The sequence below is a fragment of the Schistocerca piceifrons genome, chromosome 5 (genome assembly GCF_021461385.2).
Source record: "Schistocerca piceifrons isolate TAMUIC-IGC-003096 chromosome 5, iqSchPice1.1, whole genome shotgun sequence".
NCBI classification, from domain to species: domain Eukaryota; kingdom Metazoa; phylum Arthropoda; class Insecta; order Orthoptera; family Acrididae; genus Schistocerca; species Schistocerca piceifrons.
Window position 1 is genome coordinate 19597204 of NC_060142.1, and position 144179 is coordinate 19741382.

The window sequence follows — 144179 nt, forward strand, 5'->3', positions numbered from 1 at the left end:
CCATGCAGAAGCGAAATCCTGCAACAAGTCCACCTTCACGTTGCCTGAGTTACTCCAACGACGATATCCTCGAGTTTTCAAGTAAATTTCGCAGAGTGACGAGGCATTTGGCTACCTTAAGAGAGTCATAGTTACTCCTGCCGGCTGCTCCCATTTCTTTAGGCCTTTAACATTCTTGCTATGGCCAGTCCTACAGAACCGATATGCCACTGTATGTCCACCTTAACGACGTCACAGTTACTCACACTACGACTCTCTCGAGTTTGCAAATGTACTTCGCCGGATGACGAGGCATTTGGCTACCTTAAGGGAGTCATAGTTCCTGCTGCCAGCTACTCCCTTTTCTTTGAATCTATCCTCTCTTTTTTTCGTACTGCGGCCTGTCCATGCAGAAGCAAAATCCTGCAACAAGTCCACCTTCACGTTGCCTGAGTTACTCCAACGACGATATCCTCGAGTTTTCAAGTAAATTTCGCAGAGTGACGAGGCATTTGGCTACCTTAAGAGAGTCATAGTTACTCCTGCCGGCTGCTCCCATTTCTTTACGCCTTTAACATTCTTGCTATGGCCAGTCCTACAGAATCGATATGCCACTGTATGTCCACCTTAACGACGTCACAGTTACTCACAGTACTTCGCCGGATGACGAGGCATTTGGCTACCTTAAGAGAGTCATAGTTCTTGCTTCCAGCTGCTCCCTTTTCTTTGAATCTATCCTCTCTTTATTTCGTACTGCGGCCTGTCCATGCAGAAGCGAAATGCTGCAACAAGTCCACCTTCACGTTGCCTGAGTTACTCCAACGACGATATCCTCGAGTTTTCAAGTAAATTTCGCAGAGTGACGAGGCATTTGGCTACCTTAAGAGACTCATAGTTACTCCTGCCGGCTGCTCCCATTTCTTTAGGCCTTTAAAATTCTTGCTATGGCCAGTCCTACAGAACCGATATGCCACTGTATGTCCACCTTAACGACGTCACAGTTACTCACACTACGACTCTCTCGAGTTTGCAAATGTACTTCGCCGGATGACGAGGCATTTGGCTTCCTTAAGGGAGTCATAGTTCCTGCTGCCAGCTACTCCCTTTTCTTTGAATCTATCCTCTCTTTATTTCGTACTGCGGCCTGTCCATGCAGAAGCAAAATCCTGCAACAAGTCCACCTTCACGTTGCCTGAGTTACTCCAACGACGATATCCTCGAGTTTTCAAGTAAATTTCACAGAGTGACGAGGCATTTGGCTACCTTAAGAGAGTCAAAGTTACTCCTGCCGGCTGCTCCCATTTCTTTACGCCTTTAACATTCTTGCTATGGCCAGTCCTACAGAACCGATATGCCACTGTATGTCCACCTTAACGTCGTCACAGTTACTCACACTACGAGTCTCTCGAGTTTGCAAATGTACTTCGCCGGATGACGAGGCATTTGGCTACCTTAAGGGAGTCATAGTTCCTGCTGCCAGCTACTCCCTTTTCTTTGAATGTATCCTCTCTTTATTTCGTACTGCGGCCTGTCCATGCAGAAGCGAAATCCTGCAACAAGTCCACCTTCACGTTGCCTGAGTTACTCCAACGACGATATCCTCGAGTTTTCAAGTAAATTTCGCAGAGTGACGAGGCATTTGGCTACCTTAAGAGAGTCATAGTTACTCCTGCCGGCTGCTCCCATTTCTTTAGGCCTTTAACATTCTTGCTATGGCCAGTCCTACAGAACCGATATGCCACTGTATGTCCACCTTAACGTCGTCACAGTTACTCACATTACGAGTCTCTCGAGTTTGCAAATGTACTTCGCCGGATGACGAGGCATTTAGCTACGTTAAGAGAGTCATAGTTCCTGCTGCCAGCTGCTCCCTTTTCTTTGAATCTATCCTCTCTTTAGTTCGTACTGCGGCCTGTCCATGCAGAAGCGAAATGCTGCAACAAGTGCACCTTCACGTTGCCTGAGTTACTCCAACGACGATATCCTCGAGTTTTCAAGTAAATTTCGCTGAGTGACGAGGCATTTGGCTACCTTAAGAGACACTTAGTTACTCCTGCCGGCTGCTCCCATTTCTTTAGGCCTTTAACATTCTTGCTATGGCCAGTCCTACAGAACCGATATGCCACTGTATGTCCACCTTAACGACGTCACAGTTACTCACACTACGACTCTCTCGAGTTTGCAAATGTACTTCGCCGGATGACGAGGCATTTGGCTACCTTAAGGGAGTCATAGTTCCTGCTGCCAGCTACTCCCTTTTCTTTGAATCTATCCTCTCTTTTTTTCGTACTGCGGCCTGTCCATGCAGAAGCAAAATCCTGCAACAAGTCCACCTTCACGTTGCCTGAGTTACTCCAACGACGATATCCTCGAGTTTTCAAGTAAATTTCGCAGAGTGACGAGGCATTTGGCTACCTTAAGAGAGTCATAGTTACTCCTGCCGGCTGCTCCCATTTCTTTACGCCTTTAACATTCTTGCTATGGCCAGTCCTACAGAATCGATATGCCACTGTATGTCCACCTTAACGACGTCACAGTTACTCACAGTACTTCGCCGGATGACGAGGCATTTGGCTACCTTAAGAGAGTCATAGTTCTTGCTTCCAGCTGCTCCCTTTTCTTTGAATCTATCCTCTCTTTATTTCGTACTGCGGCCTGTCCATGCAGAAGCGAAATGCTGCAACAAGTCCACCTTCACGTTGCCTGAGTTACTCCAACGACGATATCCTCGAGTTTTCAAGTAAATTTCGCAGAGTGACGAGGCATTTGGCTACCTTAAGAGAGTCATAGTTACTCCTGCCGGCTGCTCCCATTTCTTTAGGCCTTTAACATTCTTGCTATGGCCAGTCCTACAGAACCGATATGCCACTGTATGTCCACCTTAACGTCGTCACAGTTACTCACACTACGAGTCTCTCGAGTTTGCAAATGTACTTCGCCGGATGACGAGGCATTTGGCTACCTTAAGAGAGTCATAGTTCCTGCTGCCTGCTGCTCCCTTTTCTTTGAATCTATCCTCTCTTTATTTCGTACTGCGGCCTGTCCATGCAGAAGCGAAATCCTGCAACAAGTCCACCTTCACGTTGCCTGAGTTACTCCAACGACGATATCCTCGAGTTTTCAAGTAAATTTCGCTGAGTGACGAGGCATTTGGCTACCTTAAGAGACTCATAGTTACTCCTGCCGGCTGCTCCCATTTCTTTAGGCCTTTAAAATTCTTGCTATGGCCAGTCCTACAGAACCGATATGCCACTGTATGTCCACCTTAACGACGTCACAGTTACTCACACTACGACTCTCTCGAGTTTGCAAATGTACTTCGCCGGATGACGAGGCATTTGGCTTCCTTAAGGGAGTCATAGTTCCTGCTGCCAGCTACTCCCTTTTCTTTGAATCTATCCTCTCTTTATTTCGTACTGCGGCCTGTCCATGCAGAAGCAAAATCCTGCAACAAGTCCACCTTCACGTTGCCTGAGTTACTCCAACGACGATATCCTCGAGTTTTCAAGTAAATTTCACAGAGTGACGAGGCATTTGGCTACCTTAAGAGAGTCATAGTTACTCCTGCCGGCTGCTCCCATTTCTTTAGGCCTTTAACATTCTTGCTATGGCCAGTCCTACAAAACCGATATGCCACTGTATGTCCACCTTAACGTCGTCACAGTTACTCACACTACGAGTCTCTCGAGTTTGCAAATGTACTTCGCCGGATGACGAGGCATTTGGCTACCTTAAGGGAGTCATAGTTCCTGCTGCCAGCTACTCCCTTTTCTTTGAATCTATCCTCTCTTTATTTCGTACTGCGGCCTGTCCATGCAGAAGGGAAATCCTGCAACAAGTCCACCTTCACGTTGCCTGAGTTACTCCAACGACGATATCCTCGAGTTTTCAAGTAAATTTCGTTGAGTGACGAGGCATTTGGCTACCTTAAGAGAGTCATAGTTACTCCTGCCGGCTGCTCCCATTTCTTTACGCCTTTAACATTCTTGCTATGGCCAGTCCTACAGAATCGATATGCCACTGTATGTCCACCTTAACGACGTCACAGTTACTCACAGTACTTCGCCGGATGACGAGGCATTTGGCTACCTTAAGAGAGTCATAGTTCCTGCTTCCAGCTGCTCCCTTTTTTTTGAATGTATCCTCTCTTTATTTCGTACTGCGGCCTGTCCATGCAGAAGCGAAATGCTGCAACAAGTCCACCTTCACGTTGCCTGAGTTACTCCAACGACGATATCCTCGAGTTTTCAAGTAAATTTCGCAGAGTGACGAGGCATTTGGCTACCTTAAGAGAGTCAAAGTTACTCCTGCCGGCTGCTCCCATTTCTTTACGCCTTTAACATTCTTGCTATGGCCAGTCCTACAGAACCGATATGCCACTGTATGTCCACCTTAACGTCGTCACAGTTACTCACACTACGAGTCTCTCGAGTTTGCAAATGTACTTCGCCGGATGACGAGGCATTTGGCTACCTTAAGGGAGTCATAGTTCCTGCTGCCAGCTACTCCCTTTTCTTTGAATCTATCCTCTCTTTATTTCGTACTGCGGCCTGTCCATGCAGAAGGGAAATCCTGCAACAAGTCCACCTTCACGTTGCCTGAGTTACTCCAACGACGATATCCTCGAGTTTTCAAGTAAATTTCGTTGAGTGACGAGGCATTTGGCTACCTTAAGAGAGTCATAGTTACTCCTGCCGGCTGCTCCCATTTCTTTACGCCTTTAACATTCTTGCTATGGCCAGTCCTACAGAATCGATATGCCACTGTATGTCCACCTTAACGACGTCACAGTTACTCACAGTACTTCGCCGGATGACGAGGCATTTGGCTACCTTAAGAGAGTCATAGTTCCTGCTTCCAGCTGCTCCCTTTTTTTTGAATGTATCCTCTCTTTATTTCGTACTGCGGCCTGTCCATGCAGAAGCGAAATGCTGCAACAAGTCCACCTTCACGTTGCCTGAGTTACTCCAACGACGATATCCTCGAGTTTTCAAGTAAATTTCGCAGAGTGACGAGGCATTTGGCTACCTTAAGAGAGTCAAAGTTACTCCTGCCGGCTGCTCCCATTTCTTTACGCCTTTAACATTCTTGCTATGGCCAGTCCTACAGAACCGATATGCCACTGTATGTCCACCTTAACGTCGTCACAGTTACTCACACTACGAGTCTCTCGAGTTTGCAAATGTACTTCGCCGGATGACGAGGCATTTGGCTACCTTAAGGGAGTCATAGTTCCTGCTGCCAGCTACTCCCTTTTCTTTGAATGTATCCTCTCTTTATTTCGTACTGCGGCCTGTCCATGCAGAAGCGAAATCCTGCAACAAGTCCACCTTCACGTTGCCTGAGTTACTCCAACGACGATATCCTCGAGTTTTCAAGTAAATTTCGCAGAGTGACGAGGCATTTGGCTACCTTAAGAGAGTCATAGTTACTCCTGCCGGCTGCTCCCATTTCTTTAGGCCTTTAACATTCTTGCTATGGCCAGTCCTACAGAACCGATATGCCACTGTATGTCCACCTTAACGTCGTCACAGTTACTCACATTACGAGTCTCTCGAGTTTGCAAATGTACTTCGCCGGATGACGAGGCATTTAGCTACGTTAAGAGAGTCATAGTTCCTGCTGCCAGCTGCTCCCTTTTCTTTGAATCTATCCTCTCTTTAGTTCGTACTGCGGCCTGTCCATGCAGAAGCGAAATGCTGCAACAAGTGCACCTTCACGTTGCCTGAGTTACTCCAACGACGATATCCTCGAGTTTTCAAGTAAATTTCGCTGAGTGACGAGGCATTTGGCTACCTTAAGAGACTCTTAGTTACTCCTGCCGGCTGCTCCCATTTCTTTAGGCCTTTAACATTCTTGCTATGGCCAGTCCTACAGAACCGATATGCTACTGTATGTCCACCTTAACGACGTCACAGTTACTCACACTACGACTCTCTCGAGTTTGCAAATGTACTTCGCCGGATGACGAGGCATTTGGCTACCTTAAGGGAGTCATAGTTCCTGCTGCCAGCTACTCCCTTTTCTTTGAATCTATCCTCTCTTTTTTTCGTACTGCGGCCTGTCCATGCAGAAGCAAAATCCTGCAACAAGTCCACCTTCACGTTGCCTGAGTTACTCCAACGACGATATCCTCGAGTTTTCAAGTAAATTTCGCAGAGTGACGAGGCATTTGGCTACCTTAAGAGAGTCATAGTTACTCCTGCCGGCTGCTCCCATTTCTTTACGCCTTTAACATTCTTGCTATGGCCAGTCCTACAGAATCGATATGCCACTGTATGTCCACCTTAACGACGTCACAGTTACTCACAGTACTTCGCCGGATGACGAGGCATTTGGCTACCTTAAGAGAGTCATAGTTCTTGCTTCCAGCTGCTCCCTTTTCTTTGAATCTATCCTCTCTTTATTTCGTACTGCGGCCTGTCCATGCAGAAGCGAAATGCTGCAACAAGTCCACCTTCACGTTGCCTGAGTTACTCCAACGACGATATCCTCGAGTTTTCAAGTAAATTTCGCATAGTGACGAGGCATTTGGCTACCTTAAGAGAGTCATAGTTACTCCTGCCGGCTGCTCCCATTTCTTTAGGCCGTTAACATTCTTGCTATGGCCAGTCCTACAGAACCGATATGCCACTGTATGTCCACCTTAACGTCGTCACAGTTACTCACACTACGAGTCTCTCGAGTTTGCAAATGTACTTCGCCGGATGACGAGGCATTTGGCTACCTTAAGAGAGTCATAGTTCCTGCTGCCTGCTGCTCCCTTTTCTTTGAATCTATCCTCTCTTTATTTCGTACTGCGGCCTGTCCATGCAGAAGCGAAATCCTGCAACAAGTCCACCTTCACGTTGCCTGAGTTACTCCAACGACGATATCCTCGAGTTTTCAAGTAAATTTCGCTGAGTGACGAGGCATTTGGCTACCTTAAGAGACTCATAGTTACTCCTGCCGGCTGCTCCCATTTCTTTAGGCCTTTAAAATTCTTGCTATGGCCAGTCCTACAGAACCGATATGCCACTGTATGTCCACCTTAACGACGTCACAGTTACTCACACTACGACTCTCTCGAGTTTGCAAATGTACTTCGCCGGATGACGAGGCATTTGGCTTCCTTAAGGGAGTCATAGTTCCTGCTGCCAGCTACTCCCTTTTCTTTGAATCTATCCTCTCTTTATTTCGTACTGCGGCCTGTCCATGCAGAAGCAAAATCCTGCAACAAGTCCACCTTCACGTTGCCTGAGTTACTCCAACGACGATATCCTCGAGTTTTCAAGTAAATTTCACAGAGTGACGAGGCATTTGGCTACCTTAAGAGAGTCATAGTTACTCCTGCCGGCTGCTCCCATTTCTTTAGGCCTTTAACATTCTTGCTATGGCCAGTCCTACAGAACCGATATGCCACTGTATGTCCACCTTAACGTCGTCACAGTTACTCACACTACGAGTCTCTCGAGTTTGCAAATGTACTTCGCCGGATGACGAGGCATTTGGCTACCTTAAGGGAGTCATAGTTCCTGCTGCCAGCTACTCCCTTTTCTTTGAATGTATCCTCTCTTTATTTCGTACTGCGGCCTGTCCATGCAGAAGCGAAATCCTGCAACAAGTCCACCTTCACGTTGCCTGAGTTACTCCAACGACGATATCCTCGAGTTTTCAAGTAAATTTCGTTGAGTGACGAGGCATTTGGCTACCTTAAGAGAGTCATAGTTTCTCCTGCCGGCTGCTCCCATTTCTTTACGATTTTAACATTCTTGCTATGGCCAATCCTACAGAATCGATATGCCACTGTATGTCCACCTTAACGACGTCACAGTTACTCACAGTACTTCGCCGGATGACGAGGCATTTGGCTACCTTAAGAGAGTCATAGTTCCTGCTTCCAGCCGCTCCCTTTTTTTTGAATGTATCCTCTCTTTATTTCGTACTGCGGCCTGTCCATGCAGAAGCAAAATCCTGCAACAAGTCCACCTTCACGTTGCCTGAGTTACTCCAACGACGATATCCTCGAGTTTTCAAGTAAATTTCACAGAGTGACGAGGCATTTGGCTACCTTAAGAGAGTCATAGTTACTCCTGCCGGCTGCTCCCATTTCTTTAGGCCTTTAACATTCTTGCTATGGCCAGTCCTACAGAACCGATATGCCACTGTATGTCCACCTTAACGTCGTCACAGTTACTCACACTACGAGTCTCTCGAGTTTGCAAATGTACTTCGCCGGATGACGAGGCATTTGGCTACCTTAAGGGAGTCATAGTTCCTGCTGCCAGCTACTCCCTTTTCTTTGAATGTATCCTCTCTTTATTTCGTACTGCGGCCTGTCCATGCAGAAGCGAAATCCTGCAACAAGTCCACCTTCACGTTGCCTGAGTTACTCCAACGACGATATCCTCGAGTTTTCAAGTAAATTTCGTTGAGTGACGAGGCATTTGGCTACCTTAAGAGAGTCATAGTTTCTCCTGCCGGCTGCTCCCATTTCTTTACGCCTTTAACATTCTTGCTATGGCCAGTCCTACAGAATCGATATGCCACTGTATGTCCACCTTAACGACGTCACAGTTACTCACAGTACTTCGCCGGATGACGAGGCATTTGGCTACCTTAAGAGAGTCATAGTTCCTGCTTCCAGCTGCTCCCTTTTTTTTGAATGTATCCTCTCTTTATTTCGTACTGCGGCCTGTCCATGCAGAAGCGAAATGCTGCAACAAGTCCACCTTCACGTTGCCTGAGTTACTCCAACGACGATATCCTCGAGTTTTCAAGTAAATTTCGCAGAGTGACGAGGCATTTGGCTACCTTAAGAGAGTCAAAGTTACTCCTGCCGGCTGCTCCCATTTCTTTACGCCTTTAACATTCTTGCTATGGCCAGTCCTACAGAACCGATATGCCACTGTATGTCCACCTTAACGTCGTCACAGTTACTCACACTACGAGTCTCTCGAGTTTGCAAATGTACTTCGCCGGATGACGAGGCATTTGGCTACCTTAAGGGAGTCATAGTTCCTGCTGCCAGCTACTCCCTTTTCTTTGAATGTATCCTCTCTTTATTTCGTACTGCGGCCTGTCCATGCAGAAGCGAAATCCTGCAACAAGTCCACCTTCACGTTGCCTGAGTTACTCCAACGACGATATCCTCGAGTTTTCAAGTAAATTTCGTTGAGTGACGAGGCATTTGGCTACCTTAAGAGAGTCATAGTTACTCCTGCCGGCTGCTCCCATTTCTTTACGCCTTTAACATTCTTGCTATGGCCAGTCCTACAGAACCGATATGCCACTGTATGTCCACCTTAACGACGTCACAGTTACTCACACTACGACTCTTTCGAGTTTGCAAATGTACTTCGCCGGATGACGAGGCATTTGGCTACCTTAAGGGAGTCATAGTTCCTGCTGCCAGCTACTCCCTTTTCTTTGAATCTATCCTCTCTTTATTTCGTACTGCGGCCTGTCCATGCAGAAGCGAAATGCTGCAACAAGTCCACCTTCACGTTGCCTGAGTTACTCCAACGACGATATCCTCGAGTTTTCAAGTAAATTTCGCAGAGTGACGGGGCATTTGGCTACCTTAAGAGAGTCATAGTTACTCCTGCCGGCTGCTCCCATTTCTTTAGGCCTTTAACATTCTTGCTATGGCCAGTCCTACAGAACCGATATGCCACTGTATGTCCACCTTAACGTCGTCACAGTTACTCACACTACGAGTCTCTCGAGTTTGCAAATGTACTTCGCCGGATGACGAGGCATTTGGCTACCTTAAGGGAGTCATAGTTCCTGCTGCCAGCTACTCCCTTTTCTTTGAATGTATCCTCTCTTTATTTCGTACTGCGGCCTGTCCATGCAGAAGCGAAATCCTGCAACAAGTCCACCTTCACGTTGCCTGAGTTACTCCAACGACGATATCCTCGAGTTTTCAAGTAAATTTCGCAGAGTGACGAGGCATTTGGCTACCTTAAGAGAGTCATAGTTACTCCTGCCGGCTGCTCCCATTTCTTTAGGCCTTTAACATTCTTGCTATGGCCAGTCCTACAGAACCGATATGCCACTGTATGTCCACCTTAACGTCGTCACAGTTACTCACATTACGAGTCTCTCGAGTTTGCAAATGTACTTCGCCGGATGACGAGGCATTTAGCTACGTTAAGAGAGTCATAGTTCCTGCTGCCAGCTGCTCCCTTTTCTTTGAATCTATCCTCTCTTTAGTTCGTACTGCGGCCTGTCCATGCAGAAGCGAAATGCTGCAACAAGTGCACCTTCACGTTGCCTGAGTTACTCCAACGACGATATCCTCGAGTTTTCAAGTAAATTTCGCTGAGTGACGAGGCATTTGGCTACCTTAAGAGACTCTTAGTTACTCCTGCCGGCTGCTCCCATTTCTTTAGGCCTTTAACATTCTTGCTATGGCCAGTCCTACAGAACCGATATGCCACTGTATGTCCACCTTAACGACGTCACAGTTACTCACACTACGACTCTCTCGAGTTTGCAAATGTACTTCGCCGGATGACGAGGCATTTGGCTACCTTAAGGAAGTCATAGTTCCTGCTGCCAGCTACTCCCTTTTCTTTGAATCTATCCTCTCTTTTTTTCGTACTGCGGCCTGTCCATGCAGAACCAAACTCCTGCAACAAGTCCACCTTCACGTTGCCTGAGTTACTCCAACGACGATATCCTCGAGTTTTCAAGTAAATTTCGCAGAGTGACGAGGCATTTGGCTACCTTAAGAGAGTCATAGTTACTCCTGCCGGCTGCTCCCATTTCTTTACGCCTTTAACATTCTTGCTATGGCCAGTCCTACAGAATCGATATGCCACTGTATGTCCACCTTAACGACGTCACAGTTACTCACAGTACTTCGCCGGATGACGAGGCATTTGGCTACCTTAAGAGAGTCATAGTTCTTGCTTCCAGCTGCTCCCTTTTCTTTGAATCTATCCTCTCTTTATTTCGTACTGCGGCCTGTCCATGCAGAAGCGAAATGCTGCAACAAGTCCACCTTCACGTTGCCTGAGTTACTCCAACGACGATATCCTCGAGTTTTCAAGTAAATTTCGCATAGTGACGAGGCATTTGGCTACCTTAAGAGAGTCATAGTTACTCCTGCCGGCTGCTCCCATTTCTTTAGGCCTTTAACATTCTTGCTATGGCCAGTCCTACAGAACCGATATGCCACTGTATGTCCACCTTAACGTCGTCACAGTTACTCACACTACGAGTCTCTCGAGTTTGCAAATGTACTTCGCCGGATGACGAGGCATTTGGCTACCTTAAGAGAGTCATAGTTCCTGCTGCCTGCTGCTCCCTTTTCTTTGAATCTATCCTCTCTTTATTTCGTACTGCGGCCTGTCCATGCAGAAGCGAAATCCTGCAACAAGTCCACCTTCACGTTGCCTGAGTTACTCCAACGACGATATCCTCGAGTTTTCAAGTAAATTTCGCTGAGTGACGAGGCATTTGGCTACCTTAAGAGACTCATAGTTACTCCTGCCGGCTGCTCCCATTTCTTTAGGCCTTTAAAATTCTTGCTATGGCCAGTCCTACAGAACCGATATGCCACTGTATGTCCACCTTAACGACGTCACAGTTACTCACACTACGACTCTCTCGAGTTTGCAAATGTACTTCGCCGGATGACGAGGCATTTGGCTTCCTTAAGGGAGTCATAGTTCCTGCTGCCAGCTACTCCCTTTTCTTTGAATCTATCCTCTCTTTATTTCGTACTGCGGCCTGTCCATGCAGAAGCAAAATCCTGCAACAAGTCCACCTTCACGTTGCCTGAGTTACTCCAACGACGATATCCTCGAGTTTTCAAGTAAATTTCACAGAGTGACGAGGCATTTGGCTACCTTAAGAGAGTCATAGTTACTCCTGCCGGCTGCTCCCATTTCTTTAGGCCTTTAACATTCTTGCTATGGCCAGTCCTACAGAACCGATATGCCACTGTATGTCCACCTTAACGTCGTCACAGTTACTCACACTACGAGTCTCTCGAGTATGCAAATGTACTTCGCCGGATGACGAGGCATTTGGCTACCTTAAGGGAGTCATAGTTCCTGCTGCCAGCTACTCCCTTTTCTTTGAATGTATCCTCTCTTTATTTCGTACTGCGGCCTGTCCATGCAGAAGCGAAATCCTGCAACAAGTCCACCTTCACGTTGCCTGAGTTACTCCAACGACGATATCCTCGAGTTTTCAAGTAAATTTCGTTGAGTGACGAGGCATTTGGCTACCTTAAGAGAGTCATAGTTTCTCCTGCCGGCTGCTCCCATTTCTTTACGATTTTAACATTCTTGCTATGGCCAGTCCTACAGAATCGATATGCCACTGTATGTCCACCTTAACGACGTCACAGTTACTCACAGTACTTCGCCAGATGACGAGGCATTTGGCTACCTTAAGAGAGTCATAGTTCCTGCTTCCAGCTGCTCCCTTTTTTTTGAATGTATCCTCTCTTTATTTCGTACTGCGGCCTGTCCATGCAGAAGCAAAATCCTGCAACAAGTCCACCTTCACGTTGCCTGAGTTACTCCAACGACGATATCCTCGAGTTTTCAAGTAAATTTCACAGAGTGACGAGGCATTTGGCTACCTTAAGAGAGTCATAGTTACTCCTGCCGGCTGCTCCCATTTCTTTAGGCCTTTAACATTCTTGCTATGGCCAGTCCTACAGAACCGATATGCCACTGTATGTCCACCTTAACGTCGTCACAGTTACTCACACTACGAGTCTCTCGAGTTTGCAAATGTACTTCGCCGGATGACGAGGCATTTGGCTACCTTAAGGGAGTCATAGTTCCTGCTGCCAGCTACTCCCTTTTCTTTGAATGTATCCTCTCTTTATTTCGTACTGCGGCCTGTCCATGCAGAAGCGAAATCCTGCAACAAGTCCACCTTCACGTTGCCTGAGTTACTCCAACGACGATATCCTCGAGTTTTCAAGTAAATTTCGTTGAGTGACGAGGCATTTGGCTACCTTAAGAGAGTCATAGTTTCTCCTGCCGGCTGCTCCCATTTCTTTACGCCTTTAACATTCTTGCTATGGCCAGTCCTACAGAATCGATATGCCACTGTATGTCCACCTTAACGACGTCACAGTTACTCACAGTACTTCGCCGGATGACGAGGCATTTGGCTACCTTAAGAGAGTCATAGTTCCTGCTTCCAGCTGCTCCCTTTTTTTTGAATGTATCCTCTCTTTATTTCGTACTGCGGCCTGTCCATGCAGAAGCGAAATGCTGCAACAAGTCCACCTTCACGTTGCCTGAGTTACTCCAACGACGATATCCTCGAGTTTTCAAGTAAATTTCGCAGAGTGACGAGGCATTTGGCTACCTTAAGAGAGTCAAAGTTACTCCTGCCGGCTGCTCCCATTTCTTTACGCCTTTAACATTCTTGCTATGGCCAGTCCTACAGAACCGATATGCCACTGTATGTCCACCTTAACGTCGTCACAGTTACTCACACTACGAGTCTCTCGAGTTTGCAAATGTACTTCGCCGGATGACGAGGCATTTGGCTACCTTAAGGGAGTCATAGTTCCTGCTGCCAGCTACTCCCTTTTCTTTGAATGTATCCTCTCTTTATTTCGTACTGCGGCCTGTCCATGCAGAAGCGAAATCCTGCAACAAGTCCACCTTCACGTTGCCTGAGTTACTCCAACGACGATATCCTCGAGTTTTCAAGTAAATTTCGTTGAGTGACGAGGCATTTGGCTACCTTAAGAGAGTCATAGTTACTCCTGCCGGCTGCTCCCATTTCTTTACGCCTTTAACATTCTTGCTATGGCCAGTCCTACAGAACCGATATGCCACTGTATGTCCACCTTAACGACGTCACAGTTACTCACACTACGACTCTTTCGAGTTTGCAAATGTACTTCGCCGGATGACGAGGCATTTGGCTACCTTAAGGGAGTCATAGTTCCTGCTGCCAGCTACTCCCTTTTCTTTGAATCTATCCTCTCTTTATTTCGTACTGCGGCCTGTCCATGCAGAAGCGAAATGCTGCAACAAGTCCACCTTCACGTTGCCTGAGTTACTCCAACGACGATATCCTCGAGTTTTCAAGTAAATTTCGCAGAGTGACGAGGCATTTGGCTACCTTAAGAGAGTCATAGTTACTCCTGCCGGCTGCTCCCATTTCTTTAGGCCTTTAACATTCTTGCTATGGCCAGTCCTACAGAACCGATATGCCACTGTATGTCCACCTTAACGACGTCACAGTTACTCACACTACGACTCTCTCGAGTTTGCAAATGTACTTCGCCGGATGACGAGGCATTTGGCTACCTTAAGGGAGTCATAGTTCCTGCTGCCAGCTACTCCCTTTTCTTTGAATCTATCCTCTCTTTTTTTCGTACTGCGGCCTGTCCATGCAGAAGCAAAATCCTGCAACAAGTCCACCTTCACGTTGCCTGAGTTACTCCAACGACGATATCCTCGAGTTTTCAAGTAAATTTCGCAGAGTGACGAGGCATTTGGCTACCTTAAGAGAGTCATAGTTACTCCTGCCGGCTGCTCCCATTTCTTTACGCCTTTAACATTCTTGCTATGGCCAGTCCTACAGAATCGATATGCCACTGTATGTCCACCTTAACGACGTCACAGTTACTCACAGTACTTCGCCGGATGACGAGGCATTTGGCTACCTTAAGAGAGTCATAGTTCTTGCTTCCAGCTGCTCCCTTTTCTTTGAATCTATCCTCTCTTTATTTCGTACTGCGGCCTGTCCATGCAGAAGCGAAATGCTGCAACAAGTCCACCTTCACGTTGCCTGAGTTACTCCAACGACGATATCCTCGAGTTTTCAAGTAAATTTCGCAGAGTGACGAGGCATTTGGCTACCTTAAGAGAGTCATAGTTACTCCTGCCGGCTGCTCCCATTTCTTTAGGCCTTTAACAATCTTGCTATGGCCAGTCCTACAGAACCGATATGCCACTGTATGTCCACCTTAACGTCGTCACAGTTACTCACACTACGAGTCTCTCGAGTTTGCAAATGTACTTCGCCGGATGACGAGGCATTTGGCTACCTTAAGAGAGTCATAGTTCCTGCTGCCTGCTGCTCCCTTTTCTTTGAATCTATCCTCTCTTTATTTCGTACTGCAGCCTGTCCATGCAGAAGCGAAATCCTGCAACAAGTCCACCTTCACGTTGCCTGAGTTACTCCAACGACGATATCCTCGAGTTTTCAAGTAAATTTCGCTGAGTGACGAGGCATTTGGCTACCTTAAGAGACTCATAGTTACTCCTGCCGGCTGCTCCCATTTCTTTAGGCCTTTAAAATTCTTGCTATGGCCAGTCCTACAGAACCGATATGCCACTGTATGTCCACCTTAACGACGTCACAGTTACTCACACTACGACTCTCTCGAGTTTGCAAATGTACTTCGCCGGATGACGAGGCATTTGGCTTCCTTAAGGGAGTCATAGTTCCTGCTGCCAGCTACTCCCTTTTCTTTGAATCTATCCTCTCTTTATTTCGTACTGCGGCCTGTCCATGCAGAAGCAAAATCCTGCAACAAGTCCACCTTCACGTTGCCTGAGTTACTCCAACGACGATATCCTCGAGTTTTCAAGTAAATTTCACAGAGTGACGAGGCATTTGGCTACCTTAAGAGAGTCATAGTTACTCCTGCCGGCTGCTCCCATTTCTTTAGGCCTTTAAGATTCTTGCTATGGCCAGTCCTACAGAACCGATATGCCACTGTATGTCCACCTTAACGTCGTCACAGTTACTCACACTACGAGTCTCTCGAGTTTGCAAATGTACTTCGCCGGATGACGAGGCATTTGGCTACCTTAAGGGAGTCATAGTTCCTGCTGCCAGCTACTCCCTTTTCTTTGAATGTATCCTCTCTTTATTTCGTACTGCGGCCTGTCCATGCAGAAGCGAAATCCTGCAACAAGTCCACCTTCACGTTGCCTGAGTTACTCCAACGACGATATCCTCGAGTTTTCAAGTAAATTTCGTTGAGTGACGAGGCATTTGGCTACCTTAAGAGAGTCATAGTTACTCCTGCCGGCTGCTCCCATTTCTTTACGCCTTTAACATTCTTGCTATGGCCAGTCCTACAGAATCGATATGCCACTGTATGTCCACCTTAACGACGTCACAGTTACTCACAGTACTTCGCCGGATGACGAGGCATTTGGCTACCTTAAGAGAGTCATAGTTCCTGCTTCCAGCTGCTCCCTTTTTTTTGAATGTATCCTCTCTTTATTTCGTACTGCGGCCTGTCCATGCAGAAGCGAAATGCTGCAACAAGTCCACCTTCACGTTGCCTGAGTTACTCGAACGACGATATCCTCGAGTTTTCAAGTAAATTTCACAGAGTGACGAGGCATTTGGCTACCTTAAGAGAGTCATAGTTACTCCTGCCGGCTGCTCCCATTTCTTTAGGCCTTTAACATTCTTGCTATGGCCAGTCCTACAGAACCGATATGCCACTGTATGTCCACCTTAACGTCGTCACAGTTACTCACACTACGAGTCTCTCGAGTTTGCAAATGTACTTCGCCGGATGACGAGGCATTTGGCTACCTTAAGGGAGTCATAGTTCCTGCTGCCAGCTACTCCCTTTTCTTTGAATGTATCCTCTCTTTATTTCGTACTGCGGCCTGTCCATGCAGAAGCGAAATCCTGCAACAAGTCCACCTTCACGTTGCCTGAGTTACTCCAACGACGATATCCTCGAGTTTTCAAGTAAATTTCGTTGAGTGACGAGGCATTTGGCTACCTTAAGAGAGTCATAGTTTCTCCTGCCGGCTGCTCCCATTTCTTTACGCCTTTAACATTCTTGCTATGGCCAGTCCTACAGAATCGATATGCCACTGTATGTCCACCTTAACGACGTCACAGTTACTCACAGTACTTCGCCGGATGACGAGGCATTTGGCTACCTTAAGAGAGTCATAGTTCCTGCTTCCAGCTGCTCCCTTTTTTTTGAATGTATCCTCTCTTTATTTCGTACTGCGGCCTGTCCATGCAGAAGCAAAATCCTGCAACAAGTCCACCTTCACGTTGCCTGAGTTACTCCAACGACGATATCCTCGAGTTTTCAAGTAAATTTCACAGAGTGACGAGGCATTTGGCTACCTTAAGAGAGTCATAGTTACTCCTGCCGGCTGCTCCCATTTCTTTAGGCCTTTAACATTCTTGCTATGGCCAGTCCTACAGAACCGATATGCCACTGTATGTCCACCTTAACGTCGTCACAGTTACTCACACTACGAGTCTCTCGAGTTTGCAAATGTACTTCGCCGGATGACGAGGCATTTGGCTACCTTAAGGGAGTCATAGTTCCTGCTGCCAGCTACTCCCTGTTCTTTGAATGTATCCTCTCTTTATTTCGTACTGCGGCCTGTCCATGCAGAAGCGAAATCCTGCAACAAGTCCACCTTCACGTTGCCTGAGTTACTCCAACGACGATATCCTCGAGTTTTCAAGTAAATTTCGCAGAGTGACGAGGCATTTGGCTACCTTAAGAGAGTCAAAGTTACTCCTGCCGGCTGCTCCCATTTCTTTACGCCTTTAACATTCTTGCTATGGCCAGTCCTACAGAATCGATATGCCACTGTATGTCCACCTTAACGACATCACAGTTACTCACAGTACTTCGCCGGATGACGAGGCATTTGGCTACCTTAAGAGAGTCATAGTTCTTGCTTCCAGCTGCTCCCTTTTCTTTGAATCTATCCTCTCTTTATTTCGTACTGCGGCCTGTCCATGCAGAAGCGAAATGCTGCAACAAGTCCACCTTCACGTTGCCTGAGTTACTCCAACGACGATATCCTCGAGTTTTCAAGTAAATTTCGCAGAGTGACGAGGCATTTGGCTACCTTAAGAGAGTCATAGTTACTCCTGCCGGCTGCTCCCATTTCTTTAGGCCTTTAACATTCTTGCTATGGCCAGTCCTACAGAACCGATATGCCACTGTATGTCCACCTTAACGTCGTCACAGTTACTCACACTACGAGTCTCTCGAGTTTGCAAATGTACTTCGCCGGATGACGAGGCATTTGGCTACCTTAAGAGAGTCATAGTTCCTGCTGCCTGCTGCTCCCTTTTCTTTGAATCTATCCTCTCTTTATTTCGTACTGCGGCCTGTCCATGCAGAAGCGAAATCCTGCAACAAGTCCACCTTCACGTTGCCTGAGTTACTCCAACGACGATATCCTCGAGTTTTCAAGTAAATTTCGCTGAGTGACGAGGCATTTGGCTACCTTAAGAGACTCATAGTTACTCCTGCCGGCTGCTCCCATTTCTTTAGGCCTTTAAAATTCTTGCTATGGCCAGTCCTACAGAACCGATATGCCACTGTATGTCCACCTTAACGACGTCACAGTTACTCACACTACGACTCTCTCGAGTTTGCAAATGTACTTCGCCGGATGACGAGGCATTTGGCTTCTTTAAGGGAGTCATAGTTCCTGCTGCCAGCTACTCCCTTTTCTTTGAATCTATCCTCTCTTTATTTCGTACTGCGGCCTGTCCATGCAGAAGCAAAATCCTGCAACAAGTCCACCTTCACGTTGCCTGAGTTACTCCAACGACGATATCCTCGAGTTTTCAAGTAAATTTCACAGAGTGACGAGGCATTTGGCTACCTTAAGAGAGTCATAGTTACTCCTGCCGGCTGCTCCCATTTCTTTAGGCCTTTAACATTCTTGCTATGGCCAGTCCTACAGAACCGATATGCCACTGTATGTCCACCTTAACGTCGTCACAGTTACTCACACTACGAGTCTCTCGAGTTTGCAAATGTACTTCGCCGGATGACGAGGCATTTGGCTACCTTAAGGGAGTCATAGTTCCTGCTGCCAGCTACTCCCTTTTCTTTGAATGTATCCTCTCTTTATTTCGTACTGCGGCCTGTCCATGCAGAAGCGAAATCCTGCAACAAGTCCACCTTCACGTTGCCTGAGTTACTCCAACGACGATATCCTCGAGTTTTCAAGTAAATTTCGTTGAGTGACGAGGCATTTGGCTACCTTAAGAGAGTCATAGTTACTCCTGCCGGCTGCTCCCATTTCTTTAGGCCTTTAACATTCTTGCTATGGCCAGTCCTACAGAACCGATATGCCACTGTATGTCCACCTTAACGTCGTCACAGTTACTCACACTACGAGTCTCTCGAGTTTGCAAATGTACTTCGCCGGATGACGAGGCATTTGGCTACCTTAAGGGAGTCATAGTTCCTGCTGCCAGCTACTCCCTTTTCTTTGAATGTATCCTCTCTTTATTTCGTACTGCGGCCTGTCCATGCAGAAGCGAAATCCTGCAACAAGTCCACCTTCACGTTGCCTGAGTTACTCCAACGACGATATCCTCGAGTTTTCAAGTAAATTTCGTTGAGTGACGAGGCATTTGGCTACCTTAAGAGAGTCATAGTTTCTCCTGCCGGCTGCTCCCATTTCTTTACGCCTTTAACATTCTTGCTATGGCCAGTCCTACAGAATCGATATGCCACTGTATGTCCACCTTAACGACGTCACAGTTACTCACAGTACTTCGCCGGATGACGAGGCATTTGGCTACCTTAAGAGAGTCATAGTTCCTGCTTCCAGCTGCTCCCTTTTTTTTGAATGTATCCTCTCTTTATTTCGTACTGCGGCCTGTCCATGCAGAAGCAAAATCCTGCAACAAGTCCACCTTCACGTTGCCTGAGTTACTCCAACGACGATATCCTCGAGTTTTCAAGTAAATTTCACAGAGTGACGAGGCATTTGGCTACCTTAAGAGAGTCATAGTTACTCCTGCCGGCTGCTCCCATTTCTTTAGGCCTTTAACATTCTTGCTATGGCCAGTCCTACAGAACCGATATGCCACTGTATGTCCACCTTAACGTCGTCACAGTTACTCACACTACGAGTCTCTCGAGTTTGCAAATGTACTTCGCCGGATGACGAGGCATTTGGCTACCTTAAGGGAGTCATAGTTCCTGCTGCCAGCTACTCCCTTTTCTTTGAATGTATCCTCTCTTTATTTCGTACTGCGGCCTGTCCATGCAGAAGCGAAATCCTGCAACAAGTCCACCTTCACGTTGCCTGAGTTACTCCAACGACGATATCCTCGAGTTTTCAAGTAAATTTCGTTGAGTGACGAGGCATTTGGCTACCTTAAGAGAGTCATAGTTTCTCCTGCCGGCTGCTCCCATTTCTTTACGCCTTTAACATTCTTGCTATGGCCAGTCCTACAGAATCGATATGCCACTGTATGTCCACCTTAACGACGTCACAGTTACTCACAGTACTTCGCCGGATGACGAGGCATTTGGCTACCTTAAGAGAGTCATAGTTCCTGCTTCCAGCTGCTCCCTTTTTTTTGAATGTATCCTCTCTTTATTTCGTACTGCGGCCTGTCCATGCAGAAGCGAAATGCTGCAACAAGTCCACCTTCACGTTGCCTGAGTTACTCCAACGACGATATCCTCGAGTTTTCAAGTAAATTTCGCAGAGTGACGAGGCATTTGGCTACCTTAAGAGAGTCAAAGTTACTCCTGCCGGCTGCTCCCATAACTTTACGCCTTTAACATTCTTGCTATGGCCAGTCCTACAGAACCGATATGCCACTGTATGTCCACCTTAACGTCGTCACAGTTACTCACACTACGAGTCTCTCGAGTTTGCAAATGTACTTCGCCGGATGACGAGGCATTTGGCTACCTTAAGGGAGTCATAGTTCCTGCTGCCAGCTACTCCCTGTTCTTTGAATGTATCCTCTCTTTATTTCGTACTGCGGCCTGTCCATGCAGAAGCGAAATCCTGCAACAAGTCCACCTTCACGTTGCCTGAGTTACTCCAACGACGATATCCTCGAGTTTTCAAGTAAATTTCGTTGAGTGACGAGGCATTTGGCTACCTTAAGAGAGTCATAGTTACTCCTGCCGGCTGCTCCCATTTCTTTACGCCTTTAACATTCTTGCTATGGCCAGTCCTACAGAACCGATATGCCACTGTATGTCCACCTTAACGACGTCACAGTTACTCACACTACGACTCTTTCGAGTTTGCAAATGTACTTCGCCGGATGACGAGGCATTTGGCTACCTTAAGGGAGTCATAGTTCCTGCTGCCAGCTACTCCCTTTTCTTTGAATCTATCCTCTCTTTATTTCGTACTGCGGCCTGTCCATGCAGAAGCGAAATGCTGCAACAAGTCCACCTTCACGTTGCCTGAGTTACTCCAACGACGATATCCTCGAGTTTTCAAGTAAATTTCGCAGAGTGACGAGGCATTTGGCTACCTTAAGAGAGTCATAGTTACTCCTGCCGGCTGCTCCCATTTCTTTACGCCTTTAACATTCTTGCTATGGCCAGTCCTACAGAATCGATATGCCACTGTACGTCCACCTTAACGACGTCACAGTTACTCACAGTACTTCGCCGGATGACGAGGCATTTGGCTACCTTAAGAGAGTCATAGTTCTTGCTTCCAGCTGCTCCCTTTTCTTTGAATCTATCCTCTCTTTATTTCGTACTGCGGCCTGTCCATGCAGAAGCGAAATGCTGCAACAAGTCCACCTTCACGTTGCCTGAGTTACTCCAACGACGATATCCTCGAGTTTTCAAGTAAATTTCGCAGAGTGACGAGGCATTTGGCTACCTTAAGAGAGTCATAGTTACTCCTGCCGGCTGCTCCCATTTCTTTAGGCCTTTAACATTCTTGCTATGGCCAGTCCTACAGAACTGATATGCCACTGTATGTCCACCTTAACGTCGTCACAGTTACTCACACTACGAGTCTCTCGAGTTTGCAAATGTACTTCGCCGGATGACGAGGCATTTGGCTACCTTAAGGGAGTCATAGTTCCTGCTGCCAGCTACTCCCTGTTCTTTGAATGTATCCTCTCTTTATTTCGTACTGCGGCCTGTCCATGCAGAAGCGAAATCCTGCAACAAGTCCACCTTCACGTTGCCTGAGTTACTCCAACGACGATATCCTCGAGTTTTCAAGTAAATTTCGTTGAGTGACGAGGCATTTGGCTACCTTAAGAGAGTCATAGTTACTCCTGCCGGCTGCTCCCATTTCTTTACGCCTTTAACATTCTTGCTATGGCCAGTCCTACAGAACCGATATGCCACTGTATGTCCACCTTAACGACGTCACAGTTACTCACACTACGACTCTTTCGAGTTTGCAAATGTACTTCGCCGGATGACGAGGCATTTGGCTACCTTAAGGGAGTCATAGTTCCTGCTGCCAGCTACTCCCTTTTCTTTGAATCTATCCTCTCTTTATTTCGTACTGCGGCCTGTCCATGCAGAAGCGAAATGCTGCAACAAGTCCACCTTCACGTTGCCTGAGTTACTCCAACGACGATATCCTCGAGTTTTCAAGTAAATTTCGCAGAGTGACGAGGCATTTGGCTACCTTAAGAGAGTCATAGTTACTCCTGCCGGCTGCTCCCATTTCTTTACGCCTTTAACATTCTTGCTATGGCCAGTCCTACAGAATCGATATGCCACTGTACGTCCACCTTAACGACGTCACAGTTACTCACAGTACTTCGCCGGATGACGAGGCATTTGGCTACCTTAAGAGAGTCATAGTTCTTGCTTCCAGCTGCTCCCTTTTCTTTGAATCTATCCTCTCTTTATTTCGTACTGCGGCCTGTCCATGCAGAAGCGAAATGCTGCAACAAGTCCACCTTCACGTTGCCTGAGTTACTCCAACGACGATATCCTCGAGTTTTCAAGTAAATTTCGCAGAGTGACGAGGCATTTGGCTACCTTAAGAGAGTCATAGTTACTCCTGCCGGCTGCTCCCATTTCTTTAGGCCTTTAACATTCTTGCTATGGCCAGTCCTACAGAACTGATATGCCACTGTATGTCCACCTTAACGTCGTCACAGTTACTCACACTACGAGTCTCTCGAGTTTGCAAATGTACTTCGCCGGATGACGAGGCATTTGGCTACCTTAAGAGAGTCATAGTTCCTGCTGCCTGCTGCTCCCTTTTCTTTGAATCTATCCTCTCTTTATTTCGTACTGCGGCCTGTCCATGCAGAAGCGAAATGCTGCAACAAGTCCACCTTCACGTTGCCTGAGTTACTCCAACGACGATATCCTCGAGTTTTCAAGTAAATTTCGCAGAGTGACGAGGCATTTGGCTACCTTAAGAGAGTCATAGTTACTCCTGCCGGCTGCTCCCATTTCTTTAGGCCTTTAACATTCTTGCTATGGCCAGTCCTACAGAACTGATATGCCACTGTATGTCCACCTTAACGTCGTCACAGTTACTCACACTACGAGTCTCTCGAGTTTGCAAATGTACTTCGCCGGATGACGAGGCATTTGGCTACCTTAAGAGAGTCATAGTTCCTGCTGCCTGCTGCTCCCTTTTCTTTGAATCTATCCTCTCTTTATTTCGTACTGCGGCCTGTCCATGCAGAAGCAAAATCCTGCAACAAGTCCACCTTCACGTTGCCTGAGTTACTCCAACGACGATATCCTCGAGTTTTCAAGTAAATTTCGTTGAGTGACGAGGCATTTGGATACCTTAAGAGAGTCATAGTTACTCCTGCCGGCTGCTCCCATTTCTTTACGCCTTTAACATTCTTGCTATGGCCAGTCCTACAGAATCGATATGCCACTGTATGTCCACCTTAACGACGTCACAGTTACTCACAGTACTTCGCCGGATGACGAGGCATTTGGCTACCTTAAGAGAGTCATAGTTCCTGCTTCCAGCTGCTCCCTTTTCTTTGAATCTATCCTCTCTTTATTTCGTACTGCGGCCTGTCCATGCAGAAGCGAAATGCTGACACAAGTCCACCTTCACGTTGCCTGAGTTACTCCAACGACGATATCCTCGAGTTTTCAAGTAAATTTCGCAGAGTGACGAGGCATTTGGCTACCTTAAGAGACTCATAGTTACTCCTGCCGGCTGCTCCCATTTCTTTAGGCCTTTAAAATTCTTGCTATGGCCAGTCCTACAGAACCGATATGCCACTGTATGTCCACCTTAACGACGTCACAGTTACTCACACTACGACTCTCTCGAGTTTGCAAATGTACTTCGCCGGATGACGAGGCATTTGGCTACCTTGAGGGAGTCATAGTTCCTGCTGCCAGCTGCTCCCTTTTCTTTGAATCTATCCTCTCTTTATTTCGTACTGCGGCCTGTCCATGCAGAAGCAAAATCCTGCAACAAGTCCACCTTCACGTTGCCTGAGTTACTCCAACGACGATATCCTCGAGTTTTCAAGTAAATTTCGTTGAGTGACGAGGCATTTGGCTACCTTAAGAGAGTCATAGTTACTCCTGCCGGCTGCTCCCATTTCTTTACGCCTTTAACATTCTTGCTATGGCCAGTCCTACAGAATCGATATGCCACTGTATGTCCACCTTAACGACGTCACAGTTACTCACAGTACTTCGCCGGATGACGAGGCATTTGGCTACCTTAAGAGAGTCATAGTTCCTGCTTCCAGCTGCTCCCTTTTTTTTGAATGTATCCTCTCTTTATTTCGTACTGCGGCCTGTCCATGCAGAAGCGAAATGCTGCAACAAGTCCACCTTCACGTTGCCTGAGTTACTCCAACGACGATATCCTCGAGTTTTCAAGTAAATTTCGCAGAGTGACGAGGCATTTGGCTACCTTAAGAGAGTCATAGTTACTCCTGCCGGCTGCTCCCATTTCTTTAGGCCTTTAACATTCTTGCTATGGCCAGTCCTACAGAACCGATATGCCACTGTATGTCCACCTTAACGTCGTCACAGTTACTCACACTACGAGTCTCTCGAGTTTGCAAATGTACTTCGCCGGATGACGAGGCATTTGGCTACCTTAAGAGAGTCATAGTTCCTGCTGCCTGCTGCTCCCTTTTCTTTGAATCTATCCTCTCTTTATTTCGTACTGCGGCCTGTCCATGCAGAAGCGAAATCCTGCAACAAGTCCACCTTCACGTTGCCTGAGTTACTCCAACGACGATATCCTCGAGTTTTCAAGTAAATTTCGCTGAGTGACGAGGCATTTGGCTACCTTAAGAGAGTCATAGTTACTCCTGCCGGCTGCTCCCATTTCTTTAGGCCTTTAAAATTCTTGCTATGGCCAGTCCTACAGAACCGATATGCCACTGTATGTCCACCTTAACGACGTCACAGTTACTCACACTACGACTCTCTCGAGTTTGCAAATGTACTTCGCCGGATGACGAGGCATTTGGCTACCTTAAGGGAGTCATAGTTCCTGCTGCCAGCTGCTCCCTTTTCTTTGAATCTATCCTCCCTTTATTTCGTACTGCGGCCTGTCCATGCAGAAGCAAAATCCTGCAACAAGTCCACCTTCACGTTGCCTGAGTTACTCCAACGACGATATCCTCGAGTTTTCAAGTAAATTTCGCAGAGTGACGAGGCATTTGGCTACCTTAAGAGAGTCATAGTTACTCCTGCCGGCTGCTCCCATTTCTTTAGGCCTTTAACATTCTTGCTATGGCCAGTCCTACAGAACCGATATGCCACTGTATGTCCACCTTAACGACGTCACAGTTACTCACACTACGACTCTCTCGAGTTTGCAAATGTACTTCGCCGGATGACGAGGCATTTGGCTACCTTAAGGGAGTCATAGTTCCTGCTGCCAGCTGCTCCCTTTTCTTTGAATCTATCCTCTCTTTATTTCGTACTGCGGCCTGTCCATGCAGAAGCAAAATCCTGCAACAAGTCCACCTTCACGTTGCCTGAGTTACTCCAACGACGATATCCTCGAGTTTTCAAGTAAATTTCGCAGAGTGACGAGGCATTTGGCTACCTTAAGAGAGTCATAGTTACTCCTGCCGGCTGCTCCCATTTCTTTAGGCCTTTAACATTCTTGCTATGGCCAGTCCTACAGAACCGATATGCCACTGTATGTCCACCTTAACGACGTCACAGTTACTCACACTACGACTCTCTCGAGTTTGCAAATGTACTTCGCCGGATGACGAGGCATTTGGCTACCTTAAGGGAGTCATAGTTCCTGCTGCCAGCTACTCCCTTTTCTTTGAATCTATCCTCTCTTTATTTCGTACTGCGGCCTGTCCATGCAGAAGCAAAATCCTGCAACAAGTCCACCTTCACGTTGCCTGAGTTACTCCAACGACGATATCCTCGAGTTTTCAAGTAAATTTCTCAGAGTGACGAGGCATTTGGCTACCTTAAGAGAGTCATAGTTACTCCTGCCGGCTGCTCCCATTTCTTTAGGCCTTTAACATTCTTGCTATGGCCAGTCCTACAGAACCGATATGCCACTGTATGTCCACCTTAACGACGTCACAGTTACTCACACTACGACTCTTTCGAGTTTGCAAATGTACTTCGCCGGATGACGAGGCATTTGGCTACCTTAAGGGAGTCATAGTTCCTGCTGCCAGCTACTCCCTTTTCTTTGAATCTATCCTCTCTTTATTTCGTACTGCGGCCTGTCCATGCAGAAGCGAAATCCTGCAACAAGTCCACCTTCACGTTGCCTGAGTTACTCCAACGACGATATCCTCGAGTTTTCAAGTAAATTTCGCTGAGTGACGAGGCATTTGGCTACCTTAAGAGAGTCATAGTTACTCCTGCCGGCTGCTCCCATTTCTTTACGCCTTTAACATTCTTGCTATGGCCAGTCCTACAGAATCGATATGCCACTGTATGTCCACCTTAACGACGTCACAGTTACTCACAGTACTTCGCCGGATGACGAGGCATTTGGCTACCTTAAGAGAGTCATAGTTCCTGCTTCCAGCTGCTCCCTTTTCTTTGAATCTATCCTCTCTTTATTTCGTACTGCGGCCTGTCCATGCAGAAGCGAAATGCTGACACAAGTCCACCTTCACGTTGCCTGAGTTACTCCAACGACGATATCCTCGAGTTTTCAAGTAAATTTCGCAGAGTGACGAGGCATTTGGCTACCTTAAGAGACTCATAGTTACTCCTGCCGGCTGCTCCCATTTCTTTAGGCCTTTAAAATTCTTGCTATGGCCAGTCCTACAGAACCGATATGCCACTGTATGTCCACCTTAACGACGTCACAGTTACTCACACTACGACTCTCTCGAGTTTGCAAATGTACTTCGCCGGATGACGAGGCATTTGGCTACCTTGAGGGAGTCATAGTTCCTGCTGCCAGCTGCTCCCTTTTCTTTGAATCTATCCTCTCTTTATTTCGTACTGCGGCCTGTCCATGCAGAAGCAAAATCCTGCAACAAGTCCACCTTCACGTTGCCTGAGTTACTCCAACGACGATATCCTCGAGTTTTCAAGTAAATTTCGTTGAGTGACGAGGCATTTGGCTACCTTAAGAGAGTCATAGTTACTCCTGCCGGCTGCTCCCATTTCTTTACGCCTTTAACATTCTTGCTATGGCCAGTCCTACAGAATCGATATGCCACTGTATGTCCACCTTAACGACGTCACAGTTACTCACACTACGACTCTTTCGAGTTTGCAAATGTACTTCGCCGGATGACGAGGCATTTGGCTACCTTAAGGGAGTCATAGTTCCTGCTGCCAGCTACTCCCTGTTCTTTGAATGTATCCTCTCTTTATTTCGTACTGCGGCCTGTCCATGCAGAAGCGAAATCCTGCAACAAGTCCACCTTCACGTTGCCTGAGTTACTCCAACGACGATATCCTCGAGTTTTCAAGTAAATTTCGTTGAGTGACGAGGCATTTGGCTACCTTAAGAGAGTCATAGTTACTCCTGCCGGCTGCTCCCATTTCTTTACGCCTTTAACATTCTTGCTATGGCCAGTCCTACAGAACCGATATGCCACTGTATGTCCACCTTAACGACGTCACAGTTACTCACACTACGACTCTTTCGAGTTTGCAAATGTACTTCGCCGGATGACGAGGCATTTGGCTACCTTAAGGGAGTCATAGTTCCTGCTGCCAGCTACTCCCTTTTCTTTGAATCTATCCTCTCTTTATTTCGTACTGCGGCCTGTCCATGCAGAAGCGAAATGCTGCAACAAGTCCACCTTCACGTTGCCTGAGTTACTCCAACGACGATATCCTCGAGTTTTCAAGTAAATTTCGCAGAGTGACGAGGCATTTGGCTACCTTAAGAGAGTCATAGTTACTCCTGCCGGCTGCTCCCATTTCTTTACGCCTTTAACATTCTTGCTATGGCCAGTCCTACAGAATCGATATGCCACTGTACGTCCACCTTAACGACGTCACAGTTACTCACAGTACTTCGCCGGATGACGAGGCATTTGGCTACCTTAAGAGAGTCATAGTTCTTGCTTCCAGCTGCTCCCTTTTCTTTGAATCTATCCTCTCTTTATTTCGTACTGCGGCCTGTCCATGCAGAAGCGAAATGCTGCAACAAGTCCACCTTCACGTTGCCTGAGTTACTCCAACGACGATATCCTCGAGTTTTCAAGTAAATTTCGCAGAGTGACGAGGCATTTGGCTACCTTAAGAGAGTCATAGTTACTCCTGCCGGCTGCTCCCATTTCTTTAGGCCTTTAACATTCTTGCTATGGCCAGTCCTACAGAACTGATATGCCACTGTATGTCCACCTTAACGTCGTCACAGTTACTCACACTACGAGTCTCTCGAGTTTGCAAATGTACTTCGCCGGATGACGAGGCATTTGGCTACCTTAAGGGAGTCATAGTTCCTGCTGCCAGCTACTCCCTGTTCTTTGAATGTATCCTCTCTTTATTTCGTACTGCGGCCTGTCCATGCAGAAGCGAAATCCTGCAACAAGTCCACCTTCACGTTGCCTGAGTTACTCCAACGACGATATCCTCGAGTTTTCAAGTAAATTTCGTTGAGTGACGAGGCATTTGGCTACCTTAAGAGAGTCATAGTTACTCCTGCCGGCTGCTCCCATTTCTTTACGCCTTTAACATTCTTGCTATGGCCAGTCCTACAGAACCGATATGCCACTGTATGTCCACCTTAACGACGTCACAGTTACTCACACTACGACTCTTTCGAGTTTGCAAATGTACTTCGCCGGATGACGAGGCATTTGGCTACCTTAAGGGAGTCATAGTTCCTGCTGCCAGCTACTCCCTTTTCTTTGAATCTATCCTCTCTTTATTTCGTACTGCGGCCTGTCCATGCAGAAGCGAAATGCTGCAACAAGTCCACCTTCACGTTGCCTGAGTTACTCCAACGACGATATCCTCGAGTTTTCAAGTAAATTTCGCAGAGTGACGAGGCATTTGGCTACCTTAAGAGAGTCATAGTTACTCCTGCCGGCTGCTCCCATTTCTTTACGCCTTTAACATTCTTGCTATGGCCAGTCCTACAGAATCGATATGCCACTGTACGTCCACCTTAACGACGTCACAGTTACTCACAGTACTTCGCCGGATGACGAGGCATTTGGCTACCTTAAGAGAGTCATAGTTCTTGCTTCCAGCTGCTCCCTTTTCTTTGAATCTATCCTCTCTTTATTTCGTACTGCGGCCTGTCCATGCAGAAGCGAAATGCTGCAACAAGTCCACCTTCACGTTGCCTGAGTTACTCCAACGACGATATCCTCGAGTTTTCAAGTAAATTTCGCAGAGTGACGAGGCATTTGGCTACCTTAAGAGAGTCATAGTTACTCCTGCCGGCTGCTCCCATTTCTTTAGGCCTTTAACATTCTTGCTATGGCCAGTCCTACAGAACTGATATGCCACTGTATGTCCACCTTAACGTCGTCACAGTTACTCACACTACGAGTCTCTCGAGTTTGCAAATGTACTTCGCCGGATGACGAGGCATTTGGCTACCTTAAGAGAGTCATAGTTCCTGCTGCCTGCTGCTCCCTTTTCTTTGAATCTATCCTCTCTTTATTTCGTACTGCGGCCTGTCCATGCAGAAGCGAAATGCTGCAACAAGTCCACCTTCACGTTGCCTGAGTTACTCCAACGACGATATCCTCGAGTTTTCAAGTAAATTTCGCAGAGTGACGAGGCATTTGGCTACCTTAAGAGAGTCATAGTTACTCCTGCCGGCTGCTCCCATTTCTTTAGGCCTTTAACATTCTTGCTATGGCCAGTCCTACAGAACTGATATGCCACTGTATGTCCACCTTAACGTCGTCACAGTTACTCACACTACGAGTCTCTCGAGTTTGCAAATGTACTTCGCCGGATGACGAGGCATTTGGCTACCTTAAGAGAGTCATAGTTCCTGCTGCCTGCTGCTCCCTTTTCTTTGAATCTATCCTCTCTTTATTTCGTACTGCGGCCTGTCCATGCAGAAGCAAAATCCTGCAACAAGTCCACCTTCACGTTGCCTGAGTTACTCCAACGACGATATCCTCGAGTTTTCAAGTAAATTTCGTTGAGTGACGAGGCATTTGGATACCTTAAGAGAGTCATAGTTACTCCTGCCGGCTGCTCCCATTTCTTTACGCCTTTAACATTCTTGCTATGGCCAGTCCTACAGAATCGATATGCCACTGTATGTCCACCTTAACGACGTCACAGTTACTCACAGTACTTCGCCGGATGACGAGGCATTTGGCTACCTTAAGAGAGTCATAGTTCCTGCTTCCAGCTGCTCCCTTTTTTTTGAATGTATCCTCTCTTTATTTCGTACTGCGGCCTGTCCATGCAGAAGCGAAATGCTGCAACAAGTCCACCTTCACGTTGCCTGAGTTACTCCAACGACGATATCCTCGAGTTTTCAAGTAAATTTCGCAGAGTGACGAGGCATTTGGCTACCTTAAGAGAGTCAAAGTTACTCCTGCCGGCTGCTCCCATTTCTTTACGCCTTTAACATTCTTGCTATGGCCAGTCCTACAGAACCGATATGCCACTGTATGTCCACCTTAACGTCGTCACAGTTACTCACACTACGAGTCTCTCGAGTTTGCAAATGTACTTCGCCGGATGACGAGGCATTTGTCTACCTTAAGGGAGTCATAGTTCCTGCTGCCAGCTACTCCCTTTTCTTTGAATGTATCCTCTCTTTATTTCGTACTGCGGCCTGTCCATGCAGAAGCGAAATCCTGCAACAAGTCCACCTTCACGTGCCTGAGTTACTCCAACGACGATATCCTCGAGTTTTCAAGTAAATTTCGTTGAGTGACGAGGCATTTGGCTACCTTAAGAGAGTCATAGTTACTCCTGCCGGCTGCTCCCATTTCTTTACGCCTTTAACATTCTTGCTATGGCCAGTCCTATAGAACCGATATGCCACTGTATGTCCACCTTAACGACGTCACAGTTACTCACACTACGACTCTTTCGAGTTTGCAAATGTACTTCGCCGGATGACGAGGCATTTGGCTACCTTAAGGGAGTCATAGTTCCTGCTGCCAGCTACTCCCTTTTCTTTGAATCTATCCTCTCTTTATTTCGTACTGCGGCCTGTCCATGCAGAAGCGAAATCCTGCAACAAGTCCACCTTCACGTTGCCTGAGTTACTCCAACGACGATATCCTCGAGTTTTCAAGTAAATTTCGCTGAGTGACGAGGCATTTGGCTACCTTAAGAGAGTCATAGTTACTCCTGCCGGCTGCTCCCATTTCTTTACGCCTTTAACATTCTTGCTATGGCCAGTCCTACAGAATCGATATGCCACTGTATGTCCACCTTAACGACGTCACAGTTACTCACAGTACTTCGCCGGATGACGAGGCATTTGGCTACCTTAAGAGAGTCATAGTTCCTGCTTCCAGCTGCTCCCTTTTCTTTGAATCTATCCTCTCTTTATTTCGTACTGCGGCCTGTCCATGCAGAAGCGAAATGCTGACACAAGTCCACCTTCACGTTGCCTGAGTTACTCCAACGACGATATCCTCGAGTTTTCAAGTAAATTTCGCAGAGTGACGAGGCATTTGGCTACCTTAAGAGACTCATAGTTACTCCTGCCGGCTGCTCCCATTTCTTTAGGCCTTTAAAATTCTTGCTATGGCCAGTCCTACAGAACCGATATGCCACTGTATGTCCACCTTAACGACGTCACAGTTACTCACACTACGACTCTCTCGAGTTTGCAAATGTACTTCGCCGGATGACGAGGCATTTGGCTACCTTGAGGGAGTCATAGTTCCTGCTGCCAGCTGCTCCCTTTTCTTTGAATCTATCCTCTCTTTATTTCGTACTGCGGCCTGTCCATGCAGAAGCAAAATCCTGCAACAAGTCCACCTTCACGTTGCCTGAGTTACTCCAACGACGATATCCTCGAGTTTTCAAGTAAATTTCGTTGAGTGACGAGGCATTTGGCTACCTTAAGAGAGTCATAGTTACTCCTGCCGGCTGCTCCCATTTCTTTACGCCTTTAACATTCTTGCTATGGCCAGTCCTACAGAATCGATATGCCACTGTATGTCCACCTTAACGACGTCACAGTTACTCACAGTACTTCGCCGGATGACGAGGCATTTGGCTACCTTAAGAGAGTCATAGTTCCTGCTTCCAGCTGCTCCCTTTTTTTTGAATGTATCCTCTCTTTATTTCGTACTGCGGCCTGTCCATGCAGAAGCGAAATGCTGCAACAAGTCCACCTTCACGTTGCCTGAGTTACTCCAACGACGATATCCTCGAGTTTTCAAGTAAATTTCGCAGAGTGACGAGGCATTTGGCTACCTTAAGAGAGTCATAGTTACTCCTGCCGGCTGCTCCCATTTCTTTAGGCCTTTAACATTCTTGCTATGGCCAGTCCTACAGAACCGATATGCCACTGTATGTCCACCTTAACGTCGTCACAGTTACTCACACTACGAGTCTCTCGAGTTTGCAAATGTACTTCGCCGGATGACGAGGCATTTGGCTACCTTAAGAGAGTCATAGTTCCTGCTGCCTGCTGCTCCCTTTTCTTTGAATCTATCCTCTCTTTATTTCGTACTGCGGCCTGTCCATGCAGAAGCGAAATCCTGCAACAAGTCCACCTTCACGTTGCCTGAGTTACTCCAACGACGATATCCTCGAGTTTTCAAGTAAATTTCGCTGAGTGACGAGGCATTTGGCTACCTTAAGAGAGTCATAGTTACTCCTGCCGGCTGCTCCCATTTCTTTAGGCCTTTAAAATTCTTGCTATGGCCAGTCCTACAGAACCGATATGCCACTGTATGTCCACCTTAACGACGTCACAGTTACTCACACTACGACTCTCTCGAGTTTGCAAATGTACTTCGCCGGATGACGAGGCATTTGGCTACCTTAAGGGAGTCATAGTTCCTGCTGCCAGCTGCTCCCTTTTCTTTGAATCTATCCTCCCTTTATTTCGTACTGCGGCCTGTCCATGCAGAAGCAAAATCCTGCAACAAGTCCACCTTCACGTTGCCTGAGTTACTCCAACGACGATATCCTCGAGTTTTCAAGTAAATTTCGCAGAGTGACGAGGCATTTGGCTACCTTAAGAGAGTCATAGTTACTCCTGCCGGCTGCTCCCATTTCTTTAGGCCTTTAACATTCTTGCTATGGCCAGTCCTACAGAACCGATATGCCACTGTATGTCCACCTTAACGACGTCACAGTTACTCACACTACGACTCTCTCGAGTTTGCAAATGTACTTCGCCGGATGACGAGGCATTTGGCTACCTTAAGGGAGTCATAGTTCCTGCTGCCAGCTGCTCCCTTTTCTTTGAATCTATCCTCTCTTTATTTCGTACTGCGGCCTGTCCATGCAGAAGCAAAATCCTGCAACAAGTCCACCTTCACGTTGCCTGAGTTACTCCAACGACGATATCCTCGAGTTTTCAAGTAAATTTCGCAGAGTGACGAGGCATTTGGCTACCTTAAGAGAGTCATAGTTACTCCTGCCGGCTGCTCCCATTTCTTTAGGCCTTTAACATTCTTGCTATGGCCAGTCCTACAGAACCGATATGCCACTGTATGTCCACCTTAACGACGTCACAGTTACTCACACTACGACTCTCTCGAGTTTGCAAATGTACTTCGCCGGATGACGAGGCATTTGGCTACCTTAAGGGAGTCATAGTTCCTGCTGCCAGCTACTCCCTTTTCTTTGAATCTATCCTCTCTTTATTTCGTACTGCGGCCTGTCCATGCAGAAGCAAAATCCTGCAACAAGTCCACCTTCACGTTGCCTGAGTTACTCCAACGACGATATCCTCGAGTTTTCAAGTAAATTTCTCAGAGTGACGAGGCATTTGGCTACCTTAAGAGAGTCATAGTTACTCCTGCCGGCTGCTCCCATTTCTTTAGGCCTTTAACATTCTTGCTATGGCCAGTCCTACAGAACCGATATGCCACTGTATGTCCACCTTAACGACGTCACAGTTACTCACACTACGACTCTTTCGAGTTTGCAAATGTACTTCGCCGGATGACGAGGCATTTGGCTACCTTAAGGGAGTCATAGTTCCTGCTGCCAGCTACTCCCTTTTCTTTGAATCTATCCTCTCTTTATTTCGTACTGCGGCCTGTCCATGCAGAAGCGAAATCCTGCAACAAGTCCACCTTCACGTTGCCTGAGTTACTCCAACGACGATATCCTCGAGTTTTCAAGTAAATTTCGCTGAGTGACGAGGCATTTGGCTACCTTAAGAGAGTCATAGTTACTCCTGCCGGCTGCTCCCATTTCTTTACGCCTTTAACATTCTTGCTATGGCCAGTCCTACAGAATCGATATGCCACTGTATGTCCACCTTAACGACGTCACAGTTACTCACAGTACTTCGCCGGATGACGAGGCATTTGGCTACCTTAAGAGAGTCATAGTTCCTGCTTCCAGCTGCTCCCTTTTCTTTGAATCTATCCTCTCTTTATTTCGTACTGCGGCCTGTCCATGCAGAAGCGAAATGCTGACACAAGTCCACCTTCACGTTGCCTGAGTTACTCCAACGACGATATCCTCGAGTTTTCAAGTAAATTTCGCAGAGTGACGAGGCATTTGGCTACCTTAAGAGACTCATAGTTACTCCTGCCGGCTGCTCCCATTTCTTTAGGCCTTTAAAATTCTTGCTATGGCCAGTCCTACAGAACCGATATGCCACTGTATGTCCACCTTAACGACGTCACAGTTACTCACACTACGACTCTCTCGAGTTTGCAAATGTACTTCGCCGGATGACGAGGCATTTGGCTACCTTGAGGGAGTCATAGTTCCTGCTGCCAGCTGCTCCCTTTTCTTTGAATCTATCCTCTCTTTATTTCGTACTGCGGCCTGTCCATGCAGAAGCAAAATCCTGCAACAAGTCCACCTTCACGTTGCCTGAGTTACTCCAACGACGATATCCTCGAGTTTTCAAGTAAATTTCGTTGAGTGACGAGGCATTTGGCTACCTTAAGAGAGTCATAGTTACTCCTGCCGGCTGCTCCCATTTCTTTACGCCTTTAACATTCTTGCTATGGCCAGTCCTACAGAATCGATATGCCACTGTATGTCCACCTTAACGACGTCACAGTTACTCACAGTACTTCGCCGGATGACGAGGCATTTGGCTACCTTAAGAGAGTCATAGTTCCTGCTTCCAGCTGCTCCCTTTTTTTTGAATGTATCCTCTCTTTATTTCGTACTGCGGCCTGTCCATGCAGAAGCGAAATGCTGCAACAAGTCCACCTTCACGTTGCCTGAGTTACTCCAACGACGATATCCTCGAGTTTTCAAGTAAATTTCGCAGAGTGACGAGGCATTTGGCTACCTTAAGAGAGTCATAGTTACTCCTGCCGGCTGCTCCCATTTCTTTAGGCCTTTAACATTCTTGCTATGGCCAGTCCTACAGAACCGATATGCCACTGTATGTCCACCTTAACGTCGTCACAGTTACTCACACTACGAGTCTCTCGAGTTTGCAAATGTACTTCGCCGGATGACGAGGCATTTGGCTACCTTAAGAGAGTCATAGTTCCTGCTGCCTGCTGCTCCCTTTTCTTTGAATCTATCCTCTCTTTATTTCGTACTGCGGCCTGTCCATGCAGAAGCGAAATCCTGCAACAAGTCCACCTTCACGTTGCCTGAGTTACTCCAACGACGATATCCTCGAGTTTTCAAGTAAATTTCGCTGAGTGACGAGGCATTTGGCTACCTTAAGAGAGTCATAGTTACTCCTGCCGGCTGCTCCCATTTCTTTAGGCCTTTAAAATTCTTGCTATGGCCAGTCCTACAGAACCGATATGCCACTGTATGTCCACCTTAACGACGTCACAGTTACTCACACTACGACTCTCTCGAGTTTGCAAATGTACTTCGCCGGATGACGAGGCATTTGGCTACCTTAAGGGAGTCATAGTTCCTGCTGCCAGCTGCTCCCTTTTCTTTGAATCTATCCTCCCTTTATTTCGTACTGCGGCCTGTCCATGCAGAAGCAAAATCCTGCAACAAGTCCACCTTCACGTTGCCTGAGTTACTCCAACGACGATATCCTCGAGTTTTCAAGTAAATTTCGCAGAGTGACGAGGCATTTGGCTACCTTAAGAGAGTCATAGTTACTCCTGCCGGCTGCTCCCATTTCTTTAGGCCTTTAACATTCTTGCTATGGCCAGTCCTACAGAACCGATATGCCACTGTATGTCCACCTTAACGACGTCACAGTTACTCACACTACGACTCTCTCGAGTTTGCAAATGTACTTCGCCGGATGACGAGGCATTTGGCTACCTTAAGGGAGTCATAGTTCCTGCTGCCAGCTGCTCCCTTTTCTTTGAATCTATCCTCTCTTTATTTCGTACTGCGGCCTGTCCATGCAGAAGCAAAATCCTGCAACAAGTCCACCTTCACGTTGCCTGAGTTACTCCAACGACGATATCCTCGAGTTTTCAAGTAAATTTCGCAGAGTGACGAGGCATTTGGCTACCTTAAGAGAGTCATAGTTACTCCTGCCGGCTGCTCCCATTTCTTTAGGCCTTTAACATTCTTGCTATGGCCAGTCCTACAGAACCGATATGCCACTGTATGTCCACCTTAACGACGTCACAGTTACTCACACTACGACTCTCTCGAGTTTGCAAATGTACTTCGCCGGATGACGAGGCATTTGGCTACCTTAAGGGAGTCATAGTTCCTGCTGCCAGCTACTCCCTTTTCTTTGAATCTATCCTCTCTTTATTTCGTACTGCGGCCTGTCCATGCAGAAGCAAAATCCTGCAACAAGTCCACCTTCACGTTGCCTGAGTTACTCCAACGACGATATCCTCGAGTTTTCAAGTAAATTTCTCAGAGTGACGAGGCATTTGGCTACCTTAAGAGAGTCATAGTTACTCCTGCCGGCTGCTCCCATTTCTTTAGGCCTTTAACATTCTTGCTATGGCCAGTCCTACAGAACCGATATGCCACTGTATGTCCACCTTAACGACGTCACAGTTACTCACACTACGACTCTTTCGAGTTTGCAAATGTACTTCGCCGGATGACGAGGCATTTGGCTACCTTAAGGGAGTCATAGTTCCTGCTGCCAGCTACTCCCTTTTCTTTGAATCTATCCTCTCTTTATTTCGTACTGCGGCCTGTCCATGCAGAAGCGAAATCCTGCAACAAGTCCACCTTCACGTTGCCTGAGTTACTCCAACGACGATATCCTCGAGTTTTCAAGTAAATTTCGCTGAGTGACGAGGCATTTGGCTACCTTAAGAGAGTCATAGTTACTCCTGCCGGCTGCTCCCATTTCTTTACGCCTTTAACATTCTTGCTATGGCCAGTCCTACAGAATCGATATGCCACTGTATGTCCACCTTAACGACGTCACAGTTACTCACAGTACTTCGCCGGATGACGAGGCATTTGGCTACCTTAAGAGAGTCATAGTTCCTGCTTCCAGCTGCTCCCTTTTCTTTGAATCTATCCTCTCTTTATTTCGTACTGCGGCCTGTCCATGCAGAAGCGAAATGCTGACACAAGTCCACCTTCACGTTGCCTGAGTTACTCCAACGACGATATCCTCGAGTTTTCAAGTAAATTTCGCAGAGTGACGAGGCATTTGGCTACCTTAAGAGACTCATAGTTACTCCTGCCGGCTGCTCCCATTTCTTTAGGCCTTTAAAATTCTTGCTATGGCCAGTCCTACAGAACCGATATGCCACTGTATGTCCACCTTAACGACGTCACAGTTACTCACACTACGACTCTCTCGAGTTTGCAAATGTACTTCGCCGGATGACGAGGCATTTGGCTACCTTGAGGGAGTCATAGTTCCTGCTGCCAGCTGCTCCCTTTTCTTTGAATCTATCCTCTCTTTATTTCGTACTGCGGCCTGTCCATGCAGAAGCAAAATCCTGCAACAAGTCCACCTTCACGTTGCCTGAGTTACTCCAACGACGATATCCTCGAGTTTTCAAGTAAATTTCGTTGAGTGACGAGGCATTTGGCTACCTTAAGAGAGTCATAGTTACTCCTGCCGGCTGCTCCCATTTCTTTACGCCTTTAACATTCTTGCTATGGCCAGTCCTACAGAATCGATATGCCACTGTATGTCCACCTTAACGACGTCACAGTTACTCACAGTACTTCGCCGGATGACGAGGCATTTGGCTACCTTAAGAGAGTCATAGTTCCTGCTTCCAGCTGCTCCCTTTTTTTTGAATGTATCCTCTCTTTATTTCGTACTGCGGCCTGTCCATGCAGAAGCGAAATGCTGCAACAAGTCCACCTTCACGTTGCCTGAGTTACTCCAACGACGATATCCTCGAGTTTTCAAGTAAATTTCGCTGAGTGACGAGGCATTTGGCTACCTTAAGAGACTCTTAGTTACTCCTGCCGGCTGCTCCCATTTCTTTAGGCCTTTAACATTCTTGCTATGGCCAGTCCTACAGAACCGATATGCCACTGTATGTCCACCTTAACGTCGTCACAGTTACTCACACTACGAGTCTCTCGAGTTTGCAAATGTACTTCGCCGGATGACGAGGCATTTGGCTACCTTAAGAGAGTCATAGTTCCTGCTGCCTGCTGCTCCCTTTTCTTTGAATCTATCCTCTCTTTATTTCGTACTGCGGCCTGTCCATGCAGAAGCGAAATCCTGCAACAAGTCCACCTTCACGTTGCCTGAGTTACTCCAACGACGATATCCTCGAGTTTTCAAGTAAATTTCGCTGAGTGACGAGGCATTTGGCTACCTTAAGAGAGTCATAGTTACTCCTGCCGGCTGCTCCCATTTCTTTAGGCCTTTAAAATTCTTGCTATGGCCAGTCCTACAGAACCGATATGCCACTGTATGTCCACCTTAACGACGTCACAGTTACTCACACTACGACTCTCTCGAGTTTGCAAATGTACTTCGCCGGATGACGAGGCATTTGGCTACCTTAAGGGAGTCATAGTTCCTGCTGCCAGCTGCTCCCTTTTCTTTGAATCTATCCTCTCTTTATTTCGTACTGCGGCCTGTCCATGCAGAAGCAAAATCCTGCAACAAGTCCACCTTCACGTTGCCTGAGTTACTCCAACGACGATATCCTCGAGTTTTCAAGTAAATTTCGCAGAGTGACGAGGCATTTGGCTACCTTAAGAGAGTCATAGTTACTCCTGCCGGCTGCTCCCATTTCTTTAGGCCTTTAACATTCTTGCTATGGCCAGTCCTACAGAACCGATATGCCACTGTATGTCCACCTTAACGACGTCACAGTTACTCACACTACGACTCTCTCGAGTTTGCAAATGTACTTCGCCGGATGACGAGGCATTTGGCTACCTTAAGGGAGTCATAGTTCCTGCTGCCAGCTGCTCCCTTTTCTTTGAATCTATCCTCTCTTTATTTCGTACTGCGGCCTGTCCATGCAGAAGCAAAATCCTGCAACAAGTCCACCTTCACGTTGCCTGAGTTACTCCAACGACGATATCCTCGAGTTTTCAAGTAAATTTCGCAGAGTGACGAGGCATTTGGCTACCTTAAGAGAGTCATAGTTACTCCTGCCGGCTGCTCCCATTTCTTTAGGCCTTTAACATTCTTGCTATGGCCAGTCCTACAGAACCGATATGCCACTGTATGTCCACCTTAACGACGTCACAGTTACTCACACTACGACTCTCTCGAGTTTGCAAATGTACTTCGCCGGATGACGAGGCATTTGGCTACCTTAAGGGAGTCATAGTTCCTGCTGCCAGCTACTCCCTTTTCTTTGAATCTATCCTCTCTTTATTTCGTACTGCGGCCTGTCCATGCAGAAGCAAAATCCTGCAACAAGTCCACCTTCACGTTGCCTGAGTTACTCCAACGACGATATCCTCGAGTTTTCAAGTAAATTTCTCAGAGTGACGAGGCATTTGGCTACCTTAAGAGAGTCATAGTTACTCCTGCCGGCTGCTCCCATTTCTTTAGGCCTTTAACATTCTTGCTATGGCCAGTCCTACAGAACCGATATGCCACTGTATGTCCACCTTAACGACGTCACAGTTACTCACACTACGACTCTTTCGAGTTTGCAAATGTACTTCGCCGGATGACGAGGCATTTGGCTACCTTAAGGGAGTCATAGTTCCTGCTGCCAGCTACTCCCTTTTCTTTGAATCTATCCTCTCTTTATTTCGTACTGCGGCCTGTCCATGCAGAAGCGAAATCCTGCAACAAGTCCACCTTCACGTTGCCTGAGTTACTCCAACGACGATATCCTCGAGTTTTCAAGTAAATTTCGCTGAGTGACGAGGCATTTGGCTACCTTAAGAGAGTCATAGTTACTCCTGCCGGCTGCTCCCATTTCTTTACGCCTTTAACATTCTTGCTATGGCCAGTCCTACAGAATCGATATGCCACTGTATGTCCACCTTAACTACGTCACAGTTACTCACAGTACTTCGCCGGATGACGAGGCATTTGGCTACCTTAAGAGAGTCATAGTTCCTGCTTCCAGCTGCTCCCTTTTCTTTGAATCTATCCTCTCTTTATTTCGTACTGCGGCCTGTCCATGCAGAAGCGAAATGCTGCGACAAGTCCACCTTCACGTTGCCTGAGTTACTCCAACGACGATATCCTCGAGTTTTCAAGTAAATTTCGCAGAGTGACGAGGCATTTGGCTACCTTAAGAGAGTCATAGTTACTCCTGCCGGCTGCTCCCATTTCTTTAGGCCTTTAACATTCTTGCTATGGCCAGTCCTACAGAACCGATATGCCACTGTATGTCCACCTTAACGTCGTCACAGTTACTCACACTACGAGTCTCTCGAGTTTGCAAATGTACTTCGCCGGATGACGAGGCATTTAGCTACGTTAAGAGAGTCATAGTTCCTGCTGCCAGCTGCTCCCTTTTCTTTGAATCTATCCTCTCTTTAGTTCGTACTGCGGCCTGTCCATGCAGAAGCGAAATCCTGCAACAAGTCCACCTTCACGTTGCCTGAGTTACTCCAACGACGATATCCTCGAGTTTTCAAGTAAATTTCGCTGAGTGACGAGGCATTTGGCTACCTTAAGAGACTCTTAGTTACTCCTGCCGGCTGCTCCCATTTCTTTAGGCCTTTAACATTCTTGCTATGGCCAGTCCTACAGAACCGATATGCCACTGTATGTCCACCTTAACGTCGTCACAGTTACTCACACTACGAGTCTCTCGAGTTTGCAAATGTACTTCGCCGGATGACGAGGCATTTGGCTACCTTAAGAGAGTCATAGTTCCTGCTGCCTGCTGCTCCCTTTTCTTTGAATCTATCCTCTCTTTATTTCGTACTGCGGCCTGTCCATGCAGAAGCGAAATCCTGCAACAAGTCCACCTTCACGTTGCCTGAGTTACTCCAACGACGATATCCTCGAGTTTTCAAGTAAATTTCGCTGAGTGACGAGGCATTTGGCTGCCTTAAGAGACTCATAGTTACTCCTGCCGGCTGCTCCCATTTCTTTAGGCCTTTAAAATTCTTGCTATGGCCAGTCCTACAGAACCGATATGCCACTGTATGTCCACCTTAACGACGTCACAGTTACTCACACTACGACTCTCTCGAGTTTGCAAATGTACTTCGCCAGATGACGAGGCATTTGGCTACCTTAAGGGAGTCATAGTTCCTGCTGCCAGCTACTCCCTTTTCTTTGAATCTATCCTCTCTTTATTTCGTACTGCGGCCTGTCCATGCAGAAGCAAAATCCTGCAACAAGTCCACCTTCACGTTGCCTGAGTTACTCCAACGACGATATCCTCGAGTTTTCAAGTAAATTTCGCAGAGTGACGAGGCATTTGGCTACCTTAAGAGAGTCATAGTTACTCCTGCCGGCTGCTCCCATTTCTTTAGGCCTTTAACATTCTTGCTATGGCCAGTCCTACAGAACCGATATGCCACTGTATGTCCACCTTAACGTCGTCACAGTTACTCACACTACGAGTCTCTCGAGTTTGCAAATGTACTTCGCCGGATGACGAGGCATTTGGCTACCTTAAGGGAGTCATAGTTCCTGCTGCCAGCTACTCCCTTTTCTTTGAATCTATCCTCTCTTTATTTCGTACTGCGGCCTGTCCATGCAGAAGCGAAATCCTGCAACAAGTCCACCTTCACGTTGCCTGAGTTACTCCAACGACGATATCCTCGAGTTTTCAAGTAAATTTCGCTGAGTGACGAGGCATTTGGCTACCTTAAGAGACTCATAGTTACTCCTGCCGGCTGCTCCCATTTCTTTAGGCCTTTAAAATTCTTGCTATGGCCAGTCCTACAGAACCGATATGCCACTGTATGTCCACCTTAACGACGTTACAGTTACTCACACTACGACTCTCTCGAGTTTGCAAATGTACTTCGCCGGATGACGAGGCATTTGGCTACCTTAAGGGAGTCATAGTTCCTGCTGCCAGCTGCTCCCTTTTCTTTGAATCTATCCTCTCTTTATTTCGTACTGCGGCCTGTCCATGCAGAAGCAAAATCCTGCAACAAGTCCACCTTCACGTTGCCTGAGTTACTCCAACGACGATATCCTCGAGTTTTCAAGTAAATTTCGCAGAGTGACGAGGCATTTGGCTACCTTAAGAGAGTCATAGTTACTCCTGCCGGCTGCTCCCATTTCTTTAGGCCTTTAACATTCTTGCTATGGCCAGTCCTACAGAACCGATATGCCACTGTATGTCCACCTTAACGTCGTCACAGTTACTCACACTAGGAGTCTCTCGAGTTTGCAAATGTACTTCGCCGGATGACGAGGCATTTGGCTACCTTAAGGTAGTCATAGTTCCTGCTGCCAGCTACTCCCTTTTCTTTGAATGTATCCTCTCTTTATTTCGTACTGCGGCCTGTCCATGCAGAAGCGAAATCCTGCAACAAGTCCACCTTCACGTTGCCTGAGTTACTCCAACGACGATATCCTCGAGTTTTCAAGTAAATTTCGTTGAGTGACGAGGCATTTGGCTACCTTAAGAGAGTCATAGTTACTCCTGCCGGCTGCTCCCATTTCTTTACGCCTTTAACATTCTTGCTATGGCCAGTCCTACAGAATCGATATGCCACTGTATGTCCACCTTAACGACGTCACAGTTACTCACAGTACTTCGCCGGATGACGAGGCATTTGGCTACCTTAAGAGAGTCATAGTTCCTGCTTCCAGCTGCTCCCTTTTTTTTGAATGTATCCTCTCTTTATTTCGTACTGCGGCCTGTCCATGCAGAAGCGAAATGCTGCAACAAGTCCACCTTCACGTTGCCTGAGTTACTCCAACGACGATATCCTCGAGTTTTCAAGTAAATTTCGCAGAGTGACGAGGCATTTGGCTACCTTAAGAGAGTCATAGTTACTCCTGCCGGCTGCTCCCATTTCTTTAGGCCTTTAACATTCTTGCTATGGCCAGTCCTACAGAACCGATATGCCACTGTATGTCCACCTTAACGTCGTCACAGTTACTCACACTACGAGTCTCTCGAGTTTGCAAATGTACTTCGCCGGATGACGAGGCATTTGGCTACCTTAAGAGAGTCATAGTTCCTGCTGCCTGCTGCTCCCTTTTCTTTGAATCTATCCTCTCTTTATTTCGTACTGCGGCCTGTCCATGCAGAAGCGAAATCCTGCAACAAGTCCACCTTCACGTTGCCTGAGTTACTCCAACGACGATATCCTCGAGTTTTCAAGTAAATTTCGCAGAGTGACGAGGCATTTGGCTACCTTAAGAGAGTCATAGTTACTCCTGCCGGCTGCTCCCATTTCTTTAGGCCTTTAACATTCTTGCTATGGCCAGTCCTACAGAACCGATATGCCACTGTATGTCCACCTTAACGACGTCACAGTTACTCACACTACGACTCTCTCGAGTTTGCAAATGTACTTCGCCGGATGACGAGGCATTTGGCTACCTTAAGGGAGTCATAGTTCCTGCTGCCAGCTGCTCCCTTTTCTTTGAATCTATCCTCTCTTTATTTCGTACTGCGGCCTGTCCATGCAGAAGCAAAATCCTGCAACAAGTCCACCTTCACGTTGCCTGAGTTACTCCAACGACGATATCCTTGAGTTTTCAAGTAAATTTCGTAGATTGACGAGGCATTTGGCTACCTTAAGAGAGTCATAGTTACTCCTGCCGGCTGCTCCCATTTCTTTAGGCCTTTAACATTCTTGCTATGGCCAGTCCTACAGAACCGATATGCCACTGTATGTCCACGTTAACGTCGTCACAGTTACTCACACTACGAGTCTCTCGAGTTTGCAAATGTACTTCGCCGGATGACGAGGCATTTGGCTACCTTAAGGGAGTCATAGTTCCTGCTGCCAGCTACTCCCTTTTCTTTGAATCTATCCTCTCTTTATTTCGTACTGCGGCCTGTCCATGCAGAAGCGAAATCCTGCAACAAGTCCACCTTCACGTTGCCTGAGTTACTCCAACGACGATATCCTCGAGTTTTCAAGTAAATTTCGCTGAGTGACGAGGCATTTGGCTACCTTAAGAGACTCATAGTTACTCCTGCCGGCTGCTCCCATTTCTTTAGGCCTTTAAAATTCTTGCTATGGCCAGTCCTACAGAACCGATATGCCACTGTATGTCCACCTTAACGACGTCACAGTTACTCACACTACGACTCTCTCGAGTTTGCAAATGTACTTCGCCGGATGACGAGGCATTTGGCTACCTTAAGGGAGTCATAGTTCCTGCTGCCAGCTGCTCCCTTTTCTTTGAATCTATCCTCTCTTTATTTCGTACTGCGGCCTGTCCATGCAGAAGCAAAATCCTGCAACAAGTCCACCTTCACGTTGCCTGAGTTACTCCAACGACGATATCCTCGAGTTTTCAAGTAAATTTCGTAGATTGACGAGGCATTTGGCTACCTTAAGAGAGTCATAGTTACTCCTGCCGGCTGCTCCCATTTCTTTAGGCCTTTAACATTCTTGCTATGGCCAGTCCTACAGAACCGATATGCCACTGTATGTCCACCTTAACGTCGTCACAGTTACTCACACTACGAGTCTCTCGAGTTTGCAAATGTACTTCGCCGGATGACGAGGCATTTGGCTACCTTAAGGGAGTCATAGTTCCTGCTGCCAGCTACTCCCTTTTCTTTGAATCTATCCTCTCTTTATTTCGTACTGCGGCCTGTCCATGCAGAAGCGAAATCCTGCAACAAGTCCACCTTCACGTTGCCTGAGTTACTCCAACGACGATATCCTCGAGTTTTCAAGTAAATTTCGCTGAGTGACGAGGCATTTGGCTACCTTAAGAGACTCATAGTTACTCCTGCCGGCTGCTCCCATTTCTTTAGGCCTTTAAAATTCTTGCTATGGCCAGTCCTACAGAACCGATATGCCACTGTATGTCCACCTTAACGACGTCACAGTTACTCACACTACGACTCTCTCGAGTTTGCAAATGTACTTCGCCGGATGACGAGGCATTTGGCTACCTTAAGGGAGTCATAGTTCCTGCTGCCAGCTGCTCCCTTTTCTTTGAATCTATCCTCTCTTTATTTCGTACTGCGGCCTGTCCATGCAGAAGCAAAATCCTGCAACAAGTCCACCTTCACGTTGCCTGAGTTACTCCAACGACGATATCCTCGAGTTTTCAAGTAAATTTCGCAGAGTGACGAGGCATTTGGCTACCTTAAGAGAGTCATAGTTACTCCTGCCGGCTGCTCCCATTTCTTTAGGCCTTTAACATTCTTGCTATGGCCAGTCCTACAGAACCGATATGCCACTGTATGTCCACCTTAACGTCGTCACAGTTACTCACACTAGGAGTCTCTCGAGTTTGCAAATGTACTTCGCCGGATGACGAGGCATTTGGCTACCTTAAGGTAGTCATAGTTCCTGCTGCCAGCTACTCCCTTTTCTTTGAATGTATCCTCTCTTTATTTCGTACTGCGGCCTGTCCATGCAGAAGCGAAATCCTGCAACAAGTCCACCTTCACGTTGCCTGAGTTACTCCAACGACGATATCCTCGAGTTTTCAAGTAAATTTCGTTGAGTGACGAGGCATTTGGCTACCTTAAGAGAGTCATAGTTACTCCTGCCGGCTGCTCCCATTTCTTTAGGCCTTTAACATTCTTGCTATGGCCAGTCCTACAGAACCGATATGCCACTGTATGTCCACCTTAACGTCGTCACAGTTACTCACACTACGAGTCTCTCGAGTTTGCAAATGTACTTCGCCGGATGACGAGGCATTTGGCTACCTTAAGGGAGTCATAGTTCCTGCTGCCAGCTACTCCCTTTTCTTTGAATCTATCCTCTCTTTATTTCGTACTGCGGCCTGTCCATGCAGAAGCGAAATCCTGCAACAAGTCCACCTTCACGTTGCCTGAGTTACTCCAACGACGATATCCTCGAGTTTTCAAGTAAATTTCGCTGAGTGACGAGGCATTTGGCTACCTTAAGAGACTCATAGTTACTCCTGCCGGCTGCTCCCATTTCTTTAGGCCTTTAAAATTCTTGCTATGGCCAGTCCTACAGAACCGATATGCCACTGTATGTCCACCTTAACGACGTCACAGTTACTCACACTACGACTCTCTCGAGTTTGCAAATGTACTTCGCCGGATGACGAGGCATTTGGGTACCTTAAGGGAGTCATAGTTCCTGCTGCCAGCTGCTCCCTTTTCTTTGAATCTATCCTCTCTTTATTTCGTACTGCGGCCTGTCCATGCAGAAGCAAAATCCTGCAACAAGTCCACCTTCACGTTGCCTGAGTTACTCCAACGACGATATCCTCGAGTTTTCAAGTAAATTTCGTAGATTGACGAGGCATTTGGCTACCTTAAGAGAGTCATAGTTACTCCTGCCGGCTGCTCCCATTTCTTTAGGCCTTTAACATTCTTGCTATGGCCAGTCCTACAGAACCGATATGCCACTGTATGTCCACCTTAACGTCGTCACAGTTACTCACACTACGAGTCTCTCGAGTTTGCAAATGTACTTCGCCGGATGACGAGGCATTTGGCTACCTTAAGGGAGTCATAGTTCCTGCTGCCAGCTACTCCCTTTTCTTTGAATCTATCCTCTCTTTATTTCGTACTGCGGCCTGTCCATGCAGAAGCGAAATCCTGCAACAAGTCCACCTTCACGTTGCCTGAGTTACTCCAACGACGATATCCTCGAGTTTTCAAGTAAATTTCGCTGAGTGACGAGGCATTTGGCTACCTTAAGAGACTCATAGTTACTCCTGCCGGCTGCTCCCATTTCTTTAGGCCTTTAAAATTCTTGCTATGGCCAGTCCTACAGAACCGATATGCCACTGTATGTCCACCTTAACGACGTCACAGTTACTCACACTACGACTCTCTCGAGTTTGCAAATGTACTTCGCCGGATGACGAGGCATTTGGCTACCTTAAGGGAGTCATAGTTCCTGCTGCCAGCTGCTCCCTTTTCTTTGAATCTATCCTCTCTTTATTTCGTACTGCGGCCTGTCCATGCAGAAGCAAAATCCTGCAACAAGTCCACCTTCACGTTGCCTGAGTTACTCCAACGACGATATCCTCGAGTTTTCAAGTAAATTTCGTAGATTGACGAGGCATTTGGCTACCTTAAGAGAGTCATAGTTACTCCTGCCGGCTGCTCCCATTTCTTTAGGCCTTTAACATTCTTGCTATGGCCAGTCCTACAGAACCGATATGCCACTGTATGTCCACCTTAACGTCGTCACAGTTACTCACACTACGAGTCTCTCGAGTTTGCAAATGTACTTCGCCGGATGACGAGGCATTTGGCTACCTTAAGGGAGTCATAGTTCCTGCTGCCAGCTACTCCCTTTTCTTTGAATCTATCCTCTCTTTATTTCGTACTGCGGCCTGTCCATGCAGAAGCGAAATCCTGCAACAAGTCCACCTTCACGTTGCCTGAGTTACTCCAACGACGATATCCTCGAGTTTTCAAGTAAATTTCGCTGAGTACGAGGCATTTGGCTACCTTAAGAGACTCATAGTTACTCCTGCCGGCTGCTCCCATTTCTTTAGGCCTTTAAAATTCTTGCTATGGCCAGTCCTACAGAACCGATATGCCACTGTATGTCCACCTTAACGACGTCACAGTTACTCACACTACGACTCTCTCGAGTTTGCAAATGTACTTCGCCGGATGACGAGGCATTTGGCTACCTTAAGGGAGTCATAGTTCCTGCTGCCAGCTGCTCCCTTTTCTTTGAATCTATCCTCTCTTTATTTCGTACTGCGGCCTGTCCATGCAGAAGCAAAATCCTGCAACAAGTCCACCTTCACGTTGCCTGAGTTACTCCAACGACGATATCCTCGAGTTTTCAAGTAAATTTCGCAGAGTGACGAGGCATTTGGCTACCTTAAGAGAGTCATAGTTACTCCTGCCGGCTGCTCCCATTTCTTTAGGCCTTTAACATTCTTGCTATGGCCAGTCCTACAGAACCGATATGCCACTGTATGTCCACCTTAACGTCGTCACAGTTACTCACACTAGGAGTCTCTCGAGTTTGCAAATGTACTTCGCCGGATGACGAGGCATTTGGCTACCTTAAGGTAGTCATAGTTCCTGCTGCCAGCTACTCCCTTTTCTTTGAATGTATCCTCTCTTTATTTCGTACTGCGGCCTGTCCATGCAGAAGCGAAATCCTGCAACAAGTCCACCTTCACGTTGCCTGAGTTACTCCAACGACGATATCCTCGAGTTTTCAAGTAAATTTCGTTGAGTGACGAGGCATTTGGCTACCTTAAGAGAGTCATAGTTACTCCTGCCGGCTGCTCCCATTTCTTTACGCCTTTAACATTCTTGCTATGGCCAGTCCTACAGAATCGATATGCCACTGTATGTCCACCTTAACGACGTCACAGTTACTCACAGTACTTCGCCGGATGACGAGGCATTTGGCTACCTTAAGAGAGTCATAGTTCCTGCTTCCAGCTGCTCCCTTTTTTTTGAATGTATCCTCTCTTTATTTCGTACTGCGGCCTGTCCATGCAGAAGCGAAATGCTGCAACAAGTCCACCTTCACGTTGCCTGAGTTACTCCAACGACGATATCCTCGAGTTTTCAAGTAAATTTCGCAGAGTGACGAGGCATTTGGCTACCTTAAGAGAGTCATAGTTACTCCTGCCGGCTGCTCCCATTTCTTTAGGCCTTTAACATTCTTGCTATGGCCAGTCCTACAGAACCGATATGCCACTGTATGTCCACCTTAACGTCGTCACAGTTACTCACACTACGAGTCTCTCGAGTTTGCAAATGTACTTCGCCGGATGACGAGGCATTTGGCTACCTTAAGAGAGTCATAGTTCCTGCTGCCTGCTGCTCCCTTTTCTTTGAATCTATCCTCTCTTTATTTCGTACTGCGGCCTGTCCATGCAGAAGCGAAATCCTGCAACAAGTCCACCTTCACGTTGCCTGAGTTACTCCAACGACGATATCCTCGAGTTTTCAAGTAAATTTCGCAGAGTGACGAGGCATTTGGCTACCTTAAGAGAGTCATAGTTACTCCTGCCGGCTGCTCCCATTTCTTTAGGCCTTTAAAATTCTTGCTATGGCCAGTCCTACAGAACCGATATGCCACTGTATGTCCACCTTAACGACGTCACAGTTACTCACACTACGACTCTCTCGAGTTTGCAAATGTACTTCGCCGGATGACGAGGCATTTGGGTACCTTAAGGGAGTCATAGTTCCTGCTGCCAGCTGCTCCCTTTTCTTTGAATCTATCCTCTCTTTATTTCGTACTGCGGCCTGTCCATGCAGAAGCAAAATCCTGCAACAAGTCCACCTTCACGTTGCCTGAGTTACTCCAACGACGATATCCTCGAGTTTTCAAGTAAATTTCGTAGATTGACGAGGCATTTGGCTACCTTAAGAGAGTCATAGTTACTCCTGCCGGCTGCTCCCATTTCTTTAGGCCTTTAACATTCTTGCTATGGCCAGTCCTACAGAACCGATATGCCACTGTATGTCCACCTTAACGTCGTCACAGTTACTCACACTACGAGTCTCTCGAGTTTGCAAATGTACTTCGCCGGATGACGAGGCATTTGGCTACCTTAAGGGAGTCATAGTTCCTGCTGCCAGCTACTCCCTTTTCTTTGAATCTATCCTCTCTTTATTTCGTACTGCGGCCTGTCCATGCAGAAGCGAAATCCTGCAACAAGTCCACCTTCACGTTGCCTGAGTTACTCCAACGACGATATCCTCGAGTTTTCAAGTAAATTTCGCTGAGTGACGAGGCATTTGGCTACCTTAAGAGACTCATAGTTACTCCTGCCGGCTGCTCCCATTTCTTTAGGCCTTTAAAATTCTTGCTATGGCCAGTCCTACAGAACCGATATGCCACTGTATGTCCACCTTAACGACGTCACAGTTACTCACACTACGACTCTCTCGAGTTTGCAAATGTACTTCGCCGGATGACGAGGCATTTGGCTACCTTAAGGGAGTCATAGTTCCTGCTGCCAGCTGCTCCCTTTTCTTTGAATCTATCCTCTCTTTATTTCGTACTGCGGCCTGTCCATGCAGAAGCAAAATCCTGCAACAAGTCCACCTTCACGTTGCCTGAGTTACTCCAACGACGATATCCTCGAGTTTTCAAGTAAATTTCGTAGATTGACGAGGCATTTGGCTACCTTAAGAGAGTCATAGTTACTCCTGCCGGCTGCTCCCATTTCTTTAGGCCTTTAACATTCTTGCTATGGCCAGTCCTACAGAACCGATATGCCACTGTATGTCCACCTTAACGTCGTCACAGTTACTCACACTACGAGTCTCTCGAGTTTGCAAATGTACTTCGCCGGATGACGAGGCATTTGGCTACCTTAAGGGAGTCATAGTTCCTGCTGCCAGCTACTCCCTTTTCTTTGAATCTATCCTCTCTTTATTTCGTACTGCGGCCTGTCCATGCAGAAGCGAAATCCTGCAACAAGTCCACCTTCACGTTGCCTGAGTTACTCCAACGACGATATCCTCGAGTTTTCAAGTAAATTTCGCTGAGTACGAGGCATTTGGCTACCTTAAGAGACTCATAGTTACTCCTGCCGGCTGCTCCCATTTCTTTAGGCCTTTAAAATTCTTGCTATGGCCAGTCCTACAGAACCGATATGCCACTGTATGTCCACCTTAACGACGTCACAGTTACTCACACTACGACTCTCTCGAGTTTGCAAATGTACTTCGCCGGATGACGAGGCATTTGGCTACCTTAAGGGAGTCATAGTTCCTGCTGCCAGCTGCTCCCTTTTCTTTGAATCTATCCTCTCTTTATTTCGTACTGCGGCCTGTCCATGCAGAAGCAAAATCCTGCAACAAGTCCACCTTCACGTTGCCTGAGTTACTCCAACGACGATATCCTCGAGTTTTCAAGTAAATTTCGCAGAGTGACGAGGCATTTGGCTACCTTAAGAGAGTCATAGTTACTCCTGCCGGCTGCTCCCATTTCTTTAGGCCTTTAACATTCTTGCTATGGCCAGTCCTACAGAACCGATATGCCACTGTATGTCCACCTTAACGTCGTCACAGTTACTCACACTAGGAGTCTCTCGAGTTTGCAAATGTACTTCGCCGGATGACGAGGCATTTGGCTACCTTAAGGTAGTCATAGTTCCTGCTGCCAGCTACTCCCTTTTCTTTGAATGTATCCTCTCTTTATTTCGTACTGCGGCCTGTCCATGCAGAAGCGAAATCCTGCAACAAGTCCACCTTCACGTTGCCTGAGTTACTCCAACGACGATATCCTCGAGTTTTCAAGTAAATTTCGTTGAGTGACGAGGCATTTGGCTACCTTAAGAGAGTCATAGTTACTCCTGCCGGCTGCTCCCATTTCTTTACGCCTTTAACATTCTTGCTATGGCCAGTCCTACAGAATCGATATGCCACTGTATGTCCACCTTAACGACGTCACAGTTACTCACAGTACTTCGCCGGATGACGAGGCATTTGGCTACCTTAAGAGAGTCATAGTTCCTGCTTCCAGCTGCTCCCTTTTTTTTGAATGTATCCTCTCTTTATTTCGTACTGCGGCCTGTCCATGCAGAAGCGAAATGCTGCAACAAGTCCACCTTCACGTTGCCTGAGTTACTCCAACGACGATATCCTCGAGTTTTCAAGTAAATTTCGCAGAGTGACGAGGCATTTGGCTACCTTAAGAGAGTCATAGTTACTCCTGCCGGCTGCTCCCATTTCTTTAGGCCTTTAACATTCTTGCTATGGCCAGTCCTACAGAACCGATATGCCACTGTATGTCCACCTTAACGTCGTCACAGTTACTCACACTACGAGTCTCTCGAGTTTGCAAATGTACTTCGCCGGATGACGAGGCATTTGGCTACCTTAAGAGAGTCATAGTTCCTGCTGCCTGCTGCTCCCTTTTCTTTGAATCTATCCTCTCTTTATTTCGTACTGCGGCCTGTCCATGCAGAAGCGAAATCCTGCAACAAGTCCACCTTCACGTTGCCTGAGTTACTCCAACGACGATATCCTCGAGTTTTCAAGTAAATTTCGCAGAGTGACGAGGCATTTGGCTACCTTAAGAGAGTCATAGTTACTCCTGCCGGCTGCTCCCATTTCTTTAGGCCTTTAACATTCTTGCTATGGCCAGTCCTACAGAACCGATATGCCACTGTATGTCCACCTTAACGACGTCACAGTTACTCACACTACGACTCTCTCGAGTTTGCAAATGTACTTCGCCGGATGACGAGGCATTTGGCTACCTTAAGGGAGTCATAGTTCCTGCTGCCAGCTGCTCCCTTTTCTTTGAATCTATCCTCTCTTTATTTCGTACTGCGGCCTGTCCATGCAGAAGCAAAATCCTGCAACAAGTCCACCTTCACGTTGCCTGAGTTACTCCAACGACGATATCCTCGAGTTTTCAAGTAAATTTCGTAGATTGACGAGGCATTTGGCTACCTTAAGAGAGTCATAGTTACTCCTGCCGGCTGCTCCCATTTCTTTAGGCCTTTAACATTCTTGCTATGGCCAGTCCTACAGAACCGATATGCCACTGTATGTCCACCTTAACGTCGTCACAGTTACTCACACTACGAGTCTCTCGAGTTTGCAAATGTACTTCGCCGGATGACGAGGCATTTGGCTACCTTAAGGGAGTCATAGTTCCTGCTGCCAGCTACTCCCTTTTCTTTGAATCTATCCTCTCTTTATTTCGTACTGCGGCCTGTCCATGCAGAAGCGAAATCCTGCAACAAGTCCACCTTCACGTTGCCTGAGTTACTCCAACGACGATATCCTCGAGTTTTCAAGTAAATTTCGCTGAGTGACGAGGCATTTGGCTACCTTAAGAGACTCATAGTTACTCCTGCCGGCTGCTCCCATTTCTTTAGGCCTTTAAAATTCTTGCTATGGCCAGTCCTACAGAACCGATATGCCACTGTATGTCCACCTTAACGACGTCACAGTTACTCACACTACGACTCTCTCGAGTTTGCAAATGTACTTCGCCGGATGACGAGGCATTTGGCTACCTTAAGGGAGTCATAGTTCCTGCTGCCAGCTGCTCCCTTTTCTTTGAATCTATCCTCTCTTTATTTCGTACTGCGGCCTGTCCATGCAGAAGCAAAATCCTGCAACAAGTCCACCTTCACGTTGCCTGAGTTACTCCAACGACGATATCCTCGAGTTTTCAAGTAAATTTCGTAGATTGACGAGGCATTTGGCTACCTTAAGAGAGTCATAGTTACTCCTGCCGGCTGCTCCCATTTCTTTAGGCCTTTAACATTCTTGCTATGGCCAGTCCTACAGAACCGATATGCCACTGTATGTCCACCTTAACGTCGTCACAGTTACTCACACTACGAGTCTCTCGAGTTTGCAAATGTACTTCGCCGGATGACGAGGCATTTGGCTACCTTAAGGGAGTCATAGTTCCTGCTGCCAGCTACTCCCTTTTCTTTGAATCTATCCTCTCTTTATTTCGTACTGCGGCCTGTCCATGCAGAAGCGAAATCCTGCAACAAGTCCACCTTCACGTTGCCTGAGTTACTCCAACGACGATATCCTCGAGTTTTCAAGTAAATTTCGCTGAGTGACGAGGCATTTGGCTACCTTAAGAGACTCATAGTTACTCCTGCCGGCTGCTCCCATTTCTTTAGGCCTTTAAAATTCTTGCTATGGCCAGTCCTACAGAACCGATATGCCACTGTATGTCCACCTTAACGACGTCACAGTTACTCACACTACGACTCTCTCGAGTTTGCAAATGTACTTCGCCGGATGACGAGGCATTTGGCTACCTTAAGGGAGTCATAGTTCCTGCTGCCAGCTGCTCCCTTTTCTTTGAATCTATCCTCTCTTTATTTCGTACTGCGGCCTGTCCATGCAGAAGCAAAATCCTGCAACAAGTCCACCTTCACGTTGCCTGAGTTACTCCAACGACGATATCCTCGAGTTTTCAAGTAAATTTCGCAGAGTGACGAGGCATTTGGCTACCTTAAGAGAGTCATAGTTACTCCTGCCGGCTGCTCCCATTTCTTTAGGCCTTTAACATTCTTGCTATGGCCAGTCCTACAGAACCGATATGCCACTGTATGTCCACCTTAACGTCGTCACAGTTACTCACACTAGGAGTCTCTCGAGTTTGCAAATGTACTTCGCCGGATGACGAGGCATTTGGCTACCTTAAGGTAGTCATAGTTCCTGCTGCCAGCTGCTCCCTTTTCTTTGAATCTATCCTCTCTTTATTTCGTACTGCGGCCTGTCCATGCAGAAGCGAAATGCTGCAACAAGTCCACCTTCACGTTGCCTGAGTTACTCCAACGACGATATCCTCGATTTTTCAAGTAGATTTCGCAGAGTGACGAGGCATTTGGCTACCTTAAGAGAGTCATAGTTACTCCTGCCGGCTGCTCCCATTTCTTTAGGCCTTTAACATTCTTGCTATGGCCAGTCCTACAGAATCGATATGCCACTGTATGTCCACCTTAACGACGTCACAGTTACTCACAGTACTTCGCCGGATGACGAGGCATTTGGCTACCTTAAGAGAGTCATAGTTCCTGCTTCCAGCTGCTCCCTTTTTTTTGAATGTATCCTCTCTTTATTTCGTACTGCGGCCTGTCCATGCAGAAGCGAAATGCTGCAACAAGTCCACCTTCACGTTGCCTGAGTTACTCCAACGACGATATCCTCGAGTTTTCAAGTAAATTTCGCAGAGTGACGAGGCATTTGGCTACCTTAAGAGAGTCATAGTTACTCCTGCCGGCTGCTCCCATTTCTTTAGGCCTTTAACATTCTTGCTATGGCCAGTCCTACAGAACCGATATGCCACTGTATGTCCACCTTAACGTCGTCACAGTTACTCACACTAGGAGTCTCTCGAGTTTGCAAATGTACTTCGCCGGATGAAGAGGCATTTGGCTACCTTAAGGTAGTCATAGTTCCTGCTGCCAGCTACTCCCTTTTCTTTGAATGTATCCTCTCTTTATTTCGTACTGCGGCCTGTCCATGCAGAAGCGAAATCCTGCAACAAGTCCACCTTCACGTTGCCTGAGTTACTCCAACGACGATATCCTCGAGTTTTCAAGTAAATTTCGTTGAGTGACGAGGCATTTGGCTACCTTAAGAGAGTCATAGTTACTCCTGCCGGCTGCTCCCATTTCTTTACGCCTTTAACATTCTTGCTATGGCCAGTCCTACAGAATCGATATGCCACTGTATGTCCACCTTAACGACGTCACAGTTACTCACAGTACTTCGCCGGATGACGAGGCATTTGGCTACCTTAAGAGAGTCATAGTTCCTGCTTCCAGCTGCTCCCTTTTTTTTGAATGTATCCTCTCTTTATTTCGTACTGCGGCCTGTCCATGCAGAAGCGAAATGCTGCAACAAGTCCACCTTCACGTTGCCTGAGTTACTCCAACGACGATATCCTCGAGTTTTCAAGTAAATTTCGCAGAGTGACGAGGCATTTGGCTACCTTAAGAGAGTCATAGTTACTCCTGCCGGCTGCTCCCATTTCTTTAGGCCTTTAACATTCTTGCTATGGCCAGTCCTACAGAACCGATATGCCACTGTATGTCCACCTTAACGTCGTCACAGTTACTCACACTACGAGTCTCTCGAGTTTGCAAATGTACTTCGCCGGATGACGAGGCATTTGGCTACCTTAAGGGAGTCATAGTTCCTGCTGCCAGCTACTCCCTTTTCTTTGAATCTATCCTCTCTTTATTTCGTACTGCGGCCTGTCCATGCAGAAGCGAAATCCTGCAACAAGTCCACCTTCACGTTGCCTGAGTTACTCCAACGACGATATCCTCGAGTTTTCAAGTAAATTTCGCTGAGTGACGAGGCATTTGGCTACCTTAAGAGACTCATAGTTACTCCTGCCGGCTGCTCCCATTTCTTTAGGCCTTTAAAATTCTTGCTATGGCCAGTCCTACAGAACCGATATGCCACTGTATGTCCACCTTAACGACGTCACAGTTACTCACACTACGACTCTCTCGAGTTTGCAAATGTACTTCGCCGGATGACGAGGCATTTGGCTACCTTAAGGGAGTCATAGTTCCTGCTGCCAGCTGCTCCCTTTTCTTTGAATCTATCCTCTCTTTATTTCGTACTGCGGCCTGTCCATGCAGAAGCAAAATCCTGCAACAAGTCCACCTTCACGTTGCCTGAGTTACTCCAACGACGATATCCTCGAGTTTTCAAGTAAATTTCGCAGAGTGACGAGGCATTTGGCTACCTTAAGAGAGTCATAGTTACTCCTGCCGGCTGCTCCCATTTCTTTAGGCCTTTAACATTCTTGCTATGGCCAGTCCTACAGAACCGATATGCCACTGTATGTCCACCTTAACGACGTCACAGTTACTCACACTACGACTCTCTCGAGTTTGCAAATGTACTTCGCCGGATGACGAGGCATTTGGCTACCTTAAGGGAGTCATAGTTCCTGCTGCCAGCTGCTCCCTTTTCTTTGAATCTATCCTCTCTTTATTTCGTACTGCGGCCTGTCCATGCAGAAGCAAAATCCTGCAACAAGTCCACCTTCACGTTGCCTGAGTTACTCCAACGACGATATCCTCGAGTTTTCAAGTAAATTTCGTAGATTGACGAGGCATTTGGCTACCTTAAGAGAGTCATAGTTACTCCTGCCGGCTGCTCCCATTTCTTTAGGCCTTTAACATTCTTGCTATGGCCAGTCCTACAGAACCGATATGCCACTGTATGTCCACCTTAACGTCGTCACAGTTACTCACACTACGAGTCTCTCGAGTTTGCAAATGTACTTCGCCGGATGACGAGGCATTTGGCTACCTTAAGGGAGTCATAGTTCCTGCTGCCAGCTACTCCCTTTTCTTTGAATCTATCCTCTCTTTATTTCGTACTGCGGCCTGTCCATGCAGAAGCGAAATCCTGCAACAAGTCCACCTTTACGTTGCCTGAGTTACTCCAACGACGATATCCTCGAGTTTTCAAGTAAATTTCGCTGAGTGACGAGGCATTTGGCTACCTTAAGAGACTCATAGTTACTCCTGCCGGCTGCTCCCATTTCTTTAGGCCTTTAAAATTCTTGCTATGGCCAGTCCTACAGAACCGATATGCCACTGTATGTCCACCTTAACGACGTCACAGTTACTCACACTACGACTCTCTCGAGTTTGCAAATGTACTTCGCCGGATGACGAGGCATTTGGCTACCTTAAGGGAGTCATAGTTCCTGCTGCCAGCTGCTCCCTTTTCTTTGAATCTATCCTCTCTTTATTTCGTACTGCGGCCTGTCCATGCAGAAGCAAAATCCTGCAACAAGTCCACCTTCACGTTGCCTGAGTTACTCCAACGACGATATCCTCGAGTTTTCAAGTAAATTTCGCAGAGTGACGAGGCATTTGGCTACCTTAAGAGAGTCATAGTTACTCCTGCCGGCTGCTCCCATTTCTTTAGGCTTTTAACATTCTTGCTATGGCCAGTCCTACAGAACCGATATGCCACTGTATGTCCACCTTAACGTCGTCACAGTTACTCACACTAGGAGTCTCTCGAGTTTGCAAATGTACTTCGCCGGATGACGAGGCATTTGGCTACCTTAAGGTAGTCATAGTTCCTGCTGCCAGCTACTCCCTTTTCTTTGAATGTATCCTCTCTTTATTTCGTACTGCGGCCTGTCCATGCAGAAGCGAAATCCTGCAACAAGTCCACCTTCACGTTGCCTGAGTTACTCCAACGACGATATCCTCGAGTTTTCAAGTAAATTTCGTTGAGTGACGAGGCATTTGGCTACCTTAAGAGAGTCATAGTTACTCCTGCCGGCTGCTCCCATTTCTTTACGCCTTTAACATTCTTGCTATGGCCAGTCCTACAGAATCGATATGCCACTGTATGTCCACCTTAACGACGTCACAGTTACTCACAGTACTTCGCCGGATGACGAGGCATTTGGCTACCTTAAGAGAGTCATAGTTCCTGCTTCCAGCTGCTCCCTTTTTTTTGAATGTATCCTCTCTTTATTTCGTACTGCGGCCTGTCCATGCAGAAGCGAAATGCTGCAACAAGTCCACCTTCACGTTGCCTGAGTTACTCCAACGACGATATCCTCGAGTTTTCAAGTAAATTTCGCAGAGTGACGAGGCATTTGGCTACCTTAAGAGAGTCATAGTTACTCCTGCCGGCTGCTCCCATTTCTTTAGGCCTTTAACATTCTTGCTATGGCCAGTCCTACAGAACCGATATGCCACTGTATGTCCACCTTAACGTCGTCACAGTTACTCACACTACGAGTCTCTCGAGTTTGCAAATGTACTTCGCCGGATGACGAGGCATTTGGCTACCTTAAGGGAGTCATAGTTCCTGCTGCCAGCTACTCCCTTTTCTTTGAATCTATCCTCTCTTTATTTCGTACTGCGGCCTGTCCATGCAGAAGCGAAATCCTGCAACAAGTCCACCTTCACGTTGCCTGAGTTACTCCAACGACGATATCCTCGAGTTTTCAAGTAAATTTCGCTGAGTGACGAGGCATTTGGCTACCTTAAGAGACTCATAGTTACTCCTGCCGGCTGCTCCCATTTCTTTAGGCCTTTAAAATTCTTGCTATGGCCAGTCCTACAGAACCGATATGCCACTGTATGTCCACCTTAACGACGTCACAGTTACTCACACTACGACTCTCTCGAGTTTGCAAATGTACTTCGCCGGATGACGAGGCATTTGGCTACCTTAAGGGAGTCATAGTTCCTGCTGCCAGCTGCTCCCTTTTCTTTGAATCTATCCTCTCTTTATTTCGTACTGCGGCCTGTCCATGCAGAAGCAAAATCCTGCAACAAGTCCACCTTCACGTTGCCTGAGTTACTCCAACGACGATATCCTCGAGTTTTCAAGTAAATTTCGCAGAGTGACGAGGCATTTGGCTACCTTAAGAGAGTCATAGTTACTCCTGCCGGCTGCTCCCATTTCTTTAGGCCTTTAACATTCTTGCTATGGCCAGTCCTACAGAACCGATATGCCACTGTATGTCCACCTTAACGTCGTCACAGTTACTCACACTAGGAGTCTCTCGAGTTTGCAAATGTACTTCGCCGGATGACGAGGCATTTGGCTACCTTAAGGTAGTCATAGTTCCTGCTGCCAGCTACTCCCTTTTCTTTGAATGTATCCTCTCTTTATTTCGTACTGCGGCCTGTCCATGCAGAAGCGAAATCCTGCAACAAGTCCACCTTCACGTTGCCTGAGTTACTCCAACGACGATATCCTCGAGTTTTCAAGTAAATTTCGTTGAGTGACGAGGCATTTGGCTACCTTAAGAGAGTCATAGTTACTCCTGCCGGCTGCTCCCATTTCTTTACGCCTTTAACATTCTTGCTATGGCCAGTCCTACAGAATCGATATGCCACTGTATGTCCACCTTAACGACGTCACAGTTACTCACAGTACTTCGCCGGATGACGAGGCATTTGGCTACCTTAAGAGAGTCATAGTTCCTGCTTCCAGCTGCTCCCTTTTTTTTGAATGTATCCTCTCTTTATTTCGTACTGCGGCCTGTCCATGCAGAAGCGAAATGCTGCAACAAGTCCACCTTCACGTTGCCTGAGTTACTCCAACGACGATATCCTCGAGTTTTCAAGTAAATTTCGCAGAGTGACGAGGCATTTGGCTACCTTAAGAGAGTCATAGTTACTCCTGCCGGCTGCTCCCATTTCTTTAGGCCTTTAACATTCTTGCTATGGCCAGTCCTACAGAACCGATATGCCACTGTATGTCCACCTTAACGTCGTCACAGTTACTCACACTACGAGTCTCTCGAGTTTGCAAATGTACTTCGCCGGATGACGAGGCATTTGGCTACCTTAAGAGAGTCATAGTTCCTGCTGCCTGCTGCTCCCTTTTCTTTGAATCTATCCTCTCTTTATTTCGTACTGCGGCCTGTCCATGCAGAAGCGAAATCCTGCAACAAGTCCACCTTCACGTTGCCTGAGTTACTCCAACGACGATATCCTCGAGTTTTCAAGTAAATTTCGCAGAGTGACGAGGCATTTGGCTACCTTAAGAGAGTCATAGTTACACCTGCCGGCTGCTCCCATTTCTTTAGGCCTTTAACATTCTTGCTATGGCCAGTCCTACAGAACCGATATGCCACTGTATGTCCACCTTAACGACGTCACAGTTACTCACACTACGACTCTCTCGAGTTTGCAAATGTACTTCGCCGGATGACGAGGCATTTGGCTACCTTAAGGGAGTCATAGTTCCTGCTGCCAGCTGCTCCCTTTTCTTTGAATCTATCCTCTCTTTATTTCGTACTGCGGCCTGTCCATGCAGAAGCAAAATCCTGCAACAAGTCCACCTTCACGTTGCCTGAGTTACTCCAACGACGATATCCTCGAGTTTTCAAGTAAATTTCGTAGATTGACGAGGCATTTGGCTACCTTAAGAGAGTCATAGTTACTCCTGCCGGCTGCTCCCATTTCTTTAGGCCTTTAACATTCTTGCTATGGCCAGTCCTACAGAACCGATATGCCACTGTATGTCCACCTTAACGTCGTCACAGTTACTCACACTACGAGTCTCTCGAGTTTGCAAATGTACTTCGCCGGATGACGAGGCATTTGGCTACCTTAAGGGAGTCATAGTTCCTGCTGCCAGCTACTCCCTTTTCTTTGAATCTATCCTCTCTTTATTTCGTACTGCGGCCTGTCCATGCAGAAGCGAAATCCTGCAACAAGTCCACCTTCACGTTGCCTGAGTTACTCCAACGACGATATCCTCGAGTTTTCAAGTAAATTTCGCTGAGTGACGAGGCATTTGGCTACCTTAAGAGACTCATAGTTACTCCTGCGGGCTGCTCCCATTTCTTTAGGCCTTTAAAATTCTTGCTATGGCCAGTCCTACAGAACCGATATGCCACTGTATGTCCACCTTAACGACGTCACAGTTACTCACACTACGACTCTCTCGAGTTTGCAAATGTACTTCGCCGGATGACGAGGCATTTGGCTACCTTAAGGGAGTCATAGTTCCTGCTGCCAGCTGCTCCCTTTTCTTTGAATCTATCCTCTCTTTATTTCGTACTGCGGCCTGTCCATGCAGAAGCAAAATCCTGCAACAAGTCCACCTTCACGTTGCCTGAGTTACTCCAACGACGATATCCTCGAGTTTTCAAGTAAATTTCGTAGATTGACGAGGCATTTGGCTACCTTAAGAGAGTCATAGTTACTCCTGCCGGCTGCTCCCATTTCTTTAGGCCTTTAACATTCTTGCTATGGCCAGTCCTACAGAACCGATATGCCACTGTATGTCCACCTTAACGTCGTCACAGTTACTCACACTACGAGTCTCTCGAGTTTGCAAATGTACTTCGCCGGATGACGAGGCATTTGGCTACCTTAAGGGAGTCATAGTTCCTGCTGCCAGCTACTCCCTTTTCTTTGAATCTATCCTCTCTTTATTTCGTACTGCGGCCTGTCCATGCAGAAGCGAAATCCTGCAACAAGTCCACCTTCACGTTGCCTGAGTTACTCCAACGACGATATCCTCGAGTTTTCAAGTAAATTTCGCAGAGTGACGAGGCATTTGGCTACCTTAAGAGACTCATAGTTACTCCTGCCGGCTGCTCCCATTTCTTTAGGCCTTTAAAATTCTTGCTATGGCCAGTCCTACAGAACTGATATGCCACTGTATGTCCACCTTAACGACGTCACAGTTACTCACACTACGACTCTCTCGAGTTTGCAAATGTACTTCGCCGGATGACGAGGCATTTGGCTACCTTAAGGGAGTCATAGTTCCTGCTGCCAGCGGCTCCCTTTTCTTTGAATCTATCCTCTCTTTATTTCGTACTGCGGCCTGTCCATGCAGAAGCAAAATCCTGCAACAAGTCCACCTTCACGTTGCCTGAGTTACTCCAACGACGATATCCTCGAGTTTTCAAGTAAATTTCGCAGAGTGACGAGGCATTTGGCTACCTTAAGAGAGTCATAGTTACTCCTGCCGGCTGCTCCCATTTCTTTAGGCCTTTAACATTCTTGCTATGGCCAGTCCTACAGAACCGATATGCCACTGTATGTCCACCTTAACGTCGTCACAGTTACTCACACTAGGAGTCTCTCGAGTTTGCAAATGTACTTCGCCGGATGACGAGGCATTTGGCTACCTTAAGGTAGTCATAGTTCCTGCTGCCAGCTACTCCCTTTTCTTTGAATGTATCCTCTCTTTATTTCGTACTGCGGCCTGTCCATGCAGAAGCGAAATCCTGCAACAAGTCCACCTTCACGTTGCCTGAGTTACTCCAACGACGATATCCTCGAGTTTTCAAGTAAATTTCGTTGAGTGACGAGGCATTTGGCTACCTTAAGAGAGTCATAGTTACTCCTGCCGGCTGCTCCCATTTCTTTACGCCTTTAACATTCTTGCTATGGCCAGTCCTACAGAATCGATATGCCACTGTATGTCCACCTTAACGACGTCACAGTTACTCACAGTACTTCGCCGGATGACGAGGCATTTGGCTACCTTAAGAGAGTCATAGTTCCTGCTTCCAGCTGCTCCCTTTTTTTTGAATGTATCCTCTCTTTATTTCGTACTGCGGCCTGTCCATGCAGAAGCGAAATGCTGCAACAAGTCCACCTTCACGTTGCCTGAGTTACTCCAACGACGATATCCTCGAGTTTTCAAGTAAATTTCGCAGAGTGACGAGGCATTTGGCTACCTTAAGAGACTCATAGTTACTCCTGCCGGCTGCTCCCATTTCTTTAGGCCTTTAACATTCTTGCTATGGCCAGTCCTACAGAACCGATATGCCACTGTATGTCCACCTTAACGTCGTCACAGTTACTCACACTACGAGTCTCTCGAGTTTGCAAATGTACTTCGCCGGATGACGAGGCATTTGGCTACCTTAAGAGAGTCATAGTTCCTGCTGCCTGCTGCTCCCTTTTCTTTGAATCTATCCTCTCTTTATTTCGTACTGCGGCCTGTCCATGCAGAAGCGAAATCCTGCAACAAGTCCACCTTCACGTTGCCTGAGTTACTCCAACGACGATATCCTCGAGTTTTCAAGTAAATTTCGCAGAGTGACGAGGCATTTGGCTACCTTAAGAGAGTCATAGTTACTCCTGCCGGCTGCTCCCATTTCTTTAGGCCTTTAACATTCTTGCTATGGCCAGTCCTACAGAACCGATATGCCACTGTATGTCCACCTTAACGACGTCACAGTTACTCACACTACGACTCTCTCGAGTTTGCAAATGTACTTCGCCGGATGACGAGGCATTTGGCTACCTTAAGGGAGTCATAGTTCCTGCTGCCAGCTGCTCCCTTTTCTTTGAATCTATCCTCTCTTTATTTCGTACTGCGGCCTGTCCATGCAGAAGCAAAATCCTGCAACAAGTCCACCTTCACGTTGCCTGAGTTACTCCAACGACGATATCCTCGAGTTTTCAAGTAAATTTCGCAGATTGACGAGGCATTTGGCTACCTTAAGAGAGTCATAGTTACTCCTGCCGGCTGCTCCCATTTCTTTAGGCCTTTAACATTCTTGCTATGGCCAGTCCTACAGAACCGATATGCCACTGTATGTCCACCTTAACGACGTCACAGTTACTCACACTACGACTCTCTCGAGTTTGCAAATGTACTTCGCCGGATGACGAGGCATTTGGCTACCTTAAGGGAGTCATAGTTCCTGCTGCCAGCTACTCCCTTTTCTTTGAATCTATCCTCTCTTTATTTCGTACTGCGGCCTGTCCATGCAGAAGCAAAATCCTGCAACAAGTCCACCTTCACGTTGCCTGAGTTACTCCAACGACGATATCCTCGAGTTTTCAAGTAAATTTCGCAGAGTGACGAGGCATTTGGCTACCTTAAGAGAGTCATAGTTACTCCTGCCGGCTGCTCCCATTTCTTTAGGCCTTTAACATTCTTGCTATGGCCAGTAGTACAGAACCGATATGCCACTGTATGTCCACCTTAACGACGTCACAGTTACTCACAGTACTTCGCCGGATGACGAGGCATTTGGCTACCTTAAGAGAGTCATAGTTCCTGCTTCCAGCTGCTCCCTTTTCTTTGAATCTATCCTCTCTTTATTTCGTACTGCGGCCTGTCCATGCAGAAGCGAAATGCTGCAACAAGTCCACCTTCACGTTGCCTGAGTTACTCCAACGACGATATCCTCGAGTTTTCAAGTAAATTTCGCAGAGTGACGAGGCATTTGGCTACCTTAAGAGAGTCATAGTTACTCCTGCCGGCTGCTCCCATTTCTTTAGGCCTTTAACATTCTTGCTATGGCCAGTCCTACAGAACCGATATGCCACTGTATGTCCACCTTAACGTCGTCACAGTTACTCACACTACGAGTCTCTCGAGTTTGCAAATGTACTTCGCCGGATGACGAGGCATTTAGCTACGTTAAGAGAGTCATAGTTCCTGCTGCCAGCTGCTCCCTTTTCTTTGAATCTATCCTCTCTTTAGTTCGTACTGCGGCCTGTCCATGCAGAAGCGAAATGCTGCAACAAGGCCACCTTCACGTTGCCTGAGTTACTCCAACGACGATATCCTCGAGTTTTCAAGTAAATTTCGCTGAGTGACGAGGCATTTGGCTACCTTAAGAGACTCTTAGTTACTCCTGCCGGCTGCTCCCATTTCTTTACGCCTTTAACATTCTTGCTATGGCCAGTCCTACAGAACCGATATGCCACTGTATGTCCACCTTAACGTCGTCACAGTTACTCACACTACGAGTCTCTCGAGTTTGCAAATGTACTTCACCGGATGACGAGGCATTTGGCTACCTTAAGAGAGTCATAGTTCCTGCTGCCTGCTGCTCCCTTTTCTTTGAATCTATCCTCTCTTTATTTCGTACTGCGGCCTGTCCATGCAGAAGCGAAATCCTGCAACAAGTCCACCTTCACGTTGCCTGAGTTACTCCAACGACGATATCCTCGAGTTTTCAAGTAAATTTCGCTGAGTGACGAGGCATTTGGCTACCTTAAGAGACTCATAGTTACTCCTGCCGGCTGCTCCCATTTCTTTAGGCCTTTAAAATTCTTGCTATGGCCAGTCCTACAGAACCGATATGCCACTGTATGTCCACCTTAACGACGTCACAGTTACTCACACTACGACTCTCTCGAGTTTGCAAATGTACTTCGCCAGATGACGAGGCATTTGGCTACCTTAAGGGAGTCATAGTTCCTGCTGCCAGCTACTCCCTTTTCTTTGAATCTATCCTCTCTTTATTTCGTACTGCGGCCTGTCCATGCAGAAGCAAAATCCTGCAACAAGTCCACCTTCACGTTGCCTGAGTTACTCCAACGACGATATCCTCGAGTTTTCAAGTAAATTTCGCAGAGTGACGAGGCATTTGGCTACCTTAAGAGAGTCATAGTTACTCCTGCCGGCTGCTCCCATTTCTTTAGGCCTTTAACATTCTTGCTATGGCCAGTCCTACAGAACCGATATGCCACTGTATGTCCACCTTAACGTCGTCACAGTTACTCACACTACGAGTCTCTCGAGTTTGCAAATGTACTTCGCCGGATGACGAGGCATTTGGCTACCTTAAGGGAGTCATAGTTCCTGCTGCCAGCTACTCCCTTTTCTTTGAATCTATCCTCTCTTTATTTCGTACTGCGGCCTGTCCATGCAGAAGCAAAATCCTGCAACAAGTCCACCTTCACGTTGCCTGAGTTACTCCAACGACGATATCCTCGAGTTTTCAAGTAAATTTCGTAGATTGACGAGGCATTTGGCTACCTTAAGAGAGTCATAGTTACTCCTGCCGGCTGCTCCCATTTCTTTAGGCCTTTAACATTCTTGCTATGGCCAGTCCTACAGAACCGATATGCCACTGTATGTCCACCTTAACGTCGTCACAGTTACTCACACTACGAGTCTCTCGAGTTTGCAAATGTACTTCGCCGGATGACGAGGCATTTGGCTACCTTAAGGGAGTCATAGTTCCTGCTGCCAGCTACTCCCTTTTCTTTGAATCTATCCTCTCTTTATTTCGTACTGCGGCCTGTCCATGCAGAAGCGAAATCCTGCAACAAGTCCACCTTCACGTTGCCTGAGTTACTCCAACGACGATATCCTCGAGTTTTCAAGTAAATTTCGCTGAGTGACGAGGCATTTGGCTACCTTAAGAGACTCATAGTTACTCCTGCCGGCTGCTCCCATTTCTTTAGGCCTTTAAAATTCTTGCTATGGCCAGTCCTACAGAACCGATATGCCACTGTATGTCCACCTTAACGACGTCACAGTTACTCACACTACGACTCTCTCGAGTTTGCAAATGTACTTCGCCGGATGACGAGGCATTTGGCTACCTTAAGGGAGTCATAGTTCCTGCTGCCAGCTGCTCCCTTTTCTTTGAATCTATCCTCTCTTTATTTCGTACTGCGGCCTGTCCATGCAGAAGCAAAATCCTGCAACAAGTCCACCTTCACGTTGCCTGAGTTACTCCAACGACGATATCCTCGAGTTTTCAAGTAAATTTCGCAGAGTGACGAGGCATTTGGCTACCTTAAGAGAGTCATAGTTACTCCTGCCGGCTGCTCCCATTTCTTTAGGCCTTTAACATTCTTGCTATGGCCAGTCCTACAGAACCGATATGCCACTGTATGTCCACCTTAACGTCGTCACAGTTACTCACACTAGGAGTCTCTCGAGTTTGCAAATGTACTTCGCCGGATGACGAGGCATTTGGCTACCTTAAGGTAGTCATAGTTCCTGCTGCCAGCTACTCCCTTTTCTTTGAATGTATCCTCTCTTTATTTCGTACTGCGGCCTGTCCATGCAGAAGCGAAATCCTGCAACAAGTCCACCTTCACGTTGCCTGAGTTACTCCAACGACGATATCCTCGAGTTTTCAAGTAAATTTCGTTGAGTGACGAGGCATTTGGCTACCTTAAGAGAGTCATAGTTACTCCTGCCGGCTGCTCCCATTTCTTTACGCCTTTAACATTCTTGCTATGGCCAGTCCTACAGAATCGATATGCCACTGTATGTCCACCTTAACGACGTCACAGTTACTCACAGTACTTCGCCGGATGACGAGGCATTTGGCTACCTTAAGAGAGTCATAGTTCCTGCTTCCAGCTGCTCCCTTTTTTTTGAATGTATCCTCTCTTTATTTCGTACTGCGGCCTGTCCATGCAGAAGCGAAATGCTGCAACAAGTCCACCTTCACGTTGCCTGAGTTACTCCAACGACGATATCCTCGAGTTTTCAAGTAAATTTCGCAGAGTGACGAGGCATTTGGCTACCTTAAGAGAGTCATAGTTACTCCTGCCGGCTGCTCCCATTTCTTTAGGCCTTTAACATTCTTGCTATGGCCAGTCCTACAGAACCGATATGCCACTGTATGTCCACCTTAACGTCGTCACAGTTACTCACACTACGAGTCTCTCGAGTTTGCAAATGTACTTCGCCGGATGACGAGGCATTTGGCTACCTTAAGAGAGTCATAGTTCCTGCTGCCTGCTGCTCCCTTTTCTTTGAATCTATCCTCTCTTTATTTCGTACTGCGGCCTGTCCATGCAGAAGCGAAATCCTGCAACAAGTCCACCTTCACGTTGCCTGAGTTACTCCAACGACGATATCCTCGAGTTTTCAAGTAAATTTCGCAGAGTGACGAGGCATTTGGCTACCTTAAGAGAGTCATAGTTACTCCTGCCGGCTGCTCCCATTTCTTTAGGCCTTTAACATTCTTGCTATGGCCAGTCCTACAGAACCGATATGCCACTGTATGTCCACCTTAACGACGTCACAGTTACTCACACTACGACTCTCTCGAGTTTGCAAATGTACTTCGCCGGATGACGAGGCATTTGGCTACCTTAAGGGAGTCATAGTTCCTGCTGCCAGCTGCTCCCTTTTCTTTGAATCTATCCTCTCTTTATTTCGTACTGCGGCCTGTCCATGCAGAAGCAAAATCCTGCAACAAGTCCACCTTCACGTTGCCTGAGTTACTCCAACGACGATATCCTCGAGTTTTCAAGTAAATTTCGCAGATTGACGAGGCATTTGGCTACCTTAAGAGAGTCATAGTTACTCCTGCCGGCTGCTCCCATTTCTTTAGGCCTTTAACATTCTTGCTATGGCCAGTCCTACAGAACCGATATGCCACTGTATGTCCACCTTAACGACGTCACAGTTACTCACACTACGACTCTCTCGAGTTTGCAAATGTACTTCGCCGGATGACGAGGCATTTGGCTACCTTAAGGGAGTCATAGTTCCTGCTGCCAGCTACTCCCTTTTCTTTGAATCTATCCTCTCTTTATTTCGTACTGCGGCCTGTCCATGCAGAAGCGAAATCCTGCAACAAGTCCACCTTCACGTTGCCTGAGTTACTCCAACGACGATATCCTCGAGTTTTCAAGTAAATTTCGCAGAGTGACGAGGCATTTGGCTACCTTAAGAGAGTCATAGTTACTCCTGCCGGCTGCTCCCATTTCTTTAGGCCTTTAACATTCTTGCTATGGCCAGTAGTACAGAACCGATATGCCACTGTATGTCCACCTTAACGACGTCACAGTTACTCACAGTACTTCGCCGGATGACGAGGCATTTGGCTACCTTAAGAGAGTCATAGTTCCTGCTTCCAGCTGCTCCCTTTTCTTTGAATCTATCCTCTCTTTATTTCGTACTGCGGCCTGTCCATGCAGAAGCGAAATGCTGCAACAAGTCCACCTTCACGTTGCCTGAGTTACTCCAACGACGATATCCTCGAGTTTTCAAGTAAATTTCGCAGAGTGACGAGGCATTTGGCTACCTTAAGAGAGTCATAGTTACTCCTGCCGGCTGCTCCCATTTCTTTAGGCCTTTAACATTCTTGCTATGGCCAGTCCTACAGAACCGATATGCCACTGTATGTCCACCTTAACGTCGTCACAGGTACTCACACTACGAGTCTCTCGAGTTTGCAAATGTACTTCGCCGGATGACGAGGCATTTAGCTACGTTAAGAGAGTCATAGTTCCTGCTGCCAGCTGCTCCCTTTTCTTTGAATCTATCCTCTCTTTAGTTCGTACTGCGGCCTGTCCATGCAGAAGCGAAATGCTGCAACAAGTCCACCTTCACGTTGCCTGAGTTACTCCAACGACGATATCCTCGAGTTTTCAAGTAAATTTCGCTGAGTGACGAGGCATTTGGCTACCTTAAGAGACTCTTAGTTACTCCTGCCGGCTGCTCCCATTTCTTTACGCCTTTAACATTCTTGCTATGGCCAGTCCTACAGAACCGATATGCCACTGTATGTCCACCTTAACGTCGTCACAGTTACTCACACTACGAGTCTCTCGAGTTTGCAAATGTACTTCGCCGGATGACGAGGCATTTGGCTACCTTAAGAGAGTCATAGTTCCTGCTGCCTGCTGCTCCCTTTTCTTTGAATCTATCCTCTCTTTATTTCGTACTGCGGCCTGTCCATGCAGAAGCGAAATCCTGCAACAAGTCCACCTTCACGTTGCCTGAGTTACTCCAACGACGATATCCTCGAGTTTTCAAGTAAATTTCGCTGAGTGACGAGGCATTTGGCTACCTTAAGAGACTCATAGTTACTCCTGCCGGCTGCTCCCATTTCTTTAGGCCTTTAAAATTCTTGCTATGGCCAGTCCTACAGAACCGATATGCCACTGTATGTCCACCTTAACGACGTCACAGTTACTCACACTACGACTCTCTCGAGTTTGCAAATGTACTTCGCCAGATGACGAGGCATTTGGCTACCTTAAAGGAGTCATAGTTCCTGCTGCCAGCTACTCCCTTTTCTTTGAATCTATCCTCTCTTTATTTCGTACTGCGGCCTGTCCATGCAGAAGCAAAATCCTGCAACAAGTCCACCTTCACGTTGCCTGAGTTACTCCAACGACGATATCCTCGAGTTTTCAAGTAAATTTCGCAGAGTGACGAGGCATTTGGCTACCTTAAGAGAGTCATAGTTACTCCTGCCGGCTGCTCCCATTTCTTTAGGCCTTTAACATTCTTGCTATGGCCAGTCCTACAGAACCGATATGCCACTGTATGTCCACCTTAACGTCGTCACAGTTACTCACACTACGAGTCTCTCGAGTTTGCAAATGTACTTCGCCGGATGACGAGGCATTTGGCTACCTTAAAGGAGTCATAGTTCCTGCTGCCAGCTACTCCCTTTTCTTTGAATCTATCCTCTCTTTATTTCGTACTGCGGCCTGTCCATGCAGAAGCAAAATCCTGCAACAAGTCCACCTTCACGTTGCCTGAGTTACTCCAACGACGATATCCTCGAGTTTTCAAGTAAATTTCGCAGAGTGACGAGGCATTTGGCTACCTTAAGAGAGTCATAGTTACTCCTGCCGGCTGCTCCCATTTCTTTAGGCCTTTAACATTCTTGCTATGGCCAGTCCTACAGAACCGATATGCCACTGTATGTCCACCTTAACGTCGTCACAGTTACTCACACTACGAGTCTCTCGAGTTTGCAAATGTACTTCGCCGGATGACGAGGCATTTGGCTACCTTAAGGGAGTCATAGTTCCTGCTGCCAGCTACTCCCTTTTCTTTGAATCTATCCTCTCTTTATTTCGTACTGCGGCCTGTCCATGCAGAAGCGAAATCCTGCAACAAGTCCACCTTCACGTTGCCTGAGTTACTCCAACGACGATATCCTCGAGTTTTCAAGTAAATTTCGCTGAGTGACGAGGCATTTGGCTACCTTAAGAGACTCATAGTTACTCCTGCCGGCTGCTCCCATTTCTTTAGGCCTTTAAAATTCTTGCTATGGCCAGTCCTACAGAACCGATATGCCACTGTATGTCCACCTTAACGACGTCACAGTTACTCACACTACGACTCTCTCGAGTTTGCAAATGTACTTCGCCAGATGACGAGGCATTTGGCTACCTTAAGGGAGTCATAGTTCCTGCTGCCAGCTACTCCCTTTTCTTTGAATCTATCCTCTCTTTATTTCGTACTGCGGCCTGTCCATGCAGAAGCAAAATCCTGCAACAAGTCCACCTTCACGTTGCCTGAGTTACTCCAACGACGATATCCTCGAGTTTTCAAGTAAATTTCGCAGAGTGACGAGGCATTTGGCTACCTTAAGAGAGTCATAGTTACTCCTGCCGGCTGCTCCCATTTCTTTAGGCCTTTAACATTCTTGCTATGGCCAGTCCTACAGAACCGATATGCCACTGTATGTCCACCTTAACGTCGTCACAGTTACTCACACTACGAATCTCTCGAGTTTGCAAATGTACTTCGCCGGATGACGAGGCATTTGGCTACCTTAAGGGAGTCATAGTTCCTGCTGCCAGCTACTCCCTTTTCTTTGAATCTATCCTCTCTTTATTTCGTACTGCGGCCTGTCCATGCAGAAGCGAAATCCTGCAACAAGTCCACCTTCACGTTGCCTGAGTTACTCCAACGACGATATCCTCGAGTTTTCAAGTAAATTTCGCTGAGTGACGAGGCATTTGGCTACCTTAAGAGACTCATAGTTACTCCTGCCGGCTGCTCCCATTTCTTTAGGCCTTTAAAATTCTTGCTATGGCCAGTCCTACAGAATCGATATGCCACTGTATGTCCACCTTAACGACGTCACAGTTACTCACAGTACTTCGCCGGATGACGAGGCATTTGGCTACCTTAAGAGAGTCATAGTTCCTGCTTCCAGCTGCTCCCTTTTTTTTGAATGTATCCTCTCTTTATTTCGTACTGCGGCCTGTCCATGCAGAAGCGAAATGCTGCAACAAGTCCACCTTCACGTTGCCTGAGTTACTCCAACGACGATATCCTCGAGTTTTCAAGTAAATTTCGCAGAGTGACGAGGCATTTGGCTACCTTAAGAGAGTCATAGTTACTCCTGCCGGCTGCTCCCATTTCTTTAGGCCTTTAACATTCTTGCTATGGCCAGTCCTACAGAACCGATATGCCACTGTATGTCCACCTTAACGTCGTCACAGTTACTCACACTACGAGTCTCTCGAGTTTGCAAATGTACTTCGCCGGATGACGAGGCATTTGGCTACCTTAAGAGAGTCATAGTTCCTGCTGCCTGCTGCTCCCTTTTCTTTGAATCTATCCTCTCTTTATTTCGTACTGCGGCCTGTCCATGCAGAAGCGAAATCCTGCAACAAGTCCACCTTCACGTTGCCTGAGTTACTCCAACGACGATATCCTCGAGTTTTCAAGTAAATTTCGCAGAGTGACGAGGCATTTGGCTACCTTAAGAGAGTCATAGTTACTCCTGCCGGCTGCTCCCATTTCTTTAGACCTTTAACATTCTTGCTATGGCCAGTCCTACAGAACCGATATGCCACTGTATGTCCACCTTAACGACGTCACAGTTACTCACACTACGACTCTCTCGAGTTTGCAAATGTACTTCGCCGGATGACGAGGCATTTGGCTACCTTAAGGGAGTCATAGTTCCTGCTGCCAGCTGCTCCCTTTTCTTTGAATCTATCCTCTCTTTATTTCGTACTGCGGCCTGTCCATGCAGAAGCAAAATCCTGCAACAAGTCCACCTTCACGTTGCCTGAGTTACTCCAACGACGATATCCTCGAGTTTTCAAGTAAATTTCGCAGAGTGACGAGGCATTTGGCTACCTTAAGAGAGTCATAGTTACTCCTGCCGGCTGCTCCCATTTCTTTAGGCCTTTAACATTCTTGCTATGGCCAGTCCTACAGAACCGATATGCCACTGTATGTCCACCTTAACGACGTCACAGTTACTCACACTACGACTCTCTCGAGTTTGCAAATGTACTTCGCCGGATGACGAGGCATTTGGCTACCTTAAGGGAGTCATAGTTCCTGCTGCCAGCTACTCCCTTTTCTTTGAATCTATCCTCTCTTTATTTCGTACTGCGGCCTGTCCATGCAGAAGCGAAATCCTGCAACAAGTCCACCTTCACGTTGCCTGAGTTACTCCAACGACGATATCCTCGAGTTTTCAAGTAAATTTCGCTGAGTGACGAGGCATTTGGCTACCTTAAGAGACTCATAGTTACTCCTGCCGGCTGCTCCCATTTCTTTAGGCCTTTAAAATTCTTGCTATGGCCAGTCCTACAGAATCGATATGCCACTGTATGTCCACCTTAACGACGTCACAGTTACTCACAGTACTTCGCCGGATGACGAGGCATTTGGCTACCTTAAGAGAGTCATAGTTCCTGCTTCCAGCTGCTCCCTTTTTTTTGAATGTATCCTCTCTTTATTTCGTACTGCGGCCTGTCCATGCAGAAGCGAAATGCTGCAACAAGTCCACCTTCACGTTGCCTGAGTTACTCCAACGACGATATCCTCGAGTTTTCAAGTAAATTTCGCAGAGTGACGAGGCATTTGGCTACCTTAAGAGAGTCATAGTTACTCCTGCCGGCTGCTCCCATTTCTTTAGGCCTTTAACATTCTTGCTATGGCCAGTCCTACAGAACCGATATGCCACTGTATGTCCACCTTAACGTCGTCACAGTTACTCACACTACGAGTCTCTCGAGTTTGCAAATGTACTTCGCCGGATGACGAGGCATTTGGCTACCTTAAGAGAGTCATAGTTCCTGCTGCCTGCTGCTCCCTTTTCTTTGAATCTATCCTCTCTTTATTTCGTACTGCGGCCTGTCCATGCAGAAGCGAAATCCTGCAACAAGTCCACCTTCACGTTGCCTGAGTTACTCCAACGACGATATCCTCGAGTTTTCAAGTAAATTTCGCAGAGTGACGAGGCATTTGGCTACCTTAAGAGAGTCATAGTTACTCCTGCCGGCTGCTCCCATTTCTTTAGACCTTTAACATTCTTGCTATGGCCAGTCCTACAGAACCGATATGCCACTGTATGTCCACCTTAACGACGTCACAGTTACTCACACTACGACTCTCTCGAGTTTGCAAATGTACTTCGCCGGATGACGAGGCATTTGGCTACCTTAAGGGAGTCATAGTTCCTGCTGCCAGCTGCTCCCTTTTCTTTGAATCTATCCTCTCTTTATTTCGTACTGCGGCCTGTCCATGCAGAAGCAAAATCCTGCAACAAGTCCACCTTCACGTTGCCTGAGTTACTCCAACGACGATATCCTCGAGTTTTCAAGTAAATTTCGCAGAGTGACGAGGCATTTGGCTACCTTAAGAGAGTCATAGTTACTCCTGCCGGCTGCTCCCATTTCTTTAGGCCTTTAACATTCTTGCTATGGCCAGTCCTACAGAACCGATATGCCACTGTATGTCCACCTTAACGACGTCACAGTTACTCACACTACGACTCTCTCGAGTTTGCAAATGTACTTCGCCGGATGACGAGGCATTTGGCTACCTTAAGGGAGTCATAGTTCCTGCTGCCAGCTGCTCCCTTTTCTTTGAATCTATCCTCTCTTTATTTCGTACTACGGCCTGTCCATGCAGAAGCAAAATCCTGCAACAAGTCCACCTTCACGTTGCCTGAGTTACTCCAACGACGATATCCTCGAGTTTTCAAGTAAATTTCGCAGAGTGACGAGGCATTTGGCTACCTTAAGAGAGTCATAGTTACTCCTGCCGGCTGCTCCCATTTCTTTAGGCCTTTAACATTCTTGCTATGGCCAGTCCTACAGAACCGATATGCCACTGTATGTCCACCTTAACGTCGTCACAGTTACTCACACTACGACTCTCTCGAGTTTGCAAATGTACTTCGCCAGATGACGAGGCATTTGGCTACCTTAAGGGAGTCATAGTTCCTGCTGCCAGCTACTCCCTTTTCTTTGAATCTATCCTCTCTTTATTTCGTACTGCGGCCTGTCCATGCAGAAGCAAAATCCTGCAACAAGTCCACCTTCACGTTGCCTGAGTTACTCCAACGACGATATCCTCGAGTTTTCAAGTAAATTTCGCAGAGTGACGAGGCATTTGGCTACCTTAAGAGAGTCATAGTTACTCCTGCCGGCTGCTCCCATTTCTTTAGGCCTTTAACATTCTTGGTATGGCCAGTCCTACAGAACCGATATGCCACTGTATGTCCACCTTAACGTCGTCACAGTTACTCACACTACGAGTCTCTCGAGTTTGCAAATGTACTTCGCCGGATGACGAGGCATTTGGCTACCTTAAGGGAGTCATAGTTCCTGCTGCCAGCTACTCCCTTTTCTTTGAATCTATCCTCTCTTTATTTCGTACTGCGGCCTGTCCATGCAGAAGCGAAATCCTGCAACAAGTCCACCTTCACGTTGCCTGAGTTACTCCTCGAGTTTTCAAGTAAATTTCGCTGAGTGACGAGGCATTTGGCTACCTTAAGAGACTCATAGTTACTCCTGCCGGCTGCTCCCATTTCTTTAGGCCTTTAAAATTCTTGCTATGGCCAGTCCTACAGAATCGATATGCCACTGTATGTCCACCTTAACGACGTCACAGTTACTCACAGTACTTCGCCGGATGACGAGGCATTTGGCTACCTTAAGAGAGTCATAGTTCCTGCTTCCAGCTGCTCCCTTTTTTTTGAATGTATCCTCTCTTTATTTCGTACTGCGGCCTGTCCATGCAGAAGCGAAATGCTGCAACAAGTCCACCTTCACGTTGCCTGAGTTACTCCAACGACGATATCCTCGAGTTTTCAAGTAAATTTCGCAGAGTGACGAGGCATTTGGCTACCTTAAGAGAGTCATAGTTACTCCTGCCGGCTGCTCCCATTTCTTTAGGCCTTTAACATTCTTGCTATGGCCAGTCCTACAGAACCGATATGCCACTGTATGTCCACCTTAACGTCGTCACAGTTACTCACACTATGAGTCTCTCGAGTTTGCAAATGTACTTCGCCGGATGACGAGGCATTTGGCTACCTTAAGAGAGTCATAGTTCCTGCTGCCTGCTGCTCCCTTTTCTTTGAATCTATCCTCTCTTTATTTCGTACTGCGGCCTGTCCATGCAGAAGCGAAATCCTGCAACAAGTCCACCTTCACGTTGCCTGAGTTACTCCAACGACGATATCCTCGAGTTTTCAAGTAAATTTCGCAGAGTGACGAGGCATTTGGCTACCTTAAGAGAGTCATAGTTACTCCTGCCGGCTGCTCCCATTTCTTTAGACCTTTAACATTCTTGCTATGGCCAGTCCTACAGAACCGATATGCCACTGAATGTCCACCTTAACGACGTCACAGTTACTCACACTACGACTCTCTCGAGTTTGCAAATGTACTTCGCCGGATGACGAGGCATTTGGCTACCTTAAGGGAGTCATAGTTCCTGCTGCCAGCTGCTCCCTTTTCTTTGAATCTATCCTCTCTTTATTTCGTACTGCGGCCTGTCCATGCAGAAGCAAAATCCTGCAACAAGTCCACCTTCACGTTGCCTGAGTTACTCCAACGACGATATCCTCGAGTTTTCAAGTAAATTTCGCAGAGTGACGAGGCATTTGGCTACCTTAAGAGAGTCATAGTTACTCCTGCCGGCTGCTCCCATTTCTTTAGGCCTTTAACATTCTTGCTATGGCCAGTCCTACAGAACCGATATGCCACTGTATGTCCACCTTAACGACGTCACAGTTACTCACACTACGACTCTTTCGAGTTTGCAAATGTACTTCGCCGGATGACGAGGCATTTGGCTACCTTAAGGGAGTCATAGTTCCTGCTGCCAGCTACTCCCTTTTCTTTGAATCTATCCTCTCTTTATTTCGTACTGCGGCCTGTCCATGCAGAAGCGAAATCCTGCAACAAGTCCACCTTCACGTTGCCTGAGTTACTCCAACGACGATATCCTCGAGTTTTCAAGTAAATTTCGCTGAGTGACGAGGCATTTGGCTACCTTAAGAGAGTCATAGTTACTCCTGCCGGCTGCTCCCATTTCTTTACGCTTTTAACATTCTTGCTATGGCCAGTCCTACAGAATCGATATGCCACTGTAAGTCCACCTTAACGACGTCACAGTTACTCACAGTACTTCGCCGGATGACGAGGCATTTGGCTACCTTAAGAGAGTCATAGTTCCTGCTTCCAGCTGCTCCCTTTTCTTTGAATCTATCCTCTCTTTATTTCGTACTGCGGCCTGTCCATGCAGAAGCGAAATGCTGCAACAAGTCCACCTTCACGTTGCCTGAGTTACTCCAACGACGATATCCTCGAGTTTTCAAGTAAATTTCGCAGAGTGACGAGGCATTTGGCTACCTTAAGAGAGTCATAGTTACTCCTGCCGGCTGCTCCCATTTCTTTAGGCCTTTAACATTCTTGCTATGGCCAGTCCTACAGAACCGATATGCCACTGTATGTCCACCTTAACGTCGTCACAGTTACTCACAATACGAGTCTCTCGAGTTTGCAAATGTACTTCGCCGGATGACGAGGCATTTAGCTACGTTAAGAGAGTCATAGTTCCTGCTGCCAGCTGCTCCCTTTTCTTTGAATCTATCCTCTCTTTAGTTCGTACTGCGGCCTGTCCATGCAGAAGCGAAATGCTGCAACAAGTCCACCTTCACGTTGCCTGAGTTACTCCAACGACGATATCCTCGAGTTTTCAAGTAAATTTCGCTGAGTGACGAGGCATTTGGCTACCTTAAGAGACTCTTAGTTACTCCTGCCGGCTGCTCCCATTTCTTTAGGCCTTTAACATTCTTGCTATGGCCAGTCCTACAGAACCGATATGCCACTGTATGTCCACCTTAACGTCGTCACAGTTACTCACACTACGAGTCTCTCGAGTTTGCAAATGTACTTCGCCGGATGACGAGGCATTTGGCTACCTTAAGAGAGTCATAGTTCCTGCTGCCTGCTGCTCCCTTTTCTTTGAATCTATCCTCTCTTTATTTCGTACTGCGGCCTGTCCATGCAGAAGCGAAATCCTGCAACAAGTCCACCTTCACGTTGCCTGAGTTACTCCAACGACGATATCCTCGAGTTTTCAAGTAAATTTCGCAGAGTGACGAGGCATTTGGCTAGCTTAAGAGAGTCATAGTTACTCCTGCCGGCTGCTCCCATTTCTTTAGACCTTTAACATTCTTGCTATGGCCAGTCCTACAGAACCGATATGCCACTGTATGTCCACCTTAACGACGTCACAGTTACTCACACTACGACTCTCTCGAGTTTGCAAATGTACTTCGCCGGATGACGAGGCATTTGGCTACCTTAAGGGAGTCATAGTTCCTGCTGCCAGCTGCTCCCTTTTCTTTGAATCTATCCTCTCTTTATTTCGTACTGCGGCCTGTCCATGCAGAAGCAAAATCCTGCAACAAGTCCACCTTCACGTTGCCTGAGTTACTCCAACGACGATATCCTCGAGTTTTCAAGTAAATTTCGCAGAGTGACGAGGCATTTGGCTACCTTAAGAGAGTCATAGTTACTCCTGCCGGCTGCTCCCATTTCTTTAGGCCTTTAACATTCTTGCTATGGCCAGTCCTACAGAACCGATATGCCACTGTATGTCCACCTTAACGACGTCACAGTTACTCACACTACGACTCTTTCGAGTTTGCAAATGTACTTCGGGGGATGACGAGGCATTTGGCTACCTTAAGGGAGTCATAGTTCCTGCTGCCAGCTACTCCCTTTTCTTTGAATCTATCCTCTCTTTATTTCGTACTGCGGCCTGTCCATGCAGAAGCGAAATCCTGCAACAAGTCCACCTTCACGTTGCCTGAGTTACTCCAACGACGATATCCTCGAGTTTTCAAGTAAATTTCGCTGAGTGACGAGGCATTTGGCTACCTTAAGAGAGTCATAGTTACTCCTGCCGGCTGCTCCCATTTCTTTACGCTTTTAACATTCTTGCTATGGCCAGTCCTACAGAATCGATATGCCACTGTATGTCCACCTTAACGACGTCACAGTTACTCACAGTACTTCGCCGGATGACGAGGCATTTGGCTACCTTAAGAGAGTCATAGTTCCTGCTTCCAGCTGCTCCCTTTTCTTTGAATCTATCCTCTCTTTATTTCGTACTGCGGCCTGTCCATGCAGAAGCGAAATGCTGCAACAAGTCCACCTTCACGTTGCCTGAGTTACTCCAACGACGATATCCTCGAGTTTTCAAGTAAATTTCGCAGAGTGACGAGGCATTTGGCTACCTTAAGAGAGTCATAGTTACTCCTGCCGGCTGCTCCCATTTCTTTAGGCCTTTAACATTCTTGCTATGGCCAGTCCTACAGAACCGATATGCCACTGTATGTCCACCTTAACGTCGTCACAGTTACTCACAATACGAGTCTCTCGAGTTTGCAAATGTACTTCGCCGGATGACGAGGCATTTAGCTACGTTAAGAGAGTCATAGTTCCTGCTGCCAGCTGCTCCCTTTTCTTTGAATCTATCCTCTCTTTAGTTCGTACTGCGGCCTGTCCATGCAGAAGCGAAATGCTGCAACAAGTCCACCTTCACGTTGCCTGAGTTACTCCAACGACGATATCCTCGAGTTTTCAAGTAAATTTCGCTGAGTGACGAGGCATTTGGCTACCTTAAGAGACTCTTAGTTACTCCTGCCGGCTGCTCCCATTTCTTTAGGCCTTTAACATTCTTGCTATGGCCAGTCCTACAGAACCGATATGCCACTGTATGTCCACCTTAACGTCGTCACAGTTACTCACACTACGAGTCTCTCGAGTTTGCAAATGTACTTCGCCGGATGACGAGGCATTTGGCTACCTTAAGAGAGTCATAGTTCCTGCTGCCTGCTGCTCCCTTTTCTTTGAATCTATCCTCTCTTTATTTCGTACTGCGGCCTGTCCATGCAGAAGCGAAATCCTGCAACAAGTCCACCTTCACGTTGCCTGAGTTACTCCAACGACGATATCCTCGAGTTTTCAAGTAAATTTCGCAGAGTGACGAGGCATTTGGCTACCTTAAGAGAGTCATAGTTACTCCTGCCGGCTGCTCCCATTTCTTTAGACCTTTAACATTCTTGCTATGGCCAGTCCTACAGAACCGATATGCCACTGTATGTCCACCTTAACGACGTCACAGTTACTCACACTACGACTCTCTCGAGTTTGCAAATGTACTTCGCCGGATGACGAGGCATTTGGCTACCTTAAGGGAGTCATAGTTCCTGCTGCCAGCTGCTCCCTTTTCTTTGAATCTATCCTCTCTTTATTTCGTACTGCGGCCTGTCCATGCAGAAGCAAAATCCTGCAACAAGTCCACCTTCACGTTGCCTGAGTTACTCCAACGACGATATCCTCGAGTTTTCAAGTAAATTTCGCAGAGTGACGAGGCATTTGGCTACCTTAAGAGAGTCATAGTTACTCCTGCCGGCTGCTCCCATTTCTTTAGGCCTTTAACATTCTTGCTATGGCCAGTCCTACAGAACCGATATGCCACTGTATGTCCACCTTAACGACGTCACAGTTACTCACACTACGACTCTTTCGAGTTTGCAAATGTACTTCGCCGGATGACGAGGCATTTGGCTACCTTAAGGGAGTCATAGTTCCTGCTGCCAGCTACTCCCTTTTCTTTGAATCTATCCTCTCTTTATTTCGTACTGCGGCCTGTCCATGCAGAAGCGAAATCCTGCAACAAGTCCACCTTCACGTTGCCTGAGTTACTCCAACGACGATATCCTCGAGTTTTCAAGTAAATTTCGCTGAGTGACGAGGCATTTGGCTACCTTAAGAGACTCATAGTTACTCCTGCCGGCTGCTCCCATTTCTTTACGCTTTTAACATTCTTGCTATGGCCAGTCCTACAGAATCGATATGCCACTGTATGTCCACCTTAACGACGTCACAGTTACTCACAGTACTTCGCCGGATGACGAGGCATTTGGCTACCTTAAGAGAGTCATAGTTCCTGCTTCCAGCTGCTCCCTTTTCTTTGAATCTATCCTCTCTTTATTTCGTACTGCGGCCTGTCCATGCAGAAGCGAAATGCTGCAACAAGTCCACCTTCACGTTGCCTGAGTTACTCCAACGACGATATCCTCGAGTTTTCAAGTAAATTTCGCAGAGTGACGAGGCATTTGGCTACCTTAAGAGAGTCATAGTTACTCCTGCCGGCTGCTCCCATTTCTTTAGGCCTTTAACATTCTTGCTATGGCCAGTCCTACAGAACCGATATGCCACTGTATGTCCACCTTAACGTCGTCACAGTTACTCACAATACGAGTCTCTCGAGTTTGCAAATGTACTTCGCCGGATGACGAGGCATTTAGCTACGTTAAGAGAGTCATAGTTCCTGCTGCCAGCTGCTCCCTTTTCTTTGAATCTATCCTCTCTTTAGTTCGTACTGCGGCCTGTCCATGCAGAAGCGAAATGCTGCAACAAGTCCACCTTCACGTTGCCTGAGTTACTCCAACGACGATATCCTCGAGTTTTCAAGTAAATTTCGCTGAGTGACGAGGCATTTGGCTACCTTAAGAGACTCTTAGTTACTCCTGCCGGCTGCTCCCATTTCTTTAGGCCTTTAACATTCTTGCTATGGCCAGTCCTACAGAACCGATATGCCACTGTATGTCCACCTTAACGTCGTCACAGTTACTCACACTACGAGTCTCTCGAGTTTGCAAATGTACTTCGCCGGATGACGAGGCATTTGGCTACCTTAAGAGAGTCATAGTTCCTGCTGCCTGCTGCTCCCTTTTCTTTGAATCTATCCTCTCTTTATTTCGTACTGCGGCCTGTCCATGCAGAAGCGAAATCCTGCAACAAGTCCACCTTCACGTTGCCTGAGTTACTCCAACGACGATATCCTCGAGTTTTCAAGTAAATTTCGCATAGTGACGAGGCATTTGGCTACCTTAAGAGAGTCATAGTTACTCCTGCCGGCTGCTCCCATTTCTTTAGACCTTTAACATTCTTGCTATGGCCAGTCCTACAGAACCGATATGCCACTGTATGTCCACCTTAACGACGTCACAGTTACTCACACTACGACTCTCTCGAGTTTGCAAATGTACTTCGCCGGATGACGAGGCATTTGGCTACCTTAAGGGAGTCATAGTTCCTGCTGCCAGCTGCTCCCTTTTCTTTGAATCTATCCTCTCTTTATTTCGTACTGCGGCCTGTCCATGCAGAAGCAAAATCCTGCAACAAGTCCACCTTCACGTTGCCTGAGTTACTCCAACGACGATATCCTCGAGTTTTCAAGTAAATTTCGCAGAGTGACGAGGCATTTGGCTACCTTAAGAGAGTCATAGTTACTCCTGCCGGCTGCTCCCATTTCTTTAGGCCTTTAACATTCTTGCTATGGCCAGTCCTACAGAACCGATATGCCACTGTATGTCCACCTTAACGACGTCACAGTTACTCACACTACGACTCTTTCGAGTTTGCAAATGTACTTCGCCGGATGACGAGGCATTTGGCTACCTTAAGGGAGTCATAGTTCCTGCTGCCAGCTACTCCCTTTTCTTTGAATCTATCCTCTCTTTATTTCGTACTGCGGCCTGTCCATGCAGAAGCGAAATCCTGCAACAAGTCCACCTTCACGTTGCCTGAGTTACTCCAACGACGATATCCTCGAGTTTTCAAGTAAATTTCGCTGAGTGACGAGGCATTTGGCTACCTTAAGAGAGTCATAGTTACTCCTGCCGGCTGCTCCCATTTCTTTACGCTTTTAACATTCTTGCTATGGCCAGTCCTACAGAATCGATATGCCACTGTATGTCCACCTTAACGACGTCACAGTTACTCACAGTACTTCGCCGGATGACGAGGCATTTGGCTACCTTAAGAGAGTCATAGTTCCTGCTTCCAGCTGCTCCCTTTTCTTTGAATCTATCCTCTCTTTATTTCGTACTGCGGCCTGTCCATGCAGAAGCGAAATGCTGCAACAAGTCCACCTTCACGTTGCCTGAGTTACTCCAACGACGATATCCTCGAGTTTTCAAGTAAATTTCGCAGAGTGACGAGGCATTTGGCTACCTTAAGAGAGTCATAGTTACTCCTGCCGGCTGCTCCCATTTCTTTAGGCCTTTAACATTCTTGCTATGGCCAGTCCTACAGAACCGATATGCCACTGTATGTCCACCTTAACGTCGTCACAGTTACTCACAATACGAGTCTCTCGAGTTTGCAAATGTACTTCGCCGGATGACGAGGCATTTAGCTACGTTAAGAGAGTCATAGTTCCTGCTGCCAGCTGCTCCCTTTTCTTTGAATCTATCCTCTCTTTAGTTCGTACTGCGGCCTGTCCATGCAGAAGCGAAATGCTGCAACAAGTCAACCTTCACGTTGCCTGAGTTACTCCAACGACGATATCCTCGAGTTTTCAAGTAAATTTCGCTGAGTGACGAGGCATTTGGCTACCTTAAGAGACTCTTAGTTACTCCTGCCGGCTGCTCCCATTTCTTTAGGCCTTTAACATTCTTGCTATGGCCAGTCCTACAGAACCGATATGCCACTGTATGTCCACCTTAACGTCGTCACAGTTACTCACACTACGAGTCTCTCGAGTTTGCAAATGTACTTCGCCGGATGACGAGGCATTTGGCTACCTTAAGAGAGTCATAGTTCCTGCTGCCTGCTGCTCCCTTTTCTTTGAATCTATCCTCTCTTTATTTCGTACTGCGGCCTGTCCATGCAGAAGCGAAATCCTGCAACAAGTCCACCTTCACGTTGCCTGAGTTACTCCAACGACGATATCCTCGAGTTTTCAAGTAAATTTCGCTGAGTGACGAGGCATTTGGCTACCTTAAGAGACTCATAGTTACTCCTGCCGGCTGCTCCCATTTCTTTAGGCCTTTAAAATTCTTGCTATGGCCAGTCCTACAGAACCGATATGCCACTGTATGTCCACCTTAACGACGTCACAGTTACTCACACTACGACTCTCTCGAGTTTGCAAATGTACTTCGCCAGATGACGAGGCATTCGGCTACCTTAAGGGAGTCATAGTTCCTGCTGCCAGCTACTCCCTTTTCTTTGAATCTATCCTCTCTTTATTTCGTACTGCGGCCTGTCCATGCAGAAGCAAAATCCTGCAACAAGTCCACCTTCACGTTGCCTGAGTTACTCCAACGACGATATCCTCGAGTTTTCAAGTAAATTTCGCAGAGTGACGAGGCATTTGGCTACCTTAAGAGAGTCATAGTTACTCCTGCCGGCTGCTCCCATTTCTTTAGGCCTTTAACATTCTTGCTATGGCCAGTCCTACAGAACCGATATGCCACTGTATGTCCACCTTAACGTCGTCACAGTTACTCACACTACGAGTCTCTCGAGTTTGCAAATGTACTTCGCCGGATGACGAGGCATTTGGCTACCTTAAGGGAGTCATAGTTCCTGCTGCCAGCTACTCCCTTTTCTTTGAATCTATCCTCTCTTTATTTCGTACTGCGGCCTGTCCATGCAGAAGCGAAATCCTGCAACAAGTCCACCTTCACGTTGCCTGAGTTACTCCAACGACGATATCCTCGAGTTTTCAAGTAAATTTCGCTGAGTGACGAGGCATTTGGCTACCTTAAGAGAGTCATAGTTACTCCTGCCGGCTGCTCCCATTTCTTTACGCTTTTAACATTCTTGCTATGGCCAGTCCTACAGAATCGATATGCCACTGTATGTCCACCTTAACGACGTCACAGTTACTCACAGTACTTCGCCGGATGACGAGGCATTTGGCTACCTTAAGAGAGTCATAGTTACTCCTGCCGGCTGCTCCCATTTCTTTAGGCCTTTAACATTCTTGCTATGGCCAGTCCTACAGAACCGATATGCCACTGTATGTCCACCTTAACGTCGTCACAGTTACTCACAATACGAGTCTCTCGAGTTTGCAAATGTACTTCGCCGGATGACGAGGCATTTAGCTACGTTAAGAGAGTCATAGTTCCTGCTGCCAGCTGCTCCCTTTTCTTTGAATCTATCCTCTCTTTAGTTCGTACTGCGGCCTGTCCATGCAGAAGCGAAATGCTGCAACAAGTCCACCTTCACGTTGCCTGAGTTACTCCAACGACGATATCCTCGAGTTTTCAAGTAAATTTCGCTGAGTGACGAGGCATTTGGCTACCTTAAGAGACTCTTAGTTACTCCTGCCGGCTGCTCCCATTTCTTTAGGCCTTTAACATTCTTGCTATGGCCAGTCCTACAGAACCGATATGCCACTGTATGTCCACCTTAACGTCGTCACAGTTACTCACACTACGAGTCTCTCGAGTTTGCAAATGTACTTCGCCGGATGACGAGGCATTTGGCTACCTTAAGAGAGTCATAGTTCCTGCTGCCTGCTGCTCCCTTTTCTTTGAATCTATCCTCTCTTTATTTCGTACTGCGGCCTGTCCATGCAGAAGCGAAATCCTGCAACAAGTCCACCTTCACGTTGCCTGAGTTACTCCAACGACGATATCCTCGAGTTTTCAAGTAAATTTCGCAGAGTGACGAGGCATTTGGCTACCTTAAGAGAGTCATAGTTACTCCTGCCGGCTGCTCCCATTTCTTTAGACCTTTAACATTCTTGCTATGGCCAGTCCTACAGAACCGATATGCCACTGTATGTCCACCTTAACGACGTCACAGTTACTCACACTACGACTCTCTCGAGTTTGCAAATGTACTTCGCCGGATGACGAGGCATTTGGCTACCTTAAGGGAGTCATAGTTCCTGCTGCCAGCTGCTCCCTTTTCTTTGAATCTATCCTCTCTTTATTTCGTACTGCGGCCTGTCCATGCAGAAGCAAAATCCTGCAACAAGTCCACCTTCACGTTGCCTGAGTTACTCCAACGACGATATCCTCGAGTTTTCAAGTAAATTTCGCAGAGTGACGAGGCATTTGGCTACCTTAAGAGAGTCATAGTTACTCCTGCCGGCTGCTCCCATTTCTTTAGGCCTTTAACATTCTTGCTATGGCCAGTCCTACAGAACCGATATGCCACTGTATGTCCACCTTAACGACGTCACAGTTACTCACACTACGACTCTTTCGAGTTTGCAAATGTACTTCGCCGGATGACGAGGCATTTGGCTACCTTAAGGGAGTCATAGTTCCTGCTGCCAGCTACTCCCTTTTCTTTGAATCTATCCTCTCTTTATTTCGTACTGCGGCCTGTCCATGCAGAAGCGAAATCCTGCAACAAGTCCACCTTCACGTTGCCTGAGTTACTCCAACGACGATATCCTCGAGTTTTCAAGTAAATTTCGCTGAGTGACGAGGCATTTGGCTACCTTAAGAGACTCATAGTTACTCCTGCCGGCTGCTCCCATTTCTTTACGCTTTTAACATTCTTGCTATGGCCAGTCCTACAGAATCGATATGCCACTGTATGTCCACCTTAACGACGTCACAGTTACTCACAGTACTTCGCCGGATGACGAGGCATTTGGCTACCTTAAGAGAGTCTAAGTTCCTGCTTCCAGCTGCTCCCTTTTCTTTGAATCTATCCTCTCTTTATTTCGTACTGCGGCCTGTCCATGCAGAAGCGAAATGCTGCAACAAGTCCACCTTCACGTTGCCTGAGTTACTCCAACGACGATATCCTCGAGTTTTCAAGTAAATTTCGCAGAGTGACGAGGCATTTGGCTACCTTAAGAGAGTCATAGTTACTCCTGCCGGCTGCTCCCATTTCTTTAGGCCTTTAACATTCTTGCTATGGCCAGTCCTACAGAACCGATATGCCACTGTATGTCCACCTTAACGTCGTCACAGTTACTCACAATACGAGTCTCTCGAGTTTGCAAATGTACTTCGCCGGATGACGAGGCATTTAGCTACGTTAAGAGAGTCATAGTTCCTGCTGCCAGCTGCTCCCTTTTCTTTGAATCTATCCTCTCTTTAGTTCGTACTGCGGCCTGTCCATGCAGAAGCGAAATGCTGCAACAAGTCCACCTTCACGTTGCCTGAGTTACTCCAACGACGATATCCTCGAGTTTTCAAGTAAATTTCGCTGAGTGACGAGGCATTTGGCTACCTTAAGAGACTCTTAGTTACTCCTGCCGGCTGCTCCCATTTCTTTAGGCCTTTAACATTCTTGCTATGGCCAGTCCTACAGAACCGATATGCCACTGTATGTCCACCTTAACGTCGTCACAGTTACTCACACTACGAGTCTCTCGAGTTTGCAAATGTACTTCGCCGGATGACGAGGCATTTGGCTACCTTAAGAGAGTCATAGTTCCTGCTGCCTGCTGCTCCCTTTTCTTTGAATCTATCCTCTCTTTATTTCGTACTGCGGCCTGTCCATGCAGAAGCGAAATCCTGCAACAAGTCCACCTTCACGTTGCCTGAGTTACTCCAACGACGATATCCTCGAGTTTTCAAGTAAATTTCGCAGAGTGACGAGGCATTTGGCTACCTTAAGAGAGTCATAGTTACTCCTGCCGGCTGCTCCCATTTCTTTAGACCTTTAACATTCTTGCTATGGCCAGTCCTACAGAACCGATATGCCACTGTATGTCCACCTTAACGACGTCACAGTTACTCACACTACGACTCTCTCGAGTTTGCAAATGTACTTCGCCGGATGACGAGGCATTTGGCTACCTTAAGGGAGTCATAGTTCCTGCTGCCAGCTGCTCCCTTTTCTTTGAATCTATCCTCTCTTTATTTCGTACTGCGGCCTGTCCATGCAGAAGCAAAATCCTGCAACAAGTCCACCTTCACGTTGCCTGAGTTACTCCAACGACGATATCCTCGAGTTTTCAAGTAAATTTCGCAGAGTGACGAGGCATTTGGCTACCTTAAGAGAGTCATAGTTACTCCTGCCGGCTGCTCCCATTTCTTTAGGCCTTTAACATTCTTGCTATGGCCAGTCCTACAGAACCGATATGCCACTGTATGTCCACCTTAACGACGTCACAGTTACTCACACTACGACTCTTTCGAGTTTGCAAATGTACTTCGCCGGATGACGAGGCATTTGGCTACCTTAAGGGAGTCATAGTTCCTGCTGCCAGCTACTCCCTTTTCTTTGAATCTATCCTCTCTTTATTTCGTACTGCGGCCTGTCCATGCAGAAGCGAAATCCTGCAACAAGTCCACCTTCACGTTGCCTGAGTTACTCCAACGACGATATCCTCGAGTTTTCAAGTAAATTTCGCTGAGTGACGAGGCATTTGGCTACCTTAAGAGAGTCATAGTTACTCCTGCCGGCTGCTCCCATTTCTTTACGCTTTTAACATTCTTGCTATGGCCAGTCCTACAGAATCGATATGCCACTGTATGTCCACCTTAACGACGTCACAGTTACTCACAGTACTTCGCCGGATGACGAGGCATTTGGCTACCTTAAGAGAGTCATAGTTCCTGCTTCCAGCTGCTCCCTTTTCTTTGAATCTATCCTCTCTTTATTTCGTACTGCGGCCTGTCCATGCAGAAGCGAAATGCTGCAACAAGTCCACCTTCACGTTGCCTGAGTTACTCCAACGACGATATCCTCGAGTTTTCAAGTAAATTTCGCAGAGTGACGAGGCATTTGGCTACCTTAAGAGAGTCATAGTTACTCCTGCCGGCTGCTCCCATTTCTTTAGGCCTTTAACATTCTTGCTATGGCCAGTCCTACAGAACCGATATGCCACTGTATGTCCACCTTAACGTCGTCACAGTTACTCACAATACGAGTCTCTCGAGTTTGCAAATGTACTTCGCCGGATGACGAGGCATTTAGCTACGTTAAGAGAGTCATAGTTCCTGCTGCCAGCTGCTCCCTTTTCTTTGAATCTATCCTCTCTTTAGTTCGTACTGCGGCCTGTCCATGCAGAAGCGAAATGCTGCAACAAGTCAACCTTCACGTTGCCTGAGTTACTCCAACGACGATATCCTCGAGTTTTCAAGTAAATTTCGCTGAGTGACGAGGCATTTGGCTACCTTAAGAGACTCTTAGTTACTCCTGCCGGCTGCTCCCATTTCTTTAGGCCTTTAACATTCTTGCTATGGCCAGTCCTACAGAACCGATATGCCACTGTATGTCCACCTTAACGTCGTCACAGTTACTCACACTACGAGTCTCTCGAGTTTGCAAATGTACTTCGCCGGATGACGAGGCATTTGGCTACCTTAAGAGAGTCATAGTTCCTGCTGCCTGCTGCTCCCTTTTCTTTGAATCTATCCTCTCTTTATTTCGTACTGCGGCCTGTCCATGCAGAAGCGAAATCCTGCAACAAGTCCACCTTCACGTTGCCTGAGTTACTCCAACGACGATATCCTCGAGTTTTCAAGTAAATTTCGCTGAGTGACGAGGCATTTGGCTACCTTAAGAGACTCATAGTTACTCCTGCCGGCTGCTCCCATTTCTTTAGGCCTTTAAAATTCTTGCTATGGCCAGTCCTACAGAACCGATATGCCACTGTATGTCCACCTTAACGACGTCACAGTTACTCACACTACGACTCTCTCGAGTTTGCAAATGTACTTCGCCAGATGACGAGGCATTCGGCTACCTTAAGGGAGTCATAGTTCCTGCTGCCAGCTACTCCCTTTTCTTTGAATCTATCCTCTCTTTATTTCGTACTGCGGCCTGTCCATGCAGAAGCAAAATCCTGCAACAAGTCCACCTTCACGTTGCCTGAGTTACTCCAACGACGATATCCTCGAGTTTTCAAGTAAATTTCGCAGAGTGACGAGGCATTTGGCTACCTTAAGAGAGTCATAGTTACTCCTGCCGGCTGCTCCCATTTCTTTAGGCCTTTAACATTCTTGCTATGGCCAGTCCTACAGAACCGATATGCCACTGTATGTCCACCTTAACGTCGTCACAGTTACTCACACTACGAGTCTCTCGAGTTTGCAAATGTACTTCGCCGGATGACGAGGCATTTGGCTACCTTAAGGGAGTCATAGTTCCTGCTGCCAGCTACTCCCTTTTCTTTGAATCTATCCTCTCTTTATTTCGTACTGCGGCCTGTCCATGCAGAAGCGAAATCCTGCAACAAGTCCACCTTCACGTTGCCTGAGTTACTCCAACGACGATATCCTCGAGTTTTCAAGTAAATTTCGCTGAGTGACGAGGCATTTGGCTACCTTAAGAGAGTCATAGTTACTCCTGCCGGCTGCTCCCATTTCTTTACGCTTTTAACATTCTTGCTATGGCCAGTCCTACAGAATCGATATGCCACTGTATGTCCACCTTAACGACGTCACAGTTACTCACAGTACTTCGCCGGATGACGAGGCATTTGGCTACCTTAAGAGAGTCATAGTTCCTGCTTCCAGCTGCTCCCTTTTCTTTGAATCTATCCTCTCTTTATTTCGTACTGCGGCCTGTCCATGCAGAAGCGAAATGCTGCAACAAGTCCACCTTCACGTTGCCTGAGTTACTCCAACGACGATATCCTCGAGTTTTCAAGTAAATTTCGCAGAGTGACGAGGCATTTGGCTACCTTAAGAGAGTCATAGTTACTCCTGCCGGCTGCTCCCATTTCTTTAGGCCTTTAACATTCTTGCTATGGCCAGTCCTACAGAACCGATATGCCACTGTATGTCCACCTTAACGTCGTCACAGTTACTCACAATACGAGTCTCTCGAGTTTGCAAATGTACTTCGCCGGATGACGAGGCATTTAGCTACGTTAAGAGAGTCATAGTTCCTGCTGCCAGCTGCTCCCTTTTCTTTGAATCTATCCTCTCTTTAGTTCGTACTGCGGCCTGTCCATGCAGAAGCGAAATGCTGCAACAAGTCAACCTTCACGTTGCCTGAGTTACTCCAACGACGATATCCTCGAGTTTTCAAGTAAATTTCGCTGAGTGACGAGGCATTTGGCTACCTTAAGAGACTCTTAGTTACTCCTGCCGGCTGCTCCCATTTCTTTAGGCCTTTAACATTCTTGCTATGGCCAGTCCTACAGAACCGATATGCCACTGTATGTCCACCTTAACGTCGTCACAGTTACTCACACTACGAGTCTCTCGAGTTTGCAAATGTACTTCGCCGGATGACGAGGCATTTGGCTACCTTAAGAGAGTCATAGTTCCTGCTGCCTGCTGCTCCCTTTTCTTTGAATCTATCCTCTCTTTATTTCGTACTGCGGCCTGTCCATGCAGAAGCGAAATCCTGCAACAAGTCCACCTTCACGTTGCCTGAGTTACTCCAACGACGATATCCTCGAGTTTTCAAGTAAATTTCGCTGAGTGACGAGGCATTTGGCTACCTTAAGAGACTCATAGTTACTCCTGCCGGCTGCTCCCATTTCTTTAGGCCTTTAAAATTCTTGCTATGGCCAGTCCTACAGAACCGATATGCCACTGTATGTCCACCTTAACGACGTCACAGTTACTCACACTACGACTCTCTCGAGTTTGCAAATGTACTTCGCCAGATGACGAGGCATTCGGCTACCTTAAGGGAGTCATAGTTCCTGCTGCCAGCTACTCCCTTTTCTTTGAATCTATCCTCTCTTTATTTCGTACTGCGGCCTGTCCATGCAGAAGCAAAATCCTGCAACAAGTCCACCTTCACGTTGCCTGAGTTACTCCAACGACGATATCCTCGAGTTTTCAAGTAAATTTCGCAGAGTGACGAGGCATTTGGCTACCTTAAGAGAGTCATAGTTACTCCTGCCGGCTGCTCCCATTTCTTTAGGCCTTTAACATTCTTGCTATGGCCAGTCCTACAGAACCGATATGCCACTGTATGTCCACCTTAACGTCGTCACAGTTACTCACACTACGAGTCTCTCGAGTTTGCAAATGTACTTCGCCGGATGACGAGGCATTTGGCTACCTTAAGGGAGTCATAGTTCCTGCTGCCAGCTACTCCCTTTTCTTTGAATCTATCCTCTCTTTATTTCGTACTGCGGCCTGTCCATGCAGAAGCGAAATCCTGCAACAAGTCCACCTTCACGTTGCCTGAGTTACTCCAACGACGATATCCTCGAGTTTTCAAGTAAATTTCGCTGAGTGACGAGGCATTTGGCTACCTTAAGAGAGTCATAGTTACTCCTGCCGGCTGCTCCCATTTCTTTACGCTTTTAACATTCTTGCTATGGCCAGTCCTACAGAATCGATATGCCACTGTATGTCCACCTTAACGACGTCACAGTTACTCACAGTACTTCGCCGGATGACGAGGCATTTGGCTACCTTAAGAGAGTCATAGTTCCTGCTTCCAGCTGCTCCCTTTTCTTTGAATCTATCCTCTCTTTATTTCGTACTGCGGCCTGTCCATGCAGAAGCGAAATGCTGCAACAAGTCCACCTTCACGTTGCCTGAGTTACTCCAACGACGATATCCTCGAGTTTTCAAGTAAATTTCGCAGAGTGACGAGGCATTTGGCTACCTTAAGAGAGTCATAGTTACTCCTGCCGGCTGCTCCCATTTCTTTAGGCCTTTAACATTCTTGCTATGGCCAGTCCTACAGAACCGATATGCCACTGTATGTCCACCTTAACGTCGTCACAGTTACTCACACTACGAGTCTCTCGAGTTTGCAAATGTACTTCGCCGGATGACGAGGCATTTAGCTACGTTAAGAGAGTCATAGTTCCTGCTGCCAGCTGCTCCCTTTTCTTTGAATCTATCCTCTCTTTAGTTCGTACTGCGGCCTGTCCATGCAGAAGCGAAATGCTGCAACAAGTCCACCTTCACGTTGCCTGAGTTACTCCAACGACGATATCCTCGAGTTTTCAAGTAAATTTCGCTGAGTGACGAGGCATTTGGCTACCTTAAGAGACTCTTAGTTACTCCTGCCGGCTGCTCCCATTTCTTTAGGCCTTTAACATTCTTGCTATGGCCAGTCCTACAGAACCGATATGCCACTGTATGTCCACCTTAACGTCGTCACAGTTACTCACACTACGAGTCTCTCGAGTTTGCAAATGTACTTCGCCGGATGACGAGGCATTTGGCTACCTTAAGAGAGTCATAGTTCCTGCTGCCTGCTGCTCCCTTTTCTTTGAATCTATCCTCTCTTTATTTCGTACTGCGGCCTGTCCATGCAGAAGCGAAATCCTGCAACAAGTCCACCTTCACGTTGCCTGAGTTACTCCAACGACGATATCCTCGAGTTTTCAAGTAAATTTCGCTGAGTGACGAGGCATTTGGCTACCTTAAGAGACTCATAGTTACTCCTGCCGGCTGCTCCCATTTCTTTAGGCCTTTAAAATTCTTGCTATGGCCAGTCCTACAGAACCGATATGCCACTGTATGTCCACCTTAACGTCGTCACAGTTACTCACACTACGAGTCTCTCGAGTTTGCAAATGTACTTCGCCGGATGACGAGGCATTTGGCTACCTTAAGGGAGTCATAGTTCCTGCTGCCAGCTACTCCCTTTTCTTTGAATCTATCCTCTCTTTATTTCGTACTGCGGCCTGTCCATGCAGAAGCGAAATCCTGCAACAAGTCCACCTTCACGTTGCCTGAGTTACTCCAACGACGATATCCTCGAGTTTTCAAGTAAATTTCGCTGAGTGACGAGGCATTTGGCTACCTTAAGAGAGTCATAGTTACTCCTGCCGGCTGCTCCCATTTCTTTACGCTTTTAACATTCTTGCTATGGCCAGTCCTACAGAATCGATATGCCACTGTATGTCCACCTTAACGACGTCACAGTTACTCACAGTACTTCGCCGGATGACGAGGCATTTGGCTACCTTAAGAGAGTCATAGTTCCTGCTTCCAGCTGCTCCCTTTTCTTTGAATCTATCCTCTCTTTATTTCGTACTGCGGCCTGTCCATGCAGAAGCGAAATGCTGCAACAAGTCCACCTTCACGTTGCCTGAGTTACTCCAACGACGATATCCTCGAGTTTTCAAGTAAATTTTTCAGAGTGACGAGGCATTTGGCTACCTTAAGAGAGTCATAGTTACTCCTGCCGGCTGCTCCCATTTCTTTAGGCCTTTAACATTCTTGCTATGGCCAGTCCTACAGAACCGATATGCCACTGTATGTCCACCTTAACGTCGTCACAGTTACTCACACTACGAGTCTCTCGAGTTTGCAAATGTACTTCGCCGGATGACGAGGCATTTAGCTACGTTAAGAGAGTCATAGTTCCTGCTGCCAGCTGCTCCCTTTTCTTTGAATCTATCCTCTCTTTAGTTCGTACTGCGGCCTGTCCATGCAGAAGCGAAATGCTGCAACAAGTCCACCTTCACGTTGCCTGAGTTACTCCAACGACGATATCCTCGAGTTTTCAAGTAAATTTCGCTGAGTGACGAGGCATTTGGCTACCTTAAGAGACTCTTAGTTACTCCTGCCGGCTGCTCCCATTTCTTTAGGCCTTTAACATTCTTGCTATGGCCAGTCCTACAGAACCGATACGCCACTGTATGTCCACCTTAACGTCGTCACAGTTACTCACACTACGAGTCTCTCGAGTTTGCAAATGTACTTCGCCGGATGACGAGGCATTTGGCTACCTTAAGAGAGTCATAGTTCCTGCTGCCTGCTGCTCCCTTTTCTTTGAATCTATCCTCTCTTTATTTCGTACTGCGGCCTGTCCATGCAGAAGCGAAATCCTGCAACAAGTCCACCTTACGTTGCCTGAGTTACTCCAACGACGATATCCTCGAGTTTTCAAGTAAATTTCGCTGAGTGACGAGGCATTTGGCTACCTTAAGAGACTCATAGTTACTCCTGCCGGCTGCTCCCATTTCTTTAGGCCTTTAAAATTCTTGCTATGGCCAGTCCTACAGAACCGATATGCCACTGTATGTCCACCTTAACGACGTCACAGTTACTCACACTACGACTCTCTCGAGTTTGCAAATGTACTTCGCCAGATGACGAGGCATTTGGCTACCTTAAGGGAGTCATAGTTCCTGCTGCCAGCTACTCCCTTTTCTTTGAATCTATCCTCTCTTTATTTCGTACTGCGGCCTGTCCATGCAGAAGCAAAATCCTGCAACAAGTCCACCTTCACGTTGCCTGAGTTACTCCAACGACGATATCCTCGAGTTTTCAAGTAAATTTCGCAGAGTGACGAGGCATTTGGCTACCTTAAGAGAGTCATAGTTACTCCTGCCGGCTGCTCCCATTTCTTTAGGCCTTTAACATTCTTGCTATGGCCAGTCCTACAGAACCGATATGCCACTGTATGTCCACCTTAACGTCGTCACAGTTACTCACACTACGAGTCTCTCGAGTTTGCAAATGTACTTCGCCGGATGACGAGGCATTTGGCTACCTTAAGGGAGTCATAGTTCCTGCTGCCAGCTACTCCCTTTTCTTTGAATCTATCCTCTCTTTATTTCGTACTGCGGCCTGTCCATGCAGAAGCGAAATCCTGCAACAAGTCCACCTTCACGTTGCCTGAGTTACTCCAACGACGATATCCTCGAGTTTTCAAGTAAATTTCGCTGAGTGACGAGGCATTTGGCTACCTTAAGAGACTCATAGTTACTCCTGCCGGCTGCTCCCATTTCTTTAGGCCTTTAAAATTCTTGCTATGGCCAGTCCTACAGAACCGATATGCCACTGTATGACCACCTTAACGACGTCACAGTTACTCACACTACGACTCTCTCGAGTTTGCAAATGTACTTCGCCGGATGACGAGGCATTTGGCTACCTTAAGGGAGTCATAGTTCCTGCTGCCAGCTGCTCCCTTTTCTTTGATTCTATCCTCTCTTTATTTCGTACTGCGGCCTGTCCATGCAGAAGCAAAATCCTGCAACAAGTCCACCTTCACGTTGCCTGAGTTACTCCAACGACGATATCCTCGAGTTTTCAAGTAAATTTCGCAGAGTGACGAGGCATTTGGCTACCTTAAGAGAGTCATAGTTACTCCTGCCGGCTGCTCCCATTTCTTTAGGCCTTTAACATTCTTGCTATGGCCAGTCCTACAGAACCGATATGCCACTGTATGTCCACCTTAACGTCGTCACAGTTACTCACACTACGAGTCTCTCGAGTTTGCAAATGTACTTCGCCGGATGACGAGGCATTTGGCTACCTTAAGGGAGTCATAGTTCCTGCTGCCAGCTACTCCCTTTTCTTTGAATCTATCCTCTCTTTATTTCGTACTGCGGCCTGTCCATGCAGAAGCGAAATCCTGCAACAAGTCCACCTTCACGTTGCCTGAGTTACTCCAACGACGATATCCTCGAGTTTTCAAGTAAATTTCGCTGAGTGACGAGGCATTTGGCTACCTTAAGAGACTCATAGTTACTCCTGCCGGCTGCTCCCATTTCTTTAGGCCTTTAAAATTCTTGCTATGGCCAGTCCTACAGAACCGATATGCCACTGTATGTCCACCTTAACGACGTCACAGTTACTCACACTACGACTCTCTCGAGTTTGCAAATGTACTTCGCCGGATGACGAGGCATTTGGCTACCTTAAGGGAGTCATAGTTCCTGCTGCCAGCTGCTCCCTTTTCTTTGAATCTATCCTCTCTTTATTTCGTACTGCGGCCTGTCCATGCAGAAGCAAAATCCTGCAACAAGTCCACCTTCACGTTGCCTGAGTTACTCCAACGACGATATCCTCGAGTTTTCAAGTAAATTTCGCAGAGTGACGAGGCATTTGGCTACCTTAAGAGAGTCATAGTTACTCCTGCCGGCTGCTCCCATTTCTTTAGGCCTTTAACATTCTTGCTATGGCCAGTCCTACAGAACCGATATGCCACTGTATGTCCACCTTAACGTCGTCACAGTTACTCACACTACGAGTCTCTCGAGTTTGCAAATGTACTTCGCCGGATGACGAGGCATTTGGCTACCTTAAGGGAGTCATAGTTCCTGCTGCCAGCTACTCCCTTTTCTTTGAATGTATCCTCTCTTTATTTCGTACTGCGGCCTGTCCATGCAGAAGCGAAATCCTGCAACAAGTCCACCTTCACGTTGCCTGAGTCACTCCAACGACGATATCCTCGAGTTTTCAAGTAAATTTCGTTGAGTGACGAGGCATTTGGCTACCTTAAGAGAGTCATAGTTACTCCTGCCGGCTGCTCCCATTTCTTTACGCCTTTAACATTCTTGCTATGGCCAGTCCTACAGAATCGATATGCCACTGTATGTCCACCTTAACGACGTCACAGTTACTCACAGTACTTCGCCGGATGACGAGGCATTTGGCTACCTTAAGAGAGTCATAGTTCCTGCTTCCAGCTGCTCCCTTTTTTTTGAATGTATCCTCTCTTTATTTCGTACTGCGGCCTGTCCATGCAGAAGCGAAATGCTGCAACAAGTCCACCTTCACGTTGCCTGAGTTACTCCAACGACGATATCCTCGAGTTTTCAAGTAAATTTCGCAGAGTGACGAGGCATTGGGCTACCTTAAGAGAGTCATAGTTACTCCTGCCGGCTGCTCCCATTTCTTTAGGCCTTTAACATTCTTGCTATGGCCAGTCCTACAGAACCGATATGCCACTGTATGTCCACCTTAACGACGTCACAGTTACTCACACTACGACTCTCTCGAGTTTGCAAATGTACTTCGCCGGATGACGAGGCATTTGGCTACCTTAAGGGAGTCATAGTTCCTGCTGCCAGCTGCTCCCTTTTCTTTGAATCTATCCTCTCTTTATTTCGTACTGCGGCCTGTCCATGCAGAAGCAAAATCCTGCAACAAGTCCACCTTCACGTTGCCTGAGTTACTCCAACGACGATATCCTCGAGTTTTCAAGTAAATTTCGCAGAGTGACGAGGCATTTGGCTACCTTAAGAGAGTCATAGTTACTCCTGCCGGCTGCTCCCATTTCTTTAGGCCTTTAACATTCTTGCTATGGCCAGTCCTACAGAACCGATATGCCACTGTATGTCCACCTTAACGACGTCACAGTTACTCACACTACGACTCTCTCGAGTTTGCAAATGTACTTCGCCGGATGACGAGGCATTTGGCTACCTTAAGGGAGTCATAGTTCCTGCTGCCAGCTACTCCCTTTTCTTTGAATCTATCCTCTCTTTATTTCGTACTGCGGCCTGTCCATGCAGAAGCAAAATCCTGCAACAAGTCCACCTTCACGTTGCCTGAGTTACTCCAACGACGATATCCTCGAGTTTTCAAGTAAATTTCGCAGAGTGACGAGGCATTTGGCTACCTTAAGAGAGTCATAGTTACTCCTGCCGGCTGCTCCCATTTCTTTAGGCCTTTAACATTCTTGCTATGGCCAGTCCTACAGAACCGATATGCCACTGTATGTCCACCTTAACGACGTCACAGTTACTCACACTACGACTCTTTCGAGTTTGCAAATGTACTTCGCCGGATGACGAGGCATTTGGCTACCTTAAGGGAGTCATAGTTCCTGCTGCCAGCTACTCCCTTTTCTTTGAATCTATCCTCTCTTTATTTCGTACTGCGGCCTGTCCATGCAGAAGCGAAATCCTGCAACAAGTCCACCTTCACGTTGCCTGAGTTACTCCAACGACGATATCCTCGAGTTTTCAAGTAAATTTCGCTGAGTGACGAGGCATTTGGCTACCTTAAGAGAGTCATAGTTACTCCTGCCGGCTGCTCCCATGTCTTTACGCTTTTAACATTCTTGCTATGGCCAGTCCTACAGAATCGATATGCCACTGTATGTCCACCTTAACGACGTCACAGTTACTCAGAGTACTTCGCCGGATGACGAGGCATTTGGCTACCTTAAGAGAGTCATAGTTCCTGCTTCCAGCTGCTCCCTTTTCTTTGAATCTATCCTCTCTTTATTTCGTACTGCGGCCTGTCCATGCAGAAGCGAAATGCTGCAACAAGTCCACCTTCACGTTGCCTGAGTTACTCCAACGACGATATCCTCGAGTTTTCAAGTAAATTTCGCAGAGTGACGAGGCATTTGGCTACCTTAAGAGAGTCATAGTTACTCCTGCCGGCTGCTCCCATTTCTTTAGGCCTTTAACATTCTTGCTATGGCCAGTCCTACAGAACCGATATGCCACTGTATGTCCACCTTAACGTCGTCACAGTTACTCACACTACGAGTCTCTCGAGTTTGCAAATGTACTTCGCCGGATGACGAGGCATTTAGCTACGTTAAGAGAGTCATAGTTCCTGCTGCCAGCTGCTCCCTTTTCTTTGAATCTATCCTCTCTTTAGTTCGTACTGCGGCCTGTCCATGCAGAAGCGAAATGCTGCAACAAGTCCACCTTCACGTTGCCTGAGTTACTCCAACGACGATATCCTCGAGTTTTCAAGTAAATTTCGCTGAGTGACGAGGCATTTGGCTACCTTAAGAGACTCTTAGTTACTCCTGCCGGCTGCTCCCATTTCTTTAGGCCTTTAACATTCTTGCTATGGCCAGTCCTACAGAACCGATATGCCACTGTATGTCCACCTTAACGTCGTCACAGTTACTCACACTACGAGTCTCTCGAGTTTGCAAATGTACTTCGCCGGATGACGAGGCATTTGGCTACCTTAAGAGAGTCATAGTTCCTGCTGCCTGCTGCTCCCTTTTCTTTGAATCTATCCTCTCTTTATTTCGTACTGCGGCCTGTCCATGCAGAAGCGAAATCCTGCAACAAGTCCACCTTCACGTTGCCTGAGTTACTCCAACGACGATATCCTCGAGTTTTCAAGTAAATTTCGCTGAGTGACGAGGCATTTGGCTACCTTAAGAGACTCATAGTTACTCCTGCCGGCTGCTCCCATTTCTTTAGGCCTTTAAAATTCTTGCTATGGCCAGTCCTACAGAACCGATATGCCACTGTATGTCCACCTTAACGACGTCACAGTTACTCACACTACGACTCTCTCGAGTTTGCAAATGTACTTCGCCAGATGACGAGGCATTTGGCTACCTTAAGGGAGTCATAGTTCCTGCTGCCAGCTACTCCCTTTTCTTTGAATCTATCCTCTCTTTATTTCGTACTGCGGCCTGTCCATGCAGAAGCGAAATCCTGCAACAAGTCCACCTTCACGTTGCCTGAGTTACTCCAACGACGATATCCTCGAGTTTTCAAGTAAATTTCGCTGAGTGACGAGGCATTTGGCTACCTTAAGAGACTCATAGTTACTCCTGCCGGCTGCTCCCATTTCTTTAGGCCTTTAAAATTCTTGCTATGGCCAGTCCTACAGAACCGATATGCCACTGTATGTCCACCTTAACGACGTCACAGTTACTCACACTACGACTCTCTCGAGTTTGCAAATGTACTTCGCCGGATGACGAGGCATTTGGCTACCTTAAGAGAGTCATAGTTCCTGCTGCCTGCTGCTCCCTTTTCTTTGAATCTATCCTCTCTTTATTTCGTACTGCGGCCTGTCCATGCAGAAGCGAAATCCTGCAACAAGTCCACCTTCACGTTGCCTGAGTTACTCCAACGACGATATCCTCGAGTTTTCAAGTAAATTTCGCTGAGTGACGAGGCATTTGGCTACCTTAAGAGACTCATAGTTACTCCTGCCGGCTGCTCCCATTTCTTTAGGCCTTTAAAATTCTTGCTATGGCCAGTCCTACAGAACCGATATGCCACTGTATGTCCACCTTAACGACGTCACAGTTACTCACACTACGACTCTCTCGAGTTTGCAAATGTACTTCGCCGGATGACGAGGCATTTGGCTACCTTAAGGGAGTCATAGTTCCTGCTGCCAGCTGCTCCCTTTTCTTTGAATCTATCCTCTCTTTATTTCGTACTGCGGCCTGTCCATGCAGAAGCAAAATCCTGCAACAAGTCCACCTTCACGTTGCCTGAGTTACTCCAACGACGATATCCTCGAGTTTTCAAGTAAATTTCGCAGAGTGACGAGGCATTTGGCTACCTTAAGAGAGTCATAGTTACTCCTGCCGGCTGCTCCCATTTCTTTAGGCCTTTAGCATTCTTGCTATGGCCAGTCCTACAGAACCGATATGCCACTGTATGTCCACCTTAACGACGTCACAGTTACTCACACTACGACTCTTTCGAGTTTGCAAATGTACTTCGCCGGATGACGAGGCATTTGGCTACCTTAAGGGAGTCATAGTTCCTGCTGCCAGCTACTCCCTTTTCTTTGAATCTATCCTCTCTTTATTTCGTACTGCGGCCTGTCCATGCAGAAGCGAAATCCTGCAACAAGTCCACCTTCACGTTGCCTGAGTTACTCCAACGACGATATCCTCGAGTTTTCAAGTAAATTTCGCTGAGTGACGAGGCATTTGGCTACCTTAAGAGAGTCATAGTTACTCCTGCCGGCTGCTCCCATTTCTTTACGCTTTTAACATTCTTGCTATGGCCAGTCCTACAGAATCGATATGCCACTGTATGTCCACCTTAACGACGTCACAGTTACTCACAGTACTTCGCCGGATGACGAGGCATTTGGCTACCTTAAGAGAGTCATAGTTCCTGCTTCCAGCTGCTCCCTTTTCTTTGAATCTATCCTCTCTTTATTTCGTACTGCGGCCTGTCCATGCAGAAGCGAAATGCTGCAACAAGTCCACCTTCACGTTGCCTGAGTTACTCCAACGACGATATCCTCGAGTTTTCAAGTAAATTTCGCAGAGTGACGAGGCATTTGGCTACCTTAAGAGAGTCATAGTTACTCCTGCCGGCTGCTCCCATTTCTTTAGGCCTTTAACATTCTTGCTATGGCCAGTCCTACAGAACCGATATGCCACTGTATGTCCACCTTAACGTCGTCACAGTTACTCACAATACGAGTCTCTCGAGTTTGCAAATGTACTTCGCCGGATGACGAGGCATTTAGCTACGTTAAGAGAGTCATAGTTCCTGCTGCCAGCTGCTCCCTTTTCTTTGAATCTATCCTCTCTTTAGTTCGTACTGCGGCCTGTCCATGCAGAAGCGAAATGCTGCAACAAGTCCACCTTCACGTTGCCTGAGTTACTCCAACGACGATATCCTCGAGTTTTCAAGTAAATTTCGCTGAGTGACGAGGCATTTGGCTACCTTAAGAGACTCTTAGTTACTCCTGCCGGCTGCTCCCATTTCTTTAGGCCTTTAACATTCTTGCTATGGCCAGTCCTACAGAACCGATATGCCACTGTATGTCCACCTTAACGTCGTCACAGTTACTCACACTACGAGTCTCTCGAGTTTGCAAATGTACTTCGCCGGATGACGAGGCATTTGGCTACCTTAAGAGAGTCATAGTTCCTGCTGCCTGCTGCTCCCTTTTCTTTGAATCTATCCTCTCTTTATTTCGTACTGCGGCCTGTCCATGCAGAAGCGAAATCCTGCAACAAGTCCACCTTCACGTTGCCTGAGTTACTCCAACGACGATATCCTCGAGTTTTCAAGTAAATTTCGCTGAGTGACGAGGCATTTGGCTACCTTAAGAGACTCATAGTTACTCCTGCCGGCTGCTCCCATTTCTTTAGGCCTTTAAAATTCTTGCTATGGCCAGTCCTACAGAACCGATATGCCACTGTATGTCCACCTTAACGACGTCACAGTTACTCACACTACGACTCTCTCGAGTTTGCAAATGTACTTCGCCAGATGACGAGGCATTTGGCTACCTTAAGGGAGTCATAGTTCCTGCTGCCAGCTACTCCCTTTTCTTTGAATCTATCCTCTCTTTATTTCGTACTGCGGCCTGTCCATGCAGAAGCGAAATCCTGCAACAAGTCCACCTTCACGTTGCCTGAGTTACTCCAACGACGATATCCTCGAGTTTTCAAGTAAATTTCGCTGAGTGACGAGGCATTTGGCTACCTTAAGAGACTCATAGTTACTCCTGCCGGCTGCTCCCATTTCTTTAGGCCTTTAAAATTCTTGCTATGGCCAGTCCTACAGAACCGATATGCCACTGTATGTCCACCTTAACGACGTCACAGTTACTCACACTACGACTCTCTCGAGTTTGCAAATGTACTTCGCCGGATGACGAGGCATTTGGCTACCTTAAGAGAGTCATAGTTCCTGCTGCCTGCTGCTCCCTTTTCTTTGAATCTATCCTCTCTTTATTTCGTACTGCGGCCTGTCCATGCAGAAGCGAAATCCTGCAACAAGTCCACCTTCACGTTGCCTGAGTTACTCCAACGACGATATCCTCGAGTTTTCAAGTAAATTTCGCTGAGTGACGAGGCATTTGGCTACCTTAAGAGACTCATAGTTACTCCTGCCGGCTGCTCCCATTTCTTTAGGCCTTTAAAATTCTTGCTATGGCCAGTCCTACAGAACCGATATGCCACTGTATGTCCACCTTAACGACGTCACAGTTACTCACACTACGACTCTCTCGAGTTTGCAAATGTACTTCGCCGGATGACGAGGCATTTGGCTACCTTAAGGGAGTCATAGTTCCTGCTGCCAGCTGCTCCCTTTTCTTTGAATCTATCCTCTCTTTATTTCGTACTGCGGCCTGTCCATGCAGAAGCAAAATCCTGCAACAAGTCCACCTTCACGTTGCCTGAGTTACTCCAACGACGATATCCTCGAGTTTTCAAGTAAATTTCGCAGAGTGACGAGGCATTTGGCTACCTTAAGAGAGTCATAGTTACTCCTGCCGGCTGCTCCCATTTCTTTAGGCCTTTAGCATTCTTGCTATGGCCAGTCCTACAGAACCGATATGCCACTGTATGTCCACCTTAACGACGTCACAGTTACTCACACTACGACTCTTTCGAGTTTGCAAATGTACTTCGCCGGATGACGAGGCATTTGGCTACCTTAAGGGAGTCATAGTTCCTGCTGCCAGCTACTCCCTTTTCTTTGAATCTATCCTCTCTTTATTTCGTACTGCGGCCTGTCCATGCAGAAGCGAAATCCTGCAACAAGTCCACCTTCACGTTGCCTGAGTTACTCCAACGACGATATCCTCGAGTTTTCAAGTAAATTTCGCTGAGTGACGAGGCATTTGGCTACCTTAAGAGAGTCATAGTTACTCCTGCCGGCTGCTCCCATTTCTTTACGCTTTTAACATTCTTGCTATGGCCAGTCCTACAGAATCGATATGCCACTGTATGTCCACCTTAACGACGTCACAGTTACTCACAGTACTTCGCCGGATGACGAGGCATTTGGCTACCTTAAGAGAGTCATAGTTCCTGCTTCCAGCTGCTCCCTTTTCTTTGAATCTATCCTCTCTTTATTTCGTACTGCGGCCTGTCCATGCAGAAGCGAAATGCTGCAACAAGTCCACCTTCACGTTGCCTGAGTTACTCCAACGACGATATCCTCGAGTTTTCAAGTAAATTTCGCAGAGTGACGAGGCATTTGGCTACCTTAAGAGAGTCATAGTTACTCCTGCCGGCTGCTCCCATTTCTTTAGGCCTTTAACATTCTTGCTATGGCCAGTCCTACAGAACCGATATGCCACTGTATGTCCACCTTAACGTCGTCACAGTTACTCACAATACGAGTCTCTCGAGTTTGCAAATGTACTTCGCCGGATGACGAGGCATTTAGCTACGTTAAGAGAGTCATAGTTCCTGCTGCCAGCTGCTCCCTTTTCTTTGAATCTATCCTCTCTTTAGTTCGTACTGCGGCCTGTCCATGCAGAAGCGAAATGCTGCAACAAGTCCACCTTCACGTTGCCTGAGTTACTCCAACGACGATATCCTCGAGTTTTCAAGTAAATTTCGCTGAGTGACGAGGCATTTGGCTACCTTAAGAGACTCTTAGTTACTCCTGCCGGCTGCTCCCATTTCTTTAGGCCTTTAACATTCTTGCTATGGCCAGTCCTACAGAACCGATATGCCACTGTATGTCCACCTTAACGTCGTCACAGTTACTCACACTACGAGTCTCTCGAGTTTGCAAATGTACTTCGCCGGATGACGAGGCATTTGGCTACCTTAAGAGAGTCATAGTTCCTGCTGCCTGCTGCTCCCTTTTCTTTGAATCTATCCTCTCTTTATTTCGTACTGCGGCCTGTCCATGCAGAAGCGAAATCCTGCAACAAGTCCACCTTCACGTTGCCTGAGTTACTCCAACGACGATATCCTCGAGTTTTCAAGTAAATTTCGCTGAGTGACGAGGCATTTGGCTACCTTAAGAGACTCATAGTTACTCCTGCCGGCTGCTCCCATTTCTTTAGGCCTTTAAAATTCTTGCTATGGCCAGTCCTACAGAACCGATATGCCACTGTATGTCCACCTTAACGACGTCACAGTTACTCACACTACGACTCTCTCGAGTTTGCAAATGTACTTCGCCGGATGACGAGGCATTTGGCTACCTTAAGGGAGTCATAGTTCCTGCTGCCAGCTGCTCCCTTTTCTTTGAATCTATCCTCTCTTTATTTCGTACTGCGGCCTGTCCATGCAGAAGCAAAATCCTGCAACAAGTCCACCTTCACGTTGCCTGAGTTACTCCAACGACGATATCCTCGAGTTTTCAAGTAAATTTCGCAGAGTGACGAGGCATTTGGCTACCTTAAGAGAGTCATAGTTACTCCTGCCGGCTGCTCCCATTTCTTTAGGCCTTTAGCATTCTTGCTATGGCCAGTCCTACAGAACCGATATGCCACTGTATGTCCACCTTAACGACGTCACAGTTACTCACACTACGACTCTTTCGAGTTTGCAAATGTACTTCGCCGGATGACGAGGCATTTGGCTACCTTAAGGGAGTCATAGTTCCTGCTGCCAGCTACTCCCTTTTCTTTGAATCTATCCTCTCTTTATTTCGTACTGCGGCCTGTCCATGCAGAAGCGAAATCCTGCAACAAGTCCACCTTCACGTTGCCTGAGTTACTCCAACGACGATATCCTCGAGTTTTCAAGTAAATTTCGCTGAGTGACGAGGCATTTGGCTACCTTAAGAGAGTCATAGTTACTCCTGCCGGCTGCTCCCATTTCTTTACGCTTTTAACATTCTTGCTATGGCCAGTCCTACAGAATCGATATGCCACTGTATGTCCACCTTAACGACGTCACAGTTACTCACAGTACTTCGCCGGATGACGAGGCATTTGGCTACCTTAAGAGAGTCATAGTTCCTGCTTCCAGCTGCTCCCTTTTCTTTGAATCTATCCTCTCTTTATTTCGTACTGCGGCCTGTCCATGCAGAAGCGAAATGCTGCAACAAGTCCACCTTCACGTTGCCTGAGTTACTCCAACGACGATATCCTCGAGTTTTCAAGTAAATTTCGCAGAGTGACGAGGCATTTGGCTACCTTAAGAGAGTCATAGTTACTCCTGCCGGCTGCTCCCATTTCTTTAGGCCTTTAACATTCTTGCTATGGCCAGTCCTACAGAACCGATATGCCACTGTATGTCCACCTTAACGTCGTCACAGTTACTCACAATACGAGTCTCTCGAGTTTGCAAATGTACTTCGCCGGATGACGAGGCATTTAGCTACGTTAAGAGAGTCATAGTTCCTGCTGCCAGCTGCTCCCTTTTCTTTGAATCTATCCTCTCTTTAGTTCGTACTGCGGCCTGTCCATGCAGAAGCGAAATGCTGCAACAAGTCCACCTTCACGTTGCCTGAGTTACTCCAACGACGATATCCTCGAGTTTTCAAGTAAATTTCGCTGAGTGACGAGGCATTTGGCTACCTTAAGAGACTCTTAGTTACTCCTGCCGGCTGCTCCCATTTCTTTAGGCCTTTAACATTCTTGCTATGGCCAGTCCTACAGAACCGATATGCCACTGTATGTCCACCTTAACGTCGTCACAGTTACTCACACTACGAGTCTCTCGAGTTTGCAAATGTACTTCGCCGGATGACGAGGCATTTGGCTACCTTAAGAGAGTCATAGTTCCTGCTGCCTGCTGCTCCCTTTTCTTTGAATCTATCCTCTCTTTATTTCGTACTGCGGCCTGTCCATGCAGAAGCGAAATCCTGCAACAAGTCCACCTTCACGTTGCCTGAGTTACTCCAACGACGATATCCTCGAGTTTTCAAGTAAATTTCGCTGAGTGACGAGGCATTTGGCTACCTTAAGAGACTCATAGTTACTCCTGCCGGCTGCTCCCATTTCTTTAGGCCTTTAAAATTCTTGCTATGGCCAGTCCTACAGAACCGATATGCCACTGTATGTCCACCTTAACGACGTCACAGTTACTCACACTACGACTCTCTCGAGTTTGCAAATGTACTTCGCCAGATGACGAGGCATTTGGCTACCTTAAGGGAGTCATAGTTCCTGCTGCCAGCTACTCCCTTTTCTTTGAATCTATCCTCTCTTTATTTCGTACTGCGGCCTGTCCATGCAGAAGCGAAATCCTGCAACAAGTCCACCTTCACGTTGCCTGAGTTACTCCAACGACGATATCCTCGAGTTTTCAAGTAAATTTCGCTGAGTGACGAGGCATTTGGCTACCTTAAGAGACTCATAGTTACTCCTGCCGGCTGCTCCCATTTCTTTAGGCCTTTAAAATTCTTGCTATGGCCAGTCCTACAGAACCGATATGCCACTGTATGTCCACCTTAACGACGTCACAGTTACTCACACTACGACTCTCTCGAGTTTGCAAATGTACTTCGCCGGATGACGAGGCATTTGGCTACCTTAAGAGAGTCATAGTTCCTGCTGCCTGCTGCTCCCTTTTCTTTGAATCTATCCTCTCTTTATTTCGTACTGCGGCCTGTCCATGCAGAAGCGAAATCCTGCAACAAGTCCACCTTCACGTTGCCTGAGTTACTCCAACGACGATATCCTCGAGTTTTCAAGTAAATTTCGCTGAGTGACGAGGCATTTGGCTACCTTAAGAGACTCATAGTTACTCCTGCCGGCTGCTCCCATTTCTTTAGGCCTTTAAAATTCTTGCTATGGCCAGTCCTACAGAACCGATATGCCACTGTATGTCCACCTTAACGACGTCACAGTTACTCACACTACGACTCTCTCGAGTTTGCAAATGTACTTCGCCGGATGACGAGGCATTTGGCTACCTTAAGGGAGTCATAGTTCCTGCTGCCAGCTGCTCCCTTTTCTTTGAATCTATCCTCTCTTTATTTCGTACTGCGGCCTGTCCATGCAGAAGCAAAATCCTGCAACAAGTCCACCTTCACGTTGCCTGAGTTACTCCAACGACGATATCCTCGAGTTTTCAAGTAAATTTCGCAGAGTGACGAGGCATTTGGCTACCTTAAGAGAGTCATAGTTACTCCTGCCGGCTGCTCCCATTTCTTTAGGCCTTTAACATTCTTGCTATGGCCAGTCCTACAGAACCGATATGCCACTGTATGTCCACCTTAACGACGTCACAGTTACTCACACTACGACTCTTTCGAGTTTGCAAATGTACTTCGCCGGATGACGAGGCATTTGGCTACCTTAAGGGAGTCATAGTTCCTGCTGCCAGCTACTCCCTTTTCTTTGAATCTATCCTCTCTTTATTTCGTACTGCGGCCTGTCCATGCAGAAGCGAAATCCTGCAACAAGTCCACCTTCACGTTGCCTGAGTTACTCCAACGACGATATCCTCGAGTTTTCAAGTAAATTTCGCTGAGTGACGAGGCATTTGGCTACCTTAAGAGAGTCATAGTTACTCCTGCCGGCTGCTCCCATTTCTTTACGCTTTTAACATTCTTGCTATGGCCAGTCCTACAGAATCGATATGCCACTGTATGTCCACCTTAACGACGTCACAGTTACTCACAGTACTTCGCCGGATGACGAGGCATTTGGCTACCTTAAGAGAGTCATAGTTCCTGCTTCCAGCTGCTCCCTTTTCTTTGAATCTATCCTCTCTTTATTTCGTACTGCGGCCTGTCCATGCAGAAGCGAAATGCTGCAACAAGTCCACCTTCACGTTGCCTGAGTTACTCCAACGACGATATCCTCGAGTTTTCAAGTAAATTTCGCAGAGTGACGAGGCATTTGGCTACCTTAAGAGAGTCATAGTTACTCCTGCCGGCTGCTCCCATTTCTTTAGGCCTTTAACATTCTTGCTATGGCCAGTCCTACAGAACCGATATGCCACTGTATGTCCACCTTAACGTCGTCACAGTTACTCACAATACGAGTCTCTCGAGTTTGCAAATGTACTTCGCCGGATGACGAGGCATTTAGCTACGTTAAGAGAGTCATAGTTCCTGCTGCCAGCTGCTCCCTTTTCTTTGAATCTATCCTCTCTTTAGTTCGTACTGCGGCCTGTCCATGCAGAAGCGAAATGCTGCAACAAGTCCACCTTCACGTTGCCTGAGTTACTCCAACGACGATATCCTCGAGTTTTCAAGTAAATTTCGCTGAGTGACGAGGCATTTGGCTACCTTAAGAGACTCTTAGTTACTCCTGCCGGCTGCTCCCATTTCTTTAGGCCTTTAACATTCTTGCTATGGCCAGTCCTACAGAACCGATATGCCACTGTATGTCCACCTTAACGTCGTCACAGTTACTCACACTACGAGTCTCTCGAGTTTGCAAATGTACTTCGCCGGATGACGAGGCATTTGGCTACCTTAAGAGAGTCATAGTTCCTGCTGCCTGCTGCTCCCTTTTCTTTGAATCTATCCTCTCTTTATTTCGTACTGCGGCCTGTCCATGCAGAAGCGAAATCCTGCAACAAGTCCACCTTCACGTTGCCTGAGTTACTCCAACGACGATATCCTCGAGTTTTCAAGTAAATTTCGCTGAGTGACGAGGCATTTGGCTACCTTAAGAGAGTCATAGTTACTCCTGCCGGCTGCTCCCATTTCTTTAGGCCTTTAACATTCTTGCTATGGCCAGTCCTACAGAACCGATATGCCACTGTATGTCCACCTTAACGTCGTCACAGTTACTCACAATACGAGTCTCTCGAGTTTGCAAATGTACTTCGCCGGATGACGAGGCATTTAGCTACGTTAAGAGAGTCATAGTTCCTGCTGCCAGCTGCTCCCTTTTCTTTGAATCTATCCTCTCTTTAGTTCGTACTGCGGCCTGTCCATGCAGAAGCGAAATGCTGCAACAAGTCCACCTTCACGTTGCCTGAGTTACTCCAACGACGATATCCTCGAGTTTTCAAGTAAATTTCGCTGAGTGACGAGGCATTTGGCTACCTTAAGAGACTCTTAGTTACTCCTGCCGGCTGCTCCCATTTCTTTAGGCCTTTAAAATTCTTGCTATGGCCAGTCCTACAGAACCGATATGCCACTGTATGTCCACCTTAACGACGTCACAGTTACTCACACTACGACTCTCTCGAGTTTGCAAATGTACTTCGCCAGATGACGAGGCATTTGGCTACCTTAAGGGAGTCATAGTTCCTGCTGCCAGCTACTCCCTTTTCTTTGAATCTATCCTCTCTTTATTTCGTACTGCGGCCTGTCCATGCAGAAGCAAAATCCTGCAACAAGTCCACCTTCACGTTGCCTGAGTTACTCCAACGACGATATCCTCGAGTTTTCAAGTAAATTTCGCAGAGTGACGAGGCATTTGGCTACCTTAAGAGAGTCATAGTTACTCCTGCCGGCTGCTCCCATTTCTTTAGGCCTTTAACATTCTTGCTATGGCCAGTCCTACAGAACCGATATGCCACTGTATGTCCACCTTAACGTCGTCACAGTTACTCACACTACGAGTCTCTCGAGTTTGCAAATGTACTTCGCCGGATGACGAGGCATTTGGCTACCTTAAGGGAGTCATAGTTCCTGCTGCCAGCTACTCCCTTTTCTTTGAATCTATCCTCTCTTTATTTCGTACTGCGGCCTGTCCATGCAGAAGCGAAATCCTGCAACAAGTCCACCTTCACGTTGCCTGAGTTACTCCAACGACGATATCCTCGAGTTTTCAAGTAAATTTCGCTGAGTGACGAGGCATTTGGCTACCTTAAGAGAGTCATAGTTACTCCTGCCGGCTGCTCCCATTTCTTTACGCTTTTAACATTCTTGCTATGGCCAGTCCTACAGAATCGATATGCCACTGTATGTCCACCTTAACGACGTCACAGTTACTCACAGTACTTCGCCGGATGACGAGGCATTTGGCTACCTTAAGAGAGTCATAGTTCCTGCTTCCAGCTGCTCCCTTTTCTTTGAATCTATCCTCTCTTTATTTCGTACTGCGGCCTGTCCATGCAGAAGCGAAATGCTGCAACAAGTCCACCTTCACGTTGCCTGAGTTACTCCAACGACGATATCCTCGAGTTTTCAAGTAAATTTCGCAGAGTGACGAGGCATTTGGCTACCTTAAGAGAGTCATAGTTACTCCTGCCGGCTGCTCCCATTTCTTTAGGCCTTTAACATTCTTGCTATGGCCAGTCCTACAGAACCGATATGCCACTGTATGTCCACCTTAACGTCGTCACAGTTACTCACACTACGAGTCTCTCGAGTTTGCAAATGTACTTCGCCGGATGACGAGGCATTTAGCTACGTTAAGAGAGTCATAGTTCCTGCTGCCAGCTGCTCCCTTTTCTTTGAATCTATCCTCTCTTTAGTTCGTACTGCGGCCTGTCCATGCAGAAGCGAAATGCTGCAACAAGTCCACCTTCACGTTGCCTGAGTTACTCCAACGACGATATCCTCGAGTTTTCAAGTAAATTTCGCTGAGTGACGAGGCATTTGGCTACCTTAAGAGACTCTTAGTTACTCCTGCCGGCTGCTCCCATTTCTTTAGGCCTTTAACATTCTTGCTATGGCCAGTCCTACAGAACCGATATGCCACTGTATGTCCACCTTAACGTCGTCACAGTTACTCACACTACGAGTCTCTCGATTTTGCAAATGTACTTCGCCGGATGACGAGGCATTTGGCTACCTTAAGAGAGTCATAGTTCCTGCTGCCTGCTGCTCCCTTTTCTTTGAATCTATCCTCTCTTTATTTCGTACTGCGGCCTGTCCATGCAGAAGCGAAATCCTGCAACAAGTCCACCTTCACGTTGCCTGAGTTACTCCAACGACGATATCCTCGAGTTTTCAAGTAAATTTCGCTGAGTGACGAGGCATTGGGCTACCTTAAGAGACTCATAGTTACTCCTGCCGGCTGCTCCCATTTCTTTAGGCCTTTAAAATTCTTGCTATGGCCAGTCCTACAGAACCGATATGCCACTGTATGTCCACCTTAACGACGTCACAGTTACTCACACTACGACTCTCTCGAGTTTGCAAATGTACTTCGCCAGATGACGAGGCATTTGGCTACCTTAAGGGAGTCATAGTTCCTGCTGCCAGCTACTCCCTTTTCTTTGAATCTATCCTCTCTTTATTTCGTACTGCGGCCTGTCCATGCAGAAGCAAAATCCTGCAACAAGTCCACCTTCACGTTGCCTGAGTTACTCCAACGACGATATCCTCGAGTTTTCAAGTAAATTTCGCAGAGTGACGAGGCATTTGGCTACCTTAAGAGAGTCATAGTTACTCCTGCCGGCTGCTCCCATTTCTTTAGGCCTTTAACATTCTTGCTATGGCCAGTCCTACAGAACCGATATGCCACTGTATGTCCACCTTAACGTCGTCACAGTTACTCACACTACGAGTCTCTCGAGTTTGCAAATGTACTTCGCCGGATGACGAGGCATTTGGCTACCTTAAGGGAGTCATAGTTCCTGCTGCCAGCTACTCCCTTTTCTTTGAATCTATCCTCTCTTTATTTCGTACTGCGGCCTGTCCATGCAGAAGCGAAATCCTGCAACAAGTCCACCTTCACGTTGCCTGAGTTACTCCAACGACGATATCCTCGAGTTTTCAAGTAAATTTCGCTGAGTGACGAGGCATTTGGCTACCTTAAGAGACTCATAGTTACTCCTGCCGGCTGCTCCCATTTCTTTAGGCCTTTAAAATTCTTGCTATGGCCAGTCCTACAGAACCGATATGCCACTGTATGACCACCTTAACGACGTCACAGTTACTCACACTACGACTCTCTCGAGTTTGCAAATGTACTTCGCCGGATGACGAGGCATTTGGCTACCTTAAGGGAGTCATAGTTCCTGCTGCCAGCTGCTCCCTTTTCTTTGATTCTATCCTCTCTTTATTTCGTACTGCGGCCTGTCCATGCAGAAGCAAAATCCTGCAACAAGTCCACCTTCACGTTGCCTGAGTTACTCCAACGACGATATCCTCGAGTTTTCAAGTAAATTTCGCAGAGTGACGAGGCATTTGGCTACCTTAAGAGAGTCATAGTTACTCCTGCCGGCTGCTCCCATTTCTTTAGGCCTTTATTATTCTTGCTATGGCCAGTCCTACAGAACCGATATGCCACTGTATGTCCACCTTAACGTCGTCACAGTTACTCACACTACGACTCTCTCGAGTTTGCAAATGTACTTCGCCAGATGACGAGGCATTTGGCTACCTTAAGGGGGTCATAGTTCCTGCTGCCAGCTACTCCCTTTTCTTTGAATCTATCCTCTCTTTATTTCGTACTGCGGCCTGTCCATGCAGAAGCAAAATCCTGCAACAAGTCCACCTTCACGTTGCCTGAGTTACTCCAACGACGATATCCTCGAGTTTTCAAGTAAATTTCGCAGAGTGACGAGGCATTTGGCTACCTTAAGAGAGTCATAGTTACTCCTGCCGGCTGCTCCCATTTCTTTAGGCCTTTAACATTCTTGCTATGGCCAGTCCTACAGAACCGATATGCCACTGTATGTCCACCTTAACGTCGTCACAGTTACTCACACTACGAGTCTCTCGAGTTTGCAAATGTACTTCGCCGGATGACGAGGCATTTGGCTACCTTAAGGGAGTCATAGTTCCTGCTGCCAGCTACTCCCTTTTCTTTGAATCTATCCTCTCTTTATTTCGTACTGCGGCCTGTCCATGCAGAAGCGAAATCCTGCAACAAGTCCACCTTCACGTTGCCTGAGTTACTCCAACGACGATATCCTCGAGTTTTCAAGTAAATTTCGCAGAGTGACGAGGCATTTGGCTACCTTAAGAGAGTCATAGTTACTCCTGCCGGCTGCTCCCATTTCTTTAGGCCTTTAACATTCTTGCTATGGCCAGTCCTACAGAACCGATATGCCACTGTATGTCCACCTTAACGTCGTCACAGTTACTCACAATACGAGTCTCTCGAGTTTGCAAATGTACTTCGCCGGATGACGAGGCATTTAGCTACGTTAAGAGAGTCATAGTTCCTGCTGCCAGCTGCTCCCTTTTCTTTGAATCTATCCTCTCTTTAGTTCGTACTGCGGCCTGTCCATGCAGAAGCGAAATGCTGCAACAAGTCCACCTTCACGTTGCCTGAGTTACTCCAACGACGATATCCTCGAGTTTTCAAGTAAATTTCGCTGAGTGACGAGGCATTTGGCTACCTTAAGAGACTCTTAGTTACTCCTGCCGGCTGCTCCCATTTCTTTAGGCCTTTAAAATTCTTGCTATGGCCAGTCCTACAGAACCGATATGCCACTGTATGTCCACCTTAACGACGTCACAGTTACTCACACTACGACTCTCTCGAGTTTGCAAATGTACTTCGCCAGATGACGAGGCATTTGGCTACCTTAAGGGAGTCATAGTTCCTGCTGCCAGCTACTCCCTTTTCTTTGAATCTATCCTCTCTTTATTTCGTACTGCGGCCTGTCCATGCAGAAGCAAAATCCTGCAACAAGTCCACCTTCACGTTGCCTGAGTTACTCCAACGACGATATCCTCGAGTTTTCAAGTAAATTTCGCAGAGTGACGAGGCATTTGGCTACCTTAAGAGAGTCATAGTTACTCCTGCCGGCTGCTCCCATTTCTTTAGGCCTTTAACATTCTTGCTATGGCCAGTCCTACAGAACCGATATGCCACTGTATGTCCACCTTAACGTCGTCACAGTTACTCACACTACGAGTCTCTCGAGTTTGCAAATGTACTTCGCCGGATGACGAGGCATTTGGCTACCTTAAGGGAGTCATAGTTCCTGCTGCCAGCTACTCCCTTTTCTTTGAATCTATCCTCTCTTTATTTCGTACTGCGGCCTGTCCATGCAGAAGCGAAATCCTGCAACAAGTCCACCTTCACGTTGCCTGAGTTACTCCAACGACGATATCCTCGAGTTTTCAAGTAAATTTCGCTGAGTGACGAGGCATTTGGCTACCTTAAGAGAGTCATAGTTACTCCTGCCGGCTGCTCCCATTTCTTTACGCTTTTAACATTCTTGCTATGGCCAGTCCTACAGAATCGATATGCCACTGTATGTCCACCTTAACGACGTCACAGTTACTCACAGTACTTCGCCGGATGACGAGGCATTTGGCTACCTTAAGAGAGTCATAGTTCCTGCTTCCAGCTGCTCCCTTTTCTTTGAATCTATCCTCTCTTTATTTCGTACTGCGGCCTGTCCATGCAGAAGCGAAATGCTGCAACAAGTCCACCTTCACGTTGCCTGAGTTACTCCAACGACGATATCCTCGAGTTTTCAAGTAAATTTCGCAGAGTGACGAGGCATTTGGCTACCTTAAGAGAGTCATAGTTACTCCTGCCGGCTGCTCCCATTTCTTTAGGCCTTTAACATTCTTGCTATGGCCAGTCCTACAGAACCGATATGCCACTGTATGTCCACCTTAACGTCGTCACAGTTACTCACACTACGAGTCTCTCGAGTTTGCAAATGTACTTCGCCGGATGACGAGGCATTTAGCTACGTTAAGAGAGTCATAGTTCCTGCTGCCAGCTGCTCCCTTTTCTTTGAATCTATCCTCTCTTTAGTTCGTACTGCGGCCTGTCCATGCAGAAGCGAAATGCTGCAACAAGTCCACCTTCACGTTGCCTGAGTTACTCCAACGACGATATCCTCGAGTTTTCAAGTAAATTTCGCTGAGTGACGAGGCATTTGGCTACCTTAAGAGACTCTTAGTTACTCCTGCCGGCTGCTCCCATTTCTTTAGGCCTTTAACATTCTTGCTATGGCCAGTCCTACAGAACCGATATGCCACTGTATGTCCACCTTAACGTCGTCACAGTTACTCACACTACGAGTCTCTCGATTTTGCAAATGTACTTCGCCGGATGACGAGGCATTTGGCTACCTTAAGAGAGTCATAGTTCCTGCTGCCTGCTGCTCCCTTTTCTTTGAATCTATCCTCTCTTTATTTCGTACTGCGGCCTGTCCATGCAGAAGCGAAATCCTGCAACAAGTCCACCTTCACGTTGCCTGAGTTACTCCAACGACGATATCCTCGAGTTTTCAAGTAAATTTCGCTGAGTGACGAGGCATTGGGCTACCTTAAGAGACTCATAGTTACTCCTGCCGGCTGCTCCCATTTCTTTAGGCCTTTAAAATTCTTGCTATGGCCAGTCCTACAGAACCGATATGCCACTGTATGTCCACCTTAACGACGTCACAGTTACTCACACTACGACTCTCTCGAGTTTGCAAATGTACTTCGCCAGATGACGAGGCATTTGGCTACCTTAAGGGAGTCATAGTTCCTGCTGCCAGCTACTCCCTTTTCTTTGAATCTATCCTCTCTTTATTTCGTACTGCGGCCTGTCCATGCAGAAGCAAAATCCTGCAACAAGTCCACCTTCACGTTGCCTGAGTTACTCCAACGACGATATCCTCGAGTTTTCAAGTAAATTTCGCAGAGTGACGAGGCATTTGGCTACCTTAAGAGAGTCATAGTTACTCCTGCCGGCTGCTCCCATTTCTTTAGGCCTTTAACATTCTTGCTATGGCCAGTCCTACAGAACCGATATGCCACTGTATGTCCACCTTAACGTCGTCACAGTTACTCACACTACGAGTCTCTCGAGTTTGCAAATGTACTTCGCCGGATGACGAGGCATTTGGCTACCTTAAGGGAGTCATAGTTCCTGCTGCCAGCTACTCCCTTTTCTTTGAATCTATCCTCTCTTTATTTCGTACTGCGGCCTGTCCATGCAGAAGCGAAATCCTGCAACAAGTCCACCTTCACGTTGCCTGAGTTACTCCAACGACGATATCCTCGAGTTTTCAAGTAAATTTCGCTGAGTGACGAGGCATTTGGCTACCTTAAGAGACTCATAGTTACTCCTGCCGGCTGCTCCCATTTCTTTAGGCCTTTAAAATTCTTGCTATGGCCAGTCCTACAGAACCGATATGCCACTGTATGACCACCTTAACGACGTCACAGTTACTCACACTACGACTCTCTCGAGTTTGCAAATGTACTTCGCCGGATGACGAGGCATTTGGCTACCTTAAGGGAGTCATAGTTCCTGCTGCCAGCTGCTCCCTTTTCTTTGATTCTATCCTCTCTTTATTTCGTACTGCGGCCTGTCCATGCAGAAGCAAAATCCTGCAACAAGTCCACCTTCACGTTGCCTGAGTTACTCCAACGACGATATCCTCGAGTTTTCAAGTAAATTTCGCAGAGTGACGAGGCATTTGGCTACCTTAAGAGAGTCATAGTTACTCCTGCCGGCTGCTCCCATTTCTTTAGGCCTTTATTATTCTTGCTATGGCCAGTCCTACAGAACCGATATGCCACTGTATGTCCACCTTAACGTCGTCACAGTTACTCACACTACGACTCTCTCGAGTTTGCAAATGTACTTCGCCAGATGACGAGGCATTTGGCTACCTTAAGGGGGTCATAGTTCCTGCTGCCAGCTACTCCCTTTTCTTTGAATCTATCCTCTCTTTATTTCGTACTGCGGCCTGTCCATGCAGAAGCAAAATCCTGCAACAAGTCCACCTTCACGTTGCCTGAGTTACTCCAACGACGATATCCTCGAGTTTTCAAGTAAATTTCGCAGAGTGACGAGGCATTTGGCTACCTTAAGAGAGTCATAGTTACTCCTGCCGGCTGCTCCCATTTCTTTAGGCCTTTAACATTCTTGCTATGGCCAGTCCTACAGAACCGATATGCCACTGTATGTCCACCTTAACGTCGTCACAGTTACTCACACTACGAGTCTCTCGAGTTTGCAAATGTACTTCGCCGGATGACGAGGCATTTGGCTACCTTAAGGGAGTCATAGTTCCTGCTGCCAGCTACTCCCTTTTCTTTGAATCTATCCTCTCTTTATTTCGTACTGCGGCCTGTCCATGCAGAAGCGAAATCCTGCAACAAGTCCACCTTCACGTTGCCTGAGTTACTCCAACGACGATATCCTCGAGTTTTCAAGTAAATTTCGCAGAGTGACGAGGCATTTGGCTACCTTAAGAGAGTCATAGTTACTCCTGCCGGCTGCTCCCATTTCTTTAGGCCTTTAACATTCTTGCTATGGCCAGTCCTACAGAACCGATATGCCACTGTATGTCCACTTTAACGTCGTCACAGTTACTCACACTACGAGTCTCTCGAGTTTGCAAATGTACTTCGCCGGATGACGAGGCATTTGGCTACCTTAAGGGAGTCATAGTTCCTGCTGCCAGCTACTCCCTTTTCTTTGAATCTATCCTCTCTTTATTTCGTACTGCGGCCTGTCCATGCAGAAGCAAAATCCTGCAACAAGTCCACCTTAACGTTGCCTGAGTTACTCCAACGACGATATCCTCGAGTTTTCAAGTAAATTTCGCAGAGTGACGAGGCATTTGGCTACCTTAAGAGAGTCATAGTTACTCCTGCCGGCTGCTCCCATTTCTTTAGGCCTTTAACATTCTTGCTATGGCCAGTCCTACAGAACCGATATGCCACTGTATGTCCACCTTAACGTCGTCACAGTTACTCACACTACGAGTCTCTCGAGTTTGCAAATGTACTTCGCCGGATGACGAGGCATTTGGCTACCTTAAGGGAGTCATAGTTCCTGCTGCCAGCTACTCCCTTTTCTTTGAATCTATCCTCTCTTTATTTCGTACTGCGGCCTGTCCATGCAGAAGCGAAATCCTGCAACAAGTCCACCTTCACGTTGCCTGAGTTACTCCAACGACGATATCCTCGAGTTTTCAAGTAAATTTCGCTGAGTGACGAGGCATTTGGCTACCTTAAGAGAGTCATAGTTACTCCTGCCGGCTGCTCCCATTTCTTTACGTTTTTAACATTCTTGCTATGGCCAGTCCTACAGAATCGATATGCCACTGTATGTCCACCTTAACGACGTCACAGTTACTCACAGTACTTCGCCGGATGACGAGGCATTTGGCTACCTTAAGAGAGTCATAGTTCCTGCTTCCAGCTGCTCCCTTTTCTTTGAATCTATCCTCTCTTTATTTCGTACTGCGGCCTGTCCATGCAGAAGCGAAATGCTGCAACAAGTCCACCTTCACGTTGCCTGAGTTACTCCAACGACGATATCCTCGAGTTTTCAAGTAAATTTCGCAGAGTGACGAGGCATTTGGCTACCTTAAGAGAGTCATAGTTACTCCTGCCGGCTGCTCCCATTTCTTTAGGCCTTTAACATTCTTGCTATGGCCAGTCCTACAGAACCGATATGCCACTGTATGTCCACCTTAACGTCGTCACAGTTACTCACACTACGAGTCTCTCGAGTTTGCAAATGTACTTCGCCGGATGACGAGGCATTTAGCTACGTTAAGAGAGTCATAGTTCCTGCTGCCAGCTGCTCCCTTTTCTTTGAATCTATCCTCTCTTTAGTTCGTACTGCGGCCTGTCCATGCAGAAGCGAAATGCTGCAACAAGTCCACCTTCACGTTGCCTGAGTTACTCCAACGACGATATCCTCGAGTTTTCAAGTAAATTTCGCTGAGTGACGAGGCATTTGGCTACCTTAAGAGACTCTTAGTTACTCCTGCCGGCTGCTCCCATTTCTTTAGGCCTTTAACATTCTTGCTATGGCCAGTCCTACAGAACCGATATGCCACTGTATGTCCACCTTAACGTCGTCACAGTTACTCACACTACGAGTCTCTCGAGTTTGCAAATGTACTTCGCCGGATGACGAGGCATTTGGCTACCTTAAGAGAGTCATAGTTCCTGCTGCCTGCTGCTCCCTTTTCTTTGAATCTATCCTCTCTTTATTTCGTACTGCGGCCTGTCCATGCAGAAGCGAAATCCTGCAACAAGTCCACCTTCACGTTGCCTGAGTTACTCCAACGACGATATCCTCGAGTTTTCAAGTAAATTTCGCTGAGTGACGAGGCATTGGGCTACCTTAAGAGACTCATAGTTACTCCTGCCGGCTGCTCCCATTTCTTTAGGCCTTTAAAATTCTTGCTATGGCCAGTCCTACAGAACCGATATGCCACTGTATGTCCACCTTAACGACGTCACAGTTACTCACACTACGACTCTCTCGAGTTTGCAAATGTACTTCGCCAGATGACGAGGCATTTGGCTACCTTAAGGGAGTCATAGTTCCTGCTGCCAGCTACTCCCTTTTCTTTGAATCTATCCTCTCTTTATTTCGTACTGCGGCCTGTCCATGCAGAAGCAAAATCCTGCAACAAGTCCACCTTCACGTTGCCTGAGTTACTCCAACGACGATATCCTCGAGTTTTCAAGTAAATTTCGCAGAGTGACGAGGCATTTGGCTACCTTAAGAGAGTCATAGTTACTCCTGCCGGCTGCTCCCATTTCTTTAGGCCTTTAACATTCTTGCTATGGCCAGTCCTACAGAACCGATATGCCACTGTATGTCCACCTTAACGTCGTCACAGTTACTCACACTACGAGTCTCTCGAGTTTGCAAATGTACTTCGCCGGATGACGAGGCATTTGGCTACCTTAAGGGAGTCATAGTTCCTGCTGCCAGCTACTCCCTTTTCTTTGAATCTATCCTCTCTTTATTTCGTACTGCGGCCTGTCCATGCAGAAGCGAAATCCTGCAACAAGTCCACCTTCACGTTGCCTGAGTTACTCCAACGACGATATCCTCGAGTTTTCAAGTAAATTTCGCTGAGTGACGAGGCATTTGGCTACCTTAAGAGACTCATAGTTACTCCTGCCGGCTGCTCCCATTTCTTTAGGCCTTTAAAATTCTTGCTATGGCCAGTCCTACAGAACCGATATGCCACTGTATGACCACCTTAACGACGTCACAGTTACTCACACTACGACTCTCTCGAGTTTGCAAATGTACTTCGCCGGATGACGAGGCATTTGGCTACCTTAAGGGAGTCATAGTTCCTGCTGCCAGCTGCTCCCTTTTCTTTGATTCTATCCTCTCTTTATTTCGTACTGCGGCCTGTCCATGCAGAAGCAAAATCCTGCAACAAGTCCACCTTCACGTTGCCTGAGTTACTCCAACGACGATATCCTCGAGTTTTCAAGTAAATTTCGCAGAGTGACGAGGCATTTGGCTACCTTAAGAGAGTCATAGTTACTCCTGCCGGCTGCTCCCATTTCTTTAGGCCTTTATTATTCTTGCTATGGCCAGTCCTACAGAACCGATATGCCACTGTATGTCCACCTTAACGTCGTCACAGTTACTCACACTACGACTCTCTCGAGTTTGCAAATGTACTTCGCCAGATGACGAGGCATTTGGCTACCTTAAGGGGGTCATAGTTCCTGCTGCCAGCTACTCCCTTTTCTTTGAATCTATCCTCTCTTTATTTCGTACTGCGGCCTGTCCATGCAGAAGCAAAATCCTGCAACAAGTCCACCTTCACGTTGCCTGAGTTACTCCAACGACGATATCCTCGAGTTTTCAAGTAAATTTCGCAGAGTGACGAGGCATTTGGCTACCTTAAGAGAGTCATAGTTACTCCTGCCGGCTGCTCCCATTTCTTTAGGCCTTTAACATTCTTGCTATGGCCAGTCCTACAGAACCGATATGCCACTGTATGTCCACCTTAACGTCGTCACAGTTACTCACACTACGAGTCTCTCGAGTTTGCAAATGTACTTCGCCGGATGACGAGGCATTTGGCTACCTTAAGGGAGTCATAGTTCCTGCTGCCAGCTACTCCCTTTTCTTTGAATCTATCCTCTCTTTATTTCGTACTGCGGCCTGTCCATGCAGAAGCGAAATCCTGCAACAAGTCCACCTTCACGTTGCCTGAGTTACTCCAACGACGATATCCTCGAGTTTTCAAGTAAATTTCGCAGAGTGACGAGGCATTTGGCTACCTTAAGAGAGTCATAGTTACTCCTGCCGGCTGCTCCCATTTCTTTAGGCCTTTAACATTCTTGCTATGGCCAGTCCTACAGAACCGATATGCCACTGTATGTCCACCTTAACGTCGTCACAGTTACTCACACTACGAGTCTCTCGAGTTTGCAAATGTACTTCGCCGGATGACGAGGCATTTGGCTACCTTAAGGGAGTCATAGTTCCTGCTGCCAGCTACTCCCTTTTCTTTGAATCTATCCTCTCTTTATTTCGTACTGCGGCCTGTCCATGCAGAAGCAAAATCCTGCAACAAGTCCACCTTAACGTTGCCTGAGTTACTCCAACGACGATATCCTCGAGTTTTCAAGTAAATTTCGCAGAGTGACGAGGCATTTGGCTACCTTAAGAGAGTCATAGTTACTCCTGCCGGCTGCTCCCATTTCTTTAGGCCTTTAACATTCTTGCTATGGCCAGTCCTACAGAACCGATATGCCACTGTATGTCCACCTTAACGTCGTCACAGTTACTCACACTACGAGTCTCTCGAGTTTGCAAATGTACTTCGCCGGATGACGAGGCATTTGGCTACCTTAAGGGAGTCATAGTTCCTGCTGCCAGCTACTCCCTTTTCTTTGAATCTATCCTCTCTTTATTTCGTACTGCGGCCTGTCCATGCAGAAGCGAAATCCTGCAACAAGTCCACCTTCACGTTGCCTGAGTTACTCCAACGACGATATCCTCGAGTTTTCAAATAAATTTCGCTGAGTGACGAGGCATTTGGCTACCTTAAGAGAGTCATAGTTACTCCTGCCGGCTGCTCCCATTTCTTTACGCTTTTAACATTCTTGCTATGGCCAGTCCTACAGAATCGATATGCCACTGTATGTCCACCTTAACGACGTCACAGTTACTCACAGTACTTCGCCGGATGACGAGGCATTTGGCTACCTTAAGAGAGTCATAGTTCCTGCTTCCAGCTGCTCCCTTTTCTTTGAATCTATCCTCTCTTTATTTCGTACTGCGGCCTGTCCATGCAGAAGCGAAATGCTGCAACAAGTCCACCTTCACGTTGCCTGAGTTACTCCAACGACGATATCCTCGAGTTTTCAAGTAAATTTCGCAGAGTGACGAGGCATTTGGCTACCTTAAGAGAGTCATAGTTACTCCTGCCGGCTGCTCCCATTTCTTTAGGCCTTTAACATTCTTGCTATGGCCAGTCCTACAGAACCGATATGCCACTGTATGTCCACCTTAACGTCGTCACAGTTACTCACACTACGAGTCTCTCGAGTTTGCAAATGTACTTCGCCGGATGACGAGGCATTTAGCTACGTTAAGAGAGTCATAGTTCCTGCTGCCAGCTGCTCCCTTTTCTTTGAATCTATCCTCTCTTTAGTTCGTACTGCGGCCTGTCCATGCAGAAGCGAAATGCTGCAACAAGTCCACCTTCACGTTGCCTGAGTTACTCCAACGACGATATCCTCGAGTTTTCAAGTAAATTTCGCTGAGTGACGAGGCATTTGGCTACCTTAAGAGACTCTTAGTTACTCCTGCCGGCTGCTCCCATTTCTTTAGGCCTTTAACATTCTTGCTATGGCCAGTCCTACAGAACCGATATGCCACTGTATGTCCACCTTAACGTCGTCACAGTTACTCACACTACGAGTCTCTCGAGTTTGCAAATGTACTTCGCCGGATGACGAGGCATTTGGCTACCTTAAGAGAGTCATAGTTCCTGCTGCCTGCTGCTCCCTTTTCTTTGAATCTATCCTCTCTTTATTTCGTACTGCGGCCTGTCCATGCAGAAGCGAAATCCTGCAACAAGTCCACCTTCACGTTGCCTGAGTTACTCCAACGACGATATCCTCGAGTTTTCAAGTAAATTTCGCTGAGTGACGAGGCATTGGGCTACCTTAAGAGACTCATAGTTACTCCTGCCGGCTGCTCCCATTTCTTTAGGCCTTTAAAATTCTTGCTATGGCCAGTCCTACAGAACCGATATGCCACTGTATGTCCACCTTAACGACGTCACAGTTACTCACACTACGACTCTCTCGAGTTTGCAAATGTACTTCGCCAGATGACGAGGCATTTGGCTACCTTAAGGGAGTCATAGTTCCTGCTGCCAGCTACTCCCTTTTCTTTGAATCTATCCTCTCTTTATTTCGTACTGCGGCCTGTCCATGCAGAAGCAAAATCCTGCAACAAGTCCACCTTCACGTTGCCTGAGTTACTCCAACGACGATATCCTCGAGTTTTCAAGTAAATTTCGCAGAGTGACGAGGCATTTGGCTACCTTAAGAGAGTCATAGTTACTCCTGCCGGCTGCTCCCATTTCTTTAGGCCTTTAACATTCTTGCTATGGCCAGTCCTACAGAACCGATATGCCACTGTATGTCCACCTTAACGTCGTCACAGTTACTCACACTACGAGTCTCTCGAGTTTGCAAATGTACTTCGCCGGATGACGAGGCATTTGGCTACCTTAAGGGAGTCATAGTTCCTGCTGCCAGCTACTCCCTTTTCTTTGAATCTATCCTCTCTTTATTTCGTACTGCGGCCTGTCCATGCAGAAGCGAAATCCTGCAACAAGTCCACCTTCACGTTGCCTGAGTTACTCCAACGACGATATCCTCGAGTTTTCAAGTAAATTTCGCTGAGTGACGAGGCATTTGGCTACCTTAAGAGACTCATAGTTACTCCTGCCGGCTGCTCCCATTTCTTTAGGCCTTTAAAATTCTTGCTATGGCCAGTCCTACAGAACCGATATGCCACTGTATGACCACCTTAACGACGTCACAGTTACTCACACTACGACTCTCTCGAGTTTGCAAATGTACTTCGCCGGATGACGAGGCATTTGGCTACCTTAAGGGAGTCATAGTTCCTGCTGCCAGCTGCTCCCTTTTCTTTGATTCTATCCTCTCTTTATTTCGTACTGCGGCCTGTCCATGCAGAAGCAAAATCCTGCAACAAGTCCACCTTCACGTTGCCTGAGTTACTCCAACGACGATATCCTCGAGTTTTCAAGTAAATTTCGCAGAGTGACGAGGCATTTGGCTACCTTAAGAGAGTCATAGTTACTCCTGCCGGCTGCTCCCATTTCTTTAGGCCTTTATTATTCTTGCTATGGCCAGTCCTACAGAACCGATATGCCACTGTATGTCCACCTTAACGTCGTCACAGTTACTCACACTACGACTCTCTCGAGTTTGCAAATGTACTTCGCCAGATGACGAGGCATTTGGCTACCTTAAGGGGGTCATAGTTCCTGCTGCCAGCTACTCCCTTTTCTTTGAATCTATCCTCTCTTTATTTCGTACTGCGGCCTGTCCATGCAGAAGCAAAATCCTGCAACAAGTCCACCTTCACGTTGCCTGAGTTACTCCAACGACGATATCCTCGAGTTTTCAAGTAAATTTCGCAGAGTGACGAGGCATTTGGCTACCTTAAGAGAGTCATAGTTACTCCTGCCGGCTGCTCCCATTTCTTTAGGCCTTTAACATTCTTGCTATGGCCAGTCCTACAGAACCGATATGCCACTGTATGTCCACCTTAACGTCGTCACAGTTACTCACACTACGAGTCTCTCGAGTTTGCAAATGTACTTCGCCGGATGACGAGGCATTTGGCTACCTTAAGGGAGTCATAGTTCCTGCTGCCAGCTACTCCCTTTTCTTTGAATCTATCCTCTCTTTATTTCGTACTGCGGCCTGTCCATGCAGAAGCAAAATCCTGCAACAAGTCCACCTTAACGTTGCCTGAGTTACTCCAACGACGATATCCTCGAGTTTTCAAGTAAATTTCGCAGAGTGACGAGGCATTTGGCTACCTTAAGAGAGTCATAGTTACTCCTGCCGGCTGCTCCCATTTCTTTAGGCCTTTAACATTCTTGCTATGGCCAGTCCTACAGAACCGATATGCCACTGTATGTCCACCTTAACGTCGTCACAGTTACTCACACTACGAGTCTCTCGAGTTTGCAAATGTACTTCGCCGGATGACGAGGCATTTGGCTACCTTAAGGGAGTCATAGTTCCTGCTGCCAGCTACTCCCTTTTCTTTGAATCTATCCTCTCTTTATTTCGTACTGCGGCCTGTCCATGCAGAAGCGAAATCCTGCAACAAGTCCACCTTCACGTTGCCTGAGTTACTCCAACGACGATATCCTCGAGTTTTCAAGTAAATTTCGCTGAGTGACGAGGCATTTGGCTACCTTAAGAGAGTCATAGTTACTCCTGCCGGCTGCTCCCATTTCTTTACGCTTTTAACATTCTTGCTATGGCCAGTCCTACAGAATCGATATGCCACTGTATGTCCACCTTAACGACGTCACAGTTACTCACAGTACTTCGCCGGATGACGAGGCATTTGGCTACCTTAAGAGAGTCATAGTTCCTGCTTCCAGCTGCTCCCTTTTCTTTGAATCTATCCTCTCTTTATTTCGTACTGCGGCCTGTCCATGCAGAAGCGAAATGCTGCAACAAGTCCACCTTCACGTTGCCTGAGTTACTCCAACGACGATATCCTCGAGTTTTCAAGTAAATTTCGCAGAGTGACGAGGCATTTGGCTACCTTAAGAGAGTCATAGTTACTCCTGCCGGCTGCTCCCATTTCTTTAGGCCTTTAACATTCTTGCTATGGCCAGTCCTACAGAACCGATATGCCACTGTATGTCCACCTTAACGTCGTCACAGTTACTCACACTACGAGTCTCTCGAGTTTGCAAATGTACTTCGCCGGATGACGAGGCATTTAGCTACGTTAAGAGAGTCATAGTTCCTGCTGCCAGCTGCTCCCTTTTCTTTGAATCTATCCTCTCTTTAGTTCGTACTGCGGCCTGTCCATGCAGAAGCGAAATGCTGCAACAAGTCCACCTTCACGTTGCCTGAGTTACTCCAACGACGATATCCTCGAGTTTTCAAGTAAATTTCGCTGAGTGACGAGGCATTTGGCTACCTTAAGAGACTCTTAGTTACTCCTGCCGGCTGCTCCCATTTCTTTAGGCCTTTAACATTCTTGCTATGGCCAGTCCTACAGAACCGATATGCCACTGTATGTCCACCTTAACGTCGTCACAGTTACTCACACTACGAGTCTCTCGAGTTTGCAAATGTACTTCGCCGGATGACGAGGCATTTGGCTACCTTAAGGGAGTCATAGTTCCTGCTGCCAGCTACTCCCTTTTCTTTGAATCTATCCTCTCTTTATTTCGTACTGCGGCCTGTCCATGCAGAAGCGAAATCCTGCAACAAGTCCACCTTCACGTTGCCTGAGTTACTCCAACGACGATATCCTCGAGTTTTCAAGTAAATTTCGCTGAGTGACGAGGCATTTGGCTACCTTAAGAGAGTCATAGTTACTCCTGCCGGCTGCTCCCATTTCTTTACGCTTTTAACATTCTTGCTATGGCCAGTCCTACAGAATCGATATGCCACTGTATGTCCACCTTAACGACGTCACAGTTACTCACAGTACTTCGCCGGATGACGAGGCATTTGGCTACCTTAAGAGAGTCATAGTTCCTGCTTCCAGCTGCTCCCTTTTCTTTGAATCTATCCTCTCTTTATTTCGTACTGCGGCCTGTCCATGCAGAAGCGAAATGCTGCAACAAGTCCACCTTCACGTTGCCTGAGTTACTCCAACGACGATATCCTCGAGTTTTCAAGTAAATTTCGCAGAGTGACGAGGCATTTGGCTACCTTAAGAGAGTCATAGTTACTCCTGCCGGCTGCTCCCATTTCTTTAGGCCTTTAACATTCTTGCTATGGCCAGTCCTACAGAACCGATATGCCACTGTATGTCCACCTTAACGTCGTCACAGTTACTCACACTACGAGTCTCTCGAGTTTGCAAATGTACTTCGCCGGATGACGAGGCATTTAGCTACGTTAAGAGAGTCATAGTTCCTGCTGCCAGCTGCTCCCTTTTCTTTGAATCTATCCTCTCTTTAGTTCGTACTGCGGCCTGTCCATGCAGAAGCGAAATGCTGCAACAAGTCCACCTTCACGTTGCCTGAGTTACTCCAACGACGATATCCTCGAGTTTTCAAGTAAATTTCGCTGAGTGACGAGGCATTTGGCTACCTTAAGAGACTCTTAGTTACTCCTGCCGGCTGCTCCCATTTCTTTAGGCCTTTAACATTCTTGCTATGGCCAGTCCTACAGAACCGATATGCCACTGTATGTCCACCTTAACGTCGTCACAGTTACTCACACTACGAGTCTCTCGAGTTTGCAAATGTACTTCGCCGGATGACGAGGCATTTGGCTACCTTAAGGGAGTCATAGTTCCTGCTGCCAGCTACTCCCTTTTCTTTGAATCTATCCTCTCTTTATTTCGTACTGCGGCCTGTCCATGCAGAAGCGAAATCCTGCAACAAGTCCACCTTCACGTTGCCTGAGTTACTCCAACGACGATATCCTCGAGTTTTCAAGTAAATTTCGCTGAGTGACGAGGCATTTGGCTACCTTAAGAGAGTCATAGTTACTCCTGCCGGCTGCTCCCATTTCTTTACGCTTTTAACATTCTTGCTATGGCCAGTCCTACAGAATCGATATGCCACTGTATGTCCACCTTAACGACGTCACAGTTACTCACAGTACTTCGCCGGATGACGAGGCATTTGGCTACCTTAAGAGAGTCATAGTTCCTGCTTCCAGCTGCTCCCTTTTCTTTGAATCTATCCTCTCTTTATTTCGTACTGCGGCCTGTCCATGCAGAAGCGAAATGCTGCAACAAGTCCACCTTCACGTTGCCTGAGTTACTCCAACGACGATATCCTCGAGTTTTCAAGTAAATTTCGCAGAGTGACGAGGCATTTGGCTACCTTAAGAGAGTCATAGTTACTCCTGCCGGCTGCTCCCATTTCTTTAGGCCTTTAACATTCTTGCTATGGCCAGTCCTACAGAACCGATATGCCACTGTATGTCCACCTTAACGTCGTCACAGTTACTCACACTACGACTCTCTCGAGTTTGCAAATGTACTTCGCCGGATGACGAGGCATTTGGCTACCTTAAGGGAGTCATAGTTCCTGCTGCCAGCTGCTCCCTTTTCTTTGATTCTATCCTCTCTTTATTTCGTACTGCGGCCTGTCCATGCAGAAGCAAAATCCTGCAACAAGTCCACCTTCACGTTGCCTGAGTTACTCCAACGACGATATCCTCGAGTTTTCAAGTAAATTTCGCAGAGTGACGAGGCATTTGGCTACCTTAAGAGAGTCATAGTTACTCCTGCCGGCTGCTCCCATTTCTTTAGGCCTTTATTATTCTTGCTATGGCCAGTCCTACAGAACCGATATGCCACTGTATGTCCACCTTAACGTCGTCACAGTTACTCACACTACGACTCTCTCGAGTTTGCAAATGTACTTCGCCAGATGACGAGGCATTTGGCTACCTTAAGGGGGTCATAGTTCCTGCTGCCAGCTACTCCCTTTTCTTTGAATCTATCCTCTCTTTATTTCGTACTGCGGCCTGTCCATGCAGAAGCAAAATCCTGCAACAAGTCCACCTTCACGTTGCCTGAGTTACTCCAACGACGATATCCTCGAGTTTTCAAGTAAATTTCGCAGAGTGACGAGGCATTTGGCTACCTTAAGAGAGTCATAGTTACTCCTGCCGGCTGCTCCCATTTCTTTAGGCCTTTAACATTCTTGCTATGGCCAGTCCTACAGAACCGATATGCCACTGTATGTCCACCTTAACGTCGTCACAGTTACTCACACTACGAGTCTCTCGAGTTTGCAAATGTACTTCGCCGGATGACGAGGCATTTGGCTACCTTAAGGGAGTCATAGTTCCTGCTGCCAGCTACTCCCTTTTCTTTGAATCTATCCTCTCTTTATTTCGTACTGCGGCCTGTCCATGCAGAAGCAAAATCCTGCAACAAGTCCACCTTAACGTTGCCTGAGTTACTCCAACGACGATATCCTCGAGTTTTCAAGTAAATTTCGCAGAGTGACGAGGCATTTGGCTACCTTAAGAGAGTCATAGTTACTCCTGCCGGCTGCTCCCATTTCTTTAGGCCTTTAACATTCTTGCTATGGCCAGTCCTACAGAACCGATATGCCACTGTATGTCCACCTTAACGTCGTCACAGTTACTCACACTACGAGTCTCTCGAGTTTGCAAATGTACTTCGCCGGATGACGAGGCATTTGGCTACCTTAAGGGAGTCATAGTTCCTGCTGCCAGCTACTCCCTTTTCTTTGAATCTATCCTCTCTTTATTTCGTACTGCGGCCTGTCCATGCAGAAGCGAAATCCTGCAACAAGTCCACCTTCACGTTGCCTGAGTTACTCCAACGACGATATCCTCGAGTTTTCAAGTAAATTTCGCTGAGTGACGAGGCATTTGGCTACCTTAAGAGAGTCATAGTTACTCCTGCCGGCTGCTCCCATTTCTTTACGCTTTTAACATTCTTGCTATGGCCAGTCCTACAGAATCGATATGCCACTGTATGTCCACCTTAACGACGTCACAGTTACTCACAGTACTTCGCCGGATGACGAGGCATTTGGCTACCTTAAGAGAGTCATAGTTCCTGCTTCCAGCTGCTCCCTTTTCTTTGAATCTATCCTCTCTTTATTTCGTACTGCGGCCTGTCCATGCAGAAGCGAAATGCTGCAACAAGTCCACCTTCACGTTGCCTGAGTTACTCCAACGACGATATCCTCGAGTTTTCAAGTAAATTTCGCAGAGTGACGAGGCATTTGGCTACCTTAAGAGAGTCATAGTTACTCCTGCCGGCTGCTCCCATTTCTTTAGGCCTTTAACATTCTTGCTATGGCCAGTCCTACAGAACCGATATGCCACTGTATGTCCACCTTAACGTCGTCACAGTTACTCACACTACGAGTCTCTCGAGTTTGCAAATGTACTTCGCCGGATGACGAGGCATTTAGCTACGTTAAGAGAGTCATAGTTCCTGCTGCCAGCTGCTCCCTTTTCTTTGAATCTATCCTCTCTTTAGTTCGTACTGCGGCCTGTCCATGCAGAAGCGAAATGCTGCAACAAGTCCACCTTCACGTTGCCTGAGTTACTCCAACGACGATATCCTCGAGTTTTCAAGTAAATTTCGCTGAGTGACGAGGCATTTGGCTACCTTAAGAGACTCTTAGTTACTCCTGCCGGCTGCTCCCATTTCTTTAGGCCTTTAACATTCTTGCTATGGCCAGTCCTACAGAACCGATATGCCACTGTATGTCCACCTTAACGTCGTCACAGTTACTCACACTACGAGTCTCTCGAGTTTGCAAATGTACTTCGCCGGATGACGAGGCATTTGGCTACCTTAAGGGAGTCATAGTTCCTGCTGCCAGCTACTCCCTTTTCTTTGAATCTATCCTCTCTTTATTTCGTACTGCGGCCTGTCCATGCAGAAGCGAAATCCTGCAACAAGTCCACCTTCACGTTGCCTGAGTTACTCCAACGACGATATCCTCGAGTTTTCAAGTAAATTTCGCTGAGTGACGAGGCATTTGGCTACCTTAAGAGAGTCATAGTTACTCCTGCCGGCTGCTCCCATTTCTTTACGCTTTTAACATTCTTGCTATGGCCAGTCCTACAGAATCGATATGCCACTGTATGTCCACCTTAACGACGTCACAGTTACTCACAGTACTTCGCCGGATGACGAGGCATTTGGCTACCTTAAGAGAGTCATAGTTCCTGCTTCCAGCTGCTCCCTTTTCTTTGAATCTATCCTCTCTTTATTTCGTACTGCGGCCTGTCCATGCAGAAGCGAAATGCTGCAACAAGTCCACCTTCACGTTGCCTGAGTTACTCCAACGACGATATCCTCGAGTTTTCAAGTAAATTTCGCAGAGTGACGAGGCATTTGGCTACCTTAAGAGAGTCATAGTTACTCCTGCCGGCTGCTCCCATTTCTTTAGGCCTTTAACATTCTTGCTATGGCCAGTCCTACAGAACCGATATGCCACTGTATGTCCACCTTAACGTCGTCACAGTTACTCACACTACGAGTCTCTCGAGTTTGCAAATGTACTTCGCCGGATGACGAGGCATTTAGCTACGTTAAGAGAGTCATAGTTCCTGCTGCCAGCTGCTCCCTTTTCTTTGAATCTATCCTCTCTTTAGTTCGTACTGCGGCCTGTCCATGCAGAAGCGAAATGCTGCAACAAGTCCACCTTCACGTTGCCTGAGTTACTCCAACGACGATATCCTCGAGTTTTCAAGTAAATTTCGCTGAGTGACGAGGCATTTGGCTACCTTAAGAGACTCTTAGTTACTCCTGCCGGCTGCTCCCATTTCTTTAGGCCTTTAACATTCTTGCTATGGCCAGTCCTACAGAACCGATATGCCACTGTATGTCCACCTTAACGTCGTCACAGTTACTCACACTACGAGTCTCTCGAGTTTGCAAATGTACTTCGCCGGATGACGAGGCATTTGGCTACCTTAAGGGAGTCATAGTTCCTGCTGCCAGCTACTCCCTTTTCTTTGAATCTATCCTCTCTTTATTTCGTACTGCGGCCTGTCCATGCAGAAGCGAAATCCTGCAACAAGTCCACCTTCACGTTGCCTGAGTTACTCCAACGACGATATCCTCGAGTTTTCAAGTAAATTTCGCTGAGTGACGAGGCATTTGGCTACCTTAAGAGAGTCATAGTTACTCCTGCCGGCTGCTCCCATTTCTTTACGCTTTTAACATTCTTGCTATGGCCAGTCCTACAGAATCGATATGCCACTGTATGTCCACCTTAACGACGTCACAGTTACTCACAGTACTTCGCCGGATGACGAGACATTTGGCTACCTTAAGAGAGTCATAGTTCCTGCTTCCAGCTGCTCCCTTTTCTTTGAATCTATCCTCTCTTTATTTCGTACTGCGGCCTGTCCATGCAGAAGCGAAATGCTGCAACAAGTCCACCTTCACGTTGCCTGAGTTACTCCAACGACGATATCCTCGAGTTTTCAAGTAAATTTCGCAGAGTGACGAGGCATTTGGCTACCTTAAGAGAGTCATAGTTACTCCTGCCGGCTGCTCCCATTTCTTTAGGCCTTTAACATTCTTGCTATGGCCAGTCCTACAGAACCGATATGCCACTGTATGTCCACCTTAACGTCGTCACAGTTACTCACACTACGAGTCTCTCGAGTTTGCAAATGTACTTCGCCGGATGACGAGGCATTTAGCTACGTTAAGAGAGTCATAGTTCCTGCTGCCAGCTGCTCCCTTTTCTTTGAATCTATCCTCTCTTTAGTTCGTACTGCGGCCTGTCCATGCAGAAGCGAAATGCTGCAACAAGTCCACCTTCACGTTGCCTGAGTTACTCCAACGACGATATCCTCGAGTTTTCAAGTAAATTTCGCTGAGTGACGAGGCATTTGGCTACCTTAAGAGACTCTTAGTTACTCCTGCCGGCTGCTCCCATTTCTTTAGGCCTTTAACATTCTTGCTATGGCCAGTCCTACAGAACCGATATGCCACTGTATGTCCACCTTAACGTCGTCACAGTTACTCACACTACGAGTCTCTCGAGTTTGCAAATGTACTTCGCCGGATGACGAGGCATTTGGCTACCTTAAGAGAGTCATAGTTCCTGCTGCCTGCTGCTCCCTTTTCTTTGAATCTATCCTCTCTTTATTTCGTACTGCGGCCTGTCCATGCAGAAGCGAAATCCTGCAACAAGTCCACCTTCACGTTGCCTGAGTTACTCCAACGACGATATCCTCGAGTTTTCAAGTAAATTTCGCTGAGTGACGAGGCATTGGGCTACCTTAAGAGACTCATAGTTACTCCTGCCGGCTGCTCCCATTTCTTTAGGCCTTTAAAATTCTTGCTATGGCCAGTCCTACAGAACCGATATGCCACTGTATGTCCACCTTAACGACGTCACAGTTACTCACACTACGACTCTCTCGAGTTTGCAAATGTACTTCGCCAGATGACGAGGCATTTGGCTACCTTAAGGGAGTCATAGTTCCTGCTGCCAGCTACTCCCTTTTCTTTGAATCTATCCTCTCTTTATTTCGTACTGCGGCCTGTCCATGCAGAAGCAAAATCCTGCAACAAGTCCACCTTCACGTTGCCTGAGTTACTCCAACGACGATATCCTCGAGTTTTCAAGTAAATTTCGCAGAGTGACGAGGCATTTGGCTACCTTAAGAGAGTCATAGTTACTCCTGCCGGCTGCTCCCATTTCTTTAGGCCTTTAACATTCTTGCTATGGCCAGTCCTACAGAACCGATATGCCACTGTATGTCCACCTTAACGTCGTCACAGTTACTCACACTACGAGTCTCTCGAGTTTGCAAATGTACTTCGCCGGATGACGAGGCATTTGGCTACCTTAAGGGAGTCATAGTTCCTGCTGCCAGCTACTCCCTTTTCTTTGAATCTATCCTCTCTTTATTTCGTACTGCGGCCTGTCCATGCAGAAGCGAAATCCTGCAACAAGTCCACCTTCACGTTGCCTGAGTTACTCCAACGACGATATCCTCGAGTTTTCAAGTAAATTTCGCTGAGTGACGAGGCATTTGGCTACCTTAAGAGACTCATAGTTACTCCTGCCGGCTGCTCCCATTTCTTTAGGCCTTTAAAATTCTTGCTATGGCCAGTCCTACAGAACCGATATGCCACTGTATGACCACCTTAACGACGTCACAGTTACTCACACTACGACTCTCTCGAGTTTGCAAATGTACTTCGCCGGATGACGAGGCATTTGGCTACCTTAAGGGAGTCATAGTTCCTGCTGCCAGCTGCTCCCTTTTCTTTGATTCTATCCTCTCTTTATTTCGTACTGCGGCCTGTCCATGCAGAAGCAAAATCCTGCAACAAGTCCACCTTCACGTTGCCTGAGTTACTCCAACGACGATATCCTCGAGTTTTCAAGTAAATTTCGCAGAGTGACGAGGCATTTGGCTACCTTAAGAGAGTCATAGTTACTCCTGCCGGCTGCTCCCATTTCTTTAGGCCTTTATTATTCTTGCTATGGCCAGTCCTACAGAACCGATATGCCACTGTATGTCCACCTTAACGTCGTCACAGTTACTCACACTACGACTCTCTCGAGTTTGCAAATGTACTTCGCCAGATGACGAGGCATTTGGCTACCTTAAGGGGGTCATAGTTCCTGCTGCCAGCTACTCCCTTTTCTTTGAATCTATCCTCTCTTTATTTCGTACTGCGGCCTGTCCATGCAGAAGCAAAATCCTGCAACAAGTCCACCTTCACGTTGCCTGAGTTACTCCAACGACGATATCCTCGAGTTTTCAAGTAAATTTCGCAGAGTGACGAGGCATTTGGCTACCTTAAGAGAGTCATAGTTACTCCTGCCGGCTGCTCCCATTTCTTTAGGCCTTTAACATTCTTGCTATGGCCAGTCCTACAGAACCGATATGCCACTGTATGTCCACCTTAACGTCGTCACAGTTACTCACACTACGAGTCTCTCGAGTTTGCAAATGTACTTCGCCGGATGACGAGGCATTTGGCTACCTTAAGGGAGTCATAGTTCCTGCTGCCAGCTACTCCCTTTTCTTTGAATCTATCCTCTCTTTATTTCGTACTGCGGCCTGTCCATGCAGAAGCGAAATCCTGCAACAAGTCCACCTTCACGTTGCCTGAGTTACTCCAACGACGATATCCTCGAGTTTTCAAGTAAATTTCGCTGAGTGACGAGGCATTTGGCTACCTTAAGAGACTCATAGTTACTCCTGCCGGCTGCTCCCATTTCTTTAGGCCTTTAAAATTCTTGCTATGGCCAGTCCTACAGAACCGATATGCCACTGTATGTCCACCTTAACGTCGTCACAGTTACTCACACTACGAGTCTCTCGAGTTTGCAAATGTACTTCGCCGGATGACGAGGCATTTAGCTACGTTAAGAGAGTCATAGTTCCTGCTGCCAGCTGCTCCCTTTTCTTTGAATCTATCCTCTCTTTAGTTCGTACTGCGGCCTGTCCATGCAGAAGCGAAATGCTGCAACAAGTCCACCTTCACGTTGCCTGAGTTACTCCAACGACGATATCCTCGAGTTTTCAAGTAAATTTCGCTGAGTGACGAGGCATTTGGCTACCTTAAGAGACTCTTAGTTACTCCTGCCGGCTGCTCCCATTTCTTTAGGCCTTTAACATTCTTGCTATGGCCAGTCCTACAGAACCGATATGCCACTGTATGTCCACCTTAACGTCGTCACAGTTACTCACACTACGAGTCTCTCGAGTTTGCAAATGTACTTCGCCGGATGACGAGGCATTTGGCTACCTTAAGAGAGTCATAGTTCCTGCTGCCTGCTGCTCCCTTTTCTTTGAATCTATCCTCTCTTTATTTCGTACTGCGGCCTGTCCATGCAGAAGCGAAATCCTGCAACAAGTCCACCTTCACGTTGCCTGAGTTACTCCAACGACGATATCCTCGAGTTTTCAAGTAAATTTCGCTGAGTGACGAGGCATTGGGCTACCTTAAGAGACTCATAGTTACTCCTGCCGGCTGCTCCCATTTCTTTAGGCCTTTAAAATTCTTGCTATGGCCAGTCCTACAGAACCGATATGCCACTGTATGTCCACCTTAACGACGTCACAGTTACTCACACTACGACTCTCTCGAGTTTGCAAATGTACTTCGCCAGATGACGAGGCATTTGGCTACCTTAAGGGAGTCATAGTTCCTGCTGCCAGCTACTCCCTTTTCTTTGAATCTATCCTCTCTTTATTTCGTACTGCGGCCTGTCCATGCAGAAGCAAAATCCTGCAACAAGTCCACCTTCACGTTGCCTGAGTTACTCCAACGACGATATCCTCGAGTTTTCAAGTAAATTTCGCAGAGTGACGAGGCATTTGGCTACCTTAAGAGAGTCATAGTTACTCCTGCCGGCTGCTCCCATTTCTTTAGGCCTTTAACATTCTTGCTATGGCCAGTCCTACAGAACCGATATGCCACTGTATGTCCACCTTAACGTCGTCACAGTTACTCACACTACGAGTCTCTCGAGTTTGCAAATGTACTTCGCCGGATGACGAGGCATTTGGCTACCTTAAGGGAGTCATAGTTCCTGCTGCCAGCTACTCCCTTTTCTTTGAATCTATCCTCTCTTTATTTCGTACTGCGGCCTGTCCATGCAGAAGCGAAATCCTGCAACAAGTCCACCTTCACGTTGCCTGAGTTACTCCAACGACGATATCCTCGAGTTTTCAAGTAAATTTCGCAGAGTGACGAGGCATTTGGCTACCTTAAGAGAGTCATAGTTACTCCTGCCGGCTGCTCCCATTTCTTTAGGCCTTTATTATTCTTGCTATGGCCAGTCCTACAGAACCGATATGCCACTGTATGTCCACCTTAACGTCGTCACAGTTACTCACACTACGACTCTCTCGAGTTTGCAAATGTACTTCGCCAGATGACGAGGCATTTGGCTACCTTAAGGGGGTCATAGTTCCTGCTGCCAGCTACTCCCTTTTCTTTGAATCTATCCTCTCTTTATTTCGTACTGCGGCCTGTCCATGCAGAAGCAAAATCCTGCAACAAGTCCACCTTCACGTTGCCTGAGTTACTCCAACGACGATATCCTCGAGTTTTCAAGTAAATTTCGCAGAGTGACGAGGCATTTGGCTACCTTAAGAGAGTCATAGTTACTCCTGCCGGCTGCTCCCATTTCTTTAGGCCTTTAACATTCTTGCTATGGCCAGTCCTACAGAACCGATATGCCACTGTATGTCCACCTTAACGTCGTCACAGTTACTCACACTACGAGTCTCTCGAGTTTGCAAATGTACTTCGCCGGATGACGAGGCATTTGGCTACCTTAAGGGAGTCATAGTTCCTGCTGCCAGCTACTCCCTTTTCTTTGAATCTATCCTCTCTTTATTTCGTACTGCGGCCTGTCCATGCAGAAGCGAAATCCTGCAACAAGTCCACCTTCACGTTGCCTGAGTTACTCCAACGACGATATCCTCGAGTTTTCAAGTAAATTTCGCTGAGTGACGAGGCATTTGGCTACCTTAAGAGACTCATAGTTACTCCTGCCGGCTGCTCCCATTTCTTTAGGCCTTTAAAATTCTTGCTATGGCCAGTCCTACAGAACCGATATGCCACTGTATGTCCACCTTAACGACGTCACAGTTACTCACACTACGACTCTCTCGAGTTTGCAAATGTACTTCGCCGGATGACGAGGCATTTGGCTACCTTAAGGGAGTCATAGTTCCTGCTGCCAGCTGCTCCCTTTTCTTTGAATCTATCCTCTCTTTATTTCGTACTGCGGCCTGTCCATGCAGAAGCAAAATCCTGCAACAAGTCCACCTTCACGTTGCCTGAGTTACTCCAACGACGATATCCTCGAGTTTTCAAGTAAATTTCGCAGAGTGACGAGGCATTTGGCTACCTTAAGAGAGTCATAGTTACTCCTGCCGGCTGCTCCCATTTCTTTAGGCCTTTAACATTCTTGCTATGGCCAGTCCTACAGAACCGATATGCCACTGTATGTCCACCTTAACGTCGTCACAGTTACTCACACTACGAGTCTCTCGAGTTTGCAAATGTACTTCGCCGGATGACGAGGCATTTGGCTACCTTAAGGGAGTCATAGTTCCTGCTGCCAGCTACTCCCTTTTCTTTGAATGTATCCTCTCTTTATTTCGTACTGCGGCCTGTCCATGCAGAAGCGAAATCCTGCAACAAGTCCACCTTCACGTTGCCTGAGTCACTCCAACGACGATATCCTCGAGTTTTCAAGTAAATTTCGTTGAGTGACGAGGCATTTGGCTACCTTAAGAGAGTCGTAGTTACTCCTGCCGGCTGCTCCCATTTCTTTACGCCTTTAACATTCTTGCTATGGCCTGTCCTACAGAATCGATATGCCACTGTATGTCCACCTTAACGACGTCACAGTTACTCACAGTACTTCGCCGGATGACGAGGCATTTGGCTACCTTAAGAGAGTCATAGTTCCTGCTTCCAGCTGCTCCCTTTTTTTTGAATGTATCCTCTCTTTATTTCGTACTGCGGCCTGTCCATGCAGAAGCGAAATGCTGCAACAAGTCCACCTTCACGTTGCCTGAGTTACTCCAACGACGATATCCTCGAGTTTTCAAGTAAATTTCGCAGAGTGACGAGGCATTTGGCTACCTTAAGAGAGTCATAGTTACTCCTGCCGGCTGCTCCCATTTCTTTAGGCCTTTAACATTCTTGCTATGGCCAGTCCTACAGAACCGATATGCCACTGTATGTCCACCTTAACGACGTCACAGTTACTCACACTACGACTCTCTCGAGTTTGCAAATGTACTTCGCCCGATGACGAGGCATTTGGCTACCTTAAGGGAGTCATAGTTCCTGCTGCCAGCTACTCCCTTTTCTTTGAATCTATCCTCTCTTTATTTCGTACTGCGGCCTGTCCATGCAGAAGCAAAATCCTGCAACAAGTCCACCTTCACGTTGCCTGAGTTACTCCAACGACGATATCCTCGAGTTTTCAAGTAAATTTCGCAGAGTGACGAGGCATTTGGCTACCTTAAGAGAGTCATAGTTACTCCTGCCGGCTGCTCCCATTTCTTTAGGCCTTTAACATTCTTGCTATGGCCAGTCCTACAGAACCGATATGCCACTGTATGTCCACCTTAACGTCGTCACAGTTACTCACACTACGAGTCTCTCGAGTTTGCAAATGTACTTCGCCGGATGACGAGGCATTTGGCTACCTTAAGGGAGTCATAGTTCCTGCTGCCAGCTACTCCCTTTTCTTTGAATCTATCCTCTCTTTATTTCGTACTGCGGCCTGTCCATGCAGAAGCGAAATCCTGCAACAAGTCCACCTTCACGTTGCCTGAGTTACTCCAACGACGATATCCTCGAGTTTTCAAGTAAATTTCGCTGAGTGACGAGGCATTTGGCTACCTTAAGAGACTCATAGTTACTCCTGCCGGCTGCTCCCATTTCTTTAGGCCTTTAAAATTCTTGCTATGGCCAGTCCTACAGAACCGATATGCCACTGTATGACCACCTTAACGACGTCACAGTTACTCACACTACGACTCTCTCGAGTTTGCAAATGTACTTCGCCGGATGACGAGGCATTTGGCTACCTTAAGGGAGTCATAGTTCCTGCTGCCAGCTGCTCCCTTTTCTTTGATTCTATCCTCTCTTTATTTCGTACTGCGGCCTGTCCATGCAGAAGCAAAATCCTGCAACAAGTCCACCTTCACGTTGCCTGAGTTACTCCAACGACGATATCCTCGAGTTTTCAAGTAAATTTCGCAGAGTGACGAGGCATTTGGCTACCTTAAGAGAGTCATAGTTACTCCTGCCGGCTGCTCCCATTTCTTTAGGCCTTTATTATTCTTGCTATGGCCAGTCCTACAGAACCGATATGCCACTGTATGTCCACCTTAACGTCGTCACAGTTACTCACACTACGACTCTCTCGAGTTTGCAAATGTACTTCGCCAGATGACGAGGCATTTGGCTACCTTAAGGGGGTCATAGTTCCTGCTGCCAGCTACTCCCTTTTCTTTGAATCTATCCTCTCTTTATTTCGTACTGCGGCCTGTCCATGCAGAAGCAAAATCCTGCAACAAGTCCACCTTCACGTTGCCTGAGTTACTCCAACGACGATATCCTCGAGTTTTCAAGTAAATTTCGCAGAGTGACGAGGCATTTGGCTACCTTAAGAGAGTCATAGTTACTCCTGCCGGCTGCTCCCATTTCTTTAGGCCTTTAACATTCTTGCTATGGCCAGTCCTACAGAACCGATATGCCACTGTATGTCCACCTTAACGTCGTCACAGTTACTCACACTACGAGTCTCTCGAGTTTGCAAATGTACTTCGCCGGATGACGAGGCATTTGGCTACCTTAAGGGAGTCATAGTTCCTGCTGCCAGCTACTCCCTTTTCTTTGAATCTATCCTCTCTTTATTTCGTACTGCGGCCTGTCCATGCAGAAGCGAAATCCTGCAACAAGTCCACCTTCACGTTGCCTGAGTTACTCCAACGACGATATCCTCGAGTTTTCAAGTAAATTTCGCTGAGTGACGAGGCATTTGGCTACCTTAAGAGACTCATAGTTACTCCTGCCGGCTGCTCCCATTTCTTTAGGCCTTTAAAATTCTTGCTATGGCCAGTCCTACAGAACCGATATGCCACTGTATGTCCACCTTAACGACGTCACAGTTACTCACACTACGACTCTCTCGAGTTTGCAAATGTACTTCGCCGGATGACGAGGCATTTGGCTACCTTAAGGGAGTCATAGTTCCTGCTGCCAGCTGCTCCCTTTTCTTTGAATCTATCCTCTCTTTATTTCGTACTGCGGCCTGTCCATGCAGAAGCAAAATCCTGCAACAAGTCCACCTTCACGTTGCCTGAGTTACTCCAACGACGATATCCTCGAGTTTTCAAGTAAATTTCGCAGAGTGACGAGGCATTTGGCTACCTTAAGAGAGTCATAGTTACTCCTGCCGGCTGCTCCCATTTCTTTAGGCCTTTAACATTCTTGCTATGGCCAGTCCTACAGAACCGATATGCCACTGTATGTCCACCTTAACGTCGTCACAGTTACTCACACTACGAGTCTCTCGAGTTTGCAAATGTACTTCGCCGGATGACGAGGCATTTGGCTACCTTAAGGGAGTCATAGTTCCTGCTGCCAGCTACTCCCTTTTCTTTGAATGTATCCTCTCTTTATTTCGTACTGCGGCCTGTCCATGCAGAAGCGAAATCCTGCAACAAGTCCACCTTCACGTTGCCTGAGTCACTCCAACGACGATATCCTCGAGTTTTCAAGTAAATTTCGTTGAGTGACGAGGCATTTGGCTACCTTAAGAGAGTCGTAGTTACTCCTGCCGGCTGCTCCCATTTCTTTACGCCTTTAACATTCTTGCTATGGCCTGTCCTACAGAATCGATATGCCACTGTATGTCCACCTTAACGACGTCACAGTTACTCACAGTACTTCGCCGGATGACGAGGCATTTGGCTACCTTAAGAGAGTCATAGTTCCTGCTTCCAGCTGCTCCCTTTTTTTTGAATGTATCCTCTCTTTATTTCGTACTGCGGCCTGTCCATGCAGAAGCGAAATGCTGCAACAAGTCCACCTTCACGTTGCCTGAGTTACTCCAACGACGATATCCTCGAGTTTTCAAGTAAATTTCGCAGAGTGACGAGGCATTTGGCTACCTTAAGAGAGTCATAGTTACTCCTGCCGGCTGCTCCCATTTCTTTAGGCCTTTAACATTCTTGCTATGGCCAGTCCTACAGAACCGATATGCCACTGTATGTCCACCTTAACGACGTCACAGTTACTCACACTACGACTCTCTCGAGTTTGCAAATGTACTTCGCCGGATGACGAGGCATTTGGCTACCTTAAGGGAGTCATAGTTCCTGCTGCCAGCTGCTCCCTTTTCTTTGAATCTATCCTCTCTTTATTTCGTACTGCGGCCTGTCCATGCAGAAGCAAAATCCTGCAACAAGTCCACCTTCACGTTGCCTGAGTTACTCCAACGACGATATCCTCGAGTTTTCAAGTAAATTTCGCAGAGTGACGAGGCATTTGGCTACCTTAAGAGAGTCATAGTTACTCCTGCCGGCTGCTCCCATTTCTTTAGGCCTTTAACATTCTTGCTATGGCCAGTCCTACAGAACCGATATGCCACTGTATGTCCACCTTAACGACGTCACAGTTACTCACACTACGACTCTCTCGAGTTTGCAAATGTACTTCGCCGGATGACGAGGCATTTGGCTACCTTAAGAGAGTAATAGTTCCTGCTGCCTGCTGCTCCCTTTTCTTTGAATCTATCCTCTCTTTATTTCGTACTGCGGCCTGTCCATGCAGAAGCGAAATCCTGCAACAAGTCCACCTTCACGTTGCCTGAGTTACTCCAACGACGATATCCTCGAGTTTTCAAGTAAATTTCGCTGAGTGACGAGGCATTTGGCTACCTTAAGAGACTCATAGTTACTCCTGCCGGCTGCTCCCATTTCTTTAGGCCTTTAAAATTCTTGCTATGGCCAGTCCTACAGAACCGATATGCCACTGTATGTCCACCTTAACGACGTCACAGTTACTCACACTACGACTCTCTCGAGTTTGCAAATGTACTTCGCCGGATGACGAGGCATTTGGCTACCTTAAGGGAGTCATAGTTCCTGCTGCCAGCTACTCCCTTTTCTTTGAATCTATCCTCTCTTTATTTCGTACTGCGGCCTGTCCATGCAGAAGCAAAATCCTGCAACAAGTCCACCTTCACGTTGCCTGAGTTACTCCAACGACGATATCCTCGAGTTTTCAAGTAAATTTCGCAGAGTGACGAGGCATTTGGCTACCTTAAGAGAGTCATAGTTACTCCTGCCGGCTGCTCCCATTTCTTTAGGCCTTTAACATTCTTGCTATGGCCAGTCCTACAGAACCGATATGCCACTGTATGTCCACCTTAACGTCGTCACAGTTACTCACACTACGAGTCTCTCGAGTTTGCAAATGTACTACGCCGGATGACGTGGCATTTAGCTACGTTAAGAGAGTCATAGTTCCTGCTGCCAGCTGCTCCCTTTTCTTTGAATCTATCCTCTCTTTAGTTCGTACTGCGGCCTGTCCATGCAGAAGCGAAATGCTGCAACAAGTCCACCTTCACGTTGCCTGAGTTACTCCAACGACGATATCCTCGAGTTTTCAAGTAAATTTCGCTGAGTGACGAGGCATTTGGCTACCTTAAGAGACTCTTAGTTACTCCTGCCGGCTGCTCCCATTTCTTTAGGCCTTTAACATTCTTGCTATGGCCAGTCCTACAGAACCGATATGCCACTGTATGTCCACCTTAACGTCGTCACAGTTACTCACACTACGAGTCTCTCGAGTTTGCAAATGTACTTCGCCGGATGACGAGGCATTTGGCTACCTTAAGAGAGTCATAGTTCCTGCTGCCTGCTGCTCCCTTTTCTTTGAATCTATCCTCTCTTTATTTCGTACTGCGGCCTGTCCATGCAGAAGCGAAATCCTGCAACAAGTCCACCTTCACGTTGCCTGAGTTACTCCAACTACGATATCCTCGAGTTTTCAAGTAAATTTCGCTGAGTGACGAGGCATTTGGCTACCTTAAGAGACTCATAGTTACTCCTGCCGGCTGCTCCCATTTCTTTAGGCCTTTAAAATTCTTGCTATGGCCAGTCCTACAGAACCGATATGCCACTGTATGTCCACCTTAACGACGTCACAGTTACTCACACTACGACTCTCTCGAGTTTGCAAATGTACTTCGCCGGATGACGAGGCATTT